This window comes from Carcharodon carcharias, chromosome 15, assembly GCF_017639515.1.
Source record: "Carcharodon carcharias isolate sCarCar2 chromosome 15, sCarCar2.pri, whole genome shotgun sequence".
In the NCBI taxonomy this organism is placed as follows: domain Eukaryota; kingdom Metazoa; phylum Chordata; class Chondrichthyes; order Lamniformes; family Lamnidae; genus Carcharodon; species Carcharodon carcharias.
This window is the reverse complement of record NC_054481.1, coordinates 63,577,928-63,715,288: the sequence shown is the minus strand read 5'-3', so window position 1 is coordinate 63,715,288 and position 137,361 is coordinate 63,577,928. Positions and strand designations below refer to the sequence as shown.

Sequence of the window (137,361 nt, the reverse complement as noted above, 5' to 3'; positions counted from 1 at the left end):
CGGGTGTGAGAGAGAGAGAGGGATGGGTAGGCGGGTGTTAGCGAGAGAGAGGGGTGGGTGGGCGGGTGTAAGAAAGAGAGAGAGGGGTGGGTGGCCGGGTGTGAGAGAGAGAGAGAGAGAGAGAGAGGGGTGGGTAGGCGGGTGTTAGCGAGAGAGAGAGGGGTGGGTGGGCGGGTGTAAGAGAGAGAGTGGTGGGTGGGCGAGTGCAAGTGAGAGAGATAGGGGTGGGTGGGTGAGTGTAAGTGAGAGAGAGAGGGGTGGGTGGGCGGGTGTAAGTGAGAGAGAGAGGGGTGGGTGGGCGGGTGTAAGTGAGAGAGAGAGGGGTGGGTGGGCGGGTGTAAGTGAGAGAGAGAGGGGTGGGTGGGCGGGTGTAATTGAGAGAGAGAGGGGTGGTTGGGCGGCTGTAAGAGAGAGAGATTGTGCGTGGGCGGGTGTAAGAGAGAGCGAGAGATGGGTGGGTGGGCGGGTGTAACAGAGAGATAGAAGGGTGGGTTTGCGGATGTAAGAGAGAGAGAGAGAGCGGTGGGTGGGCGGGTGTAAGTGAGAGAGAGAGGGGTGGTTGGGCGGCTGTAAGAGAGGGAGATTGTGGGTGGGCGGGTGTAAGAGAGAGCGAGAGATGGGTGGGTGGGCGGGTGTAATAGAGAGATAGAAGGGTGGGTTTGCGGGTGTAAGAGAGAGAGAGAGGGGTGGGTGTGCGGGTGTAAGAGAGAGAGAGAGGGGTGGGTGGGCAGGTGTGAGAGAGAGAGAGGGGTGGTTTGGCGGGCGTAAGACAGAGAGAGAGGTGAGTGAGGGGGTGTAACAGAGAGAGAGAGGGGTGGTTGGGCGGCTGTAAGAGAGAGAGATTGTGGGTGGGCGGGTGTAAGAGAGATAGAGAGGGGTGGGTGGGCGGGTGTAAGAGAGAGAGAGAGGGGTGCGTGGGTGGGTATAAGAGAGAGAGAGTGGTGGGTTTGTGGGTGTAAGAGAGAGAGAGAGAGGTGTGGATGGGCAGGTGTAATTGAGAGAGAGGGGTGGACGGGCGGGTGTAAGAGAGAGCGAGAGATGGGTGGATGGGCGTGTGCAAGAGGTAGAGAGAGTGGTGGGTGTGCGGGTGTAAGAGAGAGAGAAAGAGTGGTGGGTGGGCAGGTGTAAGTGAGAGAGAGAGGGGTGGGTGGGCGGGTGTAGGAGAGAGAGAGAGGGGTGGGTGGGCGGGTGTAAGTGAGAGAGAGTGGGTTGGGTGGGCGGGTGTTACTGAGAGAGAGAGGGGTGGCTGGGCGGGTGTAAGTGAGAGAGAGAGGTGTTTGGGTGGGTTTAAGAGAGAGAGAGAGGGGTGGTTTGGCGGGCGTAAGACAGAGGGAGAGGTGAGTGAGGGGGTGTAAGAGAGAGAGAGAGGGTTGGGTGGGTGGGTGTAAGAGAGAGGGAGAGGGGAGGGTGGGCGGGTGTAAGAGAGAGAAGGGTGGGTGGTCGGGTGTAATTGAGAGAGAGAGGGGTGGGTGGGCAGGTGTAAGAGAGAGAGAGTGGGGTGGTTGGGCGGCTGTAAGAGAGAGAGATTGTGGGTGGGCGGGTGTACGAGAGAGCGAGAGATGGGTGGGTGGGCGGGTGTAATAGACAGAGAGAAGGGTGGGTTTGTGGGTGTAAGAGAGAGAGAGAGAGGGGTGGGTGGGCGGTTGCAAGAGAGAGAGTGAGAGGGGTGGGTGGGCCGGTGTAATTGAGAGAGAGGGGGGTGGGTGGGCGGGTGTAAGTGAGAGAGAGAGGGGTGGGTGGGCGGGTGTAAGTGAGAGAGAGAGGGGTGGCTGGGCGGGTGTAAGTGAGAGAGAGAGGTGTGGCTGGGCGGGTGTAAGTGCGAGAGAGTGGTGGGTGGGCGGGTGTAAGTGAGAGAGAGAGGGGTGGGTGGGCAGGTGTAAGTGAGAGAGAGAGCGGTGGATGTGCGGGTGTAAGAGAGAGAGGGGTGTGTGGGTGGGTGTAAGAGAGAGAGAGAGAGGGGTGGTTTGGCGGGCATAAGACAGAGAGAGAGGTGAGTGAGGGGTTGTAAGAGAGAGAAAGTGGGGTGTGTTGGCGGGTGTAAGAGAGAGAGAGAGGGGTGTGTTGGTGGGAGTAAGAGAGAGAGACAGGGGTGAGTGGGCGGTGTTAGCAAGAGAGAGAGGGGTGGGTGGGCGGGTGTGAGAGAGAGAGAGGGGTGGGTGGGCGGGTGTAAGAGAGAGGGAGAGGCGTGGGTGGGCGGGTGTAAGAGAGAGGGAGAGGGGTGGGTGGGCGGGTGTACGAGAGAGAGGGGTGCATGTGCTGGTGTTAGAGAGAGAGAAGGGGTGGTTTGGTGGGTGTAAGAGAGAGAGAGAGAGGGGTGGGTGGGCGGGTGTAAGAGAGAGAGAGAGGCTTGGGTGGGCGGGTGTAAGAGAGAGAGAGAGGGGCGGGTGGGCGGTTGTAAGAGAGAGAGAGAGAGGTGGTTGGGCGGGTGTAAGGGAGAGAGAGAGGGGTGGGTTGACGGGTGTAAGAGAGAGAGAGAGGTGTGGGTGGGCGGGTGTAAGGGAGAGAGAGAGGGGTGGGTTGACGGGTGTAAGAGAGAGAGAGAGGTGTGGGTGGGCGGGTGTAAGGGAGAGAGAGAGGGGTGGGTGGGCGGGTGTAAGAGAGAGAGAGGGGGGTGGGTGGGCGGTTATCAGAGAGAGAGAGAGGGGAGCGTGAGGGGGTGTTTGAGAGAGAGAGTGGTGGGTGGGCAGGAGTAAGAGAGAGAGTGAGGCATAGATAGGCGGGCACAAGACCGAGAGAGGAGCGTGGTTGAGTGAGTGTAAGTGGGAGAGAGAGAGAGAGTGAGAGAGAGGGGTGGGCGGGTGTAAGAGAGAGAGAGAGGGTTACGTGGGCGGGTGTGAGAGAGAGATTGGTGGGTGGGCGGGTGGAAGAGAGAGAGAGAGTGAGTTGTGGTGTGCGGGTGTAAGAGAGAGAGAGTGAGAGAGGGGTGGGTGGGCGGGTGTAAGAGAGGGAGAGAGGGGTGGGTAGGCGGACGTAAGAGAGGGAGAGAGGGGTGGGTGGGCGGGCGTCAGGGAGAGAGAGGGGTGGGTGGGCGGGCATAAGAGAGAGAGAGAGGGTGGGTGTGCGGGTGTAAGAGAGAGAGAGAGATGGGTGCGTTGGTGGGTATAAGAGAGAGAGAGTGGTGGGTGGCCGGGTGTAAGAGAGCGAGTGAGAGAGAGTTGTGGTGGGCAGGTGTAAGAGTGAGGGAGAGAGAGTTGTGGTGGGCGGGTGTAAGAGGGAGAGAGAGAGGGGTATTTGGGCCGGTGTGAGAGAGAGAGAGAGAGGGGTGGGTGGGCGGGTGTAAGAGAGAGAGAGAGGGGTGCGTGGGTGGGTATAAGAGAGAGAGTGGTGGGTTTGTGGGTGTAAGAGAGAGAGAGAGAAGTGCGGATGGGTGGGTAATTGAGAGAGAGGGGTGGGTGGGCGGTTGTAAGAGATAGCGAGAGATGGGTGCGTAGGCGGGTGTAAGAGAGAGAGAAAGATTGGTGTGCGGGTGTAAGAGAGAGAGAAAGCGGGGTGGGTGGGCGGGTAATTGAGAGAGAGGGGTGGGTGGGCGGTTGTAAGAGATAGCGAGAGATGGGTGGGTGGGCGGGTGTAAGAGAGAGAGAATGGTTGGTGTGCGGGTGTAAGAGAGAGAGAGAGCGGGGTGGGTGGGCGGGTGTAAGTGAGAGAGAGAGGGGTAGGTGGGCGTATGTAAGAGAGAGAGAGAGGGGTGAGTGTGCGGGTGTGAGAGAGAGAGAGGGGTGGGTGGGCGGGTTTAAATGAGAGAGAGAGGGGTGGGTGGGCGGGTTTAATTGAGAGAGATAGGGGTGGTTGGGCGAGTGTAATTGAGAGAGAGAGGGGTGGGTGGGCGGGTTTAATTGAGAGAGAGAGGGGTGGGTGGGCGGGTTTAATTGAGAGAGAGAGGGGTGGGTGGGCGAGTGTAATTGAGAGAGAGAGGGGTGGGTGTGCAGGTTTAATTGAGAGAGAGAGGGGTGGGTGGGCGAATGTAATTGAGAGAGAGAGGGGTGGGTGGGCGGGTTTAACTGAGAGAGAGAGGGGTGGGTGGGCGAATGTAATTGAGAGAGAGAGGGGTGGGTGGGCGGGTGTAATTGAAAGAGAGAGGGGTGGGTGGGCGGGTGTAATTGAGGGAGAGAGGGGTGGGTGTGCGGGTGTAATTGAGAGAGAGAGGGGTGGGTGGGCGGGTTTAAATGAGAGAGAGAGGGGTGGGTGGGCGGGTTTAAATGAGAGAGAGAGGGGTGGGTGGGCGGGTTTAAATGAGAGAGAGAGGGGTGGGTGGGCCAGTTTAATTGAGAGAGATAGGGGTGGTTGGGCGAGTGTAATTGAGAGAGAGAGGGGTGGGTGGGCGGGTTTAAATGAGAGAGAGAGGGGTGGGTGGGCAGGTTTAATTGAGAGAGATAGGGGTGGTTGGGCGAGTGTAATTGAGAGAGAGAGGGATGGGTGGGCGGGTTTAATTGAGAGAGAGAGGGGTGGGTGGCCGGGTTTAATTGAGAGAGAGAGGGGTCGGTGGGCGGGTTTAACTGAGAGAGAGAGGGGTGGGTGGGCGGGTGTAAGTGAGAGAGAGAGGGGTGGGTGGGCAGGTGTAAGTGAGAGAGAGAGCGGTGGATGTGCGGGTGTAAGAGAGAGAGGGGTGTGTGGGTGGGTGTAAGAGAGAGAGAGAGAGGGGTGGTTTGGCGGGCATAAGACAGAGAGAGAGGTGAGTGAGGGGTTGTAAGAGAGAGAGAGAGGGGTGGGTGGGCGGGTGTAAGAGAGAGGGAGAGGTGTGGGTGGGCGGGTGTAAGAGAGAGAGAGAGAGAGAGAGGGGGGTTGGGCGGGTGTAAGAGAGAGAGAGAGAGGGAGTGTTGGGTGGGTGTAAGACAGAGAGAGAGGGGTGGGTGGGCAGGTGTAAGAGAGAGAAAGTGGGGTGTGTTGGCGGGTGTAAGAGAGAGAGAGAGGGGTGTGTTGGTGGGAGTAAGAGAGAGAGACAGGGGTGAGTGGGCGGTGTTAGCAAGAGAGAGAGGGGTGGGTGGGCGGGTGTGAGAGAGAGAGAGGGGTGGGTGGGCGGGTGTAAGAGAGAGGGAGAGGCGTGGGTGGGCGGGTGTAAGAGAGAGGGAGAGGGGTGGATGGGCGGGTATACGAGAGAGAGGGGTGCATGTGCTGGTGTTAGAGAGAGAGAAGGGGTGGTTTGGTGGGTGTAAGAGAGAGAGAGAGAGGAGTGGGTGGGCGGGGTGTAAGAGAGAGAGAGAGGCTTGGGTGGGCGGGTGTAAGAGAGAGAGAGAGGGGCGGGTGGGCGGTTGTAAGAGAGAGAGAGAGAGGTGGTTGGGCGGGTGTAAGGGAGAGAGAGAGGGGTGGGTTGACGGGTGTAAGAGAGAGAGAGAGGTGTGGGTGGGCGGGTGTAAGGGAGAGAGAGAGGGGTGGGTTGACGGGTGTAAGAGAGAGAGAGAGGTGTGGGTGGGCGGGTGTAAGGGAGAGAGAGAGGGGTGGGTGGGCGGGTGTAAGAGAGAGAGAGGGGGGTGGGTGGGCGGTTATCAGAGAGAGAGAGAGGGGAGCGTGAGGGGGTGTTTGAGAGAGAGAGTGGTGGGTGGGCAGGAGTAAGAGAGAGAGTGAGGCATAGATAGGCGGGCACAAGACCGAGAGAGGAGCGTGGTTGAGTGAGTGTAAGTGGGAGAGAGAGAGAGAGTGAGAGAGAGGGGTGGGCGGGTGTAAGAGAGAGAGAGAGGGTTACGTGGGCGGGTGTGAGAGAGAGATTGGTGGGTGGGCGGGTGGAAGAGAGAGAGAGAGTGAGTTGTGGTGTGCGGGTGTAAGAGAGAGAGAGTGAGAGAGGGGTGGGTGGGCGGGTGTAAGAGAGGGAGAGAGGGGTGGGTAGGCGGACGTAAGAGAGGGAGAGAGGGGTGGGTGGGCGGGCGTCAGGGAGAGAGAGGGGTGGGTGGGCGGGCATAAGAGAGAGAGAGAGGGGTGGGTGGGCGGGCATAGGAGGGAGATAGGGGTGGGTGGGCGGGCGTAAGAGAGGGATAGAGCAAGGGGTGGGTGGGCGGGCAAAAGCGAGAGAGAGAGGGTGGGTGTGCGGGTGTAAGAGAGAGAGAGAGATGGGTGCGTTGGTGGGTATAAGAGAGAGAGAGTGGTGGGTGGCCGGGTGTAAGAGAGCGAGTGAGAGAGAGTTGTGGTGGGCAGGTGTAAGAGTGAGGGAGAGAGAGTTGTGGTGGGCGGGTGTAAGAGAGAGAGAGAGAGGGGTATTTGGGCCGGTGTGAGAGAGAGAGAGAGAGAGGGGTGGGTGGGCGGGTGTAAGAGAGAGAGAGAGGGGTGCGTGGGTGGGTATAAGAGAGAGAGTGGTGGGTTTGTGGGTGTAAGAGAGAGAGAGAGAAGTGCGGATGGGTGGGTAATTGAGAGAGAGGGGTGGGTGGGCGGTTGTAAGAGATAGCGAGAGATGGGTGCGTAGGCGGGTGTAAGAGAGAGAGAAAGATTGGTGTGCTGGGTGTAAGAGAGAGAGAAAGCGGGGTGGGTGGGCGGGTAATTGAGAGAGAGGGGTGGGTGGGCGGTTGTAAGAGATAGCGAGAGATGGGTGGGTGGGCGGGTGTAAGAGAGAGAGAATGGTTGGTGTGCAGGTGTAAGAGAGAGAGAGAGCGGGGTGGGTGGGCGGGTGTAAGTGAGAGAGAGAGGGGTAGGTGGGCGTATGTAAGAGAGAGAGAGAGGGGTGAGTGTGCGGGTGTGAGAGAGAGAGAGGGGTGGGTGGGCAGGTTTAAATGAGAGAGAGAGGGGTGGGTGGGCGGGTTTAATTGAGAGAGATAGGGGTGGTTGGGCGAGTGTAATTGAGAGAGAGAGGGGTGGGTGGGCGGGTTTAATTGAGAGAGAGAGGGGTGGGTGGGCGGGTTTAATTGAGAGAGAGAGGGGTGGGTGGGCGGGTTTAATTGAGAGAGAGAGGGGTGGGTGGGCGGGTTTAATTGAGAGAGAGAGGGGTGGGTGGGCGGGTTTAACTGAGAGAGAGAGGGGTGGGTGGGCGGGTTTAATTGAGAGAGAGAGGGGTGGGTGGGCGAATGTAATTGAGAGAGAGAGGGGTGGGTGGGCGGGTTTAACTGAGAGAGAGAGGGGTGGGTGGGCGAATGTAATTGAGAGAGAGAGGGGTGGGTGGGCGGGTGTAAATGAAAGAGAGAGGGGTGGGTGGGCGGGTGTAATTGAGAGAGAGAGGGGTGGGTGTGCGGGTGTAATTGAGAGAGATAGGGGTGGTTGGGCGAGTGTAATTGAGAGAGAGAGGGGTGGGTGGGCGGGTTTAAATGAGAGAGAGAGGGGTGGGTGGGCGGGTTTAATTGAGAGAGATAGGGGTGGTTGGGCGAGTGTAATTGAGAGAGAGAGGGATGGGTGGGCGGGTTTAATTGAGAGAGAGAGGGGTGGGTGGGCGGGTTTAATTGAGAGAGAGAGGGGTGGGTGGGCGGGTTTAACTGAGAGAGGGGGGTGGGTGGGCGGGTTTAACTGAGAGAGAGAGGGGTGGGTGGGCGGGTTTAACTGAGAGAGAGAGGGGTGGGTGGGCGGGTTTAACTGAGAGAGAGAGGGGTGGGTGGGCGGGTTTAACTGAGAGAGAGAGGGGTGGGTGGGCGGGTTTAACTGAGAGAGAGAGGGGTGGGTGGGCGGGTTTAACTGAGAGAGAGAGGCGTGGGTGGGCGGGTTTAATTGAGAGAGAGAGGGGTGGGTGGGCGGGTTTAACTGAGAGAGAGAGGGGTGGGTGGGCGGGTTTAATTGAGAGAGAGAGGGGTGGGTGGGCGGGTTTAATTGAGAGAGAGAGGGGTGGGTGGGCGAATGTAATTGAGAGAGAGAGGGGTGGGTGGGCGGGTGTAAGAGAGAGAGAGAGGGGTGCGTGGGTGGGTATAAGAGAGAGAGTGGTGGGTTTGTGGGTGTAAGAGAGAGAGAGAGAAGTGCGGATGGGTGGGTAATTGAGAGAGAGGGGTGGGTGGGCGGTTGTAAGAGATAGCGAGAGATGGGTGCGTAGGCGGGTGTAAGAGAGAGAGAAAGATTGGTGTGCGGGTGTAAGAGAGAGAGAAAGCGGGGTGGGTGGGCGGGTAATTGAGAGAGAGGGGTGGGTGGGCGGTTGTAAGAGATAGCGAGAGATGGGTGGGTGGGCGGGTGTAAGAGAGAGAGAATGGTTGGTGTGCGTGTGTAAGAGAGAGAGAGAGCGGGGTGGGTGGGCGGGTGTAAGTGAGAGAGAGAGGGGTAGGTGGGCGTATGTAAGAGAGAGAGAGAGGGGTGAGTGTGCGGGTGTGAGAGAGAGAGAGGGGTGGGTGGGCGGGTTTAAATGAGAGAGAGAGGGGTGGGTGGGCGGGTTTATTTGAGAGAGATAGGGGTGGTTGGGCGAGTGTAATTGAGAGAGAGAGGGGTGGGTGGGCGGGTTTAATTGAGAGAGAGAGGGGTGGGTGGGCGGGTTTAATTGAGAGAGAGAGGGGTGGGTGGGCGGGTTTAATTGAGAGAGAGAGGGGTGGGTGGGCGGGTTTAATTGAGAGAGAGAGGGGTGGGTGGGCGGGTTTAATTGAGAGAGAGAGGGGTGGGTGGGCGGGTTTAATTGAGAGAGAGAGGGGTGGGTGGGCGGGTGTGAGAGAGAGAGTGAGGGGTGGGTGGGCGGGTTTAAATGAGAGAGAGAGGGGTGGGTGGGCGGGTTTAATTGAGAGAGATAGGGGTGGTTGGGCGAGTGTAATTGAGAGAGAGAGGGGTGGGTGGGCGGGTTTAATTGAGAGAGAGAGGGGTGGGTGGGCGGGTTTAATTGAGAGAGAGAGGGGTGGGTGGGCGGGTTTAATTGAGAGAGAGAGGGGTGGGTGGGCGGGTTTAACTGAGAGAGAGAGGCGTGGGTGGGCGGGTTTAATTGAGAGAGAGAGGGGTGGGTGGGCGGGTTTAATTGAGAGAGAGAGGGGTGGGTGGGCGGGTTTAATTGAGAGAGAGAGGGGTGGGTGGGCGGGTTTAATTGAGAGAGAGAGGGGTGGGTGGGCGAATGTAATTGAGAGAGAGAGGGGTGGGTGGGCGGGTTTAATTGAGAGAGAGAGGGGTGGGTGGGCGGGTGTAAGAGAGAGAGAGAGGGGTGCGTGGGTGGGTATAAGAGAGAGAGTGGTGGGTTTGTGGGTGTAAGAGAGAGAGAGAGAAGTGCGGATGGGTGGGTAATTGAGAGAGAGGGGTGGGTGGGCGGTTGTAAGAGATAGCGAGAGATGGGTGCGTAGGCGGGTGTAAGAGAGAGAGAAAGATTGGTGTGCGGGTGTAAGAGAGAGAGAAAGCGGGGTGGGTGGGCGGGTAATTGAGAGAGAGGGGTGGGTGGGCGGTTGTAAGAGATAGCGAGAGATGGGTGGGTGGGCGGGTGTAAGTGAGAGAGAATGGTTGGTGTGCGTGTGTAAGAGAGAGAGAGAGAGCGGGGTGGGTGGGCGGGTGTAAGTGAGAGAGAGAGGTGTAGGTGGGCGTATGTAAGAGAGAGAGAGAGGGGTGAGTGGCGGGTGTGAGAGAGAGAGAGGGGTGGGTGGGCGGGTTTAAATGAGAGAGAGAGGGGTGGGTGGGCGGGTTTAATTGAGAGAGATAGGGGTGGTTGGGCGAGTGTAATTGAGAGAGAGAGGGGTGGGTGGGCGGGTTTAATTGAGAGAGAGAGGGATGGGTGGGCGGGTTTAATTGAGAGAGAGAGGGGTGGGTGGGCGGGTTTAATTGAGAGAGAGAGGGGTGGGTGGGCGGGTTTAATTGAGAGAGAGAGGGGTGGGTGGGCGGGTTTAATTGAGAGAGAGAGGGGTGGGTGGGCGGGTGTGAGAGAGAGAGAGGGGTGGGTGGGCGGGTTTAAATGAGAGAGAGAGGGGTGGGTGGGCGGGTTTAATTGAGAGAGATAGGGGTGGTTGGGCGAGTGTAATTGAGAGAGAGAGGGGTGGGTGGGCGGGTTTAATTGAGAGAGAGAGGGGTGGGTGGGCGGGTTTAATTGAGAGAGAGAGGGGTGGGTGGGCGGGTTTAATTGAGAGAGAGAGGGGTGGGTGGGCGGGTTTAACTGAGAGAGAGAGGCGTGGGTGGGCGGGTTTAATTGAGAGAGAGAGGGGTGGGTGGGCGGGTTTAATTGAGAGAGAGAGGGGTGGGTGGGCGAATGTAATTGAGAGAGAGAGGGGTGGGTGGGCGGGTTTAATTGAGAGAGAGAGGGGTGGGTGGGCGGGTTTAATTGAGAGAGAGAGGGGTGGGTGGGCGGGTTTAATTGAGAGAGAGAGGGGTGGGTGGGCGGGTTTAATTGAGAGAGAGAGGGGTGGGTGGGGGGGTTTAATTGAGAGAGAGAGGGGTGGGTGGGCGGGTTTAATTGAGAGAGAGAGGGGTGGGTGGGCGAATGTAATTGAGAGAGAGAGGGGTGGGTGGGCGGGTGTAATTGAAAGAAAGAGGGGTGGGTGGGCGGATGTAATTGAGAGAGAGAGGGGTGGGTGTGCGGGTGTAATTGAGAGAGAGAGGGGTGGGTGGGCGGGTGCAATTGAGAGAGAGAGGGGTGGGTGGGCGGGTTTAAATGAGAGAGAGAGGGGTGGGTGGGCGGGTTTAATTGAGAGAGATAGGGGTGGTTGGGCGAGTGTAATTGTGAGAGAGAGGGGTGGGTGGGCGGGTTTAATTGAGAGAGAGAGGGGTGGGTGGCCGGGTTTAATTGAGAGAGAGAGGGGTCGGTGGGCGGGTTTAACTGAGAGAGAGAGGGGTGGGTGGGCGGGTTTAACTGAGAGAGAGAGGGGTTGGTGGGCGGGTTTAACTGAGAGAGAGAGGGGTGGGTGGGCGGGTTTAACTGAGAGAGAGAGGGGTGGGTGGGCGGGTTTAACTGAGAGAGAGAGGGGTGGGTGGGCGGGTTTAACTGAGAGAGAGAGGGGTGGGTGGGCGGGTTTAACTGAGAGAGAGAGGGGTGGGTGGGCGGGTTTAACTGAGAGAGAGAGGGGTGGGTGGGCGGGTTTAACTGAGAGAGAGAGGGGTGGGTGGGCGGGTTTAACTGAGAGAGAGAGGGGTGGGTGGGCGGGTTTAACTGAGAGAGAGAGGGGTGGGTGGGCGGGTTTAACTGAGAGAGAGAGGGGTGGGTGGGCGGGTTTAACTGAGAGAGAGAGGGGTGGGTGGGCGGGTTTAACTGAGAGAGAGAGGGGTGGGTGGGCGGGTTTAACTGAGAGAGAGAGGGGTGGGTGGGCGGGTTTAACTGAGAGAGAGAGGGGTGGGTGGGCGGGTTTAACTGAGAGAGAGGCGTGGGTGGGCGGGTTTAATTGAGAGAGAGAGGGGTCGGTGGGCGGGTTTAATTGAGAGAGAGAGGGGTGGGTGGGCGGGTTTAATTGAGAGAGAGAGGGGTGGGTGGGCGGGTTTAATTGAGAGAGAGAGGGGTGGGTGGGCGGGTTTAATTGAGAGAGAGAGGGGTGGGTGGGCGGGTTTAATTGAGAGAGAGAGGGGTGGGTGGGCGGGTTTAATTGAGAGAGAGAGGGGTGGGTGGGCGGGTTTAATTGAGAGAGAGAGGGGTGGGTGGGCGGGTTTAATTGAGAGAGAGAGGGGTGGGTGGGCGGGTTTAATTGAGAGAGAGAGGGGTGGGTGGGCGGGTTTAATTGAGAGAGAGAGGGGTGGGTGGGCGGGTTTAATTGAGAGAGAGAGGGGTGGGTGGGCGGGTTTAATTGAGAGAGAGAGGGGTGGGTGGGCGGGTTTAATTGAGAGAGAGAGGGGTGGGTGGGCGGGTTTAATTGAGAGAGAGAGGGGTGGGTGGGCGGGTTTAATTGAGAGAGAGAGGGGTGGGTGGGCGGGTTTAATGGAGAGAGAGAGGGGTGGGTGCGCGGGTTTAATGGAGAGAGAGAGAGGGGTGGGTGGGCGAATGTAATTGAGAGAGAGAGGGGTGGGTGGGCGGGTGTAACTGATAGAGAGAGGGGTGGGTGGGCGGATGTAACTGATAGAGAGAGGGGTGGGTGGGCGGGTGTAATTGAGAGAGAGGGGTGGGTGGGCGGGTGTAATTGAGAGAGAGAGGGGTGGGTGGGCGGGTGTAATTGAGAGAGAGAGGGGTGGGTGGGCGGGTGTAATTGAGAGAGAGAGGGGTGGGTGGGCGGGTGTAATTGAGAGAGAGAGGGGTGGGTGGGCGGGTTTAATTGAGAGAGATAGGGGTGGTTGGGCGAGTGTAATTGAGAGAGAGAGGGGTGGGTGGGCGGGTTTAATTGAGAGAGAGGGGGGTGGGTGGGCGGGTTTAATTGAGAGAGAGAGGGGTTGGTGGGCGGGTTTAATTGAGAGAGAGAGGGGTGGGTGGGCGGGTTTAATTGAGAGAGAGAGGGGTGGGTGGGCGGGTTTAATTGAGAGAGAGAGGGGTGGGTGGGCGGGTTTAATTGGGAGAGAGAGGGGTGGGTGGGCGGGTTTAACTGAGAGAGAGAGGCGTGGGTGGGCGGGTTGAATTGAGAGAAAGGGGTGGGTGGGCGGGTTTAATTGAGAGAGTGAGGGGTGGGTGGGCAGGTTTAATTGAGAGAGAGAGGGGTGGGTGGGCGAATGTAATTGAGAGAGAGAGAGGGGTGGGTGGGCGGGTGTAATTGATAGAGAGAGGGGTGGGTGGGCGGGTGTAATTGAGAGAGAGTGGTGGGTGGGTGGCTGTAAGAGAGAGAGAGGTGTGGTTGTCGGGTGTAAGAGAGAGAGAGATATGGGTGGGTTGGCGGGTGTAAGAGAGAGAGAGAGTGGTGGGTGTGCGGGTGTAAGAGAGACAGAGAGAGGGGTGTGTGGGTGGTTGTAAGTGAGAGATAGAGGGGTGGGTGGGCGGGTGTAAGTGAGAGAGAGAGAGGGGGGTGGGTGTGCGGGTGTAAGAGAGAGAGAGAAGGGTGGGCGGGTGTGAGAGAGAGAGGGGTGGGTGTGCGGGTGTAATTGAGAGAGAGAGGAGTGGGTGGGCGGGTGTAAGAGAGAGAGAGGGGTGGGTGGGCGGGTGTAAGAGAGAGAGAGGGGTGGGTGGGCGGGTGTAAGAGAGAGAGAGAGGGGTAGGTGGCGGGTACAATTGAGAGAGAGAAGGTTGGGTGGGCGGGTGTAATTGAGAGAGAGAGTCGTGTGGGCGGGTGGGTGTAAGTGATAGAGAGAGGGGTGGGTGGGCAGGTGTAAGAGAGAGAGATTGTGGGTGGGCGGGTGTAAGAGAGAGCGAGAGATAGGTGGGTGGGAGGGTGTAATAGAGAGAGAGAAGGGTGGGTTTGTGGGTGTAAGAGAGAGAGAGGGGTGGGTGGGCGGGTGTAAGAGAGAGCGAGAGATGGGTGGGTGGGTGGGTGTAAGAGAGAGAGAGAGTGGTGGGTGTGCGGGTGTAAGAGAGAGAGAAAACAGGGTGGGTGGCGGGTGTAAGTGACAGAGAGAGGGATGGGTGGGCGTGTGTAAGTGCGAGAGAGAGGACTGGGTGGGCGGGTGTAAGTGAGAGAGAGAGGGGTGGGTGGGCAGGTGTAAGTGAGAGAGAGAGGGCTGTTTGTGCGGGTGTAAGTGAGAGAGAGAGAGGGGTGTGTGGGCGGGTGTAAGAGAGAGAGAGGGGTGGTTTGGTGGGCGTAAGCAAGAGAGAGGTGAGTGGGGGGGTGTAAGATAGAGAGAGAAGGGTGGGTGGGAGGGTGTAAGAGAGAGGGAGAGGGGTGGGTGGGCGGGTGTAAGAGAGAGAGTGAGAGTTGTGGGTGGGCTGGTGTAAGAGAGAGAGAGAGAGAGAGAGGGGTTGGGCTGGTGTAAGAGAGAGAGAGAGAGAGAGGGGTGGGTGGGTGTAAGAGAGAGAGAGAGAGAGAGGGGTGGGTGGGTGTAAGAGTTAGAGAGAGAGTGGTGGGTGGGCAGGAGTAAGAGAGAGAGAGAGAGAGGGGTTGGGCGTGTGTATGAGAGAGAGAGAGAGAGAGAGAGAGAGGTGGGTGGGTGTAAGAGAGAGAGAGAGAGGGGTGGGTGGGCGGGTGTAAGAGAGAGAGAGAGAGGGGGGGTGGGTGGGTGTAAGAGAGAGAGAGAGGGGTGGGCGGGTGTAACTGAGAGAGATAGGGGTGCGTGGGCAGGTGTAAGAGAGAGAGAGGGGGGTGCATGGGCGGTTATCAGAGAGCGAGAGAGGGGAGCGTGAGGGGGTGTTTGAGAGAGAGAGTGGTGGGTGGGCAGGAGTAAGAGAGAGAGAGAGAGAGGTGTAGATAGGCGGGTACAAGACCGAGAGAGGAGCGTGGTTGAGTGAGTGTAAGTGGGAGAGAGTGTGAGTAGGGTGGGTGGGTATGAGAGAGAGAGAGAGAGAGAGGGGTACGTGGGCGGGTGTGAGAGAGAGATTGGTGGGTGGGCGGGTGGAAGAGTGAGAGAGAGAGAGTTGTGGTGGGCGGGTGTAAGAGAGAGAGAGAGGTGGGTGGGCGGGTGTAAGAGAGAGAGAGGGGTGGGTGGACGGGCGTAAGAGAGAGAGAGGGGTGGGTGGGCGGGCGTAAGAGAGAGAGAGGTGTGGGTGGGCGGGCATGAGAGAGAGAGGGGTGGGTGGGCGGGCATAAGAGACGGAGTGAGGGGTGGGTGGGCGGGCGTAATAGAGAGAGAGAGGGGTGGGTGGGTGGACGTAAGAGAGAGGGAGAGAGTTGGGTGGGCGGGTGTAAGTGAGAGAGAGAGGGGTGGGTGGGCGGGTATAAGAGAGCGACAGAGAGTGGATGTGCGGGTGTAAGTGAGAGAGAGAGGGGTGGATGTGCGGGTGTAAGAGAGAGATAGAGGGTGGGTGTGCGGGTGTAAGAGAGAGAGAGAAGGGTTGGTGGTCGGGTGTATTTGAGAGCGAGAGGTTTGGGTGGGCGGGTGTAATTGAGAGAGAGAGGATTGGGTGGGCGGGAGTAATTGAGAGGGAGGGGTGGGTGGGCGGCTGTAAGAGAGAGAGCGTGTTGGGTGGGCGGGTATAAGAGACAGCGAGAGATGGGTGGCTGGGCGGGTGTAATTGAGAGAGAGGGGTGGGTGGGCGGGTGTAAGAGAGAGAGGGGGGTGGGTGGGCGGGTGCAAGAGAGAGATAGAGAGGTGTGGGTGGGCGGGTGTAAGAGAGAGAGAGGGGTGGTGGGCGGGTTCAATTGAGAGAGAGAGGGGTTGTGGGCGGGTGTAATTGTGAGAGAGAGGGCTGGGTGGGTGAGTGTAATTGAGAGAGAGTCATGTGGGTGGGCGGGTGTAAGTGATAGAGAGAGGGGTGGTTGGGCGGCTGTAAGAGAGAGAGATTGTGGGTGGACGGGTGTAAGAGAGCGCGAGAGATGGGTGGGTGGGCGGGTGTAATAGAGAGAGACGGGTGGGTTTGCGGGTGTAAGAGAGAGAGGTGTGGGTTGGCGGGCGGGTGTAGGAGAGAGAGTGAGAGGGGTGGGTGTGCGGGTGTAATTGAGAGAGAGAGGGGTGGGTGGGCGGGTGTAATTGAGAGAGGGAGGGGTGGGTGGGCGGGTGTAAGAGAGAGAGGGAGGGGTGGGTGGGCGGGTGTAATTGAGAGAGAGAGTGGTGGGTGGGCGGGTGTAAGAGAGAGAGAGAGGGGTGTGTTGGTGGGTAAGAGAGAGAGAGAGGGATAGTTGGGCCGGTGTGAGAGAGAGAGTGGGGTGGGGGGGCGGGTGTAATTGAGAGAGAGAGGGGTGGGTAGACGGGTGCAAGAGAGAGCGAGAGATGGGTGGGTGGGCGGGTGTAAGAGAGAGCGAGAGATGGGTGGGTGGGCGGGTGTATGAGAGAGAGGGGTGCGAGGGTGGGTGTAAGAGAGAGGGAGGGGGGTGGGTGTGCGGGTATCAGAGAGAGAGAGAGGGGAGCGTGAGGGGGTGTTTGAGAGAGAGTGGTGGGTGGGCAGGAGTAAGAGAAAGAGAGAGTGAGAGGTGTAGATAGGCGGGTACAAGACCGAGAGAGGAGCGTGGTTGAGTGAGTGTAAGTGGGAGAGAGAGAGAGAGTGGGGTGGGTGGGTATGAGAGAGAGAGAGAGAGAGAGGGGTGGGCTGGTGTAAGAGAGTGAGAGAGAGAGAGGGTTGGGTGGGCGGGTGTAAGAGAGAGAGAGGAGTGGGTGGGCAGGTGTAAGAGAGAGAGAGAGAGAGAGAGAGGAGTGTGCGGGTGGGAGTAAGAGATAGAGACGGGTGGGTGGGCGGGTGTTAGCAAGAGAGAGAGGGGTGGCTGGTCGGGCGTAAGAGAGAGAGAGGGTTGGGTGGGCGGGCGAAAGAGAGAGAGGGGTGGGTGGGCGTAAGAGAGAGAGAGAGGTGTGGGTGGGCGGGTGTAAGAGATGGAGAGAGGGGTGGGTGGGCGGGCGTAAGTGAGAAAGAGAGGGGTGGGTGGGCGGGTGTAAGAGAGAGAGCGTGGGTGTGCGGGTGTAAGAGAGAGAGAGGGGTTGGTGGGCGGGTGTAATTGAGAGAGAGAGGATTGGGTGGGCGGGAGTAATTGAGTGAGAGAGGGGTGGGTGGGCGGCCGTAATTGAGAGAGAGAAGGGTGGGTGGGCGGGTGTAAATGAGAGAGAGAGGGGTGGGTGGACGGGTGTAATTGTGAGAGAGCTGGCTGGGTGGGCGGGTGTAATTGAGAGAGAGATGTGTGGGTGGGCGGGTGTAAGTGATGGAGAGAGGGGTGGGTGGTCGGGTGTAAGAGAGGGAGAGAGAGGGGTGGTTGGGCGGCTGTAAGAGAGAGAGATTGTGGGTGGACGGGTGTAAGAGAGAGCGAGAGATGGGTGGGTGTGCAGGTGTAATAGAGAGAGAGATGTGTGGGTTTGCAGGTGTAAGAGAGAGAGGGGTAGGTGGGCGGGTGTAAGAGAGAGAGTGAGAGGGGTGGGTGTGAGGGTGTAATTGAGAGAGAGAGGGGTGGGTGGGTGTAATTGAGAGAGAGAGGTGTGCGTGGGTGGGTGTAATTGAGAGAGAGAGGGGTGGGTGGTCGGGTGTAAGAGAGAGAGAGAGGGGTGCGTTGGTGGGTATAAGAGAGAGAGAGTGGTGGGTGGGCGGGTGTAAGAGAGAGTGAGAGCGAGTTGTGGTGGGTGTGTAAGAGAGAGAGAGAGGGGTAGTTGGGCCGGTGTGAGAGAGAGAGAGAGGGGTGTGTGGGCTGGGGTAATTGAGAGAGAGATGGGTGGGTCGGGGGGTGTAAGAGTGAGCGAGAGATGGGTGAGTGGGCGGGTGTAAGAGAGAGAGAGAGGGGTGGGTGGGCAGGTGTAAGTGAGAGAGACAGCGGTGGATGTGCGGGTGTAAGAGAGAGAGAGGGGTGTGTGGGCGGCTGTAAGAGAGAGAGAGAGGGGTGGTTTGGCGGGCGTAAGACAGGGAGAGAGGTGTGTGGGGGGGTGTAAGAGAGAGAGAGGGGTGGGTGGGCGGGAGTAAGAGAGAGGGAGAGGGGTGTGTGGGCGGGTGTAAGAGAGAGAGAGAGTGGTGGGTGTGCGGGTGTTAGAGAGAGAGAAAGAGGGGTGGGTGGGCGTGTGTAAGTGAGAGAGAGAGGGGTAGGTGGGCAGGTGTAAGTGAGAGAGACAGCGGTGGATGTGCGGGTGTAAGAGAGAGAGAAAGAGGGGTGGGTGGGCGTGTGTAAGTGAGAGAGAGTGGTGGGTGGGCAGGTGTAAGTGAGAGAGACAGCGGTGGATGTGCGGGTGTAAGAGAGAGAGAGAGGGGTGTGTGGGCGGCTGTAAGAGAGAGAGAGAGGGGTGGTTTGGCGGGCGTAAGACAGGGAGAGAGGTGTGTGGGGGGGTGTAAGAGAGAGAGAGTGGTGGGTGGGCGGGTGTAAGAGAGAGGGAGAGGGGTGTGTGGGCGGGTGTAAGAGAGAGAGTGAGAGTTGTGGGTGGGTGGGTGTAAGAGAGAGAGAGAGAGTGGGGTTGGGCGGGTGTAAGAGAGAGAGAGAGAGAGAGAGGTGGGTGGGTGTAAGGCAGAGAGAGAGGGGTGGGTGGGCAGGTGTAAGAGAGAGAAAGTGGGGTGTGTGGGCGGGTGTAAGAGAGAGAGAGAGAGAGAGGAGTGTGCGGGTGGGAGTAAGAGATAGAGACGGGTGGGTGGGCGGGTGTTAGCAAGAGAGAGAGGGGTGGGTGGGCGGGCGGGTATGAGAGAGAGAGAGAGGAATGGGTGGGTGGGTGTAAGAGAGAGGGAGGGGCGTGGGTGTGCGTGTGTACAAGAGAGGGGTGCGGGGGCGGGTGTTAGAGAGAGAGAGGGGTGGGTGGGCGGGTGTAAGAGAGAGAGAGGGGTGGGTGGGCTGCTGTAAGTGAGAGAGAGAGAGGCGTGGGTGGGCGGGTGAGAGAGAGAGAAGGTTGGGTGGGCGGGTTTAAGAGAGAGAGAGAGGGGTGGGTGGGCGGTTGTAATAGAGAGAGAGAGTGGTGGGTGGGCGGGTGTAAGAGAGAGAGGGGGGTGGGTGGGCGGGTGTAAGAGAGAGAGAGAGGGGTGGGTGGGCAGGTGTAAGAGAGAGAGAGTGAGGGGTGGGTGGGCGGGTGTAAGAGAGAGAGAGGGGGGTGGGTGGGCTGGTATCAGAGAGAGAGAGAGGGGAGCGTGAGGGGGTGTTTGAGAGAGAGAGTGGTGGGTGGGCAGGAGTAAGAGAGAGAGAGAGAGAGGTGTAGATAGGCGGGTACAAGATCGAGAGAGGAGCGTGGTTGAGTGAGTGTAAGTGGGAGAGAGAGAGAGAGGGGTGGGCGGGTATGAGAGAGAGAGAGAGAGAGAGGGGTGGGCGGGCATAAGAGAGAGAGAGAGAGGGGTACGTGGGCGGGTGTGAGAGAGAGATTGGTGGGTGGGCGGGTGGAAGAGAGAGAGAGAGAGAGTTGTGGGCGGGTGTAAGAGAGAGAGAGAGAGAGAGCTGTGGGTGGGTGGGTGCAAGAGAGAGAGAGAGGGGTGGGTGGTCGGGCGTAAGAGAGAGAGAGAGGGGTGGGTGGGCGGGCGTAAGAGAGAGCGGCGTGGGTGGGCGGACGTAAGAGAGTGGGTGACAGTTGGGTGGGCGGGTGTAAGTGAGATAGAGAGGGGTGGGTGGGCGGGTGTACGAGAGAGAGAGAGTGTTGGTGTGCGGGTGTAAGAGAGAGAGAGAGTGGTGGGTGGGTGGGTTTAAGAGAGAGAGTGAGAGAGAGTTGTGGGCGGGTGTAAGAGAGAGGGAGAGAGAGTTGTGGTGGGCGGGTGTAAGAGAGATAGAGAGGGGTGCGTGGGTGGGTATAAGAGAGAGAGAGTTGTGGGTTTGTGGGTGTAAGAGAGAGAGAGGTGTGGATGGGTGGGTGTAAGTGAGAGAGAGAGGTGGGTGTGCGCGTGTAAGAGAGAGAGAAAGCGGGGTGGGTGGGCAGGTGTAAGTGAGAGAGAGAGTGGTGTGTGGGCGTGTGTAAGAGAGAGAGAGAGGGGTGGGTGGGCGGGAGTGAGAGAGAGAGAGAGAGGGTGGTGGGTGGGCGGGTGTAAGAGAGAGAGAGAGTGGTGCGTGTGCGGGTGTAAGAGAGAGAGAAAGAGGGGTGGGTGGGCGTGTGTAAGTGAGAGAGAGAGGGGTAGGTGGGCAGGTGTAAGTGAGAGAGACAGCGGTGGATGTGCGGGTGTAAGAGAGAGAGAAAGAGGGGTGGGTGGGCGTGTGTAAGTGAGAGAGAGAGTGGTGGGTGGGCAGGTGTAAGTGAGAGAGACAGCGGTGGATGTGCGGGTGTCAGAGAGAGGGAGAGGGGTGTGTGGGCGGCTGTAAGAGAGAGAGAGAGTGGTGGTTTGGCGGGTGTAAGACAGGGAGAGAGGTGTGTGGGGGGGTGTAAGAGAGAGAGAGGGGTGGGTGGGCGGGTGTAAGAGAGAGGGAGAGGGGTGTGTGGCGGGTGTAAGAGAGAGAGTGAGAGTTGTGGGTGGGTGGGTGTAAGAGAGAGAGAGAGAGAGGGGTTGGGCGGGTGTAAGAGAGAGAAAGTGGGGTGTGTGGGCGGGTGTAAGAGAGAGAGAGAGAGAGAGGAGTGTGCGGTTGGGAGTAAGAGATAGAGACGGGTGGGTGGGCGGGTGTTAGCAAGAGAGAGAGGGGTGGGTGGGCGGGTGTGAGAGAGAGAGAGAGGAGTGGGTGGGCGGTTGTAAGAGAGAGGGAGGGGCGTGGGTGGGTGGGTGTACAAGAGAGAGGGGTGCGTGGGCGGGTGTTAGAGAGAGAGAGGGGTGGGTGGGCGGGTGTAAGAGAGAGAGAGGGGTGGGTGGGCTGCTGTAAGTGAGAGAGAGAGAGGCGTGGGTGGGCGGGTGAGAGAGAGAGAAGGTTGGGTGGGCGGGTTTAAGAGAGAGAGAGAGGGGTGGGTGGGCGGTTGTAATAGAGAGAGAGAGTGGTGGGTGGGCGGGTGTAAGAGAGAGAGGGGGGTGGGTGGGCGGGTGTAAGAGGGAGAGAGAGAGGGGTGGGTGGGCAGGTGTAAGAGAGAGAGAGTGAGGGGTGGGTGGGCGGGTGTAAGAGAGAGAGAGGGGGATGGGTGGGCTGGTATCAGAGAGAGAGAGAGGGGAGCGTGAGGGGGTGTTTGAGAGAGAGAGTGGTGGGTGGGCAGGAGTAAGAGAGAGAGAGAGAGTGAGGTGTAGATAGGCGGGTACAAGACCGAGAGAGGAGCGTGGTTGAGTGAGTGTAAGTGGGAGAGAGAGAGAGAGGGGTGGGCGGGTATGAGAGAGAGAGAGAGAGAGAGGGGTGAGCGGGTGTAAGAGAGAGAGAGAGAGAGGTACGTGGGCGGGTGTGAGAGAGAGATTGGTGGGTGTGCGGGTGGAAGAGAGAGAGAGAGAGAGTTGTGGTGGGCGGGTGTAAGAGAGAGAGAGAGAGAGCTGTGGGTGGGTGGGTGCAAGAGAGAGAAAGAGGGGTGGGTGGTCGGGCGTAAGAGAGAGAGAGAGGGGTGGGTGGGCGGGCGTAAGAGAGAGAGGCGTGGGTGGGCGGACGTAAGAGAGTGGGTGACAGTTGGGTGGGCGGGTGTAAGTGAGATAGAGAGGGGTGGGTGGGCGGGTGTACGAGAGAGAGAGAGTGTTGGTGTGCGGGTGTAAGAGAGAGAGAGAGTGGTGGGTGGGTGGGTTTAAGAGAGAGAGTGAGAGAGAGTTGTGGGCGGGTGTAAGAGAGAGGGAGAGAGAGTTGTGGTGGGCGGGTGTAAGAGAGATAGAGAGGGGTGCGTGGGTGGGTATAAGAGAGAGAGAGTTGTGGGTTTGTGGGTGTAAGAGAGAGAGAGGTGTGGATGGGTGGGTGTAAGTGAGAGAGAGAGGTGGGTGTGCGCGTGTAAGAGAGAGAGAAAGCGGGGTGGGTGGGCAGGTGTAAGTGAGAGAGAGAGTGGTGTGTGGGCGTGTGTAAGAGAGAGAGAGAGGGGTGGGTGGGCGGGAGTGAGAGAGAGAGAGAGAGGGTGGTGGGTGGGCGGGTGTAAGAGAGAGAGAGAGTGGTGCGTGTGCGGGTGTAAGAGAGAGAGAAAGAGGGGTGGGTGGGCGTGTGTAAGAGAGAGAGAGAGGGGTAGGTGGGCAGGTGTAAGTGAGAGAGACAGCGGTGGATGTGCGGGTGTAAGAGAGAGAGAAAGAGGGGTGGGTGGGCGTGTGTAAGTGAGAGAGAGAGTGGTGGGTGGGCAGGTGTAAGTGAGAGAGACAGCGGTGGATGTGCGGGTGTCAGAGAGAGGGAGAGGGGTGTGTGGGCGGCTGTAAGAGAGAGAGAGAGTGGTGGTTTGGCGGGTGTAAGACAGGGAGAGAGGTGTGTGGGGGGGTGTAAGAGAGAGAGAGGGGTGGGTGGGCAGGTGTAAGAGAGAGGGAGAGGGGTGTGTGGGCGGGTGTAAGAGAGAGAGTGAGAGTTGTGGGTGGGTGGGTGTAAGAGAGAGAGAGAGAGAGGGGTTGGGCGGGTGTAAGAGAGAGAGAGAGAGAGAGAGGTGGGTGGGTGTAAGGCAGAGAGAGAGGGGTGGGTGGGCAGGTGTAAGAGAGAGAAAGTGGGGTGTGTGGGCGGGTGTAAGAGAGAGAGAGAGAGAGAGGAGTGTGCGGGTGGGAGTAAGAGATAGAGACGGGTGGGTGGGCGGGTGTTAGCAAGAGAGAGAGGGGTGGGTGGGCGGGTGTGAGAGAGAGAGAGAGGAGTGGGTGGGCGGTTGTAAGAGAGAGGGAGGGGCGTGGGTGGGTGGGTGTACAAGAGAGAGGGGTGCGTGGGCGGGTGTTAGAGAGAGAGAGGGGTGGGTGGGCGGGTGTAAGAGAGAGAGAGGGGTGGGTGGGCTGCTGTAAGTGAGAGAGAGAGAGGCGTGGGTGGGCGGGTGAGAGAGAGAGAAGGTTGGGTGGGCGGGTTTAAGAGAGAGAGAGAGGGGTGGGTGGGCGGTTGTAATAGAGAGAGAGAGTGGTGGGTGGGCGGGTGTAAGAGAGAGAGGGGGGTGGGTGGGCGGGTGTAAGAGGGAGAGAGAGAGGGGTGGGTGGGCAGGTGTAAGAGAGAGAGAGTGAGGGGTGGGTGGGCGGGTGTAAGAGAGAGAGAGGGGGATGGGTGGGCTGGTATCAGAGAGAGAGAGAGGGGAGCGTGAGGGGGTGTTTGAGAGAGAGAGTGGTGGGTGGGCAGGAGTAAGAGAGAGAGAGAGAGTGAGGTGTAGATAGGCGGGTACAAGACCGAGAGAGGAGCGTGGTTGAGTGAGTGTAAGTGGGAGAGAGAGAGAGAGGGGTGGGCGGGTATGAGAGAGAGAGAGAGAGAGAGGGGTGAGCGGGTGTAAGAGAGAGAGAGAGAGAGGTACGTGGGCGGGTGTGAGAGAGAGATTGGTGGGTGTGCGGGTGGAAGAGAGAGAGAGAGAGAGTTGTGGTGGGCGGGTGTAAGAGAGAGAGAGAGAGAGCTGTGGGTGGGTGGGTGCAAGAGAGAGAAAGAGGGGTGGGTGGTCGGGCGTAAGAGAGAGAGAGAGGGGTGGGTGGGCGGGCGTAAGAGAGAGAGGTGTGGGTGGGCGGACGTAAGAGAGTGGGTGACAGTTGGGTGGGCGGGTGTAAGTGAGATAGAGAGGGGTGGGTGGGCGGGTGTACGAGAGAGAGAGAGTGTTGGTGTGCGGGTGTAAGAGAGAGAGAGAGTGGTGGGTGGGTGGGTTTAAGAGAGAGAGTGAGAGAGAGTTGTGGGCGGGTGTAAGGGAGAGGGAGAGAGAGTTGTGGTGGGCGGGTGTAAGAGAGATAGAGAGGGGTGCGTGGGTGGGTATAACAGAGGGAGAGTTGTGGGTTTGTGGGTGTAAGAGAGAGGTGTGGATGGGCGGGTGTAATTGAGAGAGAGAGGGGTGGGTGGGCGGGTGTAAGAGAGAGCGAGAGATGGGTGGGTGGGCGGGTGTAAGTGAGAGAGAGAGGTGGGTGTGCGAGTGTAAGAGAGAGAGAAAGCGGGGTGGGTGGGCAGGTGTAAGTGAGAGAGAGAGTGGTGTGTGGGCGTGTGTAAGAGAGAGAGAGAGGAGTGGGTGGGCGGGAGTGAGAGAGAGAGAGAGGGGGGTGGGAGGGCGGGTGTAAGTGAGAGCGAGGGATGGGTGGGTGGGCGGGTGTAAGAGAGAGAGAGAGTGGTGGGTGTGCGGGTGTAAGAGAGAGAGAAAGAGGGGTGGGTGGGCGTGTGTAAGTGAGAGAGAGAGGGGTAGGTGGGCAGGTGTAAGTGAGAGAGACAGCGGTGGATGTGCGGGTGTAAGAGAGAGAGAAAGAGGGGTGGGTGGGCGTGTGTAAGTGAGAGAGAGAGTGGTGGGTGCGCAGGTGTAAGTGAGAGAGACAGCGGTGGATGTGCGGGCGTAAGACAGGGAGAGAGGTGTGTGTGGGCGGCTGTAAGAGAGAGAGAGGGGTGGGTGGGCGGGTGTAAGAGAGGGAGTGAGAGTTGTGGGTGGGTGGGTGTAAGAGAGAGAGAGAGAGAGGGGTTGGGCGGGTGTAAGAGAGAGAAAGTGGGGTGTGTGGGCGGGTGTAAGAGAGAGAGAGAGAGGAGTGTGCGGGTGGGAGTAAGAGATAGAGACGGGTGGGTGGGCGGGTGTTAGCAAGAGAGAGAGGGGTGGGTGGGCGGGTGTGAGAGAGAGAGAGAGGTGGGTGGGCGGGTGTAAGAGAGAGAGAGGGGTGGGTGGGCTGCTGTAAGTGAGAGAGAGAGAGGCGTGGGTGGGCGGGTGAGAGAGAGAGAGAAGGTTGGGTGGGCGGGTTTAAGAGAGAGAGAGAGAGGGGTGGGTGGGCGGTTGTAATAGAGAGAGAGAGGGGTTGGTGGGCGGGTGTAAGAGAGAGAGGGGGGTGGGTGGGCGGGTGTAAGAGAGAGAGAGTGAGGGGTGGGTGGGTGGGTGTAAGAGAGAGAGAGGGGTGTGGGTGGGCTGGTATCAGAGAGAGAGAGAGAGGGGAGCGTGAGGGGGTGTTTGAGAGAGAGAGTGGTGGGTGGGCAGGAGTAAGAGAGAGAGAGAGAGTGAGGTGTAGATAGGCGGGTACAAGAACGAGAGAGGAGCGTGGTTGAGTGAGTGTAAGTGGGAGAGAGAGAGAGGGGTGGGCGGGTATGAGAGAGAGAGAGAGAGAGAGAGGGGTGGGCGGGTGTAAGAGAGAGAGAGAGAGGGGTACGTGGGCGGGTGTGAGAGAGAGATTGGTGGGTGGGCGGGTGGAAGAGAGAGAGAGAGTTGTGGTGGGCGGGTGTAAGAGAGAGAGAGAGAGAGCTGTGGGTGGGTGGGTGCAAGAGAGAGAGAGAGGGGTGGGTGGTCGGGCGTAAGAGAGAGAGAGAGGGGTGGGTGGGCGGGCGTAAGAGAGAGAGGCGTGGGTGGGCGGACGTAAGAGAGTGGGAGACAGTTGGGTGGACGGGTGTAAGTGAGATAGAGAGGGGTGGGTGGGCGGGTGTACGAGAGAGAGAGAGTGTTGGTGTGCGGATGTAAGAGAGAGAGAGAGTGGTGGGTGGGTTTAAGAGAGAGAGTGAGAGAGAGTTGTGGGCGGGTGTAAGAGAGAGGGAGAGAGAGTTGTGGTGGGCGGGTGTAAGAGAGATAGAGAGGGGTGCGTGGGTGGGTATAAGAGAGAGAGAGTTGAGGGTTTGTGGGTGTAAGAGAGAGAGAGGTGTGGATGGGTGGGTGTAATTGAGAGAGAGAGAGGTGGGTGGGCGGGTGTAAGAGAGAGCGAGAGATGGGTGGGTGGGCGGGTGTAAGTGAGAGAGAGAGGTGGGTGTGCGGGTGTAAGAGAGAGAGAAAGCGGGGTGGGTGTGCAGGTGTAAGTGAGAGAGAGAGTGGTGTGTGGGCGTGTGTAAGAGAGAGAGAGAGGGGTGGGTGGGCGGGAGTGAGAGAGAGAGAGAGGGGGGTGGGAGGGCGGGTGTAAGTGAGAGCGAGAGATGGGTGGGTGGGCGGGTGTAAGAGTGAGAGAGAGTGGTGGGTGTGCGGGTGTAATAGAGAGAGAAAGAGGGGTGGGTGGGCGTGTGTAAGTGAGAGAGAGAGGGGTAGGTGGGCAGGTGTAAGTGAGAGAGACAGCGGTGGATGTGCGGGTGTAAGAGAGAGAGAAAGAGGGGTGTGTGGGTGGGTGTAAGAGAGAGAGTGAGAGTTGTGGGTGGGTAGGTGTAAGAGAGAGAGAGAGAGAGAGCGGGGTTCGGCGGGTGTAAGAGAGAGAGAGAGAGAGAGGGGTGGGTGGGTGTAAGGCAGAGAGAGAGGGGTGGGTGGGCAGGTGTAAGAGAGAGAAAGTGGGGTGTGTGGGTGGGTGTAAGAGAGAGAGAGAGAGCGGAGTGTGCGGGTGGGAGTAAGAGAGAGAGACTGGTGGGTGGGCTGGTGTTAGCAAGAGAGAGAGGGGTGGGTGGGCGGGTGTGAGAGAGAGAGAGGGGTGGGCTGGCTGCTGTAAGTGAGAGAGAGAGGCGTGTGTGGGCGGGTAAGAGAGAGAGAGAAGGATGGGTGGGCGGGTGTAAGAGAGAGAGAGAGGGGTGGGTGGGCGATTGTAAGAGAGAGAGAGAGGGGTGGGTGGGCGGGTGTAAGAGAGAGAGGGGGTTGGGTGGGCGGGTGTAAGAGAGAGAGAGAGAGAGGGGTACGTGGGCGGGTGTGAGAGAGAGATTGGTGGATGGGCGGGTGGAAGAGAGAGAGAGAGAGTTGTGGTGGTCGGGTGTAAGAGAGAGAGAGAGAGAGAGGGGTGGGTGGGTGGGTGCGAGAGAGAGAGAGAGAGGGGTGGGTGGGTGGGTGCAAGACAGAGAGAGAGAGAGAGAGAGGGGTGGGTGGTCGGGCGTAAGAGACAGAGAGAGGGGTGGGTGGGCGGGCGTAAGAGAGAGAGAGAGAGAGAGGTGTAGATAGGCGGGTACAAGACCGAGAAAGGAGCGTGGTTGAGTGAGTGTAAGTGGGAGAGAGGGAGAGAGAGAGAGAGGGGTGGGCGGGTATGAGTGAGAGAGAGAGAGAGAGGGGGGGGCTGGTGTAAGAGAGAGAGAGAGAGGGGTATGTGGGCGGGTGTGAGAGAGAGATTGGTGGGTGGGCGGGTGGAAGACTGAGAGAGAGAGAGTTGTGGGCGGGTGCAAGAGAGAGAGGGGTGGGTGGACGGGTGTAAGCGAGAGAGAGGGGTGGGTGGGCGGGCGTAAGAGAGAGAGAGGGGTGGGTGGGCGGGCGTAAGAGAAAGAGAGAGGGGTGGGTGGGCGGGTTTAACTGAGAGAGGGAGGGGTGGGTGGGCAGGCTTAACTGAGAGAGAGAGGGGTGGGTGGGCAAATGTAATTGAGAGAGAGAGGGGTGGGCGGGCGGGTGTAACTGATAGAGAGAGGGGTGGGTGGGCGGATGTAATTGAGAGAGAGGGGTGGGTGGGCGGGTGTAATTGAGAGAGAGTGGGGTGGGTGGCTGTAAGAGAGAGAGAGGTGTCGTTGTCGGGTGTAAGAGAGAGAGAGATATGGGTGGGTTGGCGGGTGTAAGAGAGAGAGAGAGTGGTGGGTGTGCAGGTGTAAGAGAGACAGAGAGAGGGGTGGGTGGGTGGTTGTAAGTGAGAGATAGAGGGGTGGGTGGGCGGGTGTAAGTGAGAGAGAGAGAGGGGGGGGTGGGTGTGCGGGTGTGAGAGAGAGAGAGAGGGGTGGGTGGGCGGGTGCAAGACAGAGAGAGATGGGTGGGTGGGCGGGTGTGAGAGAGAGAGAGAGGGGTGGGTTTGCGGGTGTAAGAGAGAGAGAGAGGGTGGGTGGGCGGGTGTAATTGAGAGAGAGAGTGGTGTGTGGGCGCGAGTAAGAGAGAGAGGGGGGCTGGTTGGGCGGGTGTAAGAGAGAGGGAGCGGGATGGGTGGGCGGGTGTAAGAGAGAGAGACGGGTGCGATGGTGGGTATAAGAGAGAGAGAGTGGTAGGTGGGCGGGTGTAAGAGAGCGAGTGAGAGAGAGTTGTGGTGGGCGGGTGTAAGAGAGAGGGAGAGAGAGTTGTGGTGGGCGGGTGTAAGAGAGAGAGAGAGGGGTAGTTGGGCCGGTGTGAGAGAGAGAGGGGAGGGTGGGCGGGTGTAAGAGAGAGAGAGAGGGGTGCGTGGGTGGGTATAAGAGAGAGAGAGTGGTGGATTTGTGGGTGTAAGAGAGAGACAGAGAGGTGTGGAGGGGCGGGTAATTGAGAGAGTGGGGTGGGTGGGCGGTTGTAAGAGAGAGCAAGAGATGGGTGGGTGGGCGGGTGTAAGAGAGAGAGAGGTGTGGGTGGGCGGGTGTGAGAGAGAGAGAGACGGGTGCATTGGTGGGTATAAGAGAGAGAGAGTGGTGGGTGGGCGGGTGTAAGAGAGAGAGTGAGAGAGATTTGTGGTGGGCGGGTGTAAGAGAAAGGGAGAGAGAGTTGTGGTGGGCGGGTGTAAAGGAGAGTGAGAGGGGTAGTTGGGCCAGTGTGAGAGAGAGAGAGAGGGGTGGGTGGGTGGGTTTAATTGAGAGAGAGAGGGGTGCGTGGCTGGGTTTAATTGAGAGAGAGGGGTGGATGGGCGGGTTTAATTGAGAGAGAGAGGGGTGGGTGGGCGGGTTTAATTGGGAGAGAGAGGGGTGGGTGGGCGGGTTTAATTGAGAGAGAGAGGGGTGGGTGGGCGGGTGTAACTGATAGAGAGAGGGGTGGGTGGGCGGATGTGATTGAGAGAGAGAGGGGTGGGTGGGTGGGTGTAATTGAGAGAGAGATGCGTGGGTGGGCGGGTATAATTGAGAGAGAGTGGTGGGTGGGTGGCTGTAAGAGAGAGAGGTGTGGTTGTCGGCTGTAAGAGAGAGAGAGATATGGGTGGGTTGGCGGGTGTAAGAGAGAGAGAGAGTGGTGGGTGTGCGGGTGTAAGAGAGACAGAGAGAGGGGTGGGTGGGTGGTTGTAAGTGAGAGATAGAGGGGTGGGTGGGCGGGTGTAAGTGAGAGAGAGAGAGGGGGGTGGGTGTGCGGGTGTAAGCGAGAGAGAGAAGGGTGGGCGGGTGTGAGAGAGAGAGAGAGGGGTGGGTGTGCGGGTGTAAGACAGAGAGATGTGTGGGTGGGCGGGTGTAAGAGAGAGAGAGATGGGTGGGTGGGCGGGTGTGAGAGAGAGAGAGAGGGGTGGGTTTGCGGGTGTAAGAGAGAGAGAGAGGGTGGGTGGGCGGGTGTTAGAGAGAGTGATAGAGGGCTGGGTGGGTGGGTGTAAGAGAGAGAAAGAGCCGTGAGTGGGCGGGTGTAATTGAGAGAGAGAGTGGTGTGTGGGCGCGAGTAAGAGAGAGAGAGGGGGCTGGTTGGGTGGGTGTAAGAGAGAGAGATGGGTGGGTGGGCGGGTGTAAGTGAGAGGGAGGGGGATGGGTGGGCGGGTGTAAGAGAGAGAGAGAGGGTGGGTGTGCGGGTGTAAGAGAGAGAGAGAGACAGGTGCGTTGGTGGGTATAAGAGAGAGAGAGTGGTCGGTGGGCGGGTGTAAGAGAGCGAGTGAGAGAGAGTTGTGGTGGGCGGGTGTAAGAGAGAGGGAGAGAGAGTTGTGGTGGGCGGGTGTAAGAGAGAGAGAGAGAGGGGTAGTTGGGCCGGTGTGAGAGAGAGAGGGGAGGGTGGGCGGGTGTAAGAGAGAGAGAGGGGTGCGTGGGTGGGTATAAGAGAGAGAGTGTGGTGGATTTTTGGGTGTGAGAGAGAGAGAGGTGTGGAGGGGCGGGTAATTGAGAGAGTGGGGTGGGTGGGCGGTTGTAAGAGAGAGCGAGAGATGGGTGGGTGGGCGGGTGTAAGAGAGAGAGGGGTGTGGGTGGGCGGGTGTGAGAGAGAGAGAGACGGGTGCATTGGTGGGTATAAGAGAGAGAGAGTGGTGGGTGGGCGGGTGTAAGAGAGAGAGTGAGAGAGATTTGTGGTGGGCGGGTGTAAGAGAAAGGGAGAGAGAGTTGTGGTGGGCGGGTGTAAGGGAGAGTGAGAGGGGTAGTTGGGCCAGTGTGAGAGAGAGAGAGAGGGGTGGGTGGGCGGGTAATTGAGAGAGAGAGGGGTGGGTGGGCGGGTATAATTGAGAGAGAGAGGGGTGGGTGGGCGGGTTTAATTGAGAGAGAGAGGGGTGGGTGGGCGGGTTTAATTGAGAGAGAAGGGGGTGGGTGGGCGGGTGTAATTGAGAGAGAGAGGGGTGGGTGGGCGGGTGTAATTGAGAGAGAAAGGGGTGGGTGGGCGGCTGTAAGAGAGAGCGAGAGACGGGTGGGTGTGCGGGTGTAAGAGAGAGAGAGTGGTGGGTGTGCGGGTGTAAGTGAGAGAGAATGGTTTGTTTGCGGGTGTAAGAGAGAGAGAAAGCGGGGTGGGTGGGCGGGGGTAAGTGAGAGAGAGAGGGGTGGGTGGGCGTATGTAAGAGAGAGAGAGAGGCGTGTGTGGGCGGGTGTGAGAGAGAGAGAGGGGTGGCTGGGTGGGTGTTAGCGAGAGAGAGAGAGGGGGGTGGGTGGGTGGGTTTAATTGAGAGAGAGAGAGGGGTGGGTGGGCGGGTTTAATTGAGAGAGAGAGGGGTGGGTGGGCGGCTGTATGAGAGAGCGAGAGATGGGTGGGTGTGCGGGTGTAAGAGAGAGAGAGTGGTGGGTGTGCAGGTGTAAGAGAGAGAAAAAGCGGGGTGGGTGGGCGGGAGTAAGTGAGAGAGAGAAGGGTGTGTGGGCAGGTGTAAGAGAGAGAGAATGGTTTGTGTGCGGGTGTAAGAGAGAGAGAAAGCGGGGTGGGTGGGCGGGTGTAAGTGAGAGAGAGAGGGGTGGGTGGGCGTATGTAAGAGAGAGAGAGAGGGGTGTGTGGGCAGGTGTGAGAGAGAGAGAGGGGTGGGTGGGCGGGTGTTAGCGAGAGAGAGAGAGGGGTGTGTGGGCGGGTTTAATTGAGAGAGATAGGGGTGGTTGGGCGGGTGTAATTGAGAGAGTGAGGGGTGGGTAGGCGGGTTTAATTGAGAGAGAGAGGGGTGGGTAGGCGGGTTTAATTGAGAGAGAGCGGTGGGTGGGCGGCTTTAATTGAGAGAGAGAGGGGTGGGTGGGCGGGTTTAATTGAGAGAGAGAGGGGTGGGTGGGCGGGTTTAATTGAGAGAGAGAGGGGTGGGTGGGCGGGTTTAATTGAGAGAGAGAGGGGTGGGTGGGCGGGTTTAATTGAGAGACAGAGGGGGGGGTGGGCGGGTTTAATTGAGAGAGAGAGGGGTGGGTGGGCGGGTTTAACTGAGAGTGAGAGGGGTGGGTGGGCGGGTTTAATTGAGAGAGAGGGGTGGGTGGGCGGGTTTAATTGAGAGAGGGGGGGGTGGGCAGGTTTAACTGAGAGAGAGAGGGGGGTGGGCGGGTTTAATTGAGAGAGAGCGGGGTGAGTGGGTGGGTTTAATTGAGAGAGAGAGGGGTGGGTGGGCGGGTTTAATTGAGAGAGAGAGGGGTGGGTGGGCGGGTTTAATTGAGAGAGAGAGGGGTGGGTGGGTGGGTTAAATTGAGAGAGAGAGGGGTGGGTGGGCGGGTTAAATTGAGAGAGAGAGGGGTGGGTGGGCGGGTTTAATTGAGAGAGAGGGGTGGGTGGGCGGGTTTAACTGAGAGAGAGAGGGGTGGGTGGGCGGGTTTAATTGAGAGAGAGAGGGATAGGTTGGTGTGTGTAAGAGAGAGAGAGAGGGGTGTGTGGGCGGGTGTGAGAGAGAGAGAGGGGTGGGTGGGCGGGGTGTTAGCGAGAGAGCGAGAGGGGTGGGTAGGCAGGGTGTAATTGAGAGAGAGAGGGGTGGGTGGGCGGGTTTAATTGAGAGAGATAGGGGTGGTTTGGCAGGTGTAATTGAGAGAGAGAGGGGTGGGTGGGCGGGTTTAACTGAGAGAAAGCGGCGTGGGTGGGCGGGTTTAATTGAGAGAGAGAGGGGTGGGTGGGCGGGTTTAATTGAGAGAGAGCGGGGTGGGTGGGCGGGTTTAACTGAGAGAAAGCGGCGTGGGTGGGCGGGTTTAATTGAGAGAGAGAGGGGTGGGTGGGCGGGTTTAATTGAGAGAGAGCGGGGTGGGTGGGCGGGTTTAATTGAGAGAGAGAGGGGTGGGTGGGCGGGTATAATTGAGAGAGAGAGGGGTGGGTGGGCGGGTTTAATTGAGAGAGAGAGGGGTGGGTGGGCGCGTGTGAGAGAGAGAGAGGGGTGGCTGGGTGGGTGTTAGCGAGAGAGAGAGAGAGGGGTGGGTGGGCGGGTTTAATTGAGAGAGAGAGGGGTGGGTGGGCGGGTTTAATTGAGAGAGAGGGGGTGGGTGGGCGGGTTTAACTGAGAGAGAGAGGGGTGGGTGGGAGGGTTTAATTGAGAGAGAGAGGGGTGGGTGGGCAAATGTAATTGAGAGAGAGATGGGTGGGTGGGCGTATGGAAGAGAGAGAGAGAGGCGTGTGTGGGCGGGTGTGAGAGAGAGAGAGGGGTGGCTGGGTGGGTGTTAGCGAGAGAGAGAGAGGGGGGTGGGTGGGTGGGTTTAACTGAGAGAGAGAGAGGGGTGGGTGGGCGGGTGTTAGCGAGAGAGCGAGAGGGGTGGGTAGGCGGGTGTAATTGAGAGAGAGAGGGGTGGGTGGGCGGGTTTAATTGAGAGAGATAGGGGTGGTTTGGCAGGTGTAATTGAGAGAGAGAGGGGTGGGTGGGCGGGTTTAACTGAGAGAAAGCGGCGTGGGTGGGCGGGTTTAATTGAGAGAGAGAGGGGTGGGTGGGCGGGTTTAATTGAGAGAGAGCGGGGTGGGTGGGCGGGTTTAATTGAGAGAGAGAGGGGTGGGTGGGCGGGTATAATTGAGAGAGAGAGGGGTGGGTGGGCGGGTATAATTGAGAGAGAGAGGGGTGGGTGGGCGGCTGTAAGAGAGAGCGAGAGACGGGTGGGTGTGCGGGTGTAAGAGAGAGAGAGTGGTGGGTGTGCGGGTGTAAGTGAGAGAGAATGGTTTGTTTGCGGGTGTAAGAGAGAGAGAAAGCGGGGGCGGGTGTAAGTGAGAGAGAGAGGGGTGGGTGGGCGTATGTAAGAGAGAGAGAGAGGGGTGTGTGGGCGGGTGTGAGAGAGAGAGAGGGGTGGCTGGGTGGGTGTTAGCGAGAGAGAGAGAGGGGGGTGGGTGGGTGGGTTTAATTGAGAGAGAGAGAGGGGTGGGTGGGCGGGTTTAATTGAGAGAGAGAGGGGTGGGTGGGCGGCAGTATGAGAGAGCGAGAGATGGGTGGGTGTGCGGGTGTAAGAGAGAGAGAGTGGTGGGTGTGCAGGTGTAAGAGAGAGAAAAAGCGGGGTGGGTGGGCGGGAGTAAGTGAGAGAGAGAAGGGTGTGTGGGCAGGTGTAAGAGAGAGAGAATGGTTTGTGTGCGGGTGTAAGAGAGAGAGAAAGCGGGGTGGGTGGACGGGTGTAAGTGAGAGAGAAAGGGGTGGGTGGGCGTATGTAAGAGAGAGAGAGAGGGGTGTGTGGGCAGGTGTGAGAGAGAGAGAGGGGTGGGTGGGCGGGGTGTTAGCGAGAGAGAGAGAGGGGTGTGTGGGCGGGTTTAATTGAGAGAGATAGGGGTGGTTGGGCGGGTGTAATTGAGAGAGTGAGGGGTGGGTGGGCGGGTTTAATTGAGAGAGAGAGGGGTGGGTAGGCGGGTTTAATTGAGAGAGAGCGGTGGGTGGGCGGCTTTAATTGAGAGAGAGAGGGGTGGGTGGGCGGGTTTAATTGAGAGAGAGAGGGGTGGGTGGGCGGGTTTAATTGAGAGAGAGAGGGGTGGGTGGGCGGGTTTAATTGAGAGACAGAGGGGTGGGTGGGCGGGTTTAATTGAGAGAGAGAGGGGTGGGTGGGCGGGTTTAATTGAGAGAGAGAGGGGTGGGTGGGCGGGTTTAATTGAGAGAGAGAGGGGTGGGTGGGCGGGTTTAATTGAGAGAGAGGGGTGGGTGGGCGGGTTTAATTGAGAGAGAGAGGGGTGGGTGGGCGGGTTTAATTGAGAGAGAGAGGGGTGGGTGGGCGGGTTTAATTGAGAGAGAGAGGGGTGGGTGGGCGTGTTTAATTGAGAGAGAGAGGGGTAGGTTGGTGTGTGTAAGAGAGAGAGAGAGGGGTGTGTGGGCGGGTGTGAGAGAGCGAGAGGGGTGGGTAGGCGGGTGTAATTGAGAGAGAGAGGGGTGGGTGGGCGGGTTTAATTGAGAGAGATAGGGGTGGTTTGGCAGGTGTAATTGAGAGAGAGAGGGGTGGGTGGGCGGGTTTAACTGAGAGAAAGCGGCGTGGGTGGGCGGGTTTAATTGAGAGAGAGAGGGGTGGGTGGGCGGGTTTAATTGAGAGAGAGCGGGGTGGGTGGGCGGGTTTAATTGAGAGAGAGAGGGGTGGGTGGGCGGGTATAATTGAGAGAGAGAGGGGTGGGTTGGCGGGTTTAATTGAGAGAGAGGGGTGGGTGGGCGCGTGTGAGAGAGAGAGAGGGGTGGCTGGGTGGGTGTTAGCGAGAGAGAGAGAGAGGGGTGGGTGGGCGGGTTTAATTGAGAGAGAGAGAGGGGTGGGTGGGCGGGTTTAATTGAGAGAGAGAGGGGTGGGTGGGCGGGTTTAACTGAGAGAGAGAGGGGTGGGTGGGAGGGTTTAATTGAGAGAGACAGGGGTGGGTGGGCAAATGTAATTGAGAGAGAGATGGGTGGGTGGGCGTATGGAAGCGAGAGAGAGAGGCGTGTGTGGGCGGGTGTGAGAGAGAGAGAGGGGTGGCTGGGTGGGTGTTAGCGAGAGAGAGAGAGGGGGGTGGGTGGGTGGGTTTAACTGAGAGAGAGAGAGGGGTGGGTGGGCGGGTTTAATTGAGAGAGAGAGGGGTGGGTGGGCGGGTTTAATTGAGAGAGAGAGGGGTGGGTGGGCGGGTTTAATTGAGAGAGAGCGGGGTGGGTGGGCTGGTTTAATTGAGAGAGAGCGGGGTGGGTGGGCGGGTATAATTGAGAGAGAGAGGGGTGGGTGGGCAGGTTTAATTGAGAGAGAGAGGGGTGGGTGGGCGCGTGTGAGAGAGAGAGAGGGGTGGCTGGGTGGGTGTTAGCGAGAGAGAGAGAGAGGGGTGGGTGGGCGGGTTTAATTGAGAGAGAGAGGGGTGGGTGGGCGGGTTTAATTGAGAGAGAGAGGGGTGGGTGGGCGGGTTTAATTGAGAGAGAGAGGGGTGGGTGGGCGGGTTTAACTGAGAGAGAGAGGGGTGGGTGGGAGGGTTTAATTGAGAGAGAGAGGGGTGGGTGGGCAAATGTAATTGAGAGAGAGATGGGTGGGTGGGCGTATGGAAGAGAGAGAGAGAGGCGTGTGTGGGCGGGTGTGAGAGAGAGAGAGGGGTGGCTGGGTGGGTGTTAGCGAGAGAGAGAGAGGGGGGTGGGTGGGTGGGTTTAACTGAGAGAGAGAGAGGGGTGGGTGGGCGGGTTTCACTGAGAGAGAGAGGGGTGGGTGGGCGGCTGTATGAGAGAGCGAGAGATGGGTGGGTGTGCGGGTGTAAGAGAGAGAGAGTGGTGGGTGTGCAGGTGTAAGAGAGAGAAAAAGCGGGGTGGGTGGGAGGGAGTAAGTGAGAGAGAGAAGGGTGTGTGGGCAGGTGTAAGAGAGAGAGAATGGTTTGTGTGCGGGTGTAAGAGAGAGAGAAAGCGGGGAGGGTGGGCGGGTGTAAGTGAGAGAGAGAGGGGTGGGTGGGCGTATGTAAGAGAGAGAGAGAGGGGTGTGTGGGCAGGTGTGAGAGAGAGAGAGGGGTGGGTGGGCGGATGTTAGCGAGAGAGAGAGAGGGGTGTGTGGGCGGGTTTATCTGAGAGAGAGAGGGGTGTGTGGGCGGGTTTAATTGAGAGAGATAGGGGTGGTTGGGCGGGTTTAACTGAGAGAGAGCGGTGGGTGGGCGGCTTTAATTGAGAGAGAGAGGGGTGGGTGGGCGGGTTTAATTGAGAGAGAGAGGGGTGGGTGGGCGGGTTTAATTGAGAGAGAGAGGGGTGGGTGGGCGGGTTTAATTGAGAGAGAGAGGGGGGGGTGGGCGGGTTTAATTGAGAGAGAGAGGGGAGTGTGGGCGGGTTTAATTGAGAGAGAGAGGGGTGGGTGCGCGGGTTTAATTGAGAGAGAGAGGGGTAGGTTGGTGTGTGTAAGAGAGAGAGAGAGGGGTGTGTGGGCGGGTGTGAGAGAGAGAGAGGGGTGGGTGGGCGGGTGTTAGCGAGAGAGCGAGAGGGGTGGGTAGGCGGGTGTAATTGCGAGAGAGAGGGCTGGGTGGGCGGGTTTAATTGAGAGAGATAGGGGTGGTTTGGCAGGTGTAATTGAGAGAGAGAGGGGTGGGTGGGCGGGTTTAACTGAGAGAAAGCGGCGTGGGTGGGCGGGTTTAATTGAGAGAGAGAGGGGTAGGTGGGCGGGTTTAATTGAGAGAGAGCGGGGTGGGTGGGCGGGTTTAATTGAGAGAGAGAGGGGTGGGTGGGCGGGTATAATTGAGAGAGAGAGGGGTGGGTGGGCGGGTTTAATTGAGAGAGTGAGGGGTGGGTGGGCGCGTGTGAGAGAGAGAGAGGGGTGGCTGGGTGGGTGTTAGCGAGAGAGAGAGAGAGAGGTGGGTGGGCGGGTTTAATTGAGAGAGAGAGAGGGGTGGGTGGGCGGGTTTAATTGAGAGAGAGAGGGGTGGGTGGGCGGGTTTAACTGAGAGAGGGAGGGGTGGGTGGGAGGGTTTAATTGAGAGAGAGAGGGGTGGGTGGGCAAATGTAATTGAGAGAGAGATGGGTGGGTGGGCGTATGGAAGCGAGAGAGAGAGGCGTGTGTGGGCGGGGTGTGAGAGAGAGAGAGGGGTGGCTGGGTGGGTGTTAGCGAGAGAGAGAGGGGGGGGTGGGTGGGTGGGTTTAACTGAGAGAGAGAGAGGGGTGGGTGGGCGGGTTTAATTGAGAGAGATAGGGGTGGTTTGGCAGGTGTAATTGAGAGAGAGAGGGGTGGGTGGGCGGGTTTAACTGAGAGAAAGCGGCGTGGGTGGGCGGGTTTAATTGAGAGAGAGAGGGGTAGGTGGGCGGGTTTAATTGAGAGAGAGCGGGGTGGGTGGGCGGGTTTAATTGAGAGAGAGAGGGGTGGGTGGGCGGGTATAATTGAGAGAGAGAGGGGTGGGTGGGCGGGTTTAATTGAGAGAGAGAGGGGTGGGTGGGCGCGTGTGAGAGAGAGAGAGGGGTGGCTGGGTGGGTGTTAGCGAGAGAGAGAGAGAGAGGTGGGTGGGCGGGTTTAATTGAGAGAGAGAGAGAGGGGTGGGTGGGCGGGTTTAATTGAGAGAGAGAGGGGTGGGTGGGCGGGTTTAACTGAGAGAGGGAGGGGTGGGTGGGAGGGTTTAATTGAGCGAGAGAGGGGTGGGTGGGCAAATGTAATTGAGAGAGAGATGGGTGGGTGGGCGTATGGAAGAGAGAGAGAGATGCGTGTGTGGGCGGGTGTGAGAGAGAGAGAGGGGTGGCTGGGTGGGTGTTAGCGAGAGAGACAGAGGGGGGTGGGTGGGTGTAATTGAGAGAGAGAGGGGTGGGTGGGCGGGTTTAATTGAGAGAGAGAGGGGTGGGTGGGCGGGTTTAATTGAGAGAGAGAGGGGTGGGTGGGCGGGTTTAATTGAGAGAGAGCGGGGTGGGTGGGCTGGTTTAATTGAGAGAGAGCGGGGTGGGTGGGCGGGTATAATTGAGAGAGAGAGGGGTGGGTGGGCGGGTTTAATTGAGAGAGAGAGGGGTGGGTGGGCGCGTGTGAGAGAGAGAGAGGGGTGGCTGGGTGGGTGTTAGCGAGAGAGAGAGAGAGGGGTGGGTGGGCGGGTTTAATTGAGAGAGAGAGGGGTGGGTGGGCGGGTTTAATTGAGAGAGAGAGGGGTGGGTGGGCGGGTTTAATTGAGAGAGAGAGGGGTGGGTGGGCGGGTTTAACTGAGAGAGAGAGGGGTGGGTGGGAGGGTTTAATTGAGAGAGAGAGGGGTGGGTGGGCAAATGTAATTGAGAGAGAGATGGGTGGGTGGGCGTATGGAAGAGAGAGAGAGAGGCGTGTGTGGGCGGGTGTGAGAGAGAGAGAGGGGTGGCTGGGTGGGTGTTAGCGAGAGAGAGAGAGGGGGGTGGGTGGGTGGGTTTAACTGAGAGAGAGAGAGAGGGGTGGGTGGGCGGGTTTCACTGAGAGAGAGAGGGGTGGGTGGGCGGCTGTATGAGAGAGCGAGAGATGGGTGGGTGTGCGGGTGTAAGAGAGAGAGAGTGGTGGGTGTGCAGGTGTAAGAGAGAGAAAAAGCGGGGTGGGTGGGAGGGAGTAAGTGAGAGAGAGAAGGGTGTGTGGGCAGGTGTAAGAGAGAGAGAATGGTTTGTGTGCGGGTGTAAGAGAGAGAGAAAGCGGGGAGGGTGGGCGGGTGTAAGTGAGAGAGAGAGGGGTGGGTGGGCGTATGTAAGAGAGAGAGAGAGGGGTGTGTGGGCAGGTGTGAGAGAGAGAGAGGGGTGGGTGGGCGGATGTTAGCGAGAGAGAGAGAGGGGTGTGTGGGCGGGTTTATCTGAGAGAGAGAGGGGTGTGTGGGCGGGTTTAATTGAGAGAGATAGGGGTGGTTGGGCGGGTTTAACTGAGAGAGAGCGGTGGGTGGGCGGCTTTAATTGAGAGAGAGAGGGGTGGGTGGGCGGGTTTAATTGAGAGAGAGAGGGGTGGGTGGGCGGGTTCAATTGAGAGAGAGAGGGGTTGGTGGGCGGGTTTAATTGAGAGAGAGAGGGGGGGGTGGGCGGGTTTAATTGAGAGAGAGAGGGGAGTGTGGGCGGGTTTAATTGAGAGAGAGAGGGGTGGGTGCGCGGGTTTAATTGAGAGAGAGAGGGGTAGGTTGGTGTGTGTAAGAGAGAGAGAGAGGGGGTGTGTGGGCGGGTGTGAGAGAGAGAGAGGGGTGGGTGGGCGGGTGTTAGCGAGAGAGCGAGAGGGGTGGGTAGGCGGGTGTAATTGCGAGAGAGAGGGCTGGGTGGGCGGGTTTAATTGAGAGAGATAGGGGTGGTTTGGCAGGTGTAATTGAGAGAGAGAGGGGTGGGTGGGCGGGTTTAACTGAGAGAAAGCGGCGTGGGTGGGCGGGTTTAATTGAGAGAGAGAGGGGTAGGTGGGCGGGTTTAATTGAGAGAGAGCGGGGTGGGTGGGCGGGTTTAATTGAGAGAGAGAGGGGTGGGTGGGCGGGTATAATTGAGAGAGAGAGGGGTGGGTGGGCGGGTTTAATTGAGAGAGAGAGGGGTGGGTGGGCGCGTGTGAGAGAGAGAGAGGGGTGGCTGGGTGGGTGTTAGCGAGAGAGAGAGAGAGAGGTGGGTGGGCGGGTTTAATTGAGAGAGAGAGAGGGGTGGGTGGGCGGGTTTAATTGAGAGAGAGAGAGGGGTGGGTGGGCGGGTTTAATTGAGAGAGAGAGGGGTGGGTGGGCGGGTTTAACTGAGAGAGGGAGGGGTGGGTGGGAGGGTTTAATTGAGAGAGAGAGGGGTGGGTGGGCAAATGTAATTGAGAGAGAGATGGGTGGGTGGGCGTATGGAAGAGAGAGAGAGAGGCGTGTGTGGGCGGGTGTGAGAGAGAGAGAGGGGTGGCTGGGTGGGTGTTAGCGAGAGAGAGAGAGGGGGGTGGGTGGGTGTAATTGAGAGAGAGAGGGGTGGGTGGGCGGGTTTAATTGAGAGAGAGAGGGGTGGGTGGGCGGGTTTAATTGAGAGAGAGAGGGGTGGGTGGGCGGGTTTAATTGAGAGAGAGCGGGGTGGGTGGGCTGGTTTAATTGAGAGAGAGCGGGGTGGGTGGGTGGGTATAATTGAGAGAGAGAGGGATGGGTGGGCGGGTTTAATTGAGAGAGAGAGGGGTGGGTGGGCGCGTGTGAGAGAGAGAGAGGGGTGGCTGGGTGGGTGTTAGCGAGAGAGAGAGAGAGGGGTGGGTGGGCGGGTTTAATTGAGAGAGAGAGGGGTGGGTGGGCGGGTTTAATTGAGAGAGAGAGGGGTGGGTGGGCGGGTTTAATTGAGAGAGAGAGGGGTGGGTGGGCGGGTTTAACTGAGAGAGAGAGGGGTGGGTGGGAGGGTTTAATTGAGAGAGAGAGGGGTGGGTGGGCAAATGTAATTGAGAGAGAGATGGGTGGGTGGGCGTATGGAAGAGAGAGAGAGAGGCGTGTGTGGGCGGGTGTGAGAGAGAGAGAGGGGTGGCTGGGTGGGTGTTAGCGAGAGAGAGAGAGGGGGGTGGGTGGGTGGGTTTAACTGAGAGAGAGAGAGAGGGGTGGGTGGGCGGGTTTAACTGAGAGAGAGAGGGGTGGGTGGGCGGCTGTATGAGAGAGCGAGAGATGGGTGGGTGTGCGGGTGTAAGAGAGAGAGAGTGGTGGGTGTGCAGGTGTAAGAGAGAGAAAAAGCGGGGTGGGTGGGAGGGAGTAAGTGAGAGAGAGAAGGGTGTGTGGGCAGGTGTAAGAGAGAGAGAATGGTTTGTGTGCGGGTGTAAGAGAGAGAGAAAGCGGGGAGGGTGGGCGGGTGTAAGTGAGAGAGAGAGGGGTGGGTGGGCGTATGTAAGAGAGAGAGAGAGGGGTGTGTGGGCAGGTGTGAGAGAGAGAGAGGGGTGGGTGGGCGGATGTTAGCGAGAGAGAGAGAGGGGTGTGTGGGCGGGTTTATCTGAGAGAGAGAGGGGTGTGTGGGCGGGTTTAATTGAGAGAGATAGGGGTGGTTGGGCGGGTTTAACTGAGAGAGAGCGGTGGGTGGGCGGCTTTAATTGAGAGAGAGAGGGGTGGGTGGGCGGGTTTAATTGAGAGAGAGAGGGGTGGGTGGGCGGGTTTAATTGAGAGAGAGAGGGGTGGGTGGGCGGGTTTAATTGAGAGAGAGAGGGGGGGGTGGGCGGGTTTAATTGAGAGAGAGAGGGGAGTGTGGGCGGGTTTAATTGAGAGAGAGAGGGGTGGGTGCGCGGGTTTAATTGAGAGAGAGAGGGGTAGGTTGGTGTGTGTAAGAGAGAGAGAGAGGGGTGTGTGGGCGGGTATGAGAGAGAGAGAGGGGTGGGTGGGCGGGTGTTAGCGAGAGAGCGAGAGGGGTGGGTAGGCGGGTGTAATTGAGAGAGAGAGGGGTGGGTGGGCGGGTTTAATTGAGAGAGATAGGGGTGGTTTGGCAGGTGTAATTGAGAGAGAGAGGGGTGGGTGGGCGGGTTTAACTGAGAGAAAGCGGCGTGGGTGGGCGGGTTTAATTGAGAGAGAGAGGGGTGGGTGGGCGGGTTTAATTGAGAGAGAGCGGGGTGGGTGGGCGGGTTTAACTGAGAGAAAGCGGCGTGGGTGGGCGGGTTTAATTGAGAGAGAGAGGGGTGGGTGGGCGGGTTTAATTGAGAGAGAGCGGGGTGGGTGGGCGGGTTTAATTGAGAGAGAGAGGGGTGGGTGGGCGGGTATAATTGAGAGAGAGAGGGGTGGGTGGGCGGGTTTAATTGAGAGAGAGAAGGGTGGGTGGGCGCGTGTGAGAGAGAGAGAGGGGTGGCTGGGTGGGTGTTAGCGAGAGAGAGAGAGAGGGGTGGGTGGGCGGGTTTAATTGAGAGAGAGAGAGGGGTGGGTGGGCGGGTTTAATTGAGAGAGAGAGGGGTGGGTGGGCGGGTTTAACTGAGAGAGAGAGGGGTGGGTGGGAGGGTTTAATTGAGAGAGAGAGGGGTGGGTGGGCAAATGTAATTGAGAGAGAGATGGGTGGGTGGGCGTATGGAAGAGAGAGAGAGAGGCGTGTGTGGGCGGGTGTGAGAGAGAGAGAGGGGTGGCTGGGTGGGTGTTAGCGAGAGAGAGAGAGGGGGGTGGGTGGGTGGGTTTAACTGAGAGAGAGAGAGGGGTGGGTGGGCGGGTGTTAGCGAGAGAGCGAGAGGGGTGGGTAGGCGGGTGTAATTGAGAGAGAGAGGGGTGGGTGGGCGGGTTTAATTGAGAGAGATAGGGGTGGTTTGGCAGGTGTAATTGAGAGAGAGAGGGGTGGGTGGGCGGGTTTAACTGAGAGAAAGCGGCGTGGGTGGGCGGGTTTAATTGAGAGAGAGAGGGGTGGGTGGGCGGGTTTAATTGAGAGAGAGCGGGGTGGGTGGGCGGGTTTAATTGAGAGAGAGAGGGGTGGGTGGGCGGGTATAATTGAGAGAGAGAGGGGTGGGTGGGCGGGTATAATTGAGAGAGAGAGGGGTGGGTGGGCGGCTGTAAGAGAGAGCGAGAGACGGGTGGGTGTGCGGGTGTAAGAGAGAGAGAGTGGTGGGTGTGCGGGTGTAAGTGAGAGAGAATGGTTTGTTTGCGGGTGTAAGAGAGAGAGAAAGCGGGGGCGGGTGTAAGTGAGAGAGAGAGGGGTGGGTGGGCGTATGTAAGAGAGAGAGAGAGGGGTGTGTGGGCGGGTGTGAGAGAGAGAGAGGGGTGGCTGGGTGGGTGTTAGCGAGAGAGAGAGAGGGGGGTGGGTGGGTGGGTTTAATTGAGAGAGAGAGAGGGGTGGGTGGGCGGGTTTAATTGAGAGAGAGAGGGGTGGGTGGGCGGCTGTATGAGAGAGCGAGAGATGGGTGGGTGTGCGGGTGTAAGAGAGAGAGAGTGGTGGGTGTGCAGGTGTAAGAGAGAGAAAAAGCGGGGTGGGTGGGCGGGAGTAAGTGAGAGAGAGAAGGGTGTGTGGGCAGGTGTAAGAGAGAGAGAATGGTTTGTGTGCGGGTGTAAGAGAGAGAGAAAGCGGGGTGGGTGGACGGGTGTAAGTGAGAGAGAAAGGGGTGGGTGGGCGTATGTAAGAGAGAGAGAGGGGTGTGTGGGCAGGTGTGAGAGAGAGAGAGGGGTGGGTGGGCGGGTGTTAGCGAGAGAGAGAGAGGGGTGTGTGGGCGGGTTTAATTGAGAGAGATAGGGGTGGTTGGGCGGGTGTAATTGAGAGAGTGAGGGGTGGGTGGGCGGGTTTAACTGAGAGAAAGCGGCGTGGGTGGGCGGGTTTAATTGAGAGAGAGAGGGGTGGGTGGGCGGGTTTAATTGAGAGAGAGCGGGGTGGGTGGGCGGGTTTAATTGAGAGAGAGAGGGGTGGGTGGGCGGGTATAATTGAGAGAGAGAGGGGTGGGTGGGCGGGTATAATTGAGAGAGAGAGGGGTGGGTGGGCGGCTGTAAGAGAGAGCGAGAGACGGGTGGGTGTGCGGGTGTAAGAGAGAGAGAGTGGTGGGTGTGCGGGTGTAAGTGAGAGAGAATGGTTTGTTTGCGGGTGTAAGAGAGAGAGAAAGCGGGGGCGGGTGTAAGTGAGAGAGAGAGGGGTGGGTGGGCGTATGTAAGAGAGAGAGAGAGGGGTGTGTGGGCGGGTGTGAGAGAGAGAGAGGGGTGGCTGGGTGGGTGTTAGCGAGAGAGAGAGAGGGGGGTGGGTGGGTGGGTTTAATTGAGAGAGAGAGAGGGGTGGGTGGGCGGGTTTAATTGAGAGAGAGAGGGGTGGGTGGGCGGCTGTATGAGAGAGCGAGAGATGGGTGGGTGTGCGGGTGTAAGAGAGAGAGAGTGGTGGGTGTGCAGGTGTAAGAGAGAGAAAAAGCGGGGTGGGTGGGCGGGAGTAAGTGAGAGAGAGAAGGGTGTGTGGGCAGGTGTAAGAGAGAGAGAATGGTTTGTGTGCGGGTGTAAGAGAGAGAGAAAGCGGGGTGGGTGGACGGGTGTAAGTGAGAGAGAAAGGGGTGGGTGGGCGTATGTAAGAGAGAGAGAGAGGGGTGTGTGGGCAGGTGTGAGAGAGAGAGAGGGGTGGGTGGGCGGGTGTTAGCGAGAGAGAGAGAGGGGTGTGTGGGCGGGTTTAATTGAGAGAGATAGGGGTGGTTGGGCGGGTGTAATTGAGAGAGTGAGGGGTGGGTGGGCGGGTTTAATTGAGAGAGAGAGGGGTGGGTAGGCGGGTTTAATTGAGAGAGAGCGGTGGGTGGGCGGCTTTAATTGAGAGAGAGAGGGGTGGGTGGGCGGGTTTAATTGAGAGAGAGAGGGGTGGGTGGGCGGGTTTAATTGAGAGAGAAAGGGGTGGGTGGGCGGGTTTAATTGAGAGAGAGAGGGGTGGGTGGGCGGGTTTAATTGAGAGAGAGAGGGGTGGGTGGGCGGGTTTAATTGAGAGAGAGAGGGGTGGGTGGGCGGGTTTAATTGAGAGAGAGAGGGGTGGGTGGGCGGGTTTAATTGAGAGAGAGAGGGGTGGGTGGGCGGGTTTAATTGAGAGAGAGAGGGGTGGGTGGGCGGGTTTAATTGAGAGAGAGGGGTGGGTGGGCGGGTTTAATTGAGAGAGAGAGGGGTGGGTGGGCGGGTTTAATTGAGAGAGAGAGGGGTGGGTGGGCGGGTTTAATTGAGAGAGAGAGGGGTGGGTGGGCGGGTTTAATTGAGAGAGAGAGGGGTAGGTTGGTGTGTGTAAGAGAGAGAGAGGGGTGTGTGGGCGGGTGTGAGAGAGCGAGAGGGGTGGGTAGGCGGGTGTAATGAGAGAGAGAGGGGTGGGTGGGCGGGTTTAATTGAGAGTGATAGGGGTGGTTTGGCAGGTGTAATTGAGAGAGAGAGGGGTGGGTGGGCGGGTTTAACTGAGAGAAAGCGGCGTGGGTGGGCGGGTTTAATTGAGAGAGAGAGGGGTGGGTGGGCGGGTTTAATTGAGAGAGAGCGGGGTGGGTGGGCGGGTTTAATTGAGAGAGAGAGGGGTGGGTGGGCGGGTATAATTGAGAGAGAGAGGGGTGGGTTGGCGGGTTTAATTGAGAGAGAGGGGTGGGTGGGCGCGTGTGAGAGAGAGAGAGGGGTGGCTGGGTGGGTGTTAGCGAGAGAGAGAGAGAGGGGTGGGTGGGCGGGTTTAATTGAGAGAGAGAGAGGGGTGGGTGGGCGGGTTTAATTGAGAGAGAGAGGGGTGGGTGGGCGGGTTTAACTGAGAGAGAGAGGGGTGGGTGGGAGGGTTTAATTGAGAGAGACAGGGGTGGGTGGGCAAATGTAATTGAGAGAGAGATGGGTGGGTGGGCGTATGGAAGCGAGAGAGAGAGGCGTGTGTGGGCGGGTGTGAGAGAGAGAGAGGGGTGGCTGGGTGGGTGTTAGCGAGAGAGAGAGGGGGGGGTGGGTGGGTGGGTTTAACTGAGAGAGAGAGAGGGGTGGGTGGGCGGGTTTAATTGAGAGAGATAGGGGTGGTTTGGCAGGTGTAATTGAGAGAGAGAGGGGTGGGTGGGCGGGTTTAACTGAGAGAAAGCGGCATGGGTTGGTGGGTTTAATTGAGAGAGAGAGGGGTGGGTGGGCGGGTTTAATTGAGAGAGAGCGAGGTGGGTGGGCTGGTTTAATTGAGAGAGAGCGGGGTGGGTGGGCGGGTATAATTGAGAGAGAGAGGGGTGGGTGGGCGGGTTTAATTGAGAGAGAGAGGGGTGGGTGGGCGCGTGTGAGAGAGAAAGAGGGGTGGCTGGGTGGGTGTTAGCGAGAGAGAGAGAGAGGGGTGGGTGGGCGGGTTTAATTGAGAGAGAGAGGGGTGGGTGGGCGGGTTTAATTGAGAGAGAGAGGGGTGGGTGGGCGGGTTTAATTGAGAGAGAGAGGGGTGGGTGGGCGGGTTTAACTGAGAGAGAGAGGGGTGGGTGGGAGGGTTTAATTGAGAGAGAGAGGGGTGGGTGGGCAAATGTAATTGAGAGAGAGATGGGTGGGTGGGCGTATGGAAGAGAGAGAGAGAGGCGTGTGTGGGCGGGTGTGAGAGAGAGAGAGGGGTGGCTGGGTGGGTGTTAGCGAGAGAGAGAGAGGGGGGTGGGTGGGTGGGTTTAACTGAGAGAGAGAGAGAGGGGTGGGTGGGCGGGTTTAACTGAGAGAGAGAGGGGTGGGTGGGCGGCTGTATGAGAGAGCGAGAGATGGGTGGGTGTGCGGGTGTAAGAGAGAGAGAGTGGTGGGTGTGCAGGTGTAAGAGAGAGAAAAAGCGGGGTGGGTGGGAGGGAGTAAGTGAGAGAGAGAAGGGTGTGTGGGCAGGTGTAAGAGAGAGAGAATGGTTTGTGTGCGGGTGTAAGAGAGAGAGAAAGCGGGGAGGGTGGGCGGGTGTAAGTGAGAGAGAGAGGGGTGGGTGGGCGTATGTAAGAGAGAGAGAGAGGGGTGTGTGGGCAGGTGTGAGAGAGAGAGAGGGGTGGGTGGGCGGATGTTAGCGAGAGAGAGAGAGGGGTGTGTGGGCGGGTTTATCTGAGAGAGAGAGGGGTGTGTGGGCGGGTTTAATTGAGAGAGATAGGGGTGGTTGGGCGGGTTTAACTGAGAGAGAGCGGTGGGTGGGCGGCTTTAATTGAGAGAGAGAGGGGTGGGTGGGCGGGTTTAATTGAGAGAGAGAGGGTGGGTGGGCGGGTTTAATTGAGAGAGAGAGGGGTGGGTGGGCGGGTTTAATTGAGAGAGAGAGGGGTGGGTGGGCGGGTTTAATTGAGAGAGAGAGGGGTGGGTGGGCGGGTTTAATTGAGAGAGAGAGGGGGGGGTGGGCGGGTTTAATTGAGAGAGAGAGGGGAGTGTGGGCGGGTTTAATTGAGAGAGAGAGGGGTGGGTGCGCGGGTTTAATTGAGAGAGAGAGGGGTAGGTTGGTGTGTGTAAGAGAGAGAGAGAGGGGTGTGTGGGCGGGTATGAGAGAGAGAGAGGGGTGGGTGGGGCGGGTGTTAGCGAGAGAGCGAGAGGGGTGGGTAGGCGGGTGTAATTGAGAGAGAGAGGGGTGGGTGGGCGGGTTTAATTGAGAGAGATAGGGGTGGTTTGGCAGGTGTAATTGAGAGAGAGAGGGGTGGGTGGGCGGGTTTAACTGAGAGAAAGCGGCGTGGGTGGGCGGGTTTAATTGAGAGAGAGAGGGGTGGGTGGGCGGGTTTAATTGAGAGAGAGCGGGGTGGGTGGGCGGGTTTGAGAGAGAGAGGGGTGGGTGGGAGGGTATAATTGAGAGAGAGAGGGGTGGGTGGGCGGGTTTAATTGAGAGAGAGAGGGGTGGGTGGGCGCGTGTGAGAGAGAGAGTGGGGTGGCTGGGTGGGTGTTAGCGAGAGAGAGAGAGAGGGGTGGGTGGGCGGGTTTGATTGAGAGAGAGAGAGGGGTGGGTGGGCGGGTTTAATTGAGAGAGAGAGGGGTGGGTGGGCGGGTTTAATTGAGAGAGAGAGGGGTGGGTGGGAGGGTTTAATTGAGAGAGAGAAGGGTGGGTGGGCAAATGTAATTGATAGAGAGATGGGTGGGTGGGCGTATGGAAGAGAGAGAGAGAGGCGTGTGTGGGCGGGTGTGAGAGAGAGAGAGGGGTGGCTGGGTGGGTGTTAGCGAGAGAGAGAGAGGGGGGTGGGTGGGTGGGTTTAACTGAGAGAGAGAGAGGGGTGGGTGGGCGGGTTTAATTGAGAGAGAGAGGGGTGGGTGGGTGGCTGTATGAGAGAGCGAGAGATGGGTGGGTGTGCGGGTGTAAGAGAGAGAGAGTGGTGGGTGTGCAGGTGTAAGAGAGAGAAAAAGCCGGGTGGGTGGGCGGGAGTAAGTGAGAGAGAGAAGGGTGTGTGTGCAGGTGTAAGAGAGAGAGAATGGTTTGTGTGCGGGTGTAAGAGAGAGAGAAAGCGGGGTGGGTGTGTGAGTGAGAGAGGGGTGGGTGGGCGGGTGTTAGCGAGAGAGAGAGAGGGGTGTGTGGGCGGGTTTATCTGAGAGAGAGGGGTGTGTGGGCGGGTTTAATTGAGAGAGATAGGGGTGGTTGGGCGGGTTTAACTGAGAGAGAGCGGTGGGTGGGCGGCTTTAATTGAGAGAGAGAGGGGTGGGTGGGCGGGTTTAATTGAGGGAGAGAGGGGTGGGAGGGCGGGTTTAATTGAGAGAGAGCGGTGGGTGGGCGGCTTTAATTGAGAGAGAGAGGGGTGGGTGGGCGGGTTTAATTGAGAGAGAGAGGGGTGGGTGGGCGGGTTTAATTGAGAGAGAGAGGGGTGGGTGGGCGGGTTTAATTGAGAGAGAGAGAGGGGTGGGTGGGCGGCTTTAATTGAGAGAGAGAGGGGTGGGTGGGCGGGTTTAATTGAGAGAGAGAGGGGTGGGTGGGCGGGTTTAATTGAGAGAGAGAGGGGTGGGTGGGCGGGTTTAATTGAGAGAGAGAGGGGTGGGTGGGAGGGTTTAATTGAGAGAGAGAAGGGTGGGTGGGCAAATGTAATTGATAGAGAGATGGGTGGGTGGGCGTATGGAAGAGAGAGAGAGAGGCGTGTGTGGGCGGGTGTGAGAGAGAGAGAGGGGTGGCTGGGTGGGTGTTAGCGAGAGAGAGAGAGGGGGGTGGGTGGGTGGGTTTAACTGAGAGAGAGAGAGGGGTGGGTGGGCGGGTTTAATTGAGAGAGAGAGGGGTGGGTGGGTGGCTGTATGAGAGAGCGAGAGATGGGTGGGTGTGCGGGTGTAAGAGAGAGAGTGGTGGGTGTGCAGGTGTAAGAGAGAGAAAAAGCCGGGTGGGTGGGCGGGAGTAAGTGAGAGAGAGAAGGGTGTGTGTGCAGGTGTAAGAGAGAGAGAATGGTTTGTGTGCGGGTGTAAGAGAGAGAGAAAGCGGGGTGGGTGTGTGAGTGAGAGAGGGGTGGGTGGGCGGGTGTTAGCGAGAGAGAGAGAGGGGTGTGTGGGCGGGTTTATCTGAGAGAGAGGGGTGTGTGGGCGGGTTTAATTGAGAGAGATAGGGGTGGTTGGGCGGGTTTAACTGAGAGAGAGCGGTGGGTGGGCGGCTTTAATTGAGAGAGAGAGGGGTGGGTGGGCGGGTTTAATTGAGGGAGAGAGGGGTGGGAGGGCGGGTTTAATTGAGAGAGAGCGGTGGGTGGGCGGCTTTAATTGAGAGAGAGAGGGGTGGGTGGGCGGGTTTAATTGAGAGAGAGAGGGGTGGGTGGGCGGGTTTAATTGAGAGAGAGAGGGGTGGGTGGGCGGGTTTAATTGAGAGAGAGAGGGGTGGGTGGGCGGGTTTAACTGAGAGAGAGAGGGGTGGGTGGGCGGGTTTAATTGAGAGAGAGGGGGGGGTGGGCGGGTTTAATTGAGAGAGAGAGGGGGGGGTGGGCGGGTTTAATTGAGAGAGAGAGGGGTGGGTGCGCGGGTTTAATTGAGAGAGAGAGGGGTAGGTTGGTGTGTGTAAGAGAGAGAGAGAGGGGTGTGTGGGCGGGTGTGAGAGAGAGAGAGGGGTGGGTGGGCGGGTGTTAGCGAGAGAGCGAGAGGGGTGGGTAGGCGGGTGTAATTGAGAGAGAGAGGGGTGGGTGGGCGGGTTTAATTGAGAGAGATAGGGGTGGTTTGGCAGGTGTAATTGAGAGAGAGAGGGGTGGGTGGGCGGGTTTAACTGAGAGAAAGCGGCGTGGGTGGGCGGGTTTAATTGAGAGAGAGAGGGGTGGGTGGGCGGGTTTAATTGATAGAGAGAGGGGTGGGTGGGCGGGTTTAATTGAGAGAGAGAGGGGTGGGTGGGAGGGTTTAATTGAGAGAGAGAGAGGGGTGGGTGGGTGGGTTTAATTGAGAGAGAGAGGGGTGGGTGGGCGGCTGTATGAGAGAGCGAGAGATGGGTGGGTGTGCGGGTGTAAGAGAGAGAGAGTGGTGGGTGTGCAGGTGTAAGAGAGAGAAAAAGCGGGGTGGGTGGGCGGGAGTAAGTGAGAGAGAGAAGGGTGTGTGGGCAGGTGTAAGAGAGAGAGAATGGTTTGTGTGCGGGTGTAAGAGAGAGAGAAAGCGGGGTGGGTGGGCGGGTGTAAGTGAGAGAGAGAGGGGTGGGTGGGCGTATGTAAGAGAGAGAGAGAGGGGTGTGTGGGCAGGTGTGTGAGAGAGAGAGGGGTGGGTGGGCGGGTGTTAGCGAGAGAGAGAGAGGGGTGTGTGGGCGGGTTTATCTGAGAGAGAGAGGGGTGTGTGGGCGGGCTTAATTGAGAGAGATAGGGGTGGTTGGGCGGGTTTAACTGAGAGAGAGCGGTGGGTGGGCGGCTTTAATTGAGAGAGAGAGGGGTGGGTGGGCGGGTTTAATTGAGAGAGAGAGGGGTGGGTGGGCGGGTTTAATTGAGAGAGAGAGGGGTGGGAGGGCGGGTTTAATTGAGAGAGAGAGGGGTGGGAGGGCGGGTTTAATTGAGAGAGAGAGGGGTGGGTGGGCGGGTTTAATTGAGAGAGAGAGGGGTGGGTGGGCGGGTTTAATTGAGAGAGAGAGGGGTGGGTGGGCGGCTTTAATTGAGAGAGAGAGGGGTGGGTGGGCGGGTTTAATTGAGAGAGAGAGGGGTGGGTGGGCGGGTTTAATTGAGAGAGAGAGGGGTGGGTGGGCGGGTTTAATGAGAGAGAGAGGGGTGGGAGGGCGGGTTTAATTGAGAGAGAGAGGGGTGGGTGGGCGGGTTTAATTGAGAGAGATAGGGGTGGGTGGGCGGGTTTAATTGAGAGAGAGAGGGGTGGGTGGGCGGGTTTAATTGAGAGAGAGAGGGGTGGGTGGGCGGGTTTAATTGAGAGAGAGAGCGGGAGGTGTGTGGGTTTAATTGAGAGAGAGAGGGGTGGGGGGGCAGGTTTAACTGAGAGAGAGAGGGGTGGGTGGGCGGGTTTAATTGAGAGAGAGGGGGGGGTGGGCGGGTTTAATTGAGAGAGAGAGGGGGGGTGGGCGGGTTTAATTGAGAGAGAGAGGGGATTATGGGCGGGTTTAATTGAGAGAGAGAGGGGTGGTGTGCGCGGGTTTAATTGAGAGAGAGAGGGGTAGGTTGGTGTGTGTAAGAGAGAGAAAGAGGGGTGTGTGGGCGGGTGTGAGAGAGAGAGAGGGGTGGGTGGGCGGGTGTTAGCGAGAGAGCGAGAGGGGTGGGTAGGCGGGTGTAATTGAGAGAGAGAGGGGTGGGTGGGCGGGTTTAATTGAGAGAGATAGGGGTGGTTTGGCAGGTGTAATTGAGAGAGAGAGGGGTGGGTGGGCGGGTTTAACTGAGAGAAAGCGGCGTGGGTGGGCGGGTTTAATTGAGAGAGAGAGGGGTGGGTGGGCGGGTTTAATTGAGAGAGAGAGGGGTGGGTGGGCGGGTTTAATTGAGAGAGAGAGGGGTGGGTGGGTGGGTTTAATTGAGAGAGAGAGGGGTGGGTTGGCGGGTTTAATTGAGAGAGAGAGGGGTAGGTTGGTGTGTGTAAGAGAGAGAGAGAGGGGTGTGTGGGCGGGTGTGAGAGAGAGAGAGGTGTGGGTGGGCGGGTGTTAGCGAGAGAGCGAGAGGGGTGGGTAGGCGGGTGTAATTGACAGAGATAGGGGTGGTTTGGCAGGTGTAATTGAGAGAGAGAGGGGTTGGTGGGCGGGTTTAACTGAGAGAAAGCGGCGTGGGTGGGCGGGTTTAATTGAGAGAGAGAGGGGTGGGTGGGGGGTTTAATTGAGAGAGAGCGGGGTGGGTGCGCGGGTTTAACTGAGAGAGAGGGGTGGGTGGGTGGGTTTAATTGAGAGAGAGGGGTGGGTGGGCGGGTTTAATTGAGAGAGAGAGGGGTGGGTGGGCGGGTTTAATTGTGAGAGAGAGGGGTGGGTGGGCAGGTATAATTGAGAGAGAGAGGGGTGGGTGGGCGGGTTTAATTGAGAGAGAGAGGGGTGGGTGGGCGGGTTTAATTGAGAGAGAGAGGGGTGGGTGGGCGGGTTTAATTGAGAGAGAGAGGGGTGGGTGGGCGGGTGTAATTGAGAGAGAGAGGGGTGGGTGTGCGGGTGTAATTGAGAGAGATTGGTGGGTGGGTGGCTGTAAGAGAGAGAGAGGTGTGGTTGTCAGGTGTAAGGGAGAGCGAGTGATGTGTGGGTGGGCGGGTGTAAGAGAGAGAGAGAGTGGTGGGTGTGCGGGTGTAAGAGAGAGAGAGAGAGGGGTGGGTGGGCGGGTTTAATTGAGAGAGAAAGGGGTGGGTGGGCGGGTTTAATTGAGAGAGAGAGGGGTAGGTTGGTGTGTGTAAGAGAGAGAAAGAGGGGTGTGTGGGCGGGTGTGAGAGAGAGAGAGGGGTGGGTGGGCGGGTGTTAGCAAGAGAGCGAGAGGGGTGGGTAGGCGGGTGTAATTGAGAGAGAGAGGGGTGGGTGGGCGGGTTTAATTGAGAGAGATAGGGGTGGTTGGGCGGGTTTAACTGAGAGAGAGCGGTGGGTGGGCGGCTTTAATTGAGAGAGAGAGGGGTGGGTGGGCGGGTTTAATTGAGAGAGAGAGGGGTGGGTGGGCGGGTTTAATTGAGAGAGAGAGGGGTGGGTGGGCGGGTTTAATTGAGAGAGAGAGGGGTGGGTGGGCGGGTTTAATTGAGAGAGAGAGGGGTGGGTGGGCGGGTTTAATTGAGAGAGAGAGGGGGGGGTGGGCGGGTTTAATTGAGAGAGAGAGGGGAGTGTGGGCGGGTTTAATTGAGAGAGAGAGGGGTGGGTGCGCGGGTTTAATTGAGAGAGAGAGGGGTAGGTTGGTGTGTGTAAGAGAGAGAGAGAGGGGTGTGTGGGCGGGTATGAGAGAGAGAGAGGGGTGGGTGGGCGGGTGTTAGCGAGAGAGCGAGAGGGGTGGGTAGGCGGGTGTAATTGAGAGAGAGAGGGGTGGGTGGGCGGGTTTAATTGAGAGAGATAGGGGTGGTTTGGCAGGTGTAATTGAGAGAGAGAGGGGTGGGTGGGCGGGTTTAACTGAGAGAAAGCGGCGTGGGTGGGCGGGTTTAATTGAGAGAGAGAGGGGTGGGTGGGCGGGTTTAATTGAGAGAGAGCGGGGTGGGTGGGCGGGTTTGAGAGAGAGAGGGGTGGGTGGGAGGGTATAATTGAGAGAGAGAGGGGTGGGTGGGCGGGTTTAATTGAGAGAGAGAGGGGTGGGTGGGCGCGTGTGAGAGAGAGAGTGGGGTGGCTGGGTGGGTGTTAGCGAGAGAGAGAGAGAGGGGTGGGTGGGCGGGTTTGATTGAGAGAGAGAGAGGGGTGGGTGGGCGGGTTTAATTGAGAGAGAGAGGGGTGGGTGGGCGGGTTTAATTGAGAGAGAGAGGGGTGGGTGGGAGGGTTTAATTGAGAGAGAGAAGGGTGGGTGGGCAAATGTAATTGATAGAGAGATGGGTGGGTGGGCGTATGGAAGAGAGAGAGAGAGGCGTGTGTGGGCGGGTGTGAGAGAGAGAGAGGGGTGGCTGGGTGGGTGTTAGCGAGAGAGAGAGAGGGGGGTGGGTGGGTGGGTTTAACTGAGAGAGAGAGAGGGGTGGGTGGGCGGGTTTAATTGAGAGAGAGAGGGGTGGGTGGGTGGCTGTATGAGAGAGCGAGAGATGGGTGGGTGTGCGGGTGTAAGAGAGAGAGAGTGGTGGGTGTGCAGGTGTAAGAGAGAGAAAAAGCCGGGTGGGTGGGCGGGAGTAAGTGAGAGAGAGAAGGGTGTGTGTGCAGGTGTAAGAGAGAGAGAATGGTTTGTGTGCGGGTGTAAGAGAGAGAGAAAGCGGGGTGGGTGTGTGAGTGAGAGAGGGGTGGGTGGGCGGGTGTTAGCGAGAGAGAGAGAGGGGTGTGTGGGCGGGTTTATCTGAGAGAGAGGGGTGTGTGGGCGGGTTTAATTGAGAGAGATAGGGGTGGTTGGGCGGGTTTAACTGAGAGAGAGCGGTGGGTGGGCGGCTTTAATTGAGAGAGAGAGGGGTGGGTGGGCGGGTTTAATTGAGGGAGAGAGGGGTGGGAGGGCGGGTTTAATTGAGAGAGAGCGGTGGGTGGGCGGCTTTAATTGAGAGAGAGAGGGGTGGGTGGGCGGGTTTAATTGAGAGAGAGAGGGGTGGGTGGGCGGGTTTAATTGAGAGAGAGAGGGGTGGGTGGGCGGGTTTAATTGAGAGAGAGAGAGGGGTGGGTGGGCGGCTTTAATTGAGAGAGAGAGGGGTGGGTGGGCGGGTTTAATTGAGAGAGAGAGGGGTGGGTGGGCGGGTTTAATTGAGAGAGAGAGGGGTGGGTGGGCGGGTTTAATTGAGAGAGAGAGGGGTGGGTGGGAGGGTTTAATTGAGAGAGAGAAGGGTGGGTGGGCAAATGTAATTGATAGAGAGATGGGTGGGTGGGCGTATGGAAGAGAGAGAGAGAGGCGTGTGTGGGCGGGTGTGAGAGAGAGAGAGGGGTGGCTGGGTGGGTGTTAGCGAGAGAGAGAGAGGGGGGTGGGTGGGTGGGTTTAACTGAGAGAGAGAGAGGGGTGGGTGGGCGGGTTTAATTGAGAGAGAGAGGGGTGGGTGGGTGGCTGTATGAGAGAGCGAGAGATGGGTGGGTGTGCGGGTGTAAGAGAGAGAGTGGTGGGTGTGCAGGTGTAAGAGAGAGAAAAAGCCGGGTGGGTGGGCGGGAGTAAGTGAGAGAGAGAAGGGTGTGTGTGCAGGTGTAAGAGAGAGAGAATGGTTTGTGTGCGGGTGTAAGAGAGAGAGAAAGCGGGGTGGGTGTGTGAGTGAGAGAGGGGTGGGTGGGCGGGTGTTAGCGAGAGAGAGAGAGGGGTGTGTGGGCGGGTTTATCTGAGAGAGAGGGGTGTGTGGGCGGGTTTAATTGAGAGAGATAGGGGTGGTTGGGCGGGTTTAACTGAGAGAGAGCGGTGGGTGGGCGGCTTTAATTGAGAGAGAGAGGGGTGGGTGGGCGGGTTTAATTGAGGGAGAGAGGGGTGGGAGGGCGGGTTTAATTGAGAGAGAGCGGTGGGTGGGCGGCTTTAATTGAGAGAGAGAGGGGTGGGTGGGCGGGTTTAATTGAGAGAGAGAGGGGTGGGTGGGCGGGTTTAATTGAGAGAGAGAGGGGTGGGTGGGCGGGTTTAATTGAGAGAGAGAGGGGTGGGTGGGCGGGTTTAACTGAGAGAGAGAGGGGTGGGTGGGCGGGTTTAATTGAGAGAGAGGGGGGGGTGGGCGGGTTTAATTGAGAGAGAGAGGGGGGGGTGGGCGGGTTTAATTGAGAGAGAGAGGGGTGGGTGCGCGGGTTTAATTGAGAGAGAGAGGGGTAGGTTGGTGTGTGTAAGAGAGAGAGAGAGGGGTGTGTGGGCGGGTGTGAGAGAGAGAGAGGGGTGGGTGGGCGGGTGTTAGCGAGAGAGCGAGAGGGGTGGGTAGGCGGGTGTAATTGAGAGAGAGAGGGGTGGGTGGGCGGGTTTAATTGAGAGAGATAGGGGTGGTTTGGCAGGTGTAATTGAGAGAGAGAGGGGTGGGTGGGCGGGTTTAACTGAGAGAAAGCGGCGTGGGTGGGCGGGTTTAATTGAGAGAGAGAGGGGTGGGTGGGCGGGTTTAATTGATAGAGAGAGGGGTGGGTGGGCGGGTTTAATTGAGAGAGAGAGGGGTGGGTGGGAGGGTTTAATTGAGAGAGAGAGAGGGGTGGGTGGGTGGGTTTAATTGAGAGAGAGAGGGGTGGGTGGGCGGCTGTATGAGAGAGCGAGAGATGGGTGGGTGTGCGGGTGTAAGAGAGAGAGAGTGGTGGGTGTGCAGGTGTAAGAGAGAGAAAAAGCGGGGTGGGTGGGCGGGAGTAAGTGAGAGAGAGAAGGGTGTGTGGGCAGGTGTAAGAGAGAGAGAATGGTTTGTGTGCGGGTGTAAGAGAGAGAGAAAGCGGGGTGGGTGGGCGGGTGTAAGTGAGAGAGAGAGGGGTGGGTGGGCGTATGTAAGAGAGAGAGAGAGGGGTGTGTGGGCAGGTGTGTGAGAGAGAGAGGGGTGGGTGGGCGGGTGTTAGCGAGAGAGAGAGAGGGGTGTGTGGGCGGGTTTATCTGAGAGAGAGAGGGGTGTGTGGGCGGGCTTAATTGAGAGAGATAGGGGTGGTTGGGCGGGTTTAACTGAGAGAGAGCGGTGGGTGGGCGGCTTTAATTGAGAGAGAGAGGGGTGGGTGGGCGGGTTTAATTGAGAGAGAGAGGGGTGGGTGGGCGGGTTTAATTGAGAGAGAGAGGGGTGGGAGGGCGGGTTTAATTGAGAGAGAGAGGGGTGGGAGGGCGGGTTTAATTGAGAGAGAGAGGGGTGGGTGGGCGGGTTTAATTGAGAGAGAGAGGGGTGGGTGGGCGGGTTTAATTGAGAGAGAGAGGGGTGGGTGGGCGGCTTTAATTGAGAGAGAGAGGGGTGGGTGGGCGGGTTTAATTGAGAGAGAGAGGGGTGGGTGGGCGGGTTTAATTGAGAGAGAGAGGGGTGGGTGGGCGGGTTTAATTGAGAGAGAGAGGGGTGGGAGGGCGGGTTTAATTGAGAGAGAGAGGGGTGGGTGGGCGGGTTTAATTGAGAGAGATAGGGGTGGGTGGGCGGGTTTAATTGAGAGAGAGAGGGGTGGGTGGGCGGGTTTAATTGAGAGAGAGAGGGGTGGGTGGGCGGGTTTAATTGAGAGAGAGAGCGGGAGGTGTGTGGGTTTAATTGAGAGAGAGAGGGGTGGGGGGGCAGGTTTAACTGAGAGAGAGAGGGGTGGGTGGGCGGGTTTAATTGAGAGAGAGGGGGGGGTGGGCGGGTTTAATTGAGAGAGAGAGGGGGGGTGGGCGGGTTTAATTGAGAGAGAGAGGGGATTATGGGCGGGTTTAATTGAGAGAGAGAGGGGTGGGTGCGCGGGTTTAATTGAGAGAGAGAGGGGTAGGTTGGTGTGTGTAAGAGAGAGAAAGAGGGGTGTGTGGGCGGGTGTGAGAGAGAGAGAGGGGTGGGTGGGCGGGTGTTAGCGAGAGAGCGAGAGGGGTGGGTAGGCGGGTGTAATTGAGAGAGAGAGGGGTGGGTGGGCGGGTTTAATTGAGAGAGATAGGGGTGGTTTGGCAGGTGTAATTGAGAGAGAGAGGGGTGGGTGGGCGGGTTTAACTGAGAGAAAGCGGCGTGGGTGGGCGGGTTTAATTGAGAGAGAGAGGGGTGGGTGGGCGGGTTTAATTGAGAGAGAGAGGGGTGGGTGGGCGGGTTTAATTGAGAGAGAGAGGGGTGGGTGGGTGGGTTTAATTGAGAGAGAGAGGGGTGGGTTGGCGGGTTTAATTGAGAGAGAGAGGGGTAGGTTGGTGTGTGTAAGAGAGAGAGAGAGGGGTGTGTGGGCGGGTGTGAGAGAGAGAGAGGTGTGGGTGGGCGGGTGTTAGCGAGAGAGCGAGAGGGGTGGGTAGGCGGGTGTAATTGACAGAGATAGGGGTGGTTTGGCAGGTGTAATTGAGAGAGAGAGGGGTTGGTGGGCGGGTTTAACTGAGAGAAAGCGGCGTGGGTGGGCGGGTTTAATTGAGAGAGAGAGGGGTGGGTGGGGGGTTTAATTGAGAGAGAGCGGGGTGGGTGCGCGGGTTTAACTGAGAGAGAGGGGTGGGTGGGTGGGTTTAATTGAGAGAGAGGGGTGGGTGGGCGGGTTTAATTGAGAGAGAGAGGGGTGGGTGGGCGGGTTTAATTGTGAGAGAGAGGGGTGGGTGGGCAGGTATAATTGAGAGAGAGAGGGGTGGGTGGGCGGGTTTAATTGAGAGAGAGAGGGGTGGGTGGGCGGGTTTAATTGAGAGAGAGAGGGGTGGGTGGGCGGGTGTAATTGAGAGAGAGAGGGGTGGGTGTGCGGGTGTAATTGAGAGAGATTGGTGGGTGGGTGGCTGTAAGAGAGAGAGAGGTGTGGTTGTCAGGTGTAAGGGAGAGCGAGTGATGTGTGGGTGGGCGGGTGTAAGAGAGAGAGAGAGTGGTGGGTGTGCGGGTGTAAGAGAGAGAGAGAGAGGGGTGGGTGGGCGGGTTTAATTGAGAGAGAAAGGGGTGGGTGGGCGGGTTTAATTGAGAGAGAGAGGGGTAGGTTGGTGTGTGTAAGAGAGAGAAAGAGGGGTGTGTGGGCGGGTGTGAGAGAGAGAGAGGGGTGGGTGGGCGGGTGTTAGCAAGAGAGCGAGAGGGGTGGGTAGGCGGGTGTAATTGAGAGAGAGAGGGGTGGGTGGGCGGGTTTAACTGAGAGAAAGCGGCGTGGGTGGGCGGGTTTAATTGAGAGAGAGAGGGGTAGGTTGGTGTGTGTAAGAGAGCGAAAGAGGGGTGTGTGGGCGGGTGTGAGAGAGAGAGAGGGGTGGGTGGGCGGGTGTTAGCAAGAGAGCGAGAGGGGTGGGTAGGCGGGTGTAATTGAGAGAGAGAGGGGTGGGTTGGCGGGTTTAACTGAGAGAGAGAGGGGTGGGTGGGTGGGCTTAATTGAGAGAGGGAGGGGTGGGTGGGCGGGTTTAATTGTGAGAGAGAGGGGTGGGTGGGCGGGTTTAATTGAGAGAGAGAGGGGTGGGTGGGCGGGTTTAATTGAGAGAGAGCGGGGTGGGTGGGCGGGTTTAACTGAGAGAGAGAGGGGTGGGTGGGTGGGCTTAATTGAGAGAGGGAGGGGTGGGTGGGCGGGTTTAATTGTGAGAGAGAGGGGTGGGTGGGCGTGTATAATTGAGAGAGAGAGGGGTGGGTGGGCGGGTTTAATTGAGACAAAGAGGGGTGGGTGGGCGGGTTTAATTGAGAGAGAGAGAGGGGTGGGTGGGCGGGTTTAATTGAGAGAGAGAGGGGTGGATGGGCGGGTTTAATTGAGAGAGAGGGGGTGGGTGGGCCGGTGTAATTGAGAGAGAGAGGGGTGGGTGTGCGGGTGTAAGTGAGAGAGATTGGTGGATGGGTGGCTGTAAGAGAGAGAGAGGTGTGGTTGTCAGGTGTAAGGGAGAGCGAGTGATGTGTGGGTGGGCGGGTGTAAGAGAGAGAGAGAGTGGTGGGTGTGCGGGTGTAAGAGAGAGAGAGAGAGAGGGGTGGGTGGGCGGTTGTAAGTGAGAGAGTTAGGGGTGAGTGGGCGGGTCTGTGAGAGAGAGAGAGAGGGGTGGGTGGGCCGGTGTAATTGAGACAGAGAGCGGTGGGTGTGCGGGTGTAATTGAGAGAGATTGGTGGATGGGTGGCTGTAAGAGAGAGAGAGGTGTGGTTGTCAGGTGTAAGGGAGAGCGAGTGATGTGTGGGTGGGCGGGTGTAAGAGAGAGAGAGTGTGGTGGGTGTGCGGGTGTAAGAGAGAGAGAGAGAGGGGTGGGTGGGCGGGTTTAATTGAGAGAGAAAGGGGTGGGTGGGCGGGTTTAATTGAGAGAGAGAGGGGTAGGTTGGTGTGTGTAAGAGAGAGAAAGAGGGGTGTGTGGGCGGGTGTGAGAGAGAGAGAGGGGTGGGTGGGCGGGTGTTAGCAAGAGAGCGAGAGGGGTGGGTAGGCGGGTGTAATTGAGAGAGAGAGGGGTGGGTGTGCGGGTGTAATTGAGAGAGATTGGTGGGTGGGTGGCTGTAAGAGAGAGAGAGGTGTGGTTGTCAGGTGTAAGGGAGAGCGAGTGATGTGTGGGTGGGCGGGTGTAAGAGAGAGAGAGAGTGGTGGGTGTGCGGGTGTAAGAGAGAGAGAGAGGGGTGGGTGGGCGGGTTTAATTGAGAGAGAGGGGTGGGTGGGCGGGTTTAATTGAGAGAGAGAGGGGTAGGTTGGTGTGTGTAAGAGAGAGAAAGAGGGGTGTGTGGGCGGGTGTGAGAGAGAGAGAGGGGTGGGTGGGCGGGTGTAAGAGAGAGAGAAGGGTGGGTGGGTGTGAGAGGGAGAGAGAGGGATGTGTGTGCGGGTGTAAGACAGAGAGAGGTGTGGGTGGGCGTGTGTGAGAGAGAGAGAGATGGGTGGGTGGGCGGGTGTGAGAGAGAGAGAGAGTGGGTGTGCGGGTGTAAGAAAGAGAGAGAAGGGTGCGTTGGTGGGTATAAGAGAGAGAGAGTGCTGGGTGGGCGGGTGTAAGAGAGAGAGTGAGAGAGATTTGTGGTGCGCGGGTGTAAGGGAGAGTGAGAGGGGTAGTTGGGCCGGTGTGAGAGAGAGAGAGAGGGGTGGGTGGGCGGGTGTGAGAGAGAGAGAGGGGTGGGTGGGTGGGTGTTAGCGAGAGAGAGAGAGGGGTGGGTGGGCGGGTGTAATTGAGAGAGAGAGGGGTGGGTGGGCGGGTGTAATTGAGAGAGAGAGGGGTGGGTGGGCGGCTGTAAGAGAGAGCGAGAGACGGGTGGGTGTGCGGGTGTAAGAGAGAGAGAGTGGTGGGTGTGCGGGTGTAAGTGAGAGAGAATGGTTTGTTTGCGGGTGTAGGAGAGAGAGAAAGCGGGGTGGGTGGGCGGGTGTAAGTGAGAGAGAGAGGGGTGGGTGGGCGTATGTAAGAGAGAGAGAGAGGCGTGTGTGGGCGCGTGTGAGAGAGAGAGAGGGGTGGCTGGGTGGGTGTTAGCGAGAGAGAGAGAGAGGGGTGGGTGGGCGGGTTTAATTGAGAGAGAGAGAGGGGTGGGTGGGCGGGTTTAATTGAGAGAGAGAGGGGTGGGTGGGCGGGTTTAATTGAGAGAGAGAGGGGTGGGTGGGCGGCTTTAACAGAGAGAGAGGGGTGGGTGGGTGGGTTTAATTGAGAGAGAGAGGGGTGGGTGGGCAAATGTAATTGAGAGAGAGATGGGTGGGTGGGCGTATGGAAGAGAGAGAGAGAGGCGTGTGTGGGCGGGTGTGAGAGAGAGAGAGGGGTGGCTGGGTGGGTGTTAGCGAGAGAGAGAGGGGTGGGTGGGTGGGTGGGTTTAACTGAGAGAGAGAGAGGGGTGAGTGGGCGGGTTTAATTGAGAGAGAGGGGTGGGTGGGCGGCTGTATGAGAGAGCGAGAGATGGGTGGGTGTGCGGGTGTAAGAGAGAGAGAGTGGTGGGTGTGCAGGTGTAAGAGAGAGAAAAAGCGGGGTGGGTGGGCGGGTGTAAGTGAGAGAGAGAGGGGTGGGTGGGCGTATGTAAGAGAGAGAGAATGGTTTGTGTGCGGGTGTAAGAGAGAGAAAAAGCGGGGTGGGTGGGCGGATGTAAGTGAGAGAGAGAGGGGTGGGTGGGCGTCTGTAAGAGAGAGAGAGAGGGGTGTGTGGGCAGGTGTGAGAGAGAGAGAGGGGTGGGTGGGCGGGTTTAATTGAGAGAGAGAGGGGTAGGTTGGTGTGTGTAAGAGAGAGAAAGAGGGGTGTGTGGGCGGGTGTGAGAGAGAGAGAGGGGTGGGTGGGCGGGTGTTAGCAAGAGAGCGAGAGGGGTGGGTAGGCGGGTGTAATTGAGAGAGAGAGGGGTGGGTGGGCGGGTTTAACTGAGAGAAAGCGGCGTGGGTGGGCGGGTTTAATTGAGAGAGAGAGGGGTGGGTGGGCGGGTTTAATTGAGAGAGAGAGGGGTGGGTGGGCGGGTGTGAGAGAGAGAGAGTGGGTGTGCGGGTGTAAGAAAGAGAGAGAAGGGTGCGTTGGTGGGTATAAGAGAGAGAGTGCTGGGTGGGCGGGTGTAAGAGAGAGAGTGAGAGAGATTTGTGGTGCGCGGGTGTAAGGGAGAGTGAGAGGGGTAGTTGGGCCGGTGTGAGAGAGAGAGAGATGGGTGGGTGGGCGGGTGTGAGAGAGAGAGAGGGGTGGGTGGGTGGGTGTTAGCGAGAGAGAGAGAGGGGTGGGTGGGCGGGTGTAATTGAGAGAGAGAGGGGTGGGTGGGCGGGTGTAATTGAGAGAGAGAGGGGTGGGTGGGCGGCTGTAAGAGAGAGCGAGAGACGGGTGGGTGTGCGGGTGTAAGAGAGAGAGAGTGGTGGGTGTGCGGGTGTAAGTGAGAGAGAATGGTTTGTTTGCGGGTGTAGGAGAGAGAGAAAGCGGGGTGGGTGTGCGGGTGTAAGAGAGAGAGAGTGGTGGGTGTGCGGGTGTAAGTGAGAGAGAATGGTTTGTTTGCGGGTGTAGGAGAGAGAGAAAGCGGGGTGGGTGGGCGGGTGTAAGTGAGAGAGAGAGGGGTGGGTGGGCGGGTTTAACTGAGAGAAAGCGGCGTGGGTGGGCGGGTTTAATTGAGAGAGAGAGGGGTGGGAGGGCGGGTTTAATTGAGAGAGAGAGGGGTGGGTGGGCGGGTTTAATTGAGAGAGAGAGGGGTGGGTGGGCGGGTTTAATTGAGAGAGAGAGGGGTGGGTGGGCGGGTTTAATTGAGAGAGAGAGGGGTGGGTGGGCGGGTTTAATTGAGAGAGAGGGGGGTGGGTGGGCCGGTGTAATTGAGAGAGAGAGGGGTGGGTGTGCGGGTCTAATTGAGAGAGATTGGTGGGTGGGTGGCTGTAAGAGAGAGAGAGGTGTGGTTGTCAGGTGTAAGGGAGAGCGAGTGATGTGTGGGTGGGCGGGTGTAAGAGAGAGAGAGAGTGGTGGGTGTGCGGGTGTAAGAGAGGGAGAGAGAGGGGTGGGTGGGCGGGTTTAATTGAGAGAGAAAGGGGTGGGTGGGCGGGTTTAATTGAGAGAGAGAGGGGTAGGTTGGTGTGTGTAAGAGAGAGAAAGAGGGGTGTGTGGGCGGGTGTGAGAGAGAGAGAGGGGTGGGTGGGCGGGTGTTAGCAAGAGAGCGAGAGGGGTGGGTAGGCGGGTGTAATTGAGAGAGAGAGGGGTGGGTGGGCGGGTTTAACTGAGAGAAAGCGGCGTGGGTGGGCGGGTTTAATTGAGAGAGATAGGGGTGGGTGGGCGGGTTTAATTGAGAGAGAGAGGGGTGGGTGGGCGGGTTTAATTGAGAGAGAGAGGGGTGGGTGGGCGGGTTTAATTGAGAGAGAGCGGGGTGGGTGGGCGGGTTTAACTGAGAGAGAGAGGGGTGGGTGGGTGGGCTTAACTGAGAGAGGGAGGGGTGGGTGGGCGGGTTTAATTGTGAGAGAGAGGGGTGGGTAGGCGTGTATAATTGAGAGAGAGAGGGGTGGGTGGGCGGGTTTAATTGAGACAGAGAGGGGTGGGTGGGCGGGTTTAACTGAGAGAGAGAGGGGTGGGTGGGCGGGTTTAATTGAGAGAGAGAGGGGTGGGTGGGCGGGTTTAATTGAGACAGAGAGGGGTGGGTGGGCGGGTTTAACTGAGAGAGAGAGGGGTGGGTGGGCGGGTTTAATTGAGAGAGAGAGGGTTGGGTGGGCAGGTTTAATTGAGAGAGAGGGGGTGGGTGGGCCGGTGTAATTGAGAGAGAGAGGGGTGGGTGTGCGGGTGTAATTGAGAGAGATTGGTGGATGGGTGGCTGTAAGAGAGAGAGAGGTGTGGTTGTCAGGTGTAAGGGAAAGCAAGTGATGTGTGGGTGGGCGGGTGTAAGAGAGAGAGAGAGTGGTGGGTGTGCGGGTGTAAGAGAGAGAGAGAGAGAGGGGTGGGTGGGCGGTTGTAAGTGAGAGAGTTAGGGGTGAGTGGGCGGGTCTGTGAGAGAGAGAGAGAGGGGTGGGTGGGCCGGTGTAATTGAGAGAGAGAGGGGTGGGTGTGCGGGTGTAATTGAGAGAGATTGGTGGATGGGTGGCTGTAAGAGAGAGAGAGGTGTGGTTGTCAGGTGTAAGGGAGAGCGAGTGATGTGTGGGTGGGCGGGTGTAAGAGAGAGAGAGAGTGGTGGGTGTGCGGGTGTAAGAGAGAGAGAGAGAGGGGTGGGTGGGCGGGTTTAATTGAGAGAGAAAGGGGTGGGTGGGCGGGTTTAATTGAGAGAGAGAGGGGTAGGTTGGTGTATGTAAGAGAGAGAAAGAGGGGTGTGTGGGCGGGTGTGAGAGAGAGAGAGGGGTGGGTGGGCGGGGTGTTAGCAAGAGAGCGAGAGGGGTGGGTAGGCGGGTGTAATTGAGAGAGAGAGGGGTGGGTGGGCGGGTTTAACTGAGAGAAAGCGGCGTGGGTGGGCGGGTTTAATTGAGAGAGATAGGGGTGGGTGGGCGGGTTTAATTGAGAGAGAGAGGGGTGGGTGGGCGGGTTTAATTGAGAGAGAGAGGGGTGGGTGGGCGGGTTTAATTGAGAGAGAGCGGGGTGGGTGGGCGGGTTTAACTGAGAGAGAGAGGGGTGGGTGGGTGGGCTTAATTGAGAGAGGGAGGGGTGGGTGGGCGGGTTTAATTGTGAGAGAGAGGGGTGGGTGGGCGTGTAGAATTGAGAGAGAGAGGGGTGGGTGGGCGGGTTTAATTGAGACAGAGAGGGGTGGGTGGGCGGGTTTAATTGAGAGAGAGAGCTGTGGGTGGGCGGGTTTAATTGAGAGAGATAGGGGTGGGTGGGCGGGTTTAATTGAGAGAGAGAGGGGTGGGTGGGCGGGTTTAATTGAGAGAGAGGGGGTGGGTGGGCCGGTGTAATTGAGAGAGAGAGGGGTGGGTGTGCGGGTGTAATTGAGAGAGATTGGTGGATGGGTGGCTGTAAGAGAGAGAGAGGTGTGGTTGTCAGGTGTAAGGGAGAGCGAGTGATGTGTGGGTGGGCGGGTGTAAGAGAGAGAGAGAGTGGTGGGTGTGCGGGTGTAAGAGAGAGAGAGAGGGGTGGGTGGGCGGTTGTAAGTGAGAGAGTTAGGGGTGAGTGGGCGGGTCTGTGAGAGAGAGAGAGAGGGGTGGGTGTGCGGGTGTAAGAGAGAGAGAAGGGTGGGTGGGTGTGAGAGGGAGAGAGAGGGATGTGTGTGCGGGTGTAAGACAGAGAGAGGTGTGGGTGGGCGTGTGTGAGAGAGAGAGAGATGGGTGGGTGGGCGGGTGTGAGAGAGAGAGAGAGTGGGTGTGCGGGTGTAAGAAAGAGAGAGAAGGGTGCGTTGGTGGGTATAAGAGAGAGAGAGTGCTGGGTGGGCGGGTGTAAGAGAGAGAGTGAGAGAGATTTGTGGTGCGCGGGTGTAAGGGAGAGTGAGAGGGGTAGTTGGGCCGGTGTGAGAGAGAGAGAGAGGGGTGGGTGGGCGGGTGTGAGAGAGAGAGAGGGGTGGGTGGGTGGGTGTTAGCGAGAGAGAGAGAGGGGTGGGTGGGCGGGTGTAACTGAGAGAGAGAGGGGTGGGTGGGCGGGTGTAATTGAGAGAGAGAGGGGTGGGTGGGCGGCTGTAAGAGAGAGCGAGAGACGGGTGGGTGTGCGGGTGTAAGAGAGAGAGAGTGGTGGGTGTGCGGGTGCAAGTGAGAGAGAATGGTTTGTTTGCGGGTGTAGGAGAGAGAGAAAGCGGGGTGGGTGGGCGGGTGTAAGTGAGAGAGAGAGGGGTGGGTGGGCGTATGTAAGAGAGAGAGAGAGGCGTGTGTGGGCGCGTGTGAGAGAGAGAGAGGGGTGGCTGGGTGGGTGTTAGCGAGAGAGAGAGAGAGGGGTGGGTGGGCGGGTTTAATTGAGAGAGAGAGAGGGGTGGGTGGGCGGGTTTAATTGAGAGAGAGAGGGGTGGGTGGGCGGGTTTAAGTGAGAGAGAGAGGGGTGGGTGGGCGGCTTTAACAGAGAGAGAGGGGTGGGTGGGAGGGTTTAATTGAGGGAGAGAGGGGTGGGTGGGCAAATGTAATTGAGAGAGAGATGGGTGGGTGGGCGTATGGAAGAGAGAGAGAGAGGCGTGTGTGGGCGGGTGTGAGAGAGAGAGAGGGGCGGCTGGGTGGGTGTTAGCGAGAGAGAGAGGGGGGGGTGGGTGGGTGGGTTTAAGTGAGAGAGAGAGAGGGGTGGGTGGGCGGGTTTAATTGAGAGAGAGAGGGGTGGGTGGGCGGCTGTATGAGAGAGCGAGAGATGGGTGGGTGTGCGGGTGTAAGAGAGAGAGAGTGGTGGGTGTGCAGGTGTAAGAGAGGGAAAAAGCGGGGTGGGTGGGCGGGTGTAAGTGAGAGAGAGAGGGGTGGGTGGGCGTATGTAAGAGAGAGAGAGAGGGGTGTGTGGGCAGGTGTGAGAGAGAGAGAGGGGTGGGTGGGGGGGTGTTAGCGAGAGAGAGAGAGGGGTGTGTGGGCGGGTTTATCTGAGAGAGAGAGGGGTGTGTGGGCGGGTTTAATTGAGAGAGATAGGGGTGGTTGGGCGGGCGTAATTGAGAGAGTGAGGGGTGGGTGGGCGGGTTTAAGTGAGAGAGAGAGTGGTGGGTGGGCGGGTTTAATTGAGAGAGAGCGGTGGGTGGGCGGGTTTAATTGAGAGAGAGAGGGGTGGGTGGGCGGGTTTAATTTAGAGAGAGAGGGGTGGGTGGGCGGGTTTAATTGAGAGACAGAGGGGGGTGTGGGCGGGTTTAATTGAGAGAGAGAGGGGTGGGTGGGCGGGCTTAATTGAGAGAGAGAGGGGTGTGTGGGCGGGTTTAATTGAGAGAGAGAGGGGTGGGTGGGCGGGTTTAATTGAGAGAGAGAGGGGTGGGTGGGCGGGTTTAATTGAGAGAGAGAGGGGTGGGTGGGCGGGTTTAATTGAGAGAGAGAGGGGTGGGTGGGCGGGTTTAACTGAGAGAGAGAGGGGTTGGTTGGTGTGTGTAAGAGAGAGAGAGAGGGGTGGGTGGGCGGGTGTTAGCGAGAGAGCGAGAGGGGTGGGTAGGCGGGTGTAATTGAGAGAGAGAGGGGTGGGTGGGCGGGTTTAATTGAGAGAGATAGGGGTGGTTTGGCAGGTGTAATTGAGAGAGAGAGGGGTGGGTGGGCGGGTTTAATTGAGAGAGAGCGGGGTGGGTGGGCGGGTTTAATTGAGAGAGAGCGGGGTGGGTGGGCGGGTTTAATTGAGAGAGAGAGGGGTGGGTGGGCGGGTATAACTGAGAGAGAGAGGGGTGGGTGGGCGGGTATAACTGAGAGAGAGAGGGGTGGGTGGGCGGCTGTAAGAGAGAGCGAGAGACGGGTGGGTGTGCGGGTGTAAGAGAGAGTGAGTGGTGGGTGTGCGGGTGTAAGTGAGAGAGAATGGTTTGTTTGCGGATGTAAGAGAGAGAGAAAGCGGGGTGGGTGGGCGGGTGTAAGTGAGAGAGTGAGGGGTGGGTGGGCGTATGTAAGAGAGGGAGAGAGGCGTGTGTGGGCGCGTGTGAGAGAGAGGGGTGGCTGGGTGGGTGTTAGCGAGAGAGAGAGAGAGGGGTGGGTGGGCGGGTTTAATTGAGAGAGAGAGAGGGGTGGGTGGGCGGGTTTAATTGAGAGAGAGAGGGGTGGGTGGGCGGGTTTAATTGAGAGAGAGAGGGGTGGGTGGGCGGGTTTAACTGAGAGAGAGAGGGGTGGGTGGGAGGGTTTAATTGAGAGAGAGAGGGGTGGGTGGGCAAATGTAATTGAGAGAGAGATGGGTGGGTGGGCGTATGGAAGAGAGAGAGAGGCGTGTGTGGGCGGGTGTGAGAGAGAGAGATGGGTGGCTGGGTGGGTGTTAGCGAGAGAGAGAGAGGGGGGTGGGTGGGTGGGTTTAATTGAGAGAGAGAGAGGGGTGGGTGGGTGGGTTTAATTGAGAGAGAGAGGGGTGGGTGGGCGGCTGTATGAGAGAGCGAGAGATGGGTGGGTGTGCGGGTGTAAGAGAGAGAGTGGTGGGTGTGCAGGTGTAAGAGAGAGAAAAAGCGGGGTGGGTGGGCGGGAGTAAGTGAGAGAGAGAAGGGTGTGTGGGCAGGTGTAAGAGAGAGAGAATGGTTTGTGTGCGGGTGTAAGAGAGAGAGAAAGCGGGGTGGGTGGGCGGGTGTAAGTGAGAGAGAGAGGGGTGGGTGGGCGTATGTAAGAGAGAGAGAGGGGTGTGTGGGCAGGTGTGAGAGAGAGAGAGACGGGTGGGTGGGCGGGTGTTAGCGAGAGAGAGAGAGGGGTGTGTGGGCGGGTTTATCTGAGAGAGAGAGGGGTGTGTGGGAGGGTTTAATTGAGAGAGAGAGGGGTGGTTGGGCGGGTTTAATTGAGAGAGAGCGGAGGGTGGGCGGCTTTAATTGAGAGAGAGAGGGGTGGGTGGGCGGGTTTGAGAGAGAGAGCGGTGGGTGGGCGGGTTTAATTGAGAGAGAGCGGTGGGTGGGCGGCTTTAATTGAGAGAGAGAGGGGTGGGTGGGCGGGTGTGAGAGAGAGAGAGGGGTGGGTGGGTGGGTGTTAGCGAGAGAGAGAGAGGGGTGGGTGGGCGGGTTTAATTGTGAGAGAGAGGGGTGGGTGGGCGTGTATAATTGAGAGAGAGAGGGGTGGGTGGGCGGGTTTAATTGAGACAGAGAGGGGTGGGTGGGCGGGTTTAACTGAGAGAGAGAGGGGTGGGTGGGCGGGTTTAATTGAGAGAGAGAGGGGTGGGTGGGCGGGTTTAATTGAGACAGAGAGGGGTGGGTGGGCGGGTTTAACTGAGAGAGAGAGGGGTGGGTGGGCGGGTTTAATTGAGAGAGAGAGGGTTGGGTGGGCAGGTTTAATTGTGAGAGAGGGGGTGGGTGGGCCGGTGTAATTGAGAGAGAGAGGGGTGGGTGTGCGGGTGTAATTGAGAGAGATTGGTGGATGGGTGGCTGTAAGAGAGAGAGAGGTGTGGTTGTCAGGTGTAAGGGAAAGCAAGTGATGTGTGGGTGGGCGGGTGTAAGAGAGAGAGAGAGTGGTGGGTGTGCGGGTGTAAGAGAGAGAGAGAGAGAGGGGTGGGTGGGCGGTTGTAAGTGAGAGAGTTAGGGGTGAGTGGGCGGGTCTGTGAGAGAGAGAGAGAGGGGTGGGTGGGCCGGTGTAATTGAGAGAGAGAGGGGTGGGTGTGCGGGTGTAATTGAGAGAGATTGGTGGATGGGTGGCTGTAAGAGAGAGAGAGGTGTGGTTGTCAGGTGTAAGGGAGAGCGAGTGATGTGTGGGTGGGCGGGTGTAAGAGAGAGAGAGAGTGGTGGGTGTGCGGGTGTAAGAGAGAGAGAGAGAGGGGTGGGTGGGCGGGTTTAATTGAGAGAGAAAGGGGTGGGTGGGCGGGTTTAATTGAGAGAGAGAGGGGTAGGTTGGTGTATGTAAGAGAGAGAAAGAGGGGTGTGTGGGCGGGTGTGAGAGAGAGAGAGGGGTGGGTGGGCGGGTGTTAGCAAGAGAGCGAGAGGGGTGGGTAGGCGGGTGTAATTGAGAGAGAGAGGGGTGGGTGGGCGGGTTTAACTGAGAGAAAGCGGCGTGGGTGGGCGGGTTTAATTGAGAGAGATAGGGGTGGGTGGGCGGGTTTAATTGAGAGAGAGAGGGGTGGGTGGGCGGGTTTAATTGAGAGAGAGAGGGGTGGGTGGGCGGGTTTAATTGAGAGAGAGCGGGGTGGGTGGGCGGGTTTAACTGAGAGAGAGAGGGGTGGGTGGGTGGGCTTAATTGAGAGAGGGAGGGGTGGGTGGGCGGGTTTAATTGTGAGAGAGAGGGGTGGGTGGGCGTGTAGAATTGAGAGAGAGAGGGGTGGGTGGGCGGGTTTAATTGAGACAGAGAGGGGTGGGTGGGCGGGTTTAATTGAGAGAGAGAGGGGTGGGTGGGCGGGTTTAATTGAGAGAGATAGGGGTGGGTGGGCGGGTTTAATTGAGAGAGAGAGGGGTGGGTGGGCGGGTTTAATTGAGAGAGAGGGGGTGGGTGGGCCGGTGTAATTGAGAGAGAGAGGGGTGGGTGTGCGGGTGTAATTGAGAGAGATTGGTGGATGGGTGGCTGTAAGAGAGAGAGAGGTGTGGTTGTCAGGTGTAAGGGAGAGCGAGTGATGTGTGGGTGGGCGGGTGTAAGAGAGAGAGAGAGTGGTGGGTGTGCGGGTGTAAGAGAGAGAGAGAGGGGTGGGTGGGCGGTTGTAAGTGAGAGAGTTAGGGGTGAGTGGGCGGGTCTGTGAGAGAGAGAGAGAGGGGTGGGTGTGCGGGTGTAAGAGAGAGAGAAGGGTGGGTGGGTGTGAGAGGGAGAGAGAGGGATGTGTGTGCGGGTGTAAGACAGAGAGAGGTGTGGGTGGGCGTGTGTGAGAGAGAGAGAGATGGGTGGGTGGGCGGGTGTGAGAGAGAGAGAGAGTGGGTGTGCGGGTGTAAGAAAGAGAGAGAAGGGTGCGTTGGTGGGTATAAGAGAGAGAGAGTGCTGGGTGGGCGGGTGTAAGAGAGAGAGTGAGAGAGATTTGTGGTGCGCGGGTGTAAGGGAGAGTGAGAGGGGTAGTTGGGCCGGTGTGAGAGAGAGAGAGAGGGGTGGGTGGGCGGGTGTGAGAGAGAGAGAGGGGTGGGTGGGTGGGTGTTAGCGAGAGAGAGAGAGGGGTGGGTGGGCGGGTGTAACTGAGAGAGAGAGGGGTGGGTGGGCGGGTGTAATTGAGAGAGAGAGGGGTGGGTGGGCGGCTGTAAGAGAGAGCGAGAGACGGGTGGGTGTGCGGGTGTAAGAGAGAGAGAGTGGTGGGTGTGCGGGTGCAAGTGAGAGAGAATGGTTTGTTTGCGGGTGTAGGAGAGAGAGAAAGCGGGGTGGGTGGGCGGGTGTAAGTGAGAGAGAGAGGGGTGGGTGGGCGTATGTAAGAGAGAGAGAGAGGCGTGTGTGGGCGCGTGTGAGAGAGAGAGAGGGGTGGCTGGGTGGGTGTTAGCGAGAGAGAGAGAGAGGGGTGGGTGGGCGGGTTTAATTGAGAGAGAGAGAGGGGTGGGTGGGCGGGTTTAATTGAGAGAGAGAGGGGTGGGTGGGCGGGTTTAATTGAGAGAGAGAGGGGTGGGTGGGCGGCTTTAACAGAGAGAGAGGGGTGGGTGGGAGGGTTTAATTGAGGGAGAGAGGGGTGGGTGGGCAAATGTAATTGAGAGAGAGATGGGTGGGTGGGCGTATGGAAGAGAGAGAGAGAGGCGTGTGTGGGCGGGTGTGAGAGAGAGAGAGGGGCGGCTGGGTGGGTGTTAGCGAGAGAGAGAGGGGGGGGTGGGTGGGTGGGTTTAAGTGAGAGAGAGAGAGGGGTGGGTGGGCGGGTTTAATTGAGAGAGAGAGGGGTGGGTGGGCGGCTGTATGAGAGAGCGAGAGATGGGTGGGTGTGCGGGTGTAAGAGAGAGAGAGTGGTGGGTGTGCAGGTGTAAGAGAGGGAAAAAGCGGGGTGGGTGGGCGGGTGTAAGTGAGAGAGAGAGGGGTGGGTGGGCGTATGTAAGAGAGAGAGAGAGGGGTGTGTGGGCAGGTGTGAGAGAGAGAGAGGGGTGGGTGGGGGGGTGTTAGCGAGAGAGAGAGAGGGGTGTGTGGGCGGGTTTATCTGAGAGAGAGAGGGGTGTGTGGGCGGGTTTAATTGAGAGAGATAGGGGTGGTTGGGCGGGCGTAATTGAGAGAGTGAGGGGTGGGTGGGCGGGTTTAAGTGAGAGAGAGAGTGGTGGGTGGGCGGGTTTAATTGAGAGAGAGCGGTGGGTGGGCGGGTTTAATTGAGAGAGAGAGGGGTGGGTGGGCGGGTTTAATTTAGAGAGAGAGGGGTGGGTGGGCGGGTTTAATTGAGAGACAGAGGGGGGTGTGGGCGGGTTTAATTGAGAGAGAGAGGGGTGGGTGGGCGGGCTTAATTGAGAGAGAGAGGGGTGTGTGGGCGGGTTTAATTGAGAGAGAGAGGGGTGGGTGGGCGGGTTTAATTGAGAGAGAGAGGGGTGGGTGGGCGGGTTTAATTGAGAGAGAGAGGGGTGGGTGGGCGGGTTTAATTGAGAGAGAGAGGGGTGGGTGGGCGGGTTTAACTGAGAGAGAGAGGGGTTGGTTGGTGTGTGTAAGAGAGAGAGAGAGGGGTGGGTGGGCGGGTGTTAGCGAGAGAGCGAGAGGGGTGGGTAGGCGGGTGTAATTGAGAGAGAGAGGGGTGGGTGGGCGGGTTTAATTGAGAGAGATAGGGGTGGTTTGGCAGGTGTAATTGAGAGAGAGAGGGGTGGGTGGGCGGGTTTAATTGAGAGAGAGCGGGGTGGGTGGGCGGGTTTAATTGAGAGAGAGCGGGGTGGGTGGGCGGGTTTAATTGAGAGAGAGAGGGGTGGGTGGGCGGGTATAACTGAGAGAGAGAGGGGTGGGTGGGCGGGTATAACTGAGAGAGAGAGGGGTGGGTGGGCGGCTGTAAGAGAGAGCGAGAGACGGGTGGGTGTGCGGGTGTAAGAGAGAGTGAGTGGTGGGTGTGCGGGTGTAAGTGAGAGAGAATGGTTTGTTTGCGGATGTAAGAGAGAGAGAAAGCGGGGTGGGTGGGCGGGTGTAAGTGAGAGAGTGAGGGGTGGGTGGGCGTATGTAAGAGAGGGAGAGAGGCGTGTGTGGGCGCGTGTGAGAGAGAGGGGTGGCTGGGTGGGTGTTAGCGAGAGAGAGAGAGAGGGGTGGGTGGGCGGGTTTAATTGAGAGAGAGAGAGGGGTGGGTGGGCGGGTTTAATTGAGAGAGAGAGAGGGGTGGGTGGGCGGGTTTAATTGAGAGAGAGAGGGGTGGGTGGGCGGGTTTAATTGAGAGAGAGAGGGGTGGGTGGGCGGGTTTAACTGAGAGAGAGAGGGGTGGGTGGGAGGGTTTAATTGAGAGAGAGAGGGGTGGGTGGGCAAATGTAATTGAGAGAGAGATGGGTGGGTGGGCGTATGGAAGAGAGAGAGAGGCGTGTGTGGGCGGGTGTGAGAGAGAGAGATGGGTGGCTGGGTGGGTGTTAGCGAGAGAGAGAGAGGGGGGTGGGTGGGTGGGTTTAATTGAGAGAGAGAGAGGGGTGGGTGGGTGGGTTTAATTGAGAGAGAGAGGGGTGGGTGGGCGGCTGTATGAGAGAGCGAGAGATGGGTGGGTGTGCGGGTGTAAGAGAGAGAGAGTGGTGGGTGTGCAGGTGTAAGAGAGAGAAAAAGCGGGGTGGGTGGGCGGGAGTAAGTGAGAGAGAGAAGGGTGTGTGGGCAGGTGTAAGAGAGAGAGAATGGTTTGTGTGCGGGTGTAAGAGAGAGAGAAAGCGGGGTGGGTGGGCGGGTGTAAGTGAGAGAGAGTGGGGTGGGTGGGCGTATGTAAGAGAGAGAGAGGGGTGTGTGGGCAGGTGTGAGAGAGAGAGAGACGGGTGGGTGGGCGGGTGTTAGCGAGAGAGAGAGAGGGGTGTGTGGGCGGGTTTATCTGAGAGAGAGAGGGGTGTGTGGGAGGGTTTAATTGAGAGAGAGAGGGGTGGTTGGGCGGGTTTAATTGAGAGAGAGCGGAGGGTGGGCGGCTTTAATTGAGAGAGAGAGGGGTGGGTGGGCGGGTTTGAGAGAGAGAGCGGTGGGTGGGCGGGTTTAATTGAGAGAGAGCGGTGGGTGGGCGGCTTTAATTGAGAGAGAGAGGGGTGGGTGGGCGGGTGTGAGAGAGAGAGAGGGGTGGGTGAGTGGGTGTTAGCGAGAGAGAGAGAGGGGTGGGTGGGCGGGTTTAACTGAGAGAGAGAGGGGTGGGTGGGCGGGTTCAATTGAGAGAGAGCGCGGTGGGTGGGCGGGTTTAATTGAGTGAGGGAGGGGTGGGTGGGCGGGTTTAATTGAGAGAGTGAGGGGTGGGTGGGGGGGTTTAATTGAGAGAGAGGGGGTGGGTGGGCGGGTATAATTGAGAGAGAGTGGTGGGTGGGTGGCTGTAAGAGAGAGAGAGGTGTGGTTGTCAGGTGTAAGAGACAGCGAGAGATGGGTGGGTGGGCGGGTGTAAGAGAGGGAGAGAGTGGTGGGTGTGCGGGTGTAAGAGAGAGAGAGGGGTGGGTGGGCGATTGTAATTGAGAGAGAGAGGGGTGGGTGGGCGTGTGTGAGATAGAGAGAGAGGGGTGGGTGTGCGGGTGTGAGAGAGAGAGAGAACGGTGGGCGGGTGTGAGAGAGAGAGAGAGGAGTGGGTGTACGGGTGTAAGACAGAGAGAGGTGTGGTTGGGCGGATGTAAGAGAGAGAGAGAGGGGTGGGTGGGCGGGTGTGTGAGAGAGAGAGAGGGGTGGGTGTGCGGGTGTGATAGAGAGGGAGGGGTGGGTGGGCGGCTTTAATTGAGAGAGAGAGGGGTGGGTGGGCGGGTTTAATTGAGAGAGAGGGGGTGGGTGGGCGGGTATAATTGAGAGAGAGTGGTGGGTGGGTGGCTGTAAGAGAGAGAGAGGTGTGGTTGTCAGGTGTAAGAGACAGCGAGAGATGGGTGGGTGGGCGGGTTTAAGAGAGGGAGAGAGTGGTGGGTGTGCGGGTGTAAGAGAGAGAGAGGGGTGGGTGGGTGGTTGTAATTGAGAGAGAGAGGGGTGGGTGGGCGTGTGTGAGATAGAGAGAGAGGGGTGGGTGTGCGGGTGTGAGAGAGAGAGAGAACGGTGGGCGGGTGTGAGAGAGAGAGAGAGGAGTGGGTGTGCGGGTGTAAGACAGAGAGAGGTGTGGTTGGGCGGATGTAAGAGAGAGAGAGAGGGGTGGGTGGGCAGGTGTGTGAGAGAGAGAGAGGGGTGGGTGTGCGGGTGTGATAGAGAGAGAGTAGGGTGGGTGGGCGGTTGTTATAGTGATAGAGGGCTGGGTGTGCGGGTGTAAGACAGAGAGAGCCGTGAGTGGGTGGGTGTAATTGAGAGAGAGAGGGGTGGGTGGGCAGGTTTAATTGAGAGAGAGAGGGGTAGGTTGGTGTGTGTAAGAGAGAGAGAGAGGGGTGTGTGGGGCGGGTGTGAGAGAGAGAGAGGGGTGGGTGGGCGGGTGTTAGCGAGAGAGCGAGAGGGGTGGGTAGGCGGGTGTAATTGAGAGAGAGAGGGGTGGGTGGGCGGGTTTAATTGAGAGAGATAGGGGTGGTTTGGCAGGTGTAATTGAGAGAGAGAGGGGTGGGTGGGCGGGTTCAATTGAGAGAGAGATGGGTGGGTGGGCGGGTGTAATTGAGAGAGAGCGGGGTGGGTGGGCGGGTTTAACTGAGAGAGAGAGGGGTGGGTGGGTGGGTTTAATTGAGAGAGAGAGGGGTGGGTGGGCGGGTTTAATTGTGAGAGAGAGGGGTGGGTGGGCGGCTATAATTGAGAGAGAGAAGGGTGGGTGGGCGGGTGTAATTGAGAGAGAGAGAGGGGTGGGTGGGTGGGTTTAATTGAGAGAGCGAGGGGTGGGTGGGCGGGTTTAATTGAGAGAGAGAGGGGTGGGTGGGCGGGTTTAATTGAGAGAGAGGGGTGGGTGGGTGGGTGTAACTGAGAGAGAGAGGGGTGGGTGTGCAGGTGTAATTGAGAGAGATTGGTGCGTCGGCGGGTGTAAGAGAGAGAGAGAGTGGTGGGTGTGCGGGTGTAAGAGAGAGAGAAAGAGGGGTGGGTGGGCGGGTATAATTGAGAGAGAGAGGGGTGGGTGGGCAGGTTTAATTGAGAGAGAGAGGGGTTGGTGGGCGGGTTTAATTGAGAGAGAGAGGGGTGGGTGGGCGGGTTTAATTGAGAGAGAGAGAGGGGTGGGTGGGCGGGTTTAATTGAGAGAGAGAGAGAGGGGTGGGTGGGCGGGTGTGTGAGAGAGAGAGAGGGGTGGGTGTGCGGGTGTGATAGAGAGGGAGGGGTGGGTGGGCGGCTTTAATTGAGAGAGAGAGGGGTGGGTGGGCGGGTTTAATTGAGAGAGAGGGGGTGGGTGGGCGGGTATAATTGAGAGAGAGTGGTGGGTGGGTGGCTGTAAGAGAGAGAGAGGTGTGGTTGTCAGGTGTAAGAGACAGCGAGAGATGGGTGGGTGGGCGGGTTTAAGAGAGGGAGAGAGTGGTGGGTGTGCGGGTGTAAGAGAGAGAGAGGGGTGGGTGGGTGGTTGTAATTGAGAGAGAGAGGGGTGGGTGGGCGTGTGTGAGATAGAGAGAGAGGGGTGGGTGTGCGGGTGTGAGAGAGAGAGAGAACGGTGGGCGGGTGTGAGAGAGAGAGAGAGGAGTGGGTGTGCGGGTGTAAGACAGAGAGAGGTGTGGTTGGGCGGATGTAAGAGAGAGAGAGAGGGGTGGGTGGGCAGGTGTGTGAGAGAGAGAGAGGGGTGGGTGTGCGGGTGTGATAGAGAGAGAGTAGGGTGGGTGGGCGGTTGTTATAGTGATAGAGGGCTGGGTGTGCGGGTGTAAGACAGAGAGAGCCGTGAGTGGGTGGGTGTAATTGAGAGAGAGAGGGGTGGGTGGGCAGGTTTAATTGAGAGAGAGAGGGGTAGGTTGGTGTGTGTAAGAGAGAGAGAGAGGGGTGTGTGGGCGGGTGTGAGAGAGAGAGAGGGGTGGGTGGGCGGGTGTTAGCGAGAGAGCGAGAGGGGTGGGTAGGCGGGTGTAATTGAGAGAGAGAGGGGTGGGTGGGCGGGTTTAATTGAGAGAGATAGGGGTGGTTTGGCAGGTGTAATTGAGAGAGAGAGGGGTGGGTGGGCGGGTTCAATTGAGAGAGAGATGGGTGGGTGGGCGGGTGTAATTGAGAGAGAGCGGGGTGGGTGGGCGGGTTTAACTGAGAGAGAGAGGGGTGGGTGGGTGGGTTTAATTGAGAGAGAGAGGGGTGGGTGGGCGGGTTTAATTGTGAGAGAGAGGGGTGGGTGGGCGGCTATAATTGAGAGAGAGAAGGGTGGGTGGGCGGGTGTAATTGAGAGAGAGAGAGGGGTGGGTGGGTGGGTTTAATTGAGAGAGCGAGGGGTGGGTGGGCGGGTTTAATTGAGAGAGAGAGGGGTGGGTGGGCGGGTTTAATTGAGAGAGAGAGGGGTGGGTGGGTGGGTGTAACTGAGAGAGAGAGGGGTGGGTGTGCAGGTGTAATTGAGAGAGATTGGTGCGTCGGCGGGTGTAAGAGAGAGAGAGAGTGGTGGGTGTGCGGGTGTAAGAGAGAAAGAGAGAGGGGTGGGTGGGCGGGTATAATTGAGAGAGAGAGGGGGGGGTGGGCAGGTTTAATTGAGAGAGAGAGGGGTTGGTGGGCGGGTTTAATTGAGAGAGAGAGGGGTGGGTGGGCGGGTTTAATTGAGAGAGAGAGAGGGGTGGGTGGGCGGGTTTAATTGAGAGAGAGAGAGAGGGGTGGGTGGGCGGGTTTAATTGAGAGAGAGAGAGAGGGGTGGGTGGGCGGGTTTAATTGAGAGAGAGAGGGGTGGGTGGGCGGGTTTAATTGAGAGAGAAGGGGGTGGGTGTGCGGGTGTAATTGAGAGAGAGAGGGTTGGGTGGGCGGGTGTAATTGAGAGAGAGAGAGGTGGGTGGGCGGCTGTAAGAGAGAGCGAGAGACGGGTGGGTGTGCGGGTGTAAGAGAGAGAGAGTGGTGGGTGTGCGGGTGTAAGTGAGAGAGAATGGTTTGTTTGCGGGTGTAAGAGAGAGAGAAAGCGGGGTGGGTGGGCGGGTGTAAGTGAGAGAGAGAGGGGTGGGTGGGCGTATGTAAGAGAGAGAAAGAGGCGTGTGTGGGCGCGTGTGAGAGAGAGAGAGGGGTGGCTGGGTGGGTGTTAGCGAGAGAGAGAGAGAGGGGTGGGTGGGCGGGTGTAATTGAGAGAGAGAGGGGTGGGTGGGTGGGTTTAATTGAGAGAGAGAGGGGTGGGTGGGCGGGTTTAACTGAGAGAGAGAGGGGTGGGTGGGAGGGTTTAATTGAGAGAGAGAGGGGTGGGTGTGCAGGTGTAATTGAGAGAGATTGTTGCGTGGGCGGGTGTAAGAGAGAGAGAGAGTGGTGGGTGTGCGGGTGTAAGAGAGAGTGAGAGAGGGGTGGGTGGGCGGTTGTAAGTGAGAGAGATAGGGGTGAGTGGGCGGGTCTGTGAGGGAGAGAGAGAGGGGTGGGTGTGCGGGTGTAATTGAGAGAGAAGGGTGGGCGGGTGTGAGAGAGAGAGAGATGGGTGGGTGGGCGCGTTTAATTGAGAGAGAGAGGGGTGGGTGGGCGGGTTTAATTGAGAGAGAGGGGTGGGTGGGCGGGATCAATTGAGAAAGAGCGCGGTGGGTGGGCGGGTTTAACTGAGAAAGAGAGGGGTGGGTGGGCGGGTTTAATTGAGAGAGAGAGGGGTGGGTGGGCGGGTTTAATTGAGAGAGAGAGAGAGAGAGAGGTGTGGGTGGGCGGGTTTAATTGAGAGAGAGAGGGGTGGGTGGGCGGGTTTAATTGAGAGAGAGAGGGGTGGGTGGGCGGGTGTAATTGAGAGAGAGTGGTGGGTGGGTGGCTGTAAGAGAGAGAGAGGTGTGGTTGTCGGGTGTAAGAGACAGCGAGAGATGGGTGGGTGGGCGGGTGTAAGAGAGAGAGAGAGTGGTGGGTGTGCGGGTGTAAGAGAGAGAGAGGGGCGGGTGGGCAGTTGTAATTGAGAGAGAGAGGGGTGGGTGGGCATGTGTGAGATAGAGAGCGAGGGGTGGGTGTGCGGGTGTGAGAGAGAGAGAGAACGGTGGGCGGGTGTGAGAGAGAGAGAGAGGGGTGGGTGTGCGGGTGTAAGACAGAGAGAGGTGTGGTTGGGCGGATGTAAGAGAGAGAGAGAGGGGTGGGTGGGCGGGTGTGTGAGAGAGAGAGAGGGGTGGGTGTGCGGGTGTGATAGAGAGAGAGTAGGGTGGGTGGGCGGTTGTTAGAGTGATAGAGGGCTGGGTGTGCGGGGGTAAGACAGAGAGAGCCATGAGTGGGCGGGTGTAATTGAGAGAGAGAGGGGTGTGTGGGCGTGTGTGGGAGTGTGTAAAAGAGAGAGATGGGTGGGCGGGCAGGTGTAAGTGAGAGAGAGAGTGGTGTGTGGGTGGGTATAAGAGAGAGGGAGGGGGGTGGGTGGGCGGGTGTAAGAGAGAGAGATGGGTAGGTGGGGGGGTGTAAGTGAGAGAGAGTGGGGTGGGTGGGCAGCTGGAAGAGAGAGAGAGAGGTGATTGTGCGTGTGTAATTGGGAGAGAGAGGGTTGGGTGGGCGGGTGTAATTTAGAGAGAGAGAGGGGTGGGTGGGCGGTGTAAGTGAGAGAGAGAGGGGTGGGCGGGTGGGTGTAAGTGAGAGACAGACCGGTGGGTGGGCAGGTGTAAGACAGAGAGAGGGGTACGTGGGCGGGTGTGAGAGAGAGAGATAGAGGTGGGTGGGTTAGTATAAGAGAGGAAGAGAGATTGGGGTGGGTTGCCGGGTGTAAGAGATAGAGAGAGGGGTAGGTGGACGGGTGTAAGAGAGAGAGATAGGGTCGGGTGGGTGGTTGTAACTGAGAGCGAGAGGGGTGCGTGGGCGGGTGTAAGTGAGAGAGAGAGGCGTGGGTAGGCGGGTGTAAGACAGAGAGAGAGGGCTGGGTGGGCAGGTGTAAGAGAGAGAGAGAGGGGTGGGTGGGTGGGTGTAAGAGAGAGAGAGGGGCGGGTGGGCGGGCGGGTGTAAGAGAGAGAGAGGGGTGGGTGGGCGGGTGTAAGAGAGAGAGAGGGGTGGGTGGGCGGGTGTAAGAGAGAGAGAGGGGTTGGTGGTCAGGTGTAATTGAGAGAGTGAGTTGTGGGTGGGCGGGTCTAAGAGAGTGAGAGGGGTGAATGGGCGGGCGTAGATGAGAGATAGGTTCGGTGGGCGGGTGTAAGAGAGAGTGAGAGGGGGGCGGGGTGTTGGTGTGCGGGTGTGAGATAGAAAGGAGTGGGTGGGCGGGTGTGAGAGAGAGAGGGGTGGGTGTGCAGGTGTAAGAGAGAGAGGGGTGGGTGGGCGGATGTAAGAGAGAGAGATGGGTGGGTACGTGGGATTTACAAAGAGAGAGGGAGGCGTGGGTGTGCGAGTGTAAGAAAGAGTGAGAGAGAGAGGGGTGGATGGGCGGAAGTGAGAGAGAGAAAGTGAGGGTGTTGGTGGGTGGGTGTGAGAGAGGGAGTGGGTGGGTGGGCGGGTGTGAGAGAGGGAGTGGGTGGGTGGGCGGGTGTGAGAGAGTGAGGGGGTGGGTGGGCGGGTGTGAGAGAGGGAGGGGGTGGGTGGGCGGGTGTGAGAGAGGGAGGGGGTGGGTGGGCGGGTGTGAGAGAGGGAGGGGGTGGGTGGGCGGGTGTGAGAGAGGGAGGGGGTGGGTGGGCGGGTGTGAGAGAGGCAGGGGTGGGTGGGCGGGTGAGAGAGAGAGGGGTGTCAGTAAGCGGTTGTGAGAGAGAGAGCGCGAGGGGTGCGTGGGCGGGTGTGCGTGTTAGAGAGAGGTGTGTGTGTGTGTGTGTGAGAGATTGGGCGAGTGTGTGTTTGTGACAGAGAAGAATGTGTGTGTGTGTGTGAGAGGGAGAGAGATAGACGGGGTGAGTGTGTGTGTGTGAGAGAGAGATAGTGGGGCTGAGTGTGTGTGTGAGAGATCGAGAGGGGTGACTTTGTGAGAGAGATAGAGAGGGCTGTTTGTGTGAGAGAAAGATGGAGAGGGGTGTGTGTGTGAGAGAAAGAGGTAGTGAGGGATGTGTGTGAGAGAGAGAGAGAGGAGGTATGTGTGTGAGAGATAGGGGTGTGTGTGAGAGAGATAGAGAGGGCATGTGTGTGTGAGAGAGAGTGTGGTGTGTGTGTGTGAGAGAGAGTGTGGTGTGTGTGTGTGTGAGAGAGAGTGTGGTGTGTGTGTGTGTGAGAGAGAGTGTGGTGTGTGTGTGTGAGAGAGAGAGAGTGGTGTGTGTGCCTGAGATAGAGTGGTGTGGGTGGGTGTGAGAGGGAGAGAGGAGTGGGTGGGGGTGGGTGTGAGAAGGAGAGAGGGGTGGGTGGGTGTGAGGGAGAGATAGGGGTGAGTAGGTGGGTGTGAGAGTGAGAGGGGTGAGTGCCTGTGCATGAGAGCGAGAGAAAGGGGTCAGCGCATAAGAGAGTGGAGTGAGCATGTGCACATGTGCGAGAGAAGAGTAAGCATGTGCAGGCGAGAGAGGGCTGAGTGTGCATATGCGCGCGAGAGAGTGGGTTGAGGGCATGCGCGTATGAGAGGGTTGAGGGCGCGTGCGAGAGAGAGATAGGGATGAGGGCACGCTAGAGAGTGAGAGAGTAAGGGGTGAGGACGTGCATGAGAGCAAGAGAGAGAGGGTGAGGGCACGCGCACATGTGAGATAGCGAACGGGGTCAGGGCAAGCTCGGGAGCAAGAGAGAGGGTTGAGAGGGAGTGAAAAGTATATGAATGGCTCACTCGCTGTCTTTTATTTCTCATTCACCCTCATCTCCACATACTAACAGTCGTTCTCACTCACTGTCCTGGTGGATGAGGGTGAGTGAGTGAACTGTATACACACATCTCACCCTTTCATACTAATTATTGTCTTTATCTTTACATAATATTTTTAAAATTATCAAACTATGGTGTATTTTTTCGCTCAGCAAGTTGTTTATTTTCATACGTCAGCTTTTGTTTTGAAATTCATGATTAATGTTTTGCCAAACCTTATCTTTCTGAAATTTGCTCATTGCTACCCCCACCCACTCCACACAGTGGGGGCTGGCCACTCTGTGAGAGAAAAATTGACATGGCCATCCATGTGAAAAAGTTGTACAAGCCTGACCTAGACGAATAAGGACAGCAGACCCCACTTACAAGTTCCTCTCTAGGTCACACCATCCTAACTTGGAACTATATCACCATTTGTTCACTTGTAGCTGGGTCACAATCTTGCACTCCCTTCATAACAGCACTGTAGGTATATGTACACCAAGTGGACTGCAGTGGTTCAAGAAAGTGACTCACCACCACCTTCACAAACACAATTATGTTTGGGCAGTATAAGCTGGTTTTGCCAGTAATGTTCACATCCTACAAATGAATAAAAAAGAGAGGTTACCCTGTCCTTACTTCTCCCCCAGATCTGTCTCTGACAATTTGTTGGGGGCTCTTATCCTAATAGGCCATTCAACATGCTTTCTCCTGCTACCTTGTTTAAATCTTGTAAGTAAATCAACAGATCAGTGGAACTTTGTGAGGTCATAGAGTCATAGAGGTCTACAGCACAGAAAAAGGCCCTTTGCCCCATCGAGTCTGCGTCGGTCAAACAAATACCTAACTATTCTAATCCCATTTTCCAGCACTAGGCCCATAGTCTTGTGTGCCATGGCAGTGCTAGTGCACATCCAAATACTTCTTAAATGTTATGAGGGTTTCTGCCTCTACCACCCTTTCAGGCAGTGAGTTCCTGGTTCCACCCACCCTCTGGGTGAAAAAATTATTCCTCACATCCCCTCTAAACCTCCTTCTCCTTACATTAAATCTCTGGCCCCTGGTTATTGATCCCTCCACCAAGGGGAAAAGTTCCTTCCTGTCTACCCTATCTATGCCCCTCATAATTTTATACACCTCAGTCATGACCCCCCTCAATCTCCTGTGCTCCAGGGAAAATAACCCCGGTCTATCCAATCTCTCCTCATAACTAAAACTCTCCAGCCCAGGTAACATCCTGGTAAATCTCCTCTGTACTCTCTCGAGAGCAATCATATCCTTCCTATAATGCGGATTCCAGAATTGCACGCAATACTCTAGCTGTGGCCTAACCAGTGTTTATATAGTTCCAGCATAACCTCCCTGCTCTTATATTCTATGCCTCGGCTAATAAAGGCAAGCATCCCACATGCCTTCTTAACCACCTTATCTACCTGTCCCGCTACCTTAAGGGACCAGTAGACATGCACACCAAGGTCCCTCTGATCCTCAGTATTTCCCAGGGTCCTACCATTCATCGTGCGTTCCCGTGCCTTGTTTATCCTGCCCAAGTGCATCACCTCACACTTATCCAGATTAAATTCCATTTGCCGCTGATCAGCCCATCTGACCAGCCCGTCTTTATCCTCCTGTAATCTAAGGCTATCCTCATTATTTACTACCCCACCCATTTTCGTGTTATCCGCAAACTTACTGATACATTCAAGTCTAAATCATTTATATATATCACAAACAGCAAGGGACCCAACACCGATCCCTGTGGAACCCCACTGAACACAGGCATCCAGTCACAAAAACTCCCTTTGACCATCACCCTCTGCTTCCTCCCTCTCAGCCAATTCTGGATCCAATTTTCCAAATTGCCTTGGATCCCATGGGCTCTTACTTTTGTTATCAGTTTCCCATGTGGGACCTCATCAAAAGCCTTGCTGGAGTCCAAGTAGACTACGTCAAATGCATTGCCCTCATCTACACACCTGGTCACCTCTTCGAAAAATTCAATCAAATTGGTCAGACATGACCTCCTCTTAACAAAACCATGTTAACTGTCCTTGATTAACCCCTGCCATTCCAAGTGCAGATTAATTCTGTCCCTCAGAATATCTTCCAATAATTTCCCCACCACTGAGGTTAGACTGACTGACTGGCCTGTAGTTCCATGGTTTATCCCTTCCTCCCTTCTTGAATAACGGTACCACATTGGCTGTCCTCTAGTCCTCTGGCACCTCTCCTGTGGCCAGAGAGATATTGAAAATTATTGCCAGTGCCCCTGCTATCTCCTCCCTTGCCTCACTCAACCGCCTGGGATACGTTTCATCCGGGCCTGGAGATTTATCTACTTTTAAGCCTGCCAGACCATTTAGAACCTCCTCCCTTTCTATGCTAATTTCTTTAATTATATCACAGTCCGTCTGCCTGATTTCCATACCCATGCCGCCCCTCTCACTTGTGAAAACTGACACAAAGTATTCATTTAGAACCCTACTAACGTCTTCCGGCTCCACACACATTTTACCACTATGGTCCTTAATGGGCCCTACCCTTTCCCTAGTTATCCTCTTACTCTTAATGTACTTGTAAAATAACTTTAGATTTTCCTTTATTTTACCTGCCAGTATTTTTTCATGCCCCCTTTTTGCTCTCCTAATTTCCTTTTTAAGTTCTCTCCTACACATTCTATACTCCTCCAGGGCTTCCGCTGTTTTGAGCCCTCAGTATCTGCCATAAGCCTCCCTTTTTCTCTTTATCCAATCCTGCATATCCCTCAACATCCAGGGTTCCTTGGATTTGTTGGTCCTGCCCTTTGTCTTTACTGGAATATGTCGGCCCTGCACTTTCCCTATTTCCTTCTTGAATGAGTCCCACTGCTCTGACGCAGATTTACCTAAAAGTAGTTGCTCCCAGTCCACTCTGGCTAAATCATACCTGTTCTTATTAAAATCAACCTTCCCCCAATTTAGAACTCTGATTTCTGGCCCATCCTTGTCCTCTTCCATAACAACCTTGAATCTAACGGAGTTATGATCACTATCTGCAAAATGCTCCCCCACTGATACCCCTATCATTTGCCCGGCATCATTCCCTAACATTAACTCCAGGACCGCCCCCTCTCTTGTAGGACCTTCTACGTACTGGCTTAAAAAGCTCTCCGGGATGCATTTTAAGAATTCCGCTCCCTCTAAACACTATGACTAACCCAGTTAATGTTGGGAAGTTGAAATTCCCCACTATTACTACCCTATTATTTTTACACTTCTCTGAAATTTGCCTAGATATCTCTCTGACTGTTTGGGGGCCTTTAGTACACTCCCAGCAATGTGATTGCTCCTTTTTTATTTTTAAGTTCTAGCCATGTGGCTTCATTTGAGGAGCCTCCTAAGATGTCATCCCCCCTTACTGCTGTAATTGATTCCTTGATCAATACTGCGATACCCCCTCTTCTTTTACTTCCTTCCCTGTCTCCCCTGAAGACCCTATATTCTGGAATATTGAGTTGCCAATCCTGCCTCTCTCTCAACCATGTCTCTGTGACAGCAATGAGATCATACTTCCATGTGTTAATTTGTGACTTCAACTCATGTGCCTTATTCGTCAGACTCCTATCATTAAAATAAATTCCATCCAACCTTGCCAAACTCCCTTGTACCTTAACTGGCCTATAATTTCTATGCCTTCTAGACTCACTTGCCCTCTCTTCTAATTTTGGCTATGCATCTCCCCCTGCTGAACCACCTCTCAGGATCCCATCCCCCTGCTAAGTTAGTTTAAACCCTCCCCAACGTCACTAGCAAACCTCCCCACAAGGATGTTGGTCCCATTCCGGTTCAGGTGCAACCCGTCTGCCTTGTTCAGGTCCCACCACCCAGAAACAGTCCCAATGTCCCAGAAATCTAAAGCCCTCCCTCCTGCACCACCTCTCCAGCCATGCATTCACCTGGACTAACCTCCTATTTCTATACTCACTAGTGCGTGGCATGTTTTTTAATCTTCCTAGCTCCCTAAATTCTGCTTGCAGGACCTCATCCCTTTTTTCTACCTATGTCATTGGCACTAATATGTACCATGATTTCTTTCTGTTTGCTCTCCTCCTTTAGAATGCCCTGCAGCCATTCAGTGACATCCTTGATCCTGGCACCAGGGAGGCAACATACCATCCTGAAGTCACGTCTGTGGCCGCAGAAATGCCCTGTCTGTTCCCCTTACTATTAAGTCTCCTAACACTATTGCTCTTCCCCTCTTTTTATGACCTCCCCCCACCCCCCCCACCCCACCCCGTGCAGCTGAGCCACACAGTACCATGAGCGTGGCTGCACTTCCCAGAGGAACTGTCACTCTCACTGTTTTCCAACACAGAAAAATGGTTCTCGAGCGAGATGCACCCTGGGGATTTCCTGACTACCTGCCTGTCACCTTTCTTCTTACTGATGATCACCCATTCCCTCTCTGTCTACACTTCCGTATGCTGTGGGGTGACTACGTCTAAAAACATGTTATCCACGAAACTCTCAGCCTCGCAGATGTATCTCAATGCCTGCTGTTGGCGCTCAAGCTGCAAAACCCGGAGCTGAAGTAGCTGCAGCTGGTGGCATTTCCTACACACGTAGTTGGTCAGAGCATAAGGAGTATCCAGGACTTCTCACATGTTGCAGGCGGTACATAAAACAGGACTGAGCTGCCCTGCCATGCCTCTAGTTGAAAAAAAACCTCCTTACTTTGAGTTAAATACAGTAAAAAAAATGTTAAATTTTTTTGTACTTTAATTAAAAACTAGAACTCTTACCTTTCCTTAGCTTAATCTATTTTAAATCAGAGTAAAACTGGAGAAAAAACTGGCGAAAACTGTGATGAAAGTAATAATTTTCATAATATTTTTCTGGTTTATTATGAAGTAGGTTTATGGGGGTCAGTAAAGTTGGATCTGTGTGTGATATAAGTACATTTGGAGTCAAGTAGGCTGCAAGTTTGAAATCATCAAAAGAAGCTAGATGCTTGACATGTGAATGAGTAAACATGGATGCTGGTTTAGCATGGAAGGTGTGAAAGGAATTTGCATTTTTAGATAAGTGGAGGGATATTTGGATTTCAGGGGGATCTTAGCCTGTTTACAAGTGGCCAGATAAGCAAGGCTAAGGAATGTGTTTATTTTTCCCCAAGGCTACTGACAATATATTGGCGACATGAAAGGTTTTATATTATGAGGAAGATACAGTTTCAAAGACATATGGAACAATAGAATTTTCATATTAAAAAGAGGGAAACGTATATAAAGGAGAATAAAAGGCTATGTGTCAGAAGGCCATGTAAGATCTAACAGGAGTGTGTGAAATATCCTTAATGAAGCCTCCAGCATTTGTGAGTAAGTCTGCTATATAACGAAATTGAAGTTGGGGAAAAGCCATTTGGAATTCCACTGTCAAGTGGGCATTGTGCTAACTTGCTGATTCTGTTTTAACTCTAAAATCTACTTTGGACCATTGCCTTAAAAGAAGTGTAACGGGGCCTGGTTAATTAGGAATTTTAAGAGTTATAGTAGTAAGCAATTGTCTTATGTATATGCTTGAAATCTTGTATATTTTGTTAATAAATATTTTAATTTAATTTTTAAAATCTCTAAAGGTCTTGGTGGACTTATTTATTCTGAATTCATTGCACATATCTCGTAATAAATACAAATTGCAAAATCGTTGTGATACCGTGACCAAGTTTACTGCGTGGATTTGGCCTACTTGGCACACATTATCTGCCACGTCAAAACAGAGGTAAATGGACCAAGAATTAATCGAAGAGCCTCAGTGCATGCTCCACTGAGATCACCTTTTGCTTCTCAGCTAACTACTGCTTGTCTGTGGCAGCTCTTCACAGAGTCAAGCACAGCACGAGCTGCTGATCAGACTTGCTACTGCTGCCTGGAATTCATGGTCCTGTGCCTGAGTCCCAAAGCATCACTCATGAGTACTGGAGATGGCCATGAAAGCTTTTATATTAGAAAGTGAGCTGGATCTTCGATGTACGTCATATATGGTGATCCAACTGATTTTCTATTGTTGGAATTTGCTGAGTGTAAATTTGCTGCTAGTTTTTAACCATGTTAAAGGAGTCAATCTTAAAAACATCATTGTTTTGTGTGACGAGGGATTCATGGAATTATTATAACTCTGCAGGGAGCCTGAAAAGCAAATAAAGTGAGAACCCTGATCCAGTACACACTACATCTGGGTTAAGTAATAATCAAGAGAGAGCACCAATGATACATTTTATTCAGTGATGGGACAGTGTACCTGGAGTCTTGTATCTAACCTGACTGTCTCTGACCTGGGAGTTTGATAGAACAGTGTAGAGGGAACTTTATTCTGTATCTTACCTGTACTGTACCCACTATGCATTATGGGCCTGGGAAGGTAAAAAGTGGGAAAAATTTTATGTTTGCTCATCCATTGTACCCTCACACTAAAAGTAGTAAGTTTATGAATTTGTGCCCTGTTCTGACAGTGTAATTTTGCTGATTCCCTGGAGTAAAATAAATTATTACTAACTCAGGGAAGAAACCAAACACTATATATACATATTAATGTCTTTATTTGTGGTGACGGGATGCATAATTAGCAGCAACATATGTTTTGTATACATAAATTTCTATCGTATACAGATATCAGCAACTCAGTCGAAATGTGGTTAGGTAAATATAATAACACTGTAAATGAAATACTTGTAAAACTATCAATAATAATGATCACTTTAACACACTGAGCAAGATGCAGAAGCTCCTAAATAACACTCATAAAATCTTCCCATGGGACCTTGTACAATCCTGGTCACCCTTGCAGTGAGAATAATTAGATCGGGTGTCCCTCCTCCATTGCTCATTGGAAGCAGCTACCCCTGATATGACTGAGCAAACTAAGCAGTAATGACATCAGGCACCAAGGTGGGGGGATGGCAGCAGAAAACCCGCTGATTTTAACCCGGGCCAGGTATACACAAGGCTGGCTGACTGCTGGCCAAAAAGGCCACAGAATTGATAGGTAGTAAGGGGCAGAGGGTTAGGCAGTCTGGAAACTGCCTGTCATACTCACAGTACAGGAGGGAACAAAGATTCCGGTTGGGCAGGGGCCAGCAAGAAGTCCATTTTGAAGCCTGGTGGAGCAACTTACTGTTGGAGTGGGGAACAATTCAGTGGTATGGCCAGGTTTTTGGTGTCAGGGCAAATGCTATGGGTTGCCATAGCATTCACTTTCTGGTTAAGATATTGTCAGGATCCTATTAATGTAATATGATGCAAATTTTCACATGTGTCTGAGGGTCCCACTTGACTCAGCTGGGCTCCTCACATGCCTGAAAAGTCAGACACTTTAAAATCGCAAAGGCTGTAGAAGGAGCAGGAAAATCAATCACTCCATTTTGACTCTGCAGCTCTTGTCCACCTGGATGAAGGGATGCGTGGAGAGTTCAAATTCCCAGCCTCTTTGTCCTGTTATTACCAGCATGGCAATAGTGGGGTCTGGAACACCAACGTTACTGACATCCAGAGTTGCTTAGTCCAGGAATTACCCACAGAGAGTGTAGTGGGTCACAGATGTGATTTGTCTCACCCTCAAATATTTGCAAAATCATTAGGTCCATTAGGACCCCACAACTGCCATTCCTCTTACCAGATTGTTCAGAAAGGGAGTGCAACCCCCTTTGGATTCCTGAACTAAGCTCCATCTACACCCACACCTCCACCCTGATAAAAGCAAGCTCAGTGGAACAGGTGGGTGACATGTTAATTAGGCTGACCTTGTAATGTTTCCAGGGGAAACATTATACATTCAGTGTCTCAGTTCATGGTCCTCAGGTAGGCCCCCCACACATCCAGAATGACATTGCTGCTGGAGTAAAAATTGTGAGATAACAACCCTGTAGAATGCAGCCCAGTGAGGAATCTTCACCTCAGGGGAGGAGAGAGGGCAGAGGAAGGCAGTAAGAGGATTCCAAAATAAAAACGGGTAATTCTGGAAACACTCAGCGGGTCAGGCAGCATCTGTGGAGAGAGAAACAGAGTCAATAGGCTGGATTTTCATCTTAAGAGGGTAGCTGGAATTGGGAAATTTCTTGGCTTTATGTGCCCACCTCGGGAAAAAGCATGTCGAAAGGTGTAATTTTCGTTCCGGTGGGGTGGGTGCATGCTGGAGTTGGATCCATTGCCCCCGTAAACAGTTTGGAGGCAGTCACGGTGGATACCGAGTGTCAAGGCAGGTTTGTTAAAAGGCCCACCTCTGTTCTCTTGGACTTTGTCCCAGTTGTTTTGTTCAATATTAGGCCTTCTAGCTGTCACATCCCTTCAGGCCCCCACCCGCCCCTTATGCTCCACCCATGCCCACCACCCACTCCCAATGGCCCTTCATGCCCTCCATGCACCTCTACCCATTCCAATGGCCCCTCATACCCTCCACATTTCACCAACCCCAATTGCCCTTATGCTATCCATGCCAATTCATGTACTTCCATGCCCACTCATTCAGTATGCACTCTGTACAGAACATATGAACGCTATAGTAACAATGGCATGTATGGAAGAACTTTAAAAACAAACAGTCATTCATAACTTTCTTTTAAAAACTGCTGTTACTACAGCCCTATAAAAGTGCCAATCATTCAGACCTTTTAAAGCAGCAGTAGCAGAAACCATAAGCACTTAAAACATCTTTATCTTGTGTAAATAAAAATTGGGCCACTGACAAAATAGATCTACAAAAGAAAAACTGTCAACAATGTATGATTTTCCTTTTCAACAATCTAATAGAAATTTGGGCTCTTGGCCAAGCATACATAATGTGGCATGGCTGAGATCCCAGACTTCCATTACTTTGTTGAAACAGGTGCACACAAGAGAAAACATTGCTTGATTAACAGCTTTCTTTTCTTAGATCTTCTTTGTGCAAGATAAAGAAGTGTTAATTCTTATAGTTCTGCTATTGATATTTTAAAGGTCTGCTTGATTCACAACCTTTATAGTATTGTAATGATAGCAGTTTTTTTAAAAGAAAGTTATGTATGGCTTTTTTAAAGATTTGCCAGGCATGCCATTTTTAGTATAGGATTCATTGATTTTGTACAGAGTGCATACTGGGTGAATGGGCATGGAAGTTCAATGAGTTTGTATAGACGGTATGAGGGACCATTGGGGGTCAGTCAGGCAGGGTGGGTGGTGAGGAGATATGAGTGGTCATGGGTAAGACCTTTGAAGTTATCTTTCAAAAGGTTCCCTCATCCAGACTATGGTTCACAGCATCTTCTAGGGACCATGAACCACGAGTCTTGAGAAGCTGAAACAAAAACAGAATTACCTGGAAAAACTCAGCAGGTCTGGCAGCATCGGCGGAGAAGAAAAGAGTTGACGTTTCGAGTCCTCATGACCCTTCAACAGAACTAGAACTGGAGAAGCTGGCCTGACTTCATGAAAATTATGGGGGATAGGCATGTCTACCCCCGAGAATAGAGCTGGCCTGATCTAGAGTGCAGGGTGTGGATTCGTTGCCTGCACTCTTCTTCCACACTAGTGAAAATTGGGCGCTGGGAATGGGGGTGGGAATCGCAGAATTGTGTCCCATCCACCATTTTTAAAGGTCTGCGGAGTCTCCCTGATTGTGCAAAAATTCAGGTCAATATTTCAGGTTGATGACATTTCATCACAGCTGGGAAAAGTTAGAGATGTAATAGGTTTTGAGCAAGGGGTGAATGGGATAAAGACAAAATGAAGGCCTGTGATAGGGTGGAAGACAGGAGAGATTGAATGACAGAAAAGTTAATCTTACAGAGCCAAAGAGAATGGTGATGGGGCAAGAAAAGAAACAAAGAAAGAACAAATGTGCCTAGAGCTACTGTCTGAAAGTAAAAATAAGAGAAACATTGAAATATGCAAAGAAAAAAACAAAATAGGGGGACAGAAATTACGGTCTGAGTTTTTTCAACTCGTGTTGAGTCCAGAAAGCTGTAAAATGCCTGAAAGATGAGGTATAGGCATTTTTCAGAAACTCTGTTTCTCACTCCACTAATGCTGCTTGACTTGCTGAGTACTTACAGTATTTTCTGTTTTTTATTTCAGATTTCCAGCATCCGCAGTATTCTGTTTCTCAATTGGGGGGACTCCTGTTAACATTGGCCCCAGGAAGCCAGTCAACATGCGCAACCCTAAGACATAGTCATAGTGAGTACACTGACTGGATGCGGAGTCATTGTGGAAGTTGCTGCTTCTCTGTTGCTGCTGGAGGGTAGGTTGCTGCCATCAATTCCATCAAAACTCATGGCCACCTCTCTTTTCTCTGTCTGGCATCCGTTGGTCATATTGAGACGGAGCCCAATCTTTGCAGGCACCAGACCATGGCTGGTATCAGATTGAGAGAGTGTGCAGTATTCATCACTGTAACTGTACCCACCGTCCAGATCCTGGGGCACCATGGACAAGGTAGCAATAGCTAGGTCCTCAAACAGCAACCAGCTCTCAGCCCTATTCTGACCCTCAGCAGGCACAATGGGCAGGTTCCCACTCAAACCAGAAATTCTATCACAATATTCCAGCATAGAAGTGGAATAAAAACTTTTGCCGGACTCATTGTGATAATTCCTCTTTACATACTTGGCATCCGCATCAAAGTTATGTTTGATGCTGTCTGGGTTTAGGGATAATGTGTGATTGATTGGGATGGGCTTTAGGTAGGCGATGTTAGAAACAACTTCAACCCTGGGATTCACAATCACTATGTCAGCTTCACCCTCCAGTGATCTCTTCATCTCTCTCACCTCCTGGACTGAGCATGCCCCAGGGTTTTGCCGAGTGATTGATTGGTTATTGTGGATCCATTCCTAAAAGACATAGTCAAAATAGACAGTATTTCTACATCTTCTGTTGCAATGTTGCACAAGCTTGCTCATCATCCATTGGTGCTGCTACTGAGAAGCTAGGCTCCTCATTCTCATCTCTCTTCTAAGTTGCCTCCTATTCTATGGGAAAAATCTCTAATACTTGTTCGATGTGCCCCACCACTGCCCCCCCAAACACCCATAAAGATGGGAATCAGAAATTATCTATTTGTATGAATTGATGAACTGCAACACAGTAATACAGTAGCAGGGTGCCAACACTCTGCCCCCCAGTGTTAACCTGTAGGAGGGTTTGACGGATACAATTTAACTGACTGTTTTTCACAGCCCCTCACTTTCTCTCGCTGTCCTCAATTTTAAAACCATCCTTGTTTCCAAAACTCTCCATGGCTTTTTTTTTCATCACTATAACCTCCTTTGGAATTCCATCCCTAAACTTCTCTGCTGCTTTCTTCTCCTTGAAAACCTAATTCTTTGACTAAACCTTTGACTAAGGTCTTCTGAGCTAATATAGTCCTTCTGTGCCTGGTGTCAAAAATGATTTTTTTTTATTCGATTATGGGGTGAGGCACTCTGGCAAGGCCCAGCACTTTATGCCCATCCATAACTGCCCTTGAGCTATTAGTGGTGAGCTGCCTTCTTGAACCGCTGCAGTCATGTGTGGTGTAGGTACCCAAAATGCTGTTAGGGAAGGAGTTCCTGGATTTTGGTAATATTTTTATTAAGTGACTTGGTATGTTTTGCTATGTTGAATGGGATGTTCGCTGATGATTGCACAATGTTCAGCACCACTTGCAACACCTCAGACACTGAAGCAGTCCATGTCCAAATGCAACAAGACCTAGACAACATTCAGGCTTAGGATGGCAAATAACCAGTAATATTTGCACCACACAAGTGCCAGGCAATGACCATCTCCAACAAGAGAGAACCAATCCATTGCCCCTTGACATTCAATGACATTACAATCATTGAATCTCCCACTATCAACATCCTGGGGGTTACCATTGACCAGAAACTGAGCTGGACTAGCCATATAAATACTGTAGCTACAACTGCAGGTCAGTGGCTAGTAATCCTGCAGAGAGTAACTCACTTCCTGACTCCCCAAAGCCTGTCCACCAGCTACAAAGCTGCTCCAGTGCAGCTGCAACAACACTCACGCAGCTTGACACCATCCAGGACAAAGCAGCTGCTTGATTGGCACCAAATCCACAAACATTCACTCCCTCCACCACACACTGAGTGGCAGCAGCATGTACCATCTACAAGAGGCACTGCAGGAATTCACCAAGGCTCCTTAGACAACACCTTCCAAACCCGCGACCGCTACCACCTAGAAAGACAAGGGCAGCAGACACATGGGAACACCACCACCTGGAAGTTTCCCTCCAAGTCACTCACCATCCTGACCTAGAAATATATCGATGTTCCTTCACTGTCGCTGGGTCAAAATCCTGCAACTGCCTCCCTAACAGCATTGTGGGTATACCTACACCACATGTACTGCAGTGGTTCAAGAAGGCAACCCATCACCATTTTCTCAAGGGTAATTAAGGGTGGGCAATAAATGCTGGCCTAGCCAGTGACACCCACATCTCATGAACGAATAAGAAAAATGTTAAAGCTGCTATATGAATGCAAGATGTTTATGTTGTTATTGTCCTGGCCTATGCAACCATGAGGTGTTTCACTGGCCAGCCTGACTCTGCCCTGACCTGCAATCTACACATATGGGAATTATCTGGCAGTGGTCAGAAGTGGAAACCCTAGGTGATTTTGTTTCCTGCAGCTAAGTATTCTGGGGATAACCGCATAGCCTTCTTACCAACCCACCAGCAGCCAGGTCAGCCTGGGACTTCCTCTACCTGACAGCATGCTACCTTTACCCAGGAAGCTTTGGGGTCTGAGAGTAGGTAACCTCGGCTGTGGGTGTAATTGCATAGAGCATAGCTGCCTTTACCTTGAAGTTTCCATTGTGTTCACTGTAGAGTGGCTGGAAAAAGGTGGCTGGGTTTGGAACATGAATCCATACCTTATTCACAACACTAGAAATGGATAGAAATGAAAGCTGAAATTAACATATTTAATTTATATTAATTGGATAAAAGACATCAAATATTTATCAAATACTGTGAGTAAGAATGCGGCTGGTGGGGAGGAGATCTTGTCACTGACAAGGTTGGTAGATGCAGAAAATGTGTCCTTAAATGAAAAGAATAAATGAGAGAAAACATGAAGTCATCAAAACAGAATGAGTGAGAATGAACGTCCTCCACAAAGGGTGACTGGAATATGGGCTCCTTTCCCACAAAATGTGATGAAAACCCAGTCATTCACTGAGAAAATCAGAAAACTACTTACAGAGGAAAAATATTAAAGAGTTAGGGAAAGGGTAGGGAATGAGGACAGGGTGGCTGTTATGGACAGAGAAAATTGGTGGGATAACTTTCCCCTTTCTCCTTACCTCTGGGATGTCTGTAGCAAGATGTGTTTTACAGGGAGTGTTTTAATCCTTTTTTGTGCTATGATTTCCAGTAATAAACACAAAGCTGCTTTCAGGTAAGTTTAAATCAAAAGGAAATAATGTTTATTCACACAACACTCCGAAATGTAAATGCAACGAAACACACTCACGCCCTCATGCACACAGGCATACGCACAAGTAAAGATAGATTCTAGAGACAAAAGTCCGGATTTTTTCCATGAGCTGGCCGACGTTTCTAATTCCCGCCGCAAACTTGGCAATTCCCATCTTTGCCTGAGTAGATTGGAGTCAATGAAATTACAAGAAGTAAATCACATGTCCAAATCTCAGTCCTTTAAAAATGCATGCATAGCAGGTCTGGATGAATTCTCTCACATGGTTCTTTGGGTGAATGGAAGTTGGCAGCTTTTGGGTCTCCAGATAAAGTCCTGGCCAAGATTTGTAAAGGCAAACCTTTGCAGATGAAAACAAATTAGTCCCCCTCTCCACTACTTGGGTTAGCTGATTGTTAGGCAGGATTCTATTTTTGCTGGAGGATGGTCCCTTTTGTTCTGTTGGTTTGCAGACTCAACAGTGCCCCAAGCCCCTTGCCACCATTTTGGGAGCACAAGAATTTGTGATCTGGAGTTGGTTTTGGTCATGTGACCCCCACGATCAACATCTCCATTATCTGCATTGTTCAAAGTTAGAAGCTACTGCTAATTACACTTGGGGTTTTAATGGTAGCTGTTCACACCTACTTGTGATAAACTAGTTCCCCTGCATGCTTCTTTGTCAAGGGTTGAAACTTGCAGACAGTGCATCTGGGAGGCTTATTGATTTTGAGTTTAGGTAAATATCCAGTAAATTCACAAGGGGTTTCACGTTTTGAATAATAGCAAAATACTGCAGATGCTTGAAATCTGAAATAAAAACAGAAAATGCTGGAAAAACTCAGCAGGTCTGGCAGTATCTGTGGAGAGAGAAATGGAGCTTCTTCAGACTGAGTGTGAATGTTTATTCAAAAGTGGGCACCCATCCACTGTCATTTGCATTTTAAGAGCTTTCCATAAGCATCGTCAGATATAAGTTAATCCGTTGTGCAGAAAGTCAACTGACCCCTTGGCAGCCACCTTGGGCAACATTTTGACTGCATTTTAAAGTCAGTATCTTGAAAGTTGGGAATATGATGTTCTTGCAGGCATGACATGACCAATACATCTCTCTGAAAAAAGGGAAAAAAATGAAATTCCTTCATATTTCCTTTTTGGTTTACTACATCATGGAGAGTAAAAAAAAAAGGTAATAGAAAATAGTGATCATTCACACAATTTGTTCCTTGCTCTCCTCAAAGACATGTCCATTAACCTTTTACAGCTTAATTGTAACTTTTTGCTTCTCACTTACAATTTGGAGTGCACATTATCCTTATGATGAGGCAAGAATAAAGATTTTTCTTTCTTTGGTCATGGTGCTTGGGAGTTAGGAAGTCTAGAGAAATGAAAAGAAACTTGACGCCTTCTGTGTCTGTCCCACCTTTAATTCTTTAAGTCTTGTCAAAGGGTATTACATTCTTATTAATAAAGGCTGGTGATTCTCCTAATAGTCTTACTCAAAAATACTGATTTCTAGTGACTGACTGCTGTGTGCAAATTCTGGTTACTACAGCCTGTAACTGTTTCTGCTGTTCGTATTATAGCCTGACAAGATTTTAACCGTTTGACTGCTGTCTGCACAACCCATGGTTTAAACATTTCAATTTCAGGCAAGTTGGTAATCCTGATTTCAAGGGTAATAGTAGCTGTTAGACTGCCTCTCAGCACATCTGGTGAACCTTCCTCCTGCATTTTGTTCCTCTTGAGGTTTAAGTTTGGTGTCCAGGTTCAGATGGCCTGAAACTGGAACCTCAAAAATCTGCATGTCTGAATCTTCAGTGACAAAACTGCACTGACTTTATTTTCAGTCCCCTGATGGTTTTCACAGGAGTCTTTTCATTTTCCTTATACTACTGTCCTTCTTTCCTGTAGTGGTGGGGTGGCTTTTCCCCTGACTTGTCCCATGTCCTGTGGGACACTATGGACCCCCTCCCCCAAAGGCTGCTCATCTTCCCCTGCACTTCTCTGCGGCAGCTAGATTAGGTGATGCCTCTTCTTCACTTTCTGCTTGCCTGTTTGGGAACTTTTTTGATCCCTATTTGTCCTGAAAGAAGATTTCTGCCAACCACACTTCTGGCGAATTTCCTTCAACCCTTTTACCCTAGCGTCTTTGCTTTCCTCTAGCCCTGTTTCAGCCACTTTAAATTCCACAAGCTCTCGTTTCTGGCCCTTTTTAATTCTACTGGTTTTCCTTCAGCCTCCTTAATCCTTACTGACTCTGTTGCCTCCTGTGGGACCTTTGAAACTTCCTCAGCCCTCTGCATCCGTGCAGAATTTTACATGTCCCCTTCTGTGTTCCCGGTCTCAGTGGACTGCCCTGGACTCTTTAGGGATAATACCTTCCAACTCACTAAATCATTACTTAATAAAAGATCCAGTCCCTGCATGGGCAGGCTTGGGATCACTGACCATCACTAGCCCCATAACTAGCTCACTCTGCAGGTATATTTTTATTAAAGGATCACATTCTCCAGTGAGTCCCTTAACCAGCACACTGGCATTCACTTTGCTTTCGGGCAGAAAATCTCCATATCCTGCCTTGAGCAAAGTTTGGAAACAAATATTATCTCTTTTTTTCTTTTTCATGTTTCTGGCAAAAGCTGGGTATCATTTTCCTTTTAAATGCAAATTCCTGACAGACGTTTAGGTCAGTTGCCATAACATTTGTGCATAGGCTGACTACTTTCATAGCTACAGCCATGGGTTTAACCACAGAGACCGCTGTAATGCCAACAGTCCATCTTTGCATGTCTGGGCTTACACAATGGAAGCAAGTTGGAGTCGCTTCCTGACTCCTCCTCCTAAAACTTAGAGAGCGGTTTGCCTTTTCTACCCAGTTCTCCTTTGTCTTTTGAGTTTTTCTCTCCATTTCCTTCTACCCTTTCACTTCCATCCCATTTTTCATTGTTCTCTCACCAGACCTCTGGTGATTATTGGGAAAGGTTTTCCTGCATTAAAGGGTCTGTGCTTCAGTTCATAATCATCTGTCATGATAGCAGCATCTCTCACTCATATTTTTTGTTCCTCGATATGAGACCTTATATTAACTGGTACACAGTTTTTGAATTCCTCTAATAAATTATTTTACATAGGTTTTCGTTAGAAGTTTCTAATTTTAGTGATCTTACCCAGTGATGAAACGCCATGTGTTTCCCTCTTTCAAACTCAGTGTAGGTTTGGGCTTGTCGTTTTTGGAAGTTTCTGAATTTCTGGCAGTATGCCCTAGTACTAGCTCATTGGCGTTAAAAATGGCAGTTTTCATTTGTTCATAATCAAGAGAGCTCTCTTTTCTGATAACATGGAATAAGCTTCGTAAGCACTTCCAACTAATGCAGCAGGGTCCAATTGTTCTTTGGCCATTTTAGTCCTTTTGTTATTTTCTCAAAGGGAATGAAGTAAGATTTGATTTCCTCTTCACTAAATTTGGATACTAGCCGTAAATGTATCAGAAAATCAAAACACTGCTCTGAATCCGAGAGAATTGGAACTTCTAGTGGCACCTTCGCTATTCAATCTCAGTTTAGCCTTTTCCAATTCAAACTGTCTGATCTCTCTTCTTTCCGCTGAATTCTCTCTTCCTTTCTCTTTCCTCTTACTAGTCTTTTTTTCCTCTGCATTTCTCTTTGCTCTTTTCCCTTTATATTTCAAACTCTAATTCCATCTTTCTTATGGCAATTTCCAAGTCCGTTTGGATCCCATCTAACATTACTTTGTCATTTTCTGATTCTAGGTTTGCTTCCTCTGCCTCCAGTTCAATATCAAAGTGATTAGCTGGGATTTTGATGATTTTGGCTTTTTTTTCACTTTAGGTCTGTTTAACTATAACCCTTAAATCTTCAATATTTAATGCTTTTAATTCAGTCCAAGTTACCTCACCATGATCTACAAAGATTTTAGCATTAAATGTGGCTGTCTTAGATAATTAGTACAGTGAACCTTCAAGAAAGCCTGCTGATTGATTTTTTCCTTCTATTTTCTAGGTTCCAGTAACGAATTTTAAACTTCAAATTTAATTGCCATCAAATCCGAACTCAAGCCCCGATCTGTTAAGGACGGGGAGAGGCGGTGGGATAACATTTTCCCTTTCCCCTCACCTCTTGGTTGGATGCAACAAGATGCATTTTAGAGGGAGTGTTTTAAACCTTTTTTGTGTTGTGATTTTCAGTAATAAACACAAAGCAGGCTTTTGGGTAAGTTTAAATCAAAAGGAAGGATAATATTTATTGACACAACACCCCAAAATGTAAATGCAATGAAACACACACACACCCACATGCACATATACATAACACATAAGTAAAGATGGATTCTAGAGACAAAGCATTGGATATCAGCAAAACAAAGTACAAGAAAGTAAATCACATGTCCAAATCTCAGTCTTTTAAAAATGCACGCAGTGCAAACCTGAGGCGGAATTTTCCATTCTGGAGACTAAGGGCGGGATTTTTAGGCACTGCCCGCCACTGGGATTGTCCAATCCTGTCGAAAGTCAATCGGCTTTTGGCTGGTCAGCCTCAGGCCCCACCACAGCGGGGCCAGAAAAACCTGGCCTAAGTCTGGTGGCGGGCAGGAGAGTGGGTGTGATTCCCACTGGGTGGTGGGGTGGCTGAACACGCACAATCTTCCGCTTTTTAGCTCATTAATTGTGTATCAGCGAGGAGATCGGCAAATCTCATGGCAGGCCGGACAGGGATTCCTCCATCCTGCCGTTACCTCATGAGGTTGACAGCCCTGGCGCCATATTTAAATGGCATCCGGACAGACCTTCACTCACTGCAGGCCAGTTGTTCTTGTGGAGAAGAAAGCAATGGCCCCAAAGAGAAGCAAACCCTCTTCCCCATGGTTCAGCAAAGCCTCCCTGGGGATTCTCCTCCAGGCCAACCAGAAAAGGCGGGTCATCTTTCTGAGGAAGGGAGCAGGAGGTCCTCCCACCTGACCATGCTGGCCTAGCAGTAGGCGGCCATGAAGTTAGCGCCCATGACACTCGGAAAAGGACTGTCCTGCAGTGCCGCAAATGCATAAATGGCCTTCTCTATTCCACATGAGTAAGTGAAACTTCTACTCACTCCAAATTCACACTCTCATAAGGGCATCAGGCAGTCTAAGAATTAGAGCCAACAGGTAGATCACACACAACCAGCAGATAGGACATTAGCACTGAATGTCAGCCAACTATTTTAAACTCACCATTTCATGTAAGTTCCTGCACAAATGGTGTCTTAATCCCTTAATAGGGAGGGCTCAGCAGAGACAACAGGCATGCATGCTTCTGAAATGCTCTTTCATCCATAGTGCTCACAGTCAATCCATTTGTCTTTATGTAGGACAAGATCTCACATAACGAAAGGTAGAGAGCCCTTACCAGCAGGGGAACCCCAGAGTTGTGAACCCTCTCCAGTTTTGAAAAACAGGCTGCTAAGCTGGCTGATGAGGATAGGGATGGTTCCTGGGCGGAAGGTGAGATCAGCCTCTCCCCAACAAGTCAGTGAGGGTGCTTCCAGTGTACTTCAACAACTTGCGGACAATGACTGTGAGTGACCTTTAATGTATGAGCCTACTTAGTCAATCACTAATTCTCTCCTCTCTATTCCACGTACCAGTAAGTAAAGGGGAGGACTTCCTCAAGAAGGCAGAGCCCCAGACCGCCTCTGAGAAAGAAGCAGACATATCCTCAAATGAAGAACCATCATTGCATTCACCTGCACCCTCCACCAGCGCACTTCCATGGGACCTAGTTCTAGAGTAGGTGTTGGCAGTCCCTTAGGATCGAGGATGACATCCATCAGGCTTGGTGAGATTCAGATGACTGAGGAGCCCAGTTCTGGATCCACATGTTCTTCTGCAGTGGGGGCACATTGTTGCACAGGGTAGTGGAATTCGCAGCCCCAGGTTGGCTTCCTTCTTCCTCTGCTCTCGCCATTCCATCTCGCTGTCAAGTCGCTGAGCCTTGAACTGAGCCTTAATGGACCTAGTGGTGCCATGCCAAGCGATCGGCAGCATTCTCCTCCCAGTCAGTGGTGTTAATGTCTCCATGCATTTGGGAAACCTTGAGCGTATCCTTATACCTGGGAAGAGTGTCCTGTAGTCAGCATCACAGTGAAGCCGTATGGGAAGTGTGTCCTGCAGTCAGTTTTAGTTGAAAATAACAAGAGTGACATCACAAGAAGAGTACAGGGAGGCAGTGGCATAGTGGTATCGTCACTGGACTGGTAACCCAGAGACCCAGGGTAATGCTCTGGGAACCTGGGTTCGCATCCCACCACAGCAGATGGTGAAATTTGAATTCAATAAAAATCTGGAATTAAAAGTCTAATGATGACCATTGCTGATTGGTAAAAACCCATTTGGTTCACAAATGTCTTTTACAAATGAGAGGGACGACATGGGTATGTGACATTAATAAATAAATTAGCATAGAAAGGGAGGAGGTTCTAAGTGGCCTGGCAGGCTTAAAAGTAAATATATCTCCAGGCCCGGATGAAATGTATCCCAGGCTGTTGAATGAGGCAAGGGAGGAGATAGCAGGGGCGCTGGCAATAATTTTCAATATCTCTCTGGCCACGGGAGAGGTGCCAGATGACTGGAAGACAGCCAATGTGGTACCATTATTCAAGAAGGGAGGAAGGGATAAACCAGGGAACTACAGGCCAGTCGGCCTAACCTCACTGGTGCGGAAATTATTGGAAGCGATTCTGAGGGACAGAATTAATTTACACTTGGAGAGGCAGGGATTAATCAAGGACAGTCAGCGTGGTTTTGTTAAGGGGAGGTCATGTCTGACCAATTTGACTGAACTTTTCAAAGAGGTGACCAGGTGTGTAGATGAGGGCAATGCATTTGACGAAGTCTGCTTGGACTGCATCAAGGCTTTTGATAAGGTCCCGCATGGGAGACTGATAACGAAGATAAGAGCCCATGGGATCCAAGGCAGTTTGGCAAATTGGATCCAGAATTGGCTGAGTGGCAGGAAGCAGAGGGTGATGGTCGAGGGGTGTATTTGTGACTGGATGCCTGTGTCCAGTGGGGTTCCACAGGAATCGATGTTGGGTCCCTTGCTGTTTTTGGTATATATGAACGATTTAGACTTGAACGTAGGAGGGTTGATCAGTAAATTTGCGGATAACACGAAAATTGGTGGGGTAGTAAATAATGAGGATAGCCTTAGATTACAGGAGGATATAGATGGGCTGGTCAGATGGGCTGATCAGTGGCAAATGGAATTTAATCTGGATAAGTGTGAGGTGATGCACTTGGGCAGGACAAACAAAGCATGGGAATACACGATGAATGGTAGGACCCTGGGAAGTACCAGGGATCAGAGGGACCTTGATATGCATGTCCACCGGTCCCGTAAAGTAGTGGGACAGGTGGTTAAGGCGGCATATCAGATGCTTGCCTTTATTAGCTGAGGCATAGAATATAAGAGCAGGGAGTTTATGCTGGAACTGTATAAAACACTCGTTTGGCCACAGCTAGAGTATTGTGTGCAATTCTGGAATCCGCATTATAGGAAGGATGTGATTGCACTAGAGAGACTGCAGAGATGATTTACCAGGATGTTGCCTGGGCTGGAGAGTTTTAGTTATAAGGAGAGATTGGATAGATTGGAGTTATTTTCCCTGGAGCAGAGAAGATTGAGGGGGGGACATGACTGAGATGTATAAAATTATGAGGGGCATAGATAGGGTAGATGGGAAGGGACTTTACCCCTTGGTGGACAGATCAATAACCAGGGGGCATAGATTTAAGGTAAGGGGCAAGAGGTTTAGAGGGGATGTGAGGAAGAATTTTTTCACCCAGAGGGTGATGGGAATCTGGAACTCACTGTCTGAAAGGGTGGTAGAGGCAGAAACCCTCATAACATTTAAGAAGTACTTGGATGTGCACTTGTGATACCATGGCATACAAGGCTATGGGCCTAGTGCTGGAAAATGGGATTAGAATAGTTAGGTACTTGTTTGACTGGCGCAAACTGGTTGGGGCGAAGGGCCTTTTTCTGTGCTGTAGACCTCTGACTCTGAACTTTTCCTTTTGCTGCTTTATGAATGTTGGCCAACGGAGAGTTGTGAGATGAGAACCTGTCGAGGGAAGTAGTTTGCGGACATCGGGACGCAATGGCCTGTCCATCGGAGTTGGTTCCGCAAAAGCAGGACTTCAATGCTGGTAGACACAGCTTCGTGGAAGATGCTTATGTTAGTTTGGCGGTCCTCCCATTTGATCACAGGATTCATGCTGATGGAAGTTCTCAAGGATCTTAATGTGGCGTTGGTAGATAGTCCATGTTTCGCTGCACCAGAGGAGGGTGGTCAACACAACAGCCTTATAAACCAGATCTTTTGTTGACTTGCAAAGGTCCCTGTTGTCAAAGACACATTAGCGCAGCACAGTTGACTCAGTGTTGGACTTCTTCATCAATGGTAGTCCCTTGGGAGAGGCGGCTGCTGAGATAAGGGAAGTGCTGCACACAATCCAGAGTCTACCCATCTAGGTGGATGGCGCAAGGGATGCTCAATGGGCCAGAGGAAGGTTGGTGAAGGACCTTTGTCTTGGTGATGTTTAAAGACAGGCCAAGCTCTTATATGAAGTGTTGAAAAGGTCAAATGTCCTTTGCATGCCCTGTACAGAGTGAGCCATCATGCAGCACTCACCTGCAAACTGAAGGTCGTGGATGTCCATGATGGTGAGTTTTGTTTTTGCCCGGAAGTGACCAAGGTTGATGAGCTTCCTGTTCAGATGATATTGAATGTTGACGCCAGGTGATAGGTCATATCGGATGAGGTGGACAATGACGGTCAGATAAATGGTGAACAAGGTGGGGCGATCACACAACCTTGTTTGACCCCGATCCGGATGTGAAAGGTGTCAGTTTCAGATCCTCCACTTAGGACGGTGGAGGTCATGTTGTCCTGCAGGAGTCTCAGGATGGTAACAAACTTCAACAGACAGCCAGAGCATTGGAGGGCGGTCCATAGAGCTTCACGATTTAAAGAATCAAAACACATTGGTCAGGTCAATGAAGGCGAGGAACAATTCTTGATTTTTCTCCTGACGTTTTTCCTGGATCTATCTAGCCACAAAGACCATGTCTGCAGTATCCCAGGTTGGTTAGAAGCCACACTGGGTTTCTGGGAGGATCTCCTCAGCGACCAGATGAAGGTGGTTCAGGAGGATGTGGGCCAGGATCTTACCTGCGATGACATGGGTCCTCACAGACATGGGTCCACAGCAGGTGGAGGCAGTAACAGCTGAGGTCTCCAACACTCAGAGGATTGCTGGAGACCAGGCCACTGCTGAAACTGAGTCTGATGATGAGCCTCAGGAATCTGCCCTAAGATAGATGTTGGAGATGCAAAAACAGGCAGGGGCCATCAGTAGACTGGAAAGAAGGATGCAGGAGTCTATCCATGTTCTCTCTGATGTTGTGAATCTGGCATGTGACAACAATGATGCAGGACACTTTCTGTGGTGAGTATTGGAGAGCCCAGTCTGCCTGGTCCAAACATTAGAAATGCATCTTCAGGAGGCCAGTAGTTTGCTCTATTAAGGACCTTTTGGTGAAATGTGTTACATTGTACCTCTCTTCAGATACACTCTGGATGACAATGGGTATCATTACCTATGCCTTCTTGGGATACCCTTTGTCACTGAGGAGCCAACCCTCTAAGCGCCAAGGTCCTTCAAAGATCTATGGGACCTGCAAGTGAGTCAAGATGTAAGAATCGAGAGAGCTCCCTGGGTACCAAGCACAAATATGCTTTCTGTGATCACAAATTAACTGGATGTTCAGAGAGTGAAATCTTTTTCTATCTATGAATCTCACTGGCTGCTGGAAGCTCTTGAGGCTACATATGTGCAGTTAATGGCACCCTGGACTTGCGGGAAACCTGAGATCGCAGCGAATCCCACAGCTCTGACAGCCTGGCTTGCATCATCCATGTGGAAATGCATATATTGGTGAGCTTTACTGAAAAGGGCATCCGTCACTTCCCTTATGCATTTGTGTGTCACTGATTGTGAGATTCCGCAAAGATATCCAATGGGGCCCTGGGAGGAGCCACTGGTGAACAGTTCAGTGCAGCAGTCACCTTCAAAGTAACTGGCATATGAAAACAGAAGGAGGATTAAACAATCAATCTGCTGCACAGAAGCTAACTGGACACTACAAACCTCAATGTTCCCAGTGAAGTCATGGCTTACAAGGCGCCACGTGTACGGTCATAAGTACAAAGATTGGTTATCAATAGTTATTGTGTAGGCTACTGGAGGCAAGCTGACAATGGCTTGATTGAGGGTTATAGCACATGGGTCTATTGAGCCTCATCAAGACACTTGTCGTGAATGTGCAGTCATGTCTGAGGGGGATGCTCAGCCACCTGTGGACCTCCAGGATGTTAGTAGCCTGCAAGTTTCAACAAGTCCTTATGGCATGAGTTCCTCGTGGAGAAGGGGGCAAATGTGATCTACCACATCCCTAAACAAGTGAAGGCACCTGTGTCACTGTGTTTCACTCATCTCCATATATGAGCTGCATCTACTGTAGACCCTTGGTCATGCCAAATGTCTTTGTGGATTTTTCCCCTCCACTGCAGCATCTGGGACTTCCTTGGTCCCTGCTGGCTCTTGCTCCTAAGGCCGATGGTCTTCTCAGAGCTGTGCCAATCAGCAATAGGCCCTTCTCTTCATTCTGATCACAGCTATCAAAATACAGTATTACCTGCAGCCTGCATCCTCCATTCCTCATTGTATCTGTGATTGGATACAATTGAGCAACCATTGCTACTTCCCCTTGAATGGTCTCCCTCCATCTCCAAGCCAGGAATCCAGTCTGAAGGCCTTGTCTGCCCTGAGTCTAGACATGGCATCGCTAGGCCTTTGCAGGCTAGTAACATCCTGGAGGTCCACAAGTAACTGTGCATCCCCCTCAGACGTGACTGCACATTCACGACGAGTGTCTTGATGAGGCTCAATAGACCTATGTGCTATAACCCTCAATCAAGCCATTGTCAGCTTGCCTTCAGTAGCCTAGACAATAACTATTGATAGCCAATCCTTGTACTTATGACCGTACGTGTGGTGCCTTGTAAGCCATGACCAGTACACTGGGAGCATTGAGGTTTGTAGTGTCCATTTAGCTTCTGTGCAGCAGATTGATTGTTTACTCCTCCTTCGGTTTTCACAATCCTTTGTGAGGATCAGATAGCCATTAAGACCAACTGCACTGCAGCACCAGAACTTAATGGATTCTCACCTGAATGCACACCTTTAGCAAAGAAGCAAAGCTCGTTCATTGTGCATTAGACCCAGCTGAGCCAAGTTCTCTATCGTTTGAGGAGGAAATTAATAGGTTGCCCCTTCAATTGGCCCAAAATTGTTTTGTGGAACTCCTTCCACTCGCCTTGAGACATCTCCCATATCATTATTTTCAAGCTTATTTTTCCAACTGTGTAATTGATCACTGGATGCGAACATGGTGCTCATTACATTCTTAAGTACATTCTTCAATGTTGATGATCCCATGCCCTTTGTCAATCTGACCCCATCCCTTCTCCAGGCCACATGCACCTTTGCTTTTTGAGACCCCCCCCCCCGCAACAATAAGACCATCCAATAGCAGCCCCCCCCATGACTTTTCAGCTACTGAGATGCAGAATACAGATGCCTCCGCAGAATATTATTGTGCCCTCTCTCTCCCAGTACTATTACTCGAACCCCCGGACCAAATGCCTCAGTTGACTTACCACATCCTACACACTGCTCTGTGCCTGATTGTCACTGCTCAGAAGGGCTTTCCCCCACCCAAATCTGGGACCAAGATATGCATACCATGCAGAGCACTCTAACATGGCCCGTACAGCCCCAGGACAGCCTCTGAAACTTCCCCAGACAGTCTTTTAAACTTTGTCCCCAGATAGTCTTTCACTCTTCACTGGACGGTCTTAACTTTTGCCCCTGAACAGTCATTTATTCTTCACCAGAGAGTCATTTGATTTTTGCCACCAGACAGTCTTTTAACTTTTGTTCCTGGACAGCCTTTCATTCTTCACTGGATAGTCTTTCACCTTTTGCCCCCAGATACTTTTGCTCTTCCCCTCTGTTCTTTGCCCACCCCTAGGTCTGTCTCCATCTATACTTCCCCTTTTGTCTACCCCCACCTCCCCCCACCCTGAGTCCTGTCTCCATCTCACCCTCCCTACTCATCTTCCCACTTCCAGTCCTGTCTCCATCTGACCACCTCCCACCCCAACTCCCGAATCCTGTCTTGGCCTGACCCCTCCCTGACAGTCGTGTCTCCCATGCCCAGCCTTAGTGCAGCTTATGCCACAGACACACAATATATGTAGTAGTGACAGGATTAAAGGAAGGTGAAAGCAGCATCTACTGACTTCCCAAGTTGTGGATGAAGTGAAGCATGCTGGGTGCGTGCCACTTATATATAGTCATAAAGCAGAATGTTCTAATTAGCCGCTGATGGGGCACTTCATTTGGAGGGGAACATGATTCTGGTGAGTTGACCTTTTAATGAGCATTCATGAGAAATAAATCAATGCAAACCGGGTTCCTGATATTGCTCGGCAGGAAACTTGACCCTCCTTTTACCCGCCTTGAAAGTCTGGAGAACAAAATTCTGAACTATTTTTCTGCTGAAACTGATATTTTTGATTCACGCCGAATTTAGTGCCCCCACCTGCCACAATTCTCACCAGTGGCATGAACAGAAAATTCCATCCCTAGATAGGTTCTCTCTCCTGGTTCTTTGGATGGATGGAAGTTGAAAGTCTCTAGATCTCCAGACAAAAGTGTAGCCAAGTTTTGTAAGAGATAAACCTTTGCAGGTGAAAATGAGTTAGTCCCTCTCACTGCTTGGGTTGACTATTGTTAGGCTGGGTTGTGTTCTCCTTGCTGGAGGATGGTCCCTTCCTAGTTCTGGGAGCAAAATCAGTTGTGATCTGGAGTCTGTTTCAGTCATGAAATGCTCCCCTATCCCACAGATCAATACCTCCATCATCCACATAACTGGTTTGAAGTTAGAAGCCACTGCTACACAATGGGGCTTTAGTGGTGGCTGTTCATACCTACTTCTGATAAATTGGTTTCTCTGTGCCTTTCTTTGTCAAGGGTCGAAACTTGCAGACAGGGTTATTGATTTTGAGTTTCAGTAAATATCCAGTCAATGGGAGATATAAATCCACAAGAGGCTTCATTTTGTGAATGCCTATTCAAGGGAGGGCATCCTACCCACTGTCATTTACATTTTAAGAACTTTCCAGAAGCATGTTCAAACACAAATTAATCTTTTGTCTGTGCAGAAATCAGAGAAGGTCACCTGACCCCTTGGCAGCCATCTTGGGCAGCATTTTGACCACTTTTAAAGTCAAATGTTGAATGTCAGCATCGACTGAAGTCTGTATTTTGAAAATTGGGGATACAATACCCTTGCAGCCATGACATGACCATCACTGTGATGGATGGAGTATAATGTGGGGAAGTGTGAGGTTCTTCATTTTGGTTGTGAGAATAGAAAAGCAGAGTATTTTTAAAAGGCGTGAAACTTTTAAATGTTGATGTTCAGAGAGACTTGCATGTACTAGTATAGAGGTCACAAAAATTCAGCATGCAGGTATAGCAAACAATTAGGAAAGTAAATAGCATGTTGGCCTTTATTGCAAGGGGATTGGAGTACAAGAATAAGGAAGTCTTGCTGCAGTTATATGGGACTGTTGAGAATGCTGTGTGGAATTTTGGTCTTCATATTTAACGGAAAATTTATTTGCACTAGAGGCAGTACAGCAAAGGTTTCACTAGATTGGTCCCCGGATGAGAGGGTTGTCCTATGATGAGAGGCTGAGTAAATTGGGTATATTCTTTGGATTTTAGAAGTTGAGAGGTGATCTTGTTGAAACATTCAAAATTAGGAAGAGGCTTGACAGGATAGATACTGAGATGTTGTTTCCCCTGGCTGGGGAATCTAAAGCATGGGAACACAGTTTCAGGATAAGGAGCCAATCATTTAAGACTGAGATGAGGAGAAACTTCTTCACTCAAAAAGTTGTGAATCTTTGGAATTCTCTATCCCAGAGGGTTGTGAATGCACCATCATTGAATATATTTAAGGCTGAAATATCAGGTTTTTGATCTCTCAGGGAATCAATGGATATGGGGTGTGGACAAGAGAGCGGAGTGATGCCCAGGATCAGCCAGGATCATATTGAATGGTGGAGGAGGCTCAATTTGCTTTTTGGTCTTCTCCTGCTCCTATTTCTTATGTTCTTATGGGACCAGAGTAGAGAGTTGTGATGTGAAGAAAGCACTAGCGCTAGCATAATGGGCTGAATAGCCTCTTCTGTAATGTGACTTGTGCATTTCTAAAAGATTGGTTCCTGACACTATCAGTCACTAAACACTGGGAGACCGTTACTGGCTCCAGTTAGCACTAGGATGATTGGTACCAGCTCCAATGACATTGGAATAGACTGTTACTGGTTACAATGACACTGGGAGAAACTGTTACCGACTTCTATGATATTGGGAGAGACTGTTACTGGCTCCATTGACACTGGGATGGACTGTTACCAATTACAGTGAGCACTGGGAGAAACTGTTACTGGTTAAAATGAGACCTGGGGTAGACTTTCTGGTTCCAATGACACTGGGAGAGACAGTTACCAGCTCCATTGACACTGGGATAGACTGTTACCAGTTATATTGAGCACTGGGATTGACTGTAACTGGCTCCAGTGGGCAATTTGGAGAGACTATTACAGGTTGAATTAAATAGACTTACCGTGTGTGAATCCTGAAGTACAGAAATACGAAAATGATGACAACCAACGAGAGTGGAGCCAGCAAAACAAACAACAGGCTGCTCTGCTTGGAAGGACTGTCCCCAGCTTTAAAGGAAAGAACAGAAATAAAGTATTTATTGTTGGGGTAAATCATGGGGCCAACTTCACAGAACAGAACGTTGTTGGTTGGGGATCAGTGGGGAGTGGGAATGAGGTATGGAATTGTGTACTTTCTTGAAACACCAGTCATTTGAGGGTAATTTGTCTCATACATCATGTGACCTGGGTCACTTGATAGAGATCCCTTAAACATTTTATTGAGAAATTTGGATTATCAAGAAATGTTCATTATCTTTAAACTCTCAGTGTCAACACTCCAGTGTAAACCTCAGCACAGCATAAAGCACTTTTTACATTGTCCCATCAAACACTTCAGAACAGGTACAGCAAAGGCTGGGTGCAGAGGAAATCTCCCTCTTCACTCTCTGTTAGGCATTCCAGGGCAGGTATAGCACAGGGTAGACATAGAGTAAAGCTGCCCTACACAATTCCATGAAACAATTCCAACGCAGGTACAGCATGGGTTAGATACAGAGTAAAGCTCCCTTTGTACTGTCTTGCCAAACATTCCCAGGGGAGGTGCAACATGAGTTATATACAGGGTAAAGTTCCCACAATTAATAAGTTACATATTTTACAATAACATGATCACATTTATTTATTGAGATGCCTTTTTCAGCCTTGATTAATGGCATCCCGCAATGCTACCAAAACCCAGGACCAGCCCCCCATTACATAAACTCAGCACCTTGCCACGGATTTTGGTGGTCAGTTAATATACAACAGGACATGAGTTGGCCCTTTTTGCTCTATAGATTCGTAGAACTTTTTTTATTCATTCATAGGATGTGAACATTGCCACTCAGGCCAGTATTTATTTTCCACCCTAATTGCCCTTGAGAAGGTGGTGGTGGTGAGTCACGTTCTTAAACCACTGCAATGCAGGGTGTTGGTACTCCTACAATGCTGTTAGAGGGAATGTCTAGGATTTTGACCAAGCCACAGTGAAGGAACAGCGATGTATTTCAAAGTTGGGATGGTGTGTGACTTGAAGAGGAACTTGCAGGTGGGGTTTCCATGCAACCTGCTGCCCTTGTCCTTCTAGGTGATGGAGGTCACAGGTTTGGAAGGTGACCTCAAAGGAGCCTTGGAAAGTTGCTGCAGTGCATCCATAGATGATACACTCTGCCACCACTGTGCGACACTGGTGGAGGGAGTGAATGTTTAAGGTGATGGTTGGGTGTCAGTCAAGCAGGCTGCTTTGTCCTGGTCAGTGCTGAATATCTTGACTATTGTCGGAGCTTCATTCATCCAGGCAAGTGGAGAATATTCCTTTATACTCCTGACTTGTGCTTTGTAAATGGTAGAAAGGCTTTAGGGAGTCAAGAGGTGAGTGACTTGCTGCTGAATTCGCAGCCTCTGACCTGCTCATGTAGCCACGGTATTTTTGTGGCTGGTCCAGTTAAATTTCTTGTCAGTGCTGACTTCCAGGGCATTGATGAGCATCATTGAGCAGGTTATTGCTGAGTAAGTGTCATTTGATAGCGTTGTTTGACATTGTCCATCACATTGCTGATGATTGCGAATAAACTGATGGGGCAGTAATTGGTCAGATTGGATTTTTCCTGTTTCTTTCTGGACAGGACATAACAGGACAGTTTTCCAAATTGTCAGGTAGATGTTAGTGATGTAACTGTCACAACTGTCACTGGAACAAGTTAGCTAGAGGCGCTAGCTCTGGAGCACGTCTTCAGCACCACTACCTGGATGTTGCTATATCCCGTACCCTCAGCCTTTTCTTGATATCGTGTGGAGTGAACCAAATTCATTGAAGACTGGCAGCTATGATGATAAAGGATAGGCCGTTTAAGACTGAGATGAGGAAGAATTTCTTAACTCCAGGTGGTGAATCTTTGGAATTCTCTATCCCACAGGCTGTGGAAGTTCAATCATTGAGCATGTTCAAGACCGAAATCAATAGATTTTGTGGAGACTAATGACATCAAGGAATATGGAGATAGTGTGGGAAAGTGGCATTGAGGTAGATGATCAGCCATGATCTAATTGAATAGTGGAACAGACTCAACAAGCTGAGTGACCTACACCTGTTCCCATGATGGGGACCTCAGGAGAAAGCAGGGATGATTCATCACCCAGCATGTCTGACTGGAGATAGTTCCAAACACTGCAGCCTTGTCTTTTGCACTGATGTACTGGACTCTGTCGTTCTCAAGAATGGGAATGTGTGGAACCCATCCTCCTATTGTTCAATCATCCACCACCATTCATTACTGCATTTGACAGAACTTTGAACTGAAGGCTGAAAAGAAAATCATCTTGCAGTTTGCCAGCTATCTAAAAGAGCCACATGTTCCATTCCCTTTGCAGTCTCAATCCAGCATGGATAACTAAAGAATTCCCAAGCAGATCTTCTATGGAGAATTTTCCCAAGTGAACAACATCAGGTAGTCAGTACAAACGATCCAAGCACACCCTAAAAAAACTGCCTTCCAAACTCTGCATTGCAGAACAACTCTGGGCCAGTCAACTGCAGTGTTTTCCTATGTGGAGGCCAGCACTGAAATTTGGTTTAGCATGCAGTGAGCACCATCTACTCACAAACTTGCAACATACACAATGTGGCCAGAGGAAGACCAGAGGTGCTGCAGCTGCAGAAGTTTCCCTAAGCATCAACAACAAGAATAATAACAACAATATTAACAATAAGAATGTCAGTTCTGTGGATGTCAATGCCAGTCTCGCATTGGATTCTTCAGTCATGAGAGGACCCACATAAAACAAAGATTACAATTTGGACATACTTGAATAATGAGTCTACCACAACGGTCACAATCTAGTTCAATGTGAAATGAGTTTGAAGCATTCTCTGCTCATTTCCTTATCCAAAGCTGTGGTTGGTGCACTAATTCAGAATTGTTAGTATAAGAATCTGTAAAGCAACGCCCTGGTATGAATAGGCAAGGCTAGAGATTTAAAGTGAGACAGCACATCAAACTGAGAATTTAGTCTTCTTTGAAAATCAGAGCTCTGTAAGATAAGGGAACAAGGCAAGGAGACTGGTGAGAGAAATAGAGAAACACACAGAATGCCAAATATATAGAGGAGCAAGGGAAGAGAGAGTGAAACAGTGAAGAACAAACAGAATGTGGGAGAAGCAGAGATTTATGGAGAGACTGTTAATTGAGTGTTTAATTGTATTCAGGTGGTGAGGATTCACAATATATAGGAACAAACTGAAACTGTGCTTTTTAGGTTAGGAGGTGCACATTTGTAATGTGTATCTTTGTGAACAAAAACTTATAACTGTGTAAAGGTTAGGCTCCAGTTTTATCCTTCACCCCCTTGCTATCTGAGACAGAAACGAGAAAGGGAGTGAATGAGAAGGACAGATAAATCAAGTGAATGACAAAGGAGCAGAAAGAGAGACAGGTAGGCACAGAAAGAGAGAGAGAGAGAGAGAGAAAATCAGAAGAGAGAGCCCTGTCAGCTAATATTCCAAATTAGTACTAGGTAGCAGTACACTTACCAGGATTTGTCTTCCATTCTATTTCTGAGCTCCACTTGCTCCAGCTGCCCTTATATTTTTCATTTTCTAAAGGTTTGCTGCGGACCCTTGCTTTATAATTAGAGTCTGGTTCCAGTTCCGTTTCCTCGATAACTAGATGCCGGATATCGTTAACATTCCTTTTTACCTTTACATCCTAGGGATAAAAAAGAGATTCAAATAGGATGCAAAATGGAACACAGGATAAAAATTACCTTGAAACAGAGAATGTGGTTGTCATAAATGGGAACTTTCCAGAACAGCGCTGGGAGGTTTAATTATGTAGGCATAGGGATTTCTAATGGAAATGTTAAAGGAGGCCAAAGGAAGCTGTAAAGAATATTGACAAAATGGGGTTTGGCCTAATAAGTGGCAGATGGAATTCAGTGTAATTAAGTGTGAGGTAATGAATTTCTGTTAAAAAAATCAGTCATGATATTCCTAGGGTACAGAGGGAGTTAATGCTGACTAACCAGGATGTTGCCCAATATGTGGAGTCACAAATGAAAAGAAAACCTTGAAAAATTGTTCCTGTTTTTGTAATGCAGGTTAAGGAGCAATATAATAATTTTAGCAATTATGATATGATAGTTAAGGATAGATAGAAGCAGGCTGTTTCGAGTGGTTGAGAGTCAAGGAATAGGAGTCATAGATACATGATACATTAGAGAGTATTTAGAACAGAGGGCAGGAGAAGCTTCTTCAGAGTCATGAGACTGGAATTCATATTCAGGGTTAATGTTTGGGCAGAAAGTGCCCACATTTTAGATGAAACTGGATGGATGAAAGATGAAGGATTCAAGGGATCTGGGAACATGTTGGGAAAAATGTGATTAGAACTATTTGCTTGTGTGGAGGGTAAACATCATCCCAAACCGGTTGGCCCAAATGCAAATGGCCCGTTTTTCATCATCTTGTAATTTCTATATATAAAAAGCAGGGCAAATTTAGGGCACTAAAATGGAAACTAGTTTCAGCCTATAGTTTTGGTCTGATTATCCTCCACCCTGTTATATAGTTAAAGAAATTAGCCTAGAAAGGGAAGAGGTTCTATATAGCCTGGCAGGCTTAAAAGTAGATAAATCTTCAGGCTCAGATGAAATGTACTCCAGGCTGTTGAGTGAGGCAAGGGAGGAGATAGCAGGGGCGCTGGCAATAATTTTCAATATCTCTCTGGCCACAGGAGAAGTGCCAGAGTACTGGAGGACAGCCAATGTTGTACCGTTATTCATGAAGGGAGGAAGGGATAAACCAGGGAACTACAGGCCAGTCAGTCTAACCTCAGTGATGGGGAAACTAATTGAAGCAATTCTGAGGGACAGAATTAATCTACACTTGGAGAGGCAGGGCTTAATCAAGGACAGTCTTGTTTTTGTTAAGAGGAGGTCATGTCTGACCATTTTGATTGAATTTTCAAAGAGGTGACCAGGTGTGTAGATGAGGGCAATGCATTTGACGTAGTCTACTTGGACTTCAGCAAGGCTTTTGATGAGGTCCCACATGGGAGACTGATAACAAAGGTAAGAGCCCATGGGATCCAAGGCAATTTGGCAAATTGGTTCCAGAATTGGCTGAGTGGCAGGAAGCAGAGGGTGATGGTTGAGGGGTGTTTTTGTGACTGGATGCCTGCGACCAGTCGGGTTCCACAGGGATCGGTGTTGGGTCCCTTACTGTTTACGGTATATATAAACGATTTAGACTTGAATGTAGGAGGGTTGATCAGTAAGTTCGCGGATGACACGAAAATTGGTGGGGTGGTAAATAGTGAAGAGGATAGCCTTAGATTACAGGAGGATATAGATGGGCTGGTCAGATGGGCTGATCAGTGGCAAATGTAACAATCTGGACAAACAAGGCACGGGAATACACGATGAATGGTAGGACCATGGGAAATACCGAGGATCAGAGGGACCTTGATGTGCATGTCCACCGGTCCCTTCAGGTAGCGGGACAGGTAGATAAGGTTGTTAAGACGGCATATGGGATACATGCCTTTATTAGCCGAGGCATAGAATATAAGAACAGGGAGGTTTTGTTGGAACTGGTTATGCTACAGCTAGAGTATTGCGTGCATTATAGGATGGATGTGATTGCACTAGAGAGAGTGCAGAGGAGATTTACCAGGATGTTGCCTGGGCTGGAGAGTTTTAGTTGTGAGGAGAGATTAGATAGACTGGGGTTATTTTTCCTGGAGCAGAGGAGATTCAGGGGGGACATGATTGAGGTGTGTAAAATTATGAGGGGCATAGATAGGGTAGGCAGGGAGGAACTTTCCCCTTTGGTGAAGGCATCAATAACCAGGGGCCAGAGATTTAAGGTAAGGGGCAGGAGGTTTAGAGGGGATGTGAGGAAGAGTTTTTTCACCCAGAGGGTGGTGGGAATCTGGAACTCGTTGCCTGAAAGGGTGGTAAAGGCAGAAACCCTCCTAACATTTAAGACGTATTTGGATGTGCACTTGCGATGCCATGGCACACAAGACTATGGGCCTAGTGCTGGAAAATGGGATTAGAAAGTTAGGTGTTTGTTTGACCGGCACAGACTCGATGGGGCAAAGGGCCTTTTTCTGTGCTGTAGACCTCTATGATTCTATGACACTTCAAGATTGAGTTTGTCCTTTACTTCCCAAATGCAATGTTATGGGAGATCTACTGGAACACATTTAAATAATATGACTTAAAGAGGAATACAGTGAGCAAAATCTTCAGGGATGCAGGCAACACCAAAAAAAAACAGGGCAATTGAAGCATAACAATATGACCAGTTTCAGAAATAATAAGAACAGTTAAAATAACAGAGCAAACAAGGAGCAGACTCAGGTAAGTATGAAAAAGTACAGAATATCAGAACAGCTGTCTCTAATTCTTGTTTTCCAGGAATATCCAGTTTCCTTGGTACAAAGCTGTTAAGGGGGTTGACTTGTTTGTCCATCTTTTCCCCTATTTGCAAATAATCATGTTGGATAATTCACTATGTATAATGTACAAAAACGCGGAATTATTCTTTTATTATTTTTCGGGATGTCTGTGCTACTGACAAGGCTGAAATTTATTGCCCATTCTTAGCTGCAGGCTGTGTGATGAAAGTGCTTCCATAATTCTCTTATGTAGAAAATTAATTGAGTTTGACCCAGCAACGATAAAGAAACAGTAATATATATATCCAAATCAGGATACCATGTGTCTTGAAGGGAAACTTGGAGGTGATGGTTTCCTAATGCTCCTGCTGTCCTTGTCCTTCTGGGTGATAGAGGTCGTGTGGGTTTGGGAGAGGCTGCTGAAGAAGTCTTGGCAAGTTGTTGCAGTGCATTCTGTAGACGGTACACTACAATGCTCTGGTGGTGGAGGGAGTGGATGTTGAAGCTTCTAGGGCCATGGGATGGAACCTGGAGGGATGCTTTGTGGGATGGTGATTGTCAGCGAGCAGCAGCTAGAGTCACCCACCTCTTTTGTCTTTTTGTTCCAGTACTCTAGTTCATGCTGCAGATTATTTTTCAAAAATATTACTGCATCATTCTGCCATGTGATGTTCACCTTCTGTGTGGTGGAGTTCACTGTCACAGACAGTTGCCAAGGTGCTTTCAGCTGGACTGCAAGATATGAGTGATCCAAGAGTTAGGCAACAAGATATCAGATATTGTCACAAGAAGAAAAGAACATCCTGTTGAGAGTGAAATGAAGAAAAAATAACTTTTTTGTATATTATGCGAACAGTTGAATGCACTGAGAGAGAAAGCTTTTCCATTTCAGACATCCAGCTCTAGCATTAAACACTCAGGACAAGCACAGCATAGTCAGATAGAGAGTAAAGCTACAATTCCCCTTTAAATATGCACTTACTATTATGGAGAAACTACTGCTATGCGGTAAATATGTACAATATTACAGAAGGAGTACCCTTTAAATACACATTTACTATTAAGGAAAGAGTGCCTCATAAATTACACACTGATATGGAGGGAGTACCCCTTTAAATACACAGTGACTGATATAGAGGGAGCGCCCCCTTAAATTAACACTTACTGTTCCAACGTGGCTGAAATCTCTCAGTAGTACAACTGTATGATGTGTTGGCTTGAATGTTTGACTCAAGAATCAGTCTGAAACTTTGTGAACTCATGAACATCAGGAAGTGCATGGTACAAGTGTAGCTGTGAATCCATCCCTCCTCCTCCGTTGGCAACGTTGAACTTCTTGTGAAGGTACAATTATTCTTCAGGTTAGAGTGATCGCTGTTTGGAAATGGATCAATTAGAAAGTAAGAGTCCATCAATGTTCTTAATATGGCCCGGGGCATTTATGGCCACCCCCCCCTTCAGCTTCTATCAGATGGACTTAGACATTTAAGCATTCCCTTCCTCTACCACTGGCACACTTTATCTGTAGTGTGTTCTATCTACACGGTGCCTCTGTTTATCTTTCACAGGATATGGGCATTTGTTGCCCATCCCTAATTGCCATTTAGCAGGTGGTGATGAGCCGCTTTCTTGACTGCTGAAGTCCATGCGGTGTAGGTACACACACAGTGCTATTAGGGAAGGAGTTCATGATTTTGATTCAGCAACAGTGAAGGAACGACAATAGTTCCAAGTCAGGATGGGGTGTGGCTTGGAGGGGAATTTGTAGGTGGTGGGTTTCCCATGCATCTGTTGCCTTTGTCCTTCTAGGTGGTAGAGGTTTTGAGTTTGGAAGGTGTTGCCGAAGGCGAGTTGCTGCATTGCATCTTGTAGATGGTAACACTGATGCCAGACTGTGTTGGTGGTGGAGGAATGAATATTTAAGGTGTTGGGTGAGGTGCCAATCAAGCAGCCTGCTTTGCCTGGATAGCATTGAGCTCCTTGAACGTTGTTGGAACTGCATTTATCAAGGAAAGTGGAGAGTATTCCATTACACTCCTGACTTGTGCCGTGGAGTTGGTGGACAGGCCTTGGGAGTCAGAAGGTGAGTTACTCTCTGCTGAATACCAAGCCTGTGATCTGCTCTTGTAGACACAGTATTTATATGTCTAGTCAAGTTCAGTTTCTTGTCAGTGATAACTCTAGGATGTTGATAGTGGAGTGTCAGTGATAATAATCAATATCATGGGGAGATGGTTAGATTCTCTCTTGTTGGAGCTCGTCATTTCCTGGCACTTGTGTGACACAAATTTAACTTGCCACTTATCAGCCCGACCCTGAACGTTGTCCAAGTCTTGCTGCATTTGGACAAGGACTGCTTTAGTATCTGAGGAGTCGCAAATGGTATTGAACAACGTGCATTCATCAGCGAACATCTCCACATCTGACCTTATGATGGAAGGAAGGTCATCATGAAGCAGCTGAAGTTGGTTGGGCCTAGCACACTACCCTGAGGACCTCCTGCAGCAGCATCTTTGGATTGAGATAATTGACCTCTGAAACCACAACCATCTTTCTTTGTACTAGGTATGACTCCAACCAGTGGAGAGTTTTCCCCCTGATTCCCATTGACTCCAGTTCTGCAGCAACTCGCCAAGACTATTTCAACAGTACCTCCCAAATGCAACACCTCTACCACCTAGAAGTACAAGGGCTGCAGGCCCTCAGAAGATCAAGTGCTTCATGTCCCTCTAGGCCTCATTCAGTTCCTACCTAGCTGTGCAGTTTTGACTAGGGTGGGATCATTTCAGTTTCCTCTCCTTCTGATTTCTTGTAAAAAGTGATAATATGGTATAGGATCCCAGTTTCCATACAGCAAGTGATCAGGTACCATTAAATCCAATTATTGCACTGATTTGGCCTGAATGTTTGTTTTTATTTCTATTATGAGAAAGACTTAGTAACAACAATATGATTGAACTCAGGGCGTTATTGTGAGGAAATTATAGGACTAAGAGGAGACCATAGGTTAGATTCAGGGTAAAACTCCCACTACACTGTCCCATCAAATCCTCCCAGGGCGGTTACAAATGAGTTAGATGCAGATTAAAAGCTCCCTTTACAGGGAGTTGGAACAGTAGGGAGGACCATATGATTGGCCCTACACATTTAAACTGAAACATAGCAGAGCAGCTGCAGAGAGAAGTTAACAGCATGGGAGAAAAAGAACTCACAAAATGACTTCACAGTACAAGGAGAGGTAGTAGGGCTAAGTTTACAGGTAAACATTTAAGTTAACCTTCTTATAACTTAAACTACATCAAGCAATTTAAAAACTAAAAAAAAGCTTAGTTGATTAAATACATACATTTTAATTAATTGAATAAATAAAATAAATAGGGCTGGCAGTGCAGGTGGTGTGCCACAACCGTGGAGATTTGTGGAGAGCATTGTGATCCCACACAGCCTCATCTGCAGTTAGTGACTGCATTTAGACAAATTTCAATTCAGAGTGTTGAGCTAGAGTCTGAAGTGCAGATGTTGCAGGCTTCAGGGAAGGGGAGAGTTACCCGGGTACTTCGGCCTAGGAGGCAGTCACGCTTCTCAGGTTAGTGGTGCAGAGCTGGTTACTGGCTACAGACAGGAGGATGTGACTGCAAGGTAGACAGATACAGAGACTCCAGGCACAGTGCTGGAGGAGCCTCAGCTACAAGCTTCCTGGTTTCTGTGTGGATGAGGAAAATATCTGCATGGTTGAGTAAACTACCCATGGCACCTCAGTAGAGGACATCATTCAAATGGAGCAAAAAGGAATATGGTAGTGATATAGGTCAGTGTTGGGGAAATAGATACTGTTCTCTGAAGCTGCAATTGGAAGTTTTGAAGTTGTGTTGCCTACCCGATACCAGGGTGAAGGACATCAGCTCACAGCTGGAGAAACACTTGGAATGGGAGGAGGAGGAATCAATTGATCTCGGTCCACATATGAACTAACAACATAGTTAGAACTTATTCTTCTTGTCATGAAGCCACACCTTCCCTTGCCACTGCTCCACACAGATTTTGGCTTAAGAGTTGAAGACCACCAGATTTTCATGGCTCGGAGGTAGTGGAGATTCTAGGAGATGTTTTATCATTTGAGATGCCTCTCAATAGTCAGAATCTACAGAATTTGTTTGCCTGTATCCCCACTTCTGCATAAGGACTTTGCAGTGGTCGAAACCAGTCCAGAAACAATTGAGACACAGCCAAGTGGGCCATGTTTCACTGGCTTCTAGTGTGAGGGATTCCTCTGCCGTCATTAGACAGCACATGTGACTGTGTTTCCAGATGTGTTGACCAATCAGCAAGGTGGCAAATGTGCAGATTACAGTCTAGGGGCCGGACAGTATGTTAGAACCTGCACCTCGATTTGAGCCTCTTTGTTACTGGCTCTTTCTGGAAGAGTGGATGGCGAGGGTGATTGGTCTGCTTAGTCCATTATATTTTTGATATAGCTTGCTCCTTATGATGGATAGAGGAATACAGAAAGCAGGTATAGGTCATCTACTTTAGTAGGTTTCAGACATCCAGTAATAGCTCTGCAAGATGCATTGAGGATGGGATCCAAATTCTTGGAGAGCATTCCCACACTCTGCAGGCATTTTCAGCTGCTGAGTAGCACAGGGGCAAGGGCAGTTGTTCATAATGCTCTTGGGTCAGTTTCCATTCAGCATTTCCTTAAGGTATTTCTTCTGGCTGCCAGGGTCATCTTTACTTTTATGACATTGTCATTAATGCTAGAGTGCAATCTGACATTACTCCAAGGTATACTGACTTAAAGTTGTGTGCCATTGATCTTCCATTCATATGTATGTTAAGTTTGCACTTTGCACCTCTATTCCTAAGATGAAAAGAACCGATCTGTGTCATTTCAGGTGATTAATCAAATAGTAGTTGGTTAGCTCAGCTATTGCATCGCCATGGAACTTCTCTGTTAGATCAAAGGATTGGTGCTGAGCTACAGCGCACAGGTCATCAGCGTAGGGGAATCTTTTGGTATGTGGATGAGTGGGCTGCCTGTTGAAGTATTGAACAGCAAGCATGTGAGAACACCCTTTTCTGTCTGCGCCATCTAGGTCAATAAAGAAACATCTGTTGGCCAACATATTGCTCACCAGCTCAGTCAATCTGGCTTCTTTTGTTACATGGAATAATTTCTGTGCAAGAATCTATTAGAACTAGGAATGAGGTTCTGCTGAGAAAGTTCAACAAGCTAGGAGTGACACTAAATGCAAAACCTCACGTAATAATTTCTACGTGCAAACTGGCATGAGGACAAACAGATTAACAGGTTAAATTTGTGGCTGAAAAGGTGGTATGGGTGGCAGGGGCATTGGCACCAGTACTAGGGAAAGATGGAGCTGTTCCACTGGGACAAGCTCCACTTAAATCAGGCAGGGATCAGTGTCCTAGTGAATTAAATAACCAGGGTCGTAGATAGGGATTTAAACCAATGAGTAGGAGGATTCAGGAAAGGGTAAATTCAAAATCAATTTTGGAAATGTTGAGGCTGTAGAGCAGAGTAGCGATTTGGATTTAAAAAATAAGCTGATTGGGTCAAGTGGGGAAAGAGCATTGTGTACTCGTTGACTCATTGACATGTCTGGGGTCTGTTCATACTATGAGCTTCATTTTAAATGTAAACGCAAAATTGTAGGTTAGTCTTTCATGAATTAATGCTCCTGGTACTGAGTAATAGGAGGCTGTGTTTGTAACTTGGGTACAAAGGTATCTATTTTAGGTAATGGAAATTAACACTGTAACCAAATTGTGATATGCCCTGCTCTGTGCTGGGAATGCTAAGCTGCCACACTCAAATAATTCTCTATGCCTGTCCTCATTACATCTTAGCTATGGAGCAAGGAAGTTATGCTGAACCTTTATAAAATACTTGTTAGGTCTCAGCTGGAACATTAAGTCCAGTTCTGGGCACCAAACTTTAGGAAGGATGTCGAGGCCTTGGAGAGAGTGTAGAAGAGGTATACTAGAATGGTACCAGGGATGTGGGACTTCAATCACTTGAAGCAACTGAGAAGCTGAGGTTATTCTCCTTAGAACAGAGAATGTTAAGGTGAGATTTGATGGAGGTGTTTGAAATTATAATGGGTTTTAATGGAGTAAAAAGGGAGAAATGTGGCTCAATAATGAGAGGAGACAGATTTAAGATAATTGGCAGATGAGGAGAATGTTATTTTAAGCTGCAAGTTATGATGATCTTGAATGCTCTGCCTGAAAGTGCGGTGGAAGCAGATTCAGTAGAATCTGGAAATTGGATGTATACTTGAAAGTGAAATTGCAGAGTTTGGGGGAAAGAGCAGGTGAGCGGGCCTAATTGAACATCTCTGTCAAAGAACTGATGCAGGCATGGTGGGCTAAATGGCTTCCTTCTGCACTTTATGATTCTATTCTCTGATTAGAGCTTAACAATGTTATTTGGTCATCAGGAACAAGGATTACAGCAGGAAAAATAAATAAAACTCAAGGTACTATACTTGAAGGCATAAAGCATTCACAACAAAATAAATGAATTAATAGCACATATAGAATTTAAAGGGTTTGATCTAATAACCATTAAGGAGATGTATTTGCAGAGTGACCAAGGTTGGAATTAAATATCCCAGGGCATTTGACTTTTAGATGAGTTAGGCAAACTGGAAAAATGGGGAGGTTGTCCTAGTAATAAAGGATGGGAAAAATACATTAGAGAGAAAGTTGGGGCGGGGGGTGGGTTGGTATGGGTGTAGTTTGCACATCCGTGATTCACAGAGGCAGCTGTGCATTTGAAAATTGGATCAAACAGATCCAATGTTCGCTAGTGGTTGTCCAAAACATGACTTGTGAGCTTTATACCTTTCAAGAGAATGTCTCAAGCTGGTAGAGTTATTTGGAGAGGTAACGTACCCTTTTGGGTAGGTCTAGGGCTACCTTTGGGAATGTTAGGTGCCCCTTTTCAGGGGAGGTCAAGTGCCCATTGCAATGGTTAAAATTAGACATGAATGTGCATAAAAAGTGGATTAACTCATTGGAAGTGTTGAGGTATTTAACTCTCCTGACCATTAAATTTTAAAAAAACCATTCTGCAGTTTAAAAATTTCACTCTGTCCGTTGACATAAGCCTGAGGGCTATCATTATAGGTTTTATGCTGTATGGCTGATTTCAAAATCTATCATTATCATAGTGGGGTTCACAGTTTGACTGACGGCTCCAAGTGGTTATAAAGTCTTTGATGTGGGGCTATGAATACAAATATTTGTTTTTATAAGGGATTAAGCACTTGAATAAAATGTTTGTTTTTAGACAGGATCAGCTGTTGAGAGAATGTAAATGTAGTGATTGGAGTGGGTTTTTATCAATAAGAGTTTTTTTTAAATAAAGTCTGCATTAGACACTTATAACTTTATCTCATTTCATCTTAGCATGTGTCCTGAGGTCTGCCCATGGTGGATTCCGGGTGAGTTGACTGGAGGGTGTAAGGGCAAAGGGAAGTTGGTGGGGGGCATGAGTTGGCACTAAGTTGGCATGCGGGCTATAAAGTGCCATTGGTATGGGTGGAATGGCATAGGTTGACATGGAGGATGTGAGAGGCCATGGGGTGGTGGAGGGGCATAGATTAGAATGGAGGGTATGAGTGGCCATGGGGTGGTGGGTAGGGGGCATGAAGTGGCAATGGTTGGCATTATGGATTGGGGCACAGGCAGTGTGGGGGATGGGGGTGAGGGCTGGAGAGCTGTTTTTTTGTTTTATTGTTCCTTTTACAGATCAGAAGAAGTCCCAGATCAGCAAGATGGGCCTTTCATACAGCCTACTTCTGCAACCAGCAGCTCCTGTGGCTGCCTTCGCACTGTTTCCAGGAGCAGCAAACCTGACCCCCACTCCCCTCCCACCACCACATCAGCACATCCCCTCAATGCTTCCCCCCCACCCCCAGAATCAAATAACATCCAGGCCACTTTCTCCCAAGTTGGGTTTGCGGAGCTGGAAATTTTCCCGACTTTGTGCTCCTGACTTGGGAGCAAAAATTCAGGTGATTTTATATGTTTTCACAGTATAAGACAAAAAATCCAGAAGTAATGTGGAACTAAGGATCAAGTGACAATGAGCGTGAGCAATGAAGGTTTACTGGACTGATTCCTGGAATAAGGGAATTATCCTATGAGGAGAGATTGAGTATATTAGCTTTCTATTCCCTAGAGTTTAGAAGATTGAGAGGTGATCTCATTGAAACATACAAAATTCTTAAGGGGCTTGACAGGTTACAGTAGAAGGTCAGAGAATGTTTCTCCTATCGGAAGCCTAGCACTAGGAGATCACAGTCTCTGAATTTAGGACAGGTCAGCTATTTAGAACCGAAGTTTCTTCACTCAAAGGATTAAAACCTTTTGGAATTCTCTACCACAACATGCTCTGGTGCACAGTCATTGAATATATTCAAGTCACAGTCTGCAGGATTTTTGGATATTGAGGGAATCAAGGGATATGGGTAATGCAGGAAAGTGTAGTATGATTAAAATGGTGAAGAAAACTTGAGGGGCTGAATGGCCTACTCTTGTTCCTATTTCTATTGTTCTTACACTGTCAATTAAACATTCCTGCTGCAGGTTCAGTATGGGCTAGAGTAAAACTCCTACTATGTCCTAGGAAGCACCTCCAGGGCAGGCAGATCAATTTTTTCATTGGAAATCGGATTGGTCTTTTGAGTAAGACCCCCACTTCCTGTTCTTTTGTTTTTACATTATCCATTAGGATGTGGATGGAAACGACCCAAGTACCAGTGGAAAGTGCTTACTTATAGACTTTCAGCGTGATGTGGCTGTTGTTGTTTTTCTCCTTCCACATGCAATCCATTGTATGATTGTAGTCAACATAACAGCTTAGCGAACCTTCATAACAAAAAATATTTCCAAAGAAATATGAAGAAACATGATTAAACAGTTGATGCATTAGATCATTGCCCAACAAGAAAACATTTGTAACCAACCTACACTTAATCAAAGACCTGAAATATGCTTGCTCTTGCTCAGCCCTACCTATTAAATGATTAATTTAAGATTTGTTTCAAAATTCAGTTGCAGACCACTTGGAGTAAGACTCTTATTAACAGTAAAGTTGAGACTTACTTTAGCTATTAAACAGCCTTAGTGGTACCTTTCACTTTCACCTATTGGGAACAATAAGGTGATGGACCAGAACATTTACTGGTGACAGAAAACAATGGGAATGAAAATTAGGTGGTTTTGACAATGGGCTAGTGATCCACTTCATCAGTTTGCTACCCAAGTGGTGAAAGTGAAAATAACTCCCTAATAGTGTCTGCACGAGGTGGTGTTGAACACAGATGAGATGATGGGTATCAGCTCTCTGAACCCAGATGTAACATTTTGATCCCCCTTGGTTAACCATGAAGGGATCTTAAAAATGTCTGGATGTTGATTACTGTATTCTAGAACAGTGGGGAAAGCAGGGAGATGGTTGTAGTATTCATCTTTGGACACTCTGGCCTCTTGGCAATGGAAATGTGGATCAACACTAAACCCAAACTGACTGAGACATCTAAAGGAACTCAATGTTCCTGGGATAACCTCTCTTTTCTGCTTTCCCATCACTTCCCTTCTGTTCAACATGGACTGTGTGGATTATAGACACTTTGTACATGTGAAGATATACTGATCAATCAATACTTAGACAAACAGATTGATACATAGATGGACAAATCAATAGATTTCTTACCTGACAGACAGGTGAATCAATACATAGATGGAGAAACTGATCGATAAAGTATATGGACAAACTGATCAGTTGTCATGCAGAGAGCGCAACTGACATGTAGATGAATAATTTTCAGGTCAGCTGATTTTGCTTTTAAGATTGGAGCCAAGACTATGTATAGTCCTTACGCATGACTGAAAACCTCTGATTTCAAGATACCCTGTATTTTGAAAGTTTAAAGGTTTGATGCGTAAATTCACTGAGCTGTTCAGCAGACAACCTGCTGGTTTGTTGCTCTGTAGATGTTGACTTAGCTGATCTTATTGTTGGCGGAAGTGACACTATATTATCTCTGTTGTTATGATGATGTGCTTTGCTTAAAAAAAATACACTTTCTAATTCTTTTTCTGGTTGGATTTTTAAAAAAAATAGTAAACTGTAATCCTGCTAAAACAATGGAGGACTGCCAGCCAACCACAATATACAATTTGCATTCCACCTATTTGGGATGAAAAAGTGCCAGTCACTCAACCCCCTCTGGGGAGCATGAAAAGCCTCACCTCCTTTTGGCTTTCACACTACCCTGAAACTCTTCAAAAGTTTCTGAGATGAGACATCAAAATGAAATTACCTATTTTAAAATGTAATGACTACATCAGACATGGTATGAGTTCCTCTGGATTATACAGCTAGCAGGAATTTAAAAACTGTTTACCAAGCCAGAGAGATCAGAGATCAGAATGCTGTACTAAAAGGTTGCAAAGAAGCTGTTTTCCCTCTCCGTCATTCTCTCTTGAAAGTATTGGGCCAGGATTTGCAAAGTAACCATCCTGAGAAGAGAAATCGACTGCAAACCAAGATCTTTAGGAAATAAAATGTGGAAATCTGCTCCACACAACTGTACACAGGAAGACAACGGAACAAAATGGCCTCAGTGTGGAATCACTGCATCACGACCAGTCAAAGGATAGTTAACCCTATATTCCTTTTGTTTATTTATCTTCTTCACGAACTAAAAAAAACTTTCAGTCTAACCTCTTATTCTACCATCTGTACTAGTATGTGTGTGGGTCTAGGGAATGTATGTGATGTGTGGTTGCAATTTACCTCATTTTTTAAAATTTGGGAAGTGGTTTCAATAAGCTTATCTTGCTCTTTGTTTAGACTTAGAAACCTGTCCAGTTAATTCTTTTTAATCTGAAAGCGTACATAGTGGTACTCCAGCAGTATTGGCAAAGCACATCCTTCCTCAGTTCACAAAAAAACCCTGTTACAGTCAGACCTGAAGAGATTAGGGGAGTAATTTTTACCCTTCCTCGTGGTCGAAACACTGATCACTGAATAGGGAGGAAACTGATCGTTGTCGTTCCTGCTCCCTGATTATTGGACCAGCTTTTCAGTTTGGCGGGTCTGAGATTGGAGGCAGGCAAGTGTACAACTTCGTGCTGCCGATCTCCATGCATTTCTCCATCCTGATCAGACTGGATGCTGCTGCTTCTTGGCAGACAACCAATTTAGGGCAATTAATATTAACCCAGCGCTTATTGAGGCCTCAATCCTGGGCTGTCTGAGATTTTCAGTTGGCAATGCAGGCAGCCCACATCAACCTGACATGGTGGACCCATGGCGGGAAGTTGTGGGGGGTGGCTGGGGTGGGCATGGGGAGGGCAATGGATCACTCGATGGATCCTCCATGATGCATAATGGTTACTGAGTGACAGTTGTGGGTTGCTTGGATGCTTGCTATTCCACGGAGAGGTTCCCCCCCCCAACCCCCAAGATCACGACCAGGCAGCCTAAACTGAACCTGTTCTTCAAAGGGAGCCTCCATGCCCATTACAAACTTGCAGCTCCTGACTCAGATGATAGTGCTGTTGATATGTCATTGCTGGAGAGCCTCCCATTGGCCCTCAAGCCTCGGGAGCCTGACCGCTGTTCTTAATTGAACAGCGAGCCTGCTCCCTGCCATTAATTGGTTTGACCCTTTAAAAATTCTAGTGTGTGTGTGTCTGGAACCCACCATGCAGGGTTGGGACCCAAGTTGAACCAGTGGCCGAGTTCTCGACCCAAATTGAAAATCCCAGCCATAGACTCCCATTGGAAAAGTCAGTAACATGCGAGCACAGAAGAAGGCTTGGCTATGAAGATGCCCCTAGCCAGCCAACATTTACTGGTTTAGCTTCCACAAGAGGCTTTAGAGGGCTGTCAGTACTGAGAACTGCAACTCAACATAAATCATCAGATTCGTGGAAGATAGGGATCAAAGTGGAAGAGGAAAGGGGAGAAAACTGGGAAAGATACGGGCAAACTGACTAAGGAATGATTCTGATGAAGACAAATCTCCAAATACCTACATTGCTTCTGAGTTTTGACAGTGAAACACAGCAGTGGAAGAAGGATTAGCATCATTCTGATGGTTGCCATGGCAAAAGCAAACCTGTGAAACAAAATGAAAAGATATTAATAAGTGTAAGAGCCTACAGTGCAAAATACGGCACAGATCTAGAGCTGAGAATGTCACATGGGTCCAACCCATGCTGTACCTGCCCCCGGAGTGTTTGATGGGACAGTGTAGAGGGAACTTTACTTGGTATCTAACCTGTGCTATACCTGTCATGGGAACGTTTGATGGGACAGCATAGAGGGAGCTTTACTCATTGTCTAGCCCATGCTATACCTGCCCTGGGAGTTAAAAACAAAAAACTGCGGATGCTGGAAATCCAGAACAAAAACAGAATTACCTGGAAAAACTCAGCAGGTCTGGCAGCATCGGCGGAGAAGAAAAGAGTTGGCGTTTCAAGTCCTCGTGACCCTTCAACAGAACTGGCATGTTTGTTGGGGAAGTGTAAAGGCATCTTTACTCCCAATCTAACCAGTGCCACACCTGCCCTGGGATTGTTTGATGAGACAATGTTGAGTGAGCTTTATCATGTTTCTAATCTGTGCTGTACCTGCCCTGGGAATGTTTGATGGAGCAATGTAGAGGGAGATTTATTCTGTATGTAGCCTGTGCTGTACCTGCTCTGGGAGTGCTTGATGCGACAGTGTAGAGGGAGTTTCACCCTGTTTCGAATCTGTGCTATACCTATCCTGGGAGTGTTTGATGGGATAGTGTAGATTTGAGGGAGCTTTACTCTGTATATACCCTCTGTGTACCTGTTGTGGGAGTGTTGAGTGTTGACAAGAGTGGAAAATTGACACCTTTATTTGCAAAGGTTTACCCACATCCTAAACAGTTATACAGAGACTTGAGTTTGATCTTGTCTAGGAAGTGCCTGCGCTTTGAAACCAAAGTGATTGTGATCAATAAGAGTTCATGGAATGACTAAATCTGATTAGTGATTATCAGCCAATAGTCTCAGAACTGAGCTGCATGTTGTTGCTGCTTATTACAACATGCAGATCAATCATTAATATGTAGAGATTGGACTCTGCTTGTCAAACATTCTGTCAAGGATTGACTCTGAATTCTGGCTTCTCACTGAGGCGTCACATGGAATAAATAAATTAAGTCACTATTGTCATTCTCTTGGAATGTGGATCTAATTTCAAGTTGCAGTTTTCATAACATTTCTAACCGTGATGGTTTAGAATAGAAGATGCAGGCCTATTTGTTCTGGGGTATCTGTCACCTTCAGCAGTGCTAGGGGAGATATTCTATCTGATTCGGGTAAGACGCCTTTGCTAATGTGGGTAGTTTGGTGGTCAGTCTCAGAGTTGAGTTCTGTGAGGAGGATACATATCTAAGTTATCTAAATACTCCTCCACCCTTCCCCCCTCCATTTTCTGGCAACACCGCCCCTCCACCAACCTGAGTTATTTTGCTTGAACATTTGTGCATGGATTTTGTCTTGTATTTTATAAATAGGGCTGAATTATAACAATGATATTATACAAAATAAAATACTGCATATTTAGTAATAGATATTTATTCTCCTCTGGTAATGTAAGGCCCATGTGTGTCTCAATGTCAGCTTCTGTACATTTATTTATTATTTTTTTATATAATCTTCAGAATTGTCGACCTAAACGGAGTTGGTGTACTTGGTGACCGCTTTGGTGCCTTCGGAGATGGCGTGTTTGGCCAATTCCCTCGGCAGCATGAGGCGGACGGCGCTCTGGATCTCCTGGGCCGAGATGGTGCGGCGCTTGTTGTAGTGAATGAGGTACGAAGCCTCAGAGGCTATGCGCTCGAAAATGTCGACAACGAAGGAATTCATAACACTCATGGCCTTGGACGAGATCCTGTTGGAAGGGTGGACCTGGGTCAGCACCCTGTACACGTAAATGGAACAGCTCTGCTTGCGAGATTTTCTCCGCTTCTTAGGCGGTTTCTTGGTGACTTTAATCAGCGACTGTTTCGACGCCTTACAGGACACATTGCCCTTCATCGCAGCCGCCCAGTCAGGCATTGCACTCAACTCGGACCAACACAAATCTGCACAGCAGCCATTAATTGGGAGTAATTGTATTGTTCCAGGTGTGTTCAAGTGGAGCAAGATATTCTGTTGACAGATAGGAGGTGAAGCCATCCAGTTCAAATATAAGCATGCTGTGTGATCATTTGCAGTCTATATTTGCATGGGCAAGCACCATTATGGATTCTGATAATATCTGACCACCGAAATGTAGTTGAATTAATTCCCCTTGTTCTGGGATATGCTCAAAGAAACCTGGGGCTATATCTTGAATGTTCTACAATAAAACACAGGTTAGTTGAAAGAAATCTGAGATGCAAGGCCAAGTCGCCAGTAGGTGTGGCAGTGACTAACCATGCAAGAAGCCAGGGATTGTGTTTTATGCTCAGTGGGTTAATACAGGAGTGGTGTCTTTGTTGTTTATGATATTCTGGGATTGACACTGATTGTGTGGACGTGGTGTGTTACAGATCACTCAGGCAGTCTGAGTTGCTGTAACGACATGCACTTTTACTTGGTCTGGAGCTATGGATAGTGATGGTAGACACATGGTTGACCAGGAATCTCTCTTGCTCTTACTGCCCGCTATTTGCGGGCATTGGAAAGATTTACAGGTTGATAATCAACCTGTTTAGCTGCATTATGAATGCGTCTTCCTTGGCCATCAAGTCCCAGGTGGGACCGAACCTACAGCTTCTGACTCAAAGACAGGATCACTACCCACTTTGCCACTAGGCCTCCCATAGGTTTGTACTTACTATAATTTTATTGCCCATGTGCAGCGCTATCCATTTATCTGTTCAATGTTCAATGAATATCTAGGTTAGCAGAATGGGCAGTAAAGTAGCACAGGAGCAGAATCACATCCTTAATTAACAGAGCTACCCCACCACCTTTTCCCTGCCTATCTTTTTTGAAATGCCAATAGCTCTTCAATATTCAGGTCCCAGCCTTGGTCACCCTGCAACCATGTTTCTATCTGTGCTAACAATTCACCCATTTTGTTACGAATGCTGCCGCGTTCAGATCCAGAGCTTTTAACTCTATCTTTTTACCATTTTTGCAATCTCTGGCCTTATCTGCTGGTGCACTAAATTTGTAATCTCTGATCCTTCCTGCCACACTCTGGTTATTTTTACTCAAACCCCTACCTTGCTCTAATACCTCATCATTACCCTTTGATTTACCACATCTCTTACATGATTCCTTCCCCCCACCCCAACTCCAACTCTTTAGTTTAAAGCCTTCTCTACCAACTTACTTATACAACTCAACAGAACACTGGTGCCAGCACGGTTCAGGTGAAGCTCCTACACCAGTCTTTGAACTATGCATTCTTCTCTTTAATCTTATTTACTCTGCACCAATTTGCTCATGGCTCAGGTAATAATCCAGAGATTATTACCTTTGAGGTTTTGCTTTTTAATTAAGCCCCTAGCCACTCATAATCTCTAAACGATGGAATTTAATGCAGAGAAGCATGAGGCGATCATTTTAGCAGACAGATTAGGGACAGGCAGTATATATTTAATGGCACAGTTTTAAAGATTGTGCATGGTCAAGAAACCTGGAGGTTGATGTGCATGGATCTCTGAAGATGGCAGAACATAATGAGAGCATTTAGCAAAGCATATGAGATCCCACACTTCATAAATAAAGGTATTGAGTATAAAAGCAAGTATGTTATGCTGAATCTTTATAAAACTCTTGTTAGGCCTCAAGAAGAATATTGCATCCAGTTCTGGTTACCACATGTCAGGAAGGATCTGAGGGCTCCTTGAGAGGGTGCTGAGATTTACTAGAATTGTTCCAGGGATAAGGGATCCTAGTTACAAGATTAGGTTGAAGAAGCTGGGATTTGTTTTCTTGGAGCAAAGGAGATTGAGTGGAGGTTTGACAGAGGTGTACAAGGTAAAGGAAGGTTTAGATAAGGTGGACAAAGAAAAGCTGTTTCCATTAGCTGATATTACAAGGAGTAGGGGACACAGATTTAAGGTTTTGGGCAAGAGATGCAGAAGGGCTGTGGGGAAGAACTTCTTCCATAGCAAGTGATAATGATGTGGACTCATTGCCAGTGAGCTTGATGGAAATGGAGATGATCAATAATTTCAAAAGGAAATTGGATGGGCACTTGCAGGGCTACAGGGATACAGTAGGGGAATAGGGCTAACCGGATTGCTCTACAGAAAGCTGGCATAGACCGATGGGCTGAATGGCATCCCATTATGATGCTATGTTAATATTGGACAAATCAGATCCCAGAGTGAAACCTAGCTTGATAGATCCTAACTTTGTTTTTTTTTTGTAGAAACCATGGAGGAATGTTACAGAACAAATCCACAGGAGTTTACTGATGAACTTTCAACATAAAGAATAAAATATTTATTAAACAGTGGAAAATGAACTATATTACACCAGACATAAAAGTTGGAAAGATCTCATTACAAACACAAGAACATGATTCAAACTCACACTATTCCTTTTATCTCAGCAATACTTTTACAGACACAAAAACCCAGTGTAGATTTACCACCATCTTAACACCAAGGCTTCTTACTTGGACTGGCCCAGTTGCAAACAGTTTGCTTCCAGTGGATTTATGAGCATCCACTATGTTTTTCCCCAGCTGGTATCTCTCCCTGAGATACTCAAAACTCTACACTCACTATTACTTCAACTACAGAGCAAACATGAGCTCCCTAAACTCAGTCCCCTAGCAACCTTGCAGTATTTCTTGTCAGAAGGCTTAGAACTCCTGTTGTCCCTCTTTGACATACATACCCCGAACTTCTTTTCTGTCTTTCTGTGTGTGTTTGTGTGTTTTACAGGACCCCTGTCGCTAGGCAACAGCACGGTTTTTTCTACTTTGTGGGCAGGATTTTTACCTTGTCGGGTGGGCATGGCGGGTGGGCCCGGGAGCAGTCGCGAAACTGTCCGCCACCCGTGATCGGGCCCTGACCATGATTTCATGCTGGCTGGTTAATTAATGGCCTGCCAGTGTGAAAGGTGCAGTCAGACCCAGGGTAGGGGTGGGAGGAGCGTGAGCACTGAAGTGTGCACATGCACGGGGGTGCGCTCATGGAAAGCTCCCTGAAGACACAGAGCTGCCTCAGGGAGCTGAAGATTTTTAACATTACAAATGAAGAGCTGAAAAACGAGGAAAACATGTTCCCTCATGTGACTCTGTCACATGAGCAGGGACATGTTAAAAATGAGTTTTCAAAGTTTTTTAAATCACTAGTCGAAACCTCATCGCATCTGTGGATGAGGTTTCGCAAAAAATACAAAGGCAGCTTGGCCTATTCACCCGCCCGCCAACTGTACGGTTGGACAGGCAACGAAAAATTTCATTTAATTAATTGATTAAGGACCTTAATAGGCCTCTTAATTGTCGGCGGGTGTGCTGCCGCCTCTCGCACGCGCCCACCAAGCGAAATATCTCGAGAGTGTGTGTTGACGTTGGGACGCTCACCCAACCGTCATCACGCGCTATTTTACTCCTGTTCGTGTCAGATGCACGCCTGCCCGGCGAGGGAAAAATTCTGCCCTGTGTTTCTAAACCAAAATCACTAAACCCCTTTGCAACCCACCTCTTTACTTCAAGGGTTGTAAAACTTAATTAAAAATGCATGTAAACAAACAATCCAGAAAACCTGATCTTTTTGCTATGAGGCCCTTCAGGCCTCCCAGCACCAAGCTCACAAAAAATCTAAATGAAACTGAAAACATGTTCCACCTTTCTTAACATACTAATATAAGTATAAATTAAACAAAGTTATACATTGTTCCTAACATATGAAATTGTCTGTTAGTTTACAACTTCAGCCATGGGCTGATGAAGAGTCTTATCCACCCACTTACTTATAAGGGAAGAATATATTTGCATTTAAAAAATTAAAAACTTATTTATTCTTAGGAAAATGGCCATCATTGGCACAGAGATATTTATTGCCCATCCTTAGTTGCCCTGAGAAGATGGTGGTGGGCCACGTTTTTGAAATATTCCAATCAGTCAGTGTATAGTGATAAGGGATCTGATGAAGGGTCCAGACCAGAAACATTAAGCTTTCCTTTCTTTTCCCAGATGCTGAGTTGACTGTTGTGTACTCTTGGTATTTTTTGTTTTTATATTTGACCCCTGGTCTTGATACATTCGACAGGATATTAGGTAAAGGCAAACATTATTTTGTAGGGGACTTCAGATTTGCTTTTAGGAATGGCTAGTGACCAAACTCAAGGACAACATATAAGGTAAAACCCCTGGGGGGGGGGGGGGGGGGTGGGTGGTATTTCGGCTTGGCAAGCAGGAGTGGGGCCCGCTCGCCGAGGAGTAAAATGATGTGGGGTGATGGCGGGCATGCATCACGACACCACTGCGCGTCATTTAGATTTTCAGTTTGGTGGGTGTGCAGCCGACCCGGCTGTGCGCCCGCTGAACTGTCAAAGCCTGTTAAGGCCATTAATTAGCTAATTAAACCTATTGACAATACTGCTTGTCCAACCTTAAGGTTAGCGGGCAGGCGAAGAGCCCAGGCGGACTTCGCATTTTTCATGGAACCTCATCCACGGGCGGGATGAAGTTTCATGAAGGGTTTATAAGTTAAATACAGCTTTTGATTAAAGTTCATTAACCTGTCCCAGCTCACATGACACTGTCACATGAGGGGACACGTCCTAAAATTTTTTTTTTCTTTCTTAAAATTTTTCAGACTTAAAATTTATCACCGAGGCACCACTGTGTCTTTGGGAGATTTCTGCACTCTTTCACATACATGCGTGAAAGAGCGCATCCCTGACTCAAGAATACCCCCTCCGGCCGCACAGGAAGCACACAGCAATTCCAGGTGCACATCACTTAATTGGCCCGCCTACATAAAATGGCAACGTGGACTTGATCAGGGGCGCGATCGGGTCTGCGCCCACCCCCGCACATCCCTCCTGATGGGGGGAAAATTCTCCCTCTAGAGTCGATGGCATCCAATTATGTAACCTAGCTCTGATTCATAGTGCAGTAGTATAGTGATTATGATACTGGACTGGAAGCTCAAAAGGCCAGGACTAATAATCCAGACAATGTGAGACATGGCAGTTTGATTATTAGAATTTTAAAACAAAACCTATAATTACAAAGCTGGTATCAGTGAAAGTGACCATGAATCTGCAGGACTGTAGTAAAAACTCAACTGGCTCATTGACGTCCCTTAGGGAAGCAAATCTTGTGTCCTTACCTTGTTATGTCAACATGTGACTCCGGTCTCACACCAGTGTGATTTAACTCTTAACTATGCTGTGAAGTGGATGAGCAAGCCATTCAGTGGGGCACCTAGGGTTGGGCAATAAATACCGGCCTTGCCATCGACACACACATCCCGAGAATGAATTTAAAAACTGGGGGGTCATTCCTATTTGTCATTCCAGTCACTTTATGGGATCTGAGAGTGTGCTGGTTTATTTAGTGCCAGCTAAACCCTCAGTATAAATGCTGTGGGACTGTACCAACTAGGATTGGCTGACCCTTTCCCAAACCTGTCTAACATAATGTCCTTAAAGGTAATGGAGAATCAGGACTGGTATTGAACCCAGGCCCCAGAGGCTAATTAGAGAGTATTTAGCCCAGAGCATGTGTGTGCAGTCTTACGCAACTGGAGGAAAATCCCCAATGGTTTGAAACAGTAAATGTCACAGATTAGCAATAAGCATCAGAGGGGAGCTGTGGAAAATATAAAAGAGCAAAGGATGAGGTTAAGTGGCATCTATATCAGATAAGTTCCCCTTCTGTACAGATTCTCACTATAGGTACCTGATTAGTTTGGTCTGAAAGTCATAATGGTTTTATTTAACCTCCTGACTGTTGCTCCAGCTAAGCTGTATGTGTGCATGTCTGTGCAGCAGCCTGGAAGCTACTGTGCAGGACTTGTTCTGTATTAAATACTGCGCTTGCATGGTCGAACAAAAATATTTGAAGGTACTGTGCTGAGTAAAACTGGCCACAAAAGAACAATATTTTACTAGGAACATTGCTCCTAACCACAAGTTTCTGATTTTTTTTGGCTTGCTGACATTCATAGGGACTGTGATTCACAACCTATTTTGTGGTACTGCACTGTACAGATCCCTATGGTTGAGGATCTATCTCTCTCTGGAGCTCTACCACATTAGTTTCTCCTTCAGTTCAAGGTCAGTGGCTCTTCATTAATCTTCAATCCCAAGTAGATTAATTATTCACTCTTTATTCTGCACAGCGCACAGGTCCATAGGATAATTACAGCTGTGGGAGACCAAGAAATACACAGCATTTTATCCAATTCTCTGCATAAATGTAGCCTCTGTGATCTCAGGGTTAAGTCCTAAATGAGTAGCCTGTTTTTAAAGTGAGAAATTCCCCTAACTTACTTTCTGGGGCAGACCCATGCACAGAAAGTGCTGAAAAATAGTTACAAAGAAAAAAATAGTTACAACATGTCTGGGAAGAATTACCAAACCAGTGATTATTGTGTTTATTTGTGACTATAAATCTGGGAAAAAGTAGCTTACAAACACAACGTGCAAAAGACCAAGGCCCTTTTAATGGGGAGAATTATTCTTGTGTTCATTTAATCCGTGTTCCAGTTAATTAAGAGGCTTCGATCTCATAGCAAAAGGAGGAGGCTCTTCAGCCCCTCAAGCCTGTTCTACCATTCTAATAGATCATGATTTGACCTATACCTCAACTGCATTTACCTGCCTTTGCTCCAATCTAGATTTTTGTTAGGTAAGTCTATCTCTGTCCTGAAAATTTCAATTGAACCCCGACAGTCACAACCCCATCACCCTGCACCACAGAAAAGAGACAGTGTCCATCTCCTTACATCCACTCTGCACGATTGCAAGCATAATTCCAATCCTGTGTACAGTACCAGTATTAGCAGACTGAAGTCTAATATTTCTGCTGTGCATGAACTCACCCTCAAAACATGCAGACTGAGGCTGTTCACTGGGATGCTTCTAATCAGGGTTAGATGTGCTCAGGGTAACTCAATCAAATTCCCATTTATAGAGTGGAAACCTTGAGGAGAAACTTCTCTTACAAGCTCTTGTTGGTTTTACACTCTCACTAAGGAAGGTGGAGGTGGCTAAACATTGGGGAAAACCACAAATGAGAGGTACCTCCCTGGGTCCCCACCCAGAAGCCATTGGGATACCCTGAATAATAGGAGCTGCTTGAACACATGGAATGGACAATTGCCTGAAATAAGAATGCTGTGTATTTAAACTCACATGGTCACATGATCTGTTCAAACCAAAAAATACCCTCAACCCATTTCACCCAATTGCTCCAGAACTCCCACCTCACCCTCGCCCCATCACAGATTGTAGCTGGCTTTTAAACACATCCCTTGTCTTGGCCTTACTCACACTCTGAAACTATTTCAGCTGTTGATCACCCTCCACGTACAGGAATCATTCCTAGCTATTCCACTTTCACCCCTGACAACCTGCACCCTCTTGTCCACTTCCTTAGCCTGAGAGACATGTGCTCTATTTAAGTATCTCTCGTGCCTTTTAACGGTGGGACCCCACTTTAATGAGACCCCCTCATCCAGGCTTCCCCTCATTAAATGAGGTTCCACTTTAACTGTACACCTCATTAGTCAGGTCCCTCGTTAATCAGACTCCACTTTAACCAGATCCACCTTTAACCAGACCCTTTGTTAATCAGACCACATTTAACTAGCCCCTCCTTTTAACAGACCACTCTTAAATCAGGCCCTCCTAGACTGAAGCAACCCAGATTACATCATTGTACAAGACTGTAGCCATGTTACTCTCTGGATAGTGTTTGGAGTCTGGCATCTCTCCCAGTGTACACTGCACCCCATGTGTGACCTACATAGGACACTGCGTCAATCCTGGAAAGGTTTTGAGAGTAGCACAAAAATGCAACACATTACAGGACTAATGAGGTGCTCTGCACAGCAGACACAGAAACCCATTCTTTCCCTCACCCCGAGGCCCACAGAGGATACACCCCTCACACCCCATCATTGCCTTGTCATCATTGTCGTTGTTGTGAGTTTCTGCCATGGGTCTTCATGTGACCGAACAGGCCAATTCTGACTCACAGATATTTGGTCACATAGGGCAGGATGTCCGATGAGGCGGATGCCCCTCGCACCCCATCACGACCCAACACACAGTAGACACTCATACCCTATTAACCCCACAGAGCAGTCACCCCCTTGCACTCCATCACCCCCTCACAGAGCAAATACCCCTCGCATCCCATCACCGCCCCCCCCAACATAGCAGAACTGCCTCACTCCCCATCAACCTCCACACAGCAGACATCCCTCACACCCGATCACTCCCTCACCCACAGCGCAGGCACCTCTCGCACCCCATCAACCCCTCATGCCTCATCACCCCCTTGCCCACAGTGAAGACATCCCTCACAGCCTATCACCTTGCCACCTGCCCCATAGAGACATCCCTTGCATCCCATCACCCTCTCGCCTACAGAGCAGACACCCCTCACATCCCGTCACCTCCCCACAGAGCAGCCACCCCTCACGCCCCACCACCTCCTCGCCCACAGTGCAGACATCCCTCTCACTGTCTCACCAGACAGCCCATAGGGGAGGGGGAGGCACAGCTCTCATAATGCCTCGCGTTTCACTGAATTCCCACTAACAAAAGTGTTGCTGAGTAAACCTAAGTGTAGACTAGGTGACTCACATTATATGGGAAGGATATAGAAGTCAAAATAAGGAAGCGATCATGTGGCTTATCCTTGGCTCCTCCTTCTGTCCAGACAGCTGGAAACGGGACCAGGCCATGGCCTTTGAGGGGGAGGGAGTAGAAGTAAAAAAAGGAGTGGGCAAAGATATTCTCTTTTCAGTTCAATTCATCATGAGTTACTCTTACTACTGTTAGCAAATTTACTCATCAGTGCTTTGAGAATAGCCCAGAATACGAAGAAACTGCAAAGACCAACGTTGACTGAGAAACTAAGAATAATCCCAAAGAGTGAAAACACCCAACCCTCTGTACATCACATTCTCCAGAGTGCTCATGGACATACCTGCAGTAGCTGGGTCTGGATTAAGAGCCCTTTCAGCTGGTCCACAGATCAGACAAGCTCAGATGTGGTACCGTGGGATGCTTTCCATTGTAGCTGCGAATGATTTTCGTATGCACAAAAAATGCAACCTTTTGAGTTTTTTTTAAAGCTTATCTGTGAGACTCATTTTATATTTCACTCCCACTTAACTGTGCACATCTGATAAAGATTTGAGAGACCAATGAGCACTCGAAGGCGTGGCCAGTTTCTCCAGAAGTGATATAATCTCCTCATCTCCCTTTTCTCTGTTTCATTTTAACTTGTCTATATTTTTGTCTCTTTTTCCTTCTATCTTCCTTTAGTTATTCTCTTTTTTTCTTTTATCTCTTGGCCTTTCTCATATATTTTCTATCTATTCCCTTTCCCTATCTCTCTCTCTTGTCCCCTATCTTCATTATCTCCCTTTTCATTTTCCTGCAACCTCCTCCTCTTTCTACTTCTCTCCTTTTTAGCTTTTTAATTTTCTCTTTCTGTGTTCCTTTTCTATTTTGCGTTCTTCCTTTTTGCAGGATGATTTTCCCTCTCATCCTGCCTACGTTTGTAAGAAGAGTCACGGATTGCTGGAACAGTATTTACACATTTTCCCAGGAATGCTGCTGCCTCTT

At 52.1% G+C, this 137,361-nt stretch overlaps 1 protein-coding gene and 1 long non-coding RNA gene across 2 annotated transcripts; both read right to left on the bottom strand.

The window, feature by feature from the left end:
* Nucleotides 1-88,000: 88,000 nt before the first annotated feature.
* LOC121288386 lies at nt 88,001-114,950 on the bottom strand. The gene is made up of 7 exons (XM_041206939.1): nt 114,677-114,950; nt 114,098-114,243; nt 110,640-110,814; nt 107,032-107,137; nt 91,591-91,675; nt 88,968-89,609; nt 88,001-88,072 (listed from the first exon to the last, which is right to left on the bottom strand). The coding sequence occupies exons 1-7, from the start codon at nt 114,948-114,950 to the stop codon at nt 88,001-88,003; spliced, it is 1,500 nt and encodes a 499-aa protein (XP_041062873.1).
* Nucleotides 114,951-122,338: 7,388 nt separating this feature from the next.
* Nucleotides 122,339-136,810, bottom strand: LOC121287915. Its single transcript, XR_005945267.1, has 3 exons — nt 136,718-136,810; nt 125,593-125,675; nt 122,339-122,412 (listed from the first exon to the last, which is right to left on the bottom strand). It is a non-coding gene; the product is annotated as an uncharacterized LOC121287915 (long non-coding RNA).
* Between the last annotated feature and the right edge of the window lie 551 nt (nt 136,811-137,361).

Bases quoted from the DNA above. Each gene is read 5' to 3' on its own strand.
- LOC121288386 (XM_041206939.1), bottom strand. From the start codon at position 114,950: ATGCCCCGGGCCATATTAAGAACATTGATGGACTCTTACTTTCTAATT. The intron at 114,244-114,676 runs GTAAGTGTTAAT...CATATCTTGCAG, and splicing joins ATTTCAGCCACGTTGGAACA to TCCAGCTGAAAGCACCTTGG. The intron at 107,138-110,639 runs GTAAGTGTACTG...TTTCCTTTAAAG, and splicing joins AGAATGGAAGACAAATCCTG to CTGGGGACAGTCCTTCCAAG.